Consider the following 112,583-nt stretch of genomic DNA (forward strand, 5'->3'; position numbering starts at 1 on the left):
CTCGCTCTTGCTCAGGCTGGTCTCGAACTCCTGAGCTCAGAACGATCCGCCCGCCTTGGCCTCCCAGAGTGCTTGCTAAATTATTTTTAATCATCTTCACCCTACAGTGCTATAGAACACTAGAACTTATTCCTCTCACCTAGCTGTAAATTTGTGTCTGTTAACCAGCCTCTCCCTATCTTCCTTCCCCCCACCCTTTCCAGCCTCTAATGACCACAATTCTACTCTATTTTTTTGAGCTCAATTTTTTTAGCTCCCACATATGAGTGGGAACATATGATATTTATCTTTCTGTGCCCGGCTTATTTCACTTAACATAATGTCTTCCAGGCTCATCCATGTTGCCATGAATGACAAGATTTCATTATGGTTTTATGCCTGAATAGTAATCCATTGTGTGTATGTACCACATTTTCTTTATCCATTCCTGCGTTGATGAACATTTAGGTGATTCCATATTTGGCTATTATGAATAGAGCTGCAATAAACATGGGGGAGCAGGTATCTGTTTGACATACTGATTTCCTTTCCTTTGGATAAATACCCAGTAGTGGGATTGCTGGATTGCATTGGTAGTTCTATTTTTAGTTTTTAAAGACACCTCCATACTGTTTTCCATAATGGCTGTACTAATTGACATTGCCATCAACAGTGTATAAGTTCCTTTTTCTCCATATCATCTCCAACATTTGTTATTTTTTGTCTTTTTAATGATAGCAATTCTAACTGCGGTGAGATATCTCAGTGTTGTTTTGATTTGCATTTCCCTGATTAGTGATGTTGACCATTTTAAAATATACTTCTTGGCCATTTGTATGTCTTCTTTTGAGAAATATCTCTTCAAGTCCTTTGTCCATTTTTAAATCAATTATTATTATTATTTTTTTTTACTGTTGAGTTCCTTGTATATACTGGATATTAGTCCCTTATTAGATGAATAGTTTGCAAATATTTTTTCCCATTCTACAGGTTGTCTCTTTGTTCCTTTATTGTTTCCTTTGCTGTGCAGAAGTTTTTTAGTTTGGTATAGTTCCATGTGTCTAATTTTGTTTTTATTGCCTGTGCCTTTGAAATCTTACCCATAAGATCTTTGCCTAGACTAGACCAATGTCCTGAAGCATTTCCCCTAGGTTTTCTTACAGTAGTTTTATAATTTTGGGTCTTACATTTAAGTCTTTAATCCATTTTGAATTAATATTTGTACATGGTAAGAGATGGGGTCTAGTTTCATTCTTGTGCATATGGTTGTCCAGTTTTTCCAGCACCATTTATTGAAGAGGGTGTCCTTTCCCCAGTGTATGTTCTTGGTGCTTTGTTGAAAATCAGTTAGCTATAAAGAATTGGATTTATTCTGGGTCCTCTATTCTGCTCCATTGGCCTATATGTCTGTTTTTCTAGAAATACCATACTATTTTGGTTACTATAGATTTGTAGTATAATTTGAAGTCAGGTAGTGTGATGCCTCCAGCTTTGTTCTTTGTGCTCAGGATTTCTTTGGCTGTTCAGGGTCTTTTGTGGTTCCATGTGAATTTCAGGATTTTTTTCTATTTCTGCAAAGAAGGTCAAAATGCCTATCTTGATAAGGTTTGTGTTGAATCTGTAGATTGCGTTGCATAGTATGGTCATTTTAACAATATTAATTCTTTTAATCCATGAGCATGGAATGTCTTTCCATTTGTTTGTGTCCTTTTCAATATCTTTCATCAGTGTTTTATAGTTTTCATTGTAGTTTTATAGTTTTCATCTTTCAGCTCTTTGGTTAAATTTATGTCTAGGTTATTTTTTGTAGCTATTATAAATGGAATTGCTTTCTTGATTTCTTTTTCAGCTAGCTCATTATTGGTGTATAGAAATGCTAGTGATTTTTGTATGTTGATTTTGTATCCTGCAATTTCGCTAAACTTGTTTTTCAGTTCTAAGAGTTTTTTGCTGGTGTCTTTAGATTTTTTGATATATAAGATCATGTTGTCTGCAAACAGGGACAATTTGACTTCCTCTTTTCCAATTTGGATGACTTTCATTTTTTTTTTCTCTTGCTTAATTGCCCTGGCTAGGACTTCCAGCAGTATGTTGAATAGAAGTGGCAAAAATGGGCATGCATGTCTTATTCTTGTTCTTAGAGGAAAAGATTTCAGCTATTCACCATTGAGTATGATGTTTGCTGTGGGTTTGTCATTTATGGCCTTTATTGTGTTGAAGTACATTCCTTCTATATCAAATTTGTTGAGAGTTTATTGGCCTATAGTTTTCTTTTTTTGTTGTGTCCTTGTCTAGTTTTGGAATCAGGGTAATGCTGGCTTTGTAGAATGAGTTAGGAAACATTCCCTTCCTTCAATTTTTTGGAAAATAATTGGTATTACTTCTTCTTTATAAGTTTGGTAGAATTCAGCAGCGAAGCCATCCTGTCCTGGGCTTTTCTTTGTTGGGAGACTTTTTATAATATTATTGATTCAATCTCATTACTTATTATTGGTTTGTTCAAGTTTTATATTTCTTCCTGGTTCAGTCTTGGTAGATTATATGTGTCCAGGAATTTATCCATTTCCTCTAGGTTTTCTAATTTGTTAGCATATAATATTCATAATAGTCTCTAATGATCCTTTGTATTTCTGTAGTATTATTTGTAATGTCTCCTTTGTCCTTTTTCATTTTATTTATTTGAGGCTTCTCACTTTTCTCTTAGTTTAGCTAATGGTTTATCAATTTTGTTTATATTTTTTACAAAACAACTTTTCATTTTGTTTGTATTGTTGTTTTAATCTCTATTTCATTTATTTCTACTCTAATCTTTATTATTTCTTTCCTTCCACTAACTTTGGATTTGGTTTGTTCTCACTTTTCTAGTTTTCTGATGTGAATCATTAGGTTGTTTATTTGAAATATTTCTACTTTTTTATGTAGGTGTTTATTACTGTAAACTTCCCTTTTAGTACTGCTCTTGCTGTATCCCATAGGTCTTGATATGTTGTGTTTGATCTGATCTTTACAATGATGAGTTTCCAACCCCCATGCTCCCTTCATCCACATTTGCCAGTTGGACCTTGCACTCTAGTCATTTTGAACCACTTTTTGTTCTCCACACCTGCTAAGTACTCTTGGCTATCTTCTATTCATCCTTCAGCCTAGGCTGCCACAAATGGCAGTGCACGACTCCAGGGGGTGCCATTCCCATTGTAACCATGCCACGTAGCAGCCGTGGGTCTTGGTTTAGATGGAACTTCCTCTTGGAAGCTTTCCCAGAATCCTCAAATGTTGATTAGGCATTCCTCCCTCTTTGCTCCCAAAACTTGGTCTGTTGACCTCTAGTGTCACCTTATCACACTATATTGTAATTCTTACTTCTCTGCCTCCCTCATTGGAATATAAACTCCGTAAGGGTAGAACTTTTTCTCTCTTCTCTGCTATGTAACCCCAGCACCTAACACAGTGCCTGGCCCACAGTATGTGTTCAGCAAATGTCAAATCAATGAATGAGTTTGGTCTCATAGCTAGTTATATATATAACTTCTCTGGTAGAGGACACAGTCCATAAGGGCAAGGACTGCACGTAATTTATCTTTGTATCCTCTTCCCCTTCCCTCAGTACTTGGCACAGGACCTTGTTCATAATAGGCACTCGACAAATGTTTGCTGAAGAAGTCTATATGTGTATATTGGTTGTTAAGGACACACTATTTTTCCCTTTGTACAGAACTGCACTAAACTGTGTGTGGCAAGATCTAAGAACCAAGGTGATGTGCTCTTTGAACCCTTGCTGTCCTGGCACACGTGGGCCCAGCCCTGAGCTGGAGGCATAGGGAATGCAGTTGTATGTGATCGGGGTCATTAGGGTTCCCATAATTAAGGGATGCCAAAATCTGAGTGAGTCTCCGAGGGCAATCAAGGTTTATCTGAGACCCATCCCGAAGCTCTGATGCCTTCCTAGATGACAGTCTCTGGCTCCTCTCGTGGAACCTCTCACAGGAGCCCCTGGCAGAGCTAGATATCTAGGCTAGGTGAGCTGATGTTAGAAGTCTTTCTGGCACTATGTCATTTGGAAGGCAAGCTGTTTGTGTTGGGACAATGTGGAAAGGAGAGGCCTGGAAAGAAGGCCTAGGAGGGGCCAGGCTGACAATCCAGCTCTTTGAAGGGCACAGGGCACCTTTGTGGCCTGGAGCACAGCCTGCCATCTGGCTGAATGACCTCTGATGACGACCGAGACAAACAGCTGGATTCCAGGTTGTTGTCTAGCTCTGCAACCCCACAGGGCCATAGCAGCACACGCATCTTTGGGGAGGCTGAGACCTTTGACTAGCTCAGTAGCCAGAGCAACTCTTCCCAGAAGGCACTGGCTGGTGACACCCTCCTGAGGACTCTTCTCAGCCCTTGAGGGGCAGAGTAGAGCCCCAAGAGCAGCCACAAGAAAACTTCAGTAGAGTAAGAACTTTAATTGACACAATCCTGCCTTTATACAGGAATTTTAGCCTAGAATAGCCTGAAGGCTATTCTTTAGTTTTTCCTCTCTGTGTAAGAAATGCACCATAAAACACCAACATTCAGCTTTTTCCCAATAAGAAAAAAATGCACCAAGGAGCCCAAGATCATTAAGTGAAAGCCTTGAAACTTACAACCAGGGAATAGGGGGAAATGGATCTAACTCAGGAACTGCTAACATGAAAATTTTTATTTTTATTTAAAAAGCACTTATATGGCACTTACCCTGTGCCAGGCACTATTCTAAGTGTCTTATGATCTGTTAACTCATTAAATGCTCATAACAATCCTTTACAGTAGGTACAGTTATCATCTCCATTTTACGGTGGAATCAATGGAGGCACAGAATAACTTGCCTAAGGTCTCACAGCCAATAAAGGGCAGAATCAGGGTTCCAGCCCAGGCAGACTCCGTTCTCTTTACCGCTCTGCCCTGCCGCTGCCCTGAGTTTGCAAGCCTTCTCATGATAGAACAGCACAGGGAGCAGCCCTCTTACTCCTCGTTTTTCCTTTCTTCCTTGGGCCCTTTTGTATAGCTCAAGTGGAGGAGTCCAGCCTGTCCCCTAGTCTCATCAGGGAGGGAAGGAGAGGGAGAGAGAGAGAGAGAATATATGAGGATGGAACTGTCTAGATGCTTCCAGAAAAGCGAGCTCTGGCAAGGACTGAGGAATATTTCAGGGGAAACTCCTGCATTTGATTTCCTGAGCCAGAATTCTGAGATGAGCGTGCTTAGAGACTCCGCAAAGGCAAGAGCAGGCATCAAAATCCGTTTAACCCTAACCTCAGGGAACAATCACCTAACAGAGAGAAGCTAGAGCTACATTTGGCTTTACACTGCACACTGCAGGCAGGAAAATATGTGCATCAGAGTGCTCTTTAGAGTTCTATTATGAAAGATAATGACTTGTTTATATTAAGCAAGGCCCCAGTGGCCTCTTTGTAAATCTCAGTCCTGAGAAATACAGCCAGAGCTGCAAGCCCAAATAGGTAACATTTTGATAAGCTTGTGGAAATTTTACCTGGTAAGTTCAGGCGCCAATGGCTGGGATGAGGGCAAAAAACTCAGAGCAAGGCATATTCAACCAACGAAATTTTTTGAAGGCACACTTGTTTGGCACACTGCTAGGCACTGGGAATAAAAATATGAGTAATAATGCTACCATTTGTGTTAAAACAATATATGCTTGCCATATGCATACATTATCTCTGGAAGGGAGCAACAGAATGTGGTAATAAGATTACCTGTGGGTGGTTAGGAAACAGAGGTGGGAGGGAGACTAACTTGTCACCGTAAGCCCTTCATGCTTTGTGAATGTGGTATCAGAGGCATATATTACCTATATATTACCTGTTCAAAAAATAAATGAGGTAAAAGGGACATACAAATGTGTAAATGGAGAAGTAAATAGCAGCATAAGAGCTCTCAAAGTCAAGTCTAAAGTGCTAAGATTGTTGACAGCAATGGAGGAAATCGCGACATAAAGACCGAATTTACCAATTTGTCTTCCTGGCTTCAGGCTTTAACCATGACAGTTATTTACAAGAAGTCTTTCTACCATGTCCTACCTTTTTTTTTTTTTTAATTTAAAAAGGTGGGTTTTCTAGTCATTTTCCAAACACATCACAAGAGCAGAGGCAGGTGAGACCTGCCTGAGGCAGAAGGGATTTTGTCCTTCCATAGGCTTTGGCCTCCTCCTCCTCCTACCATCATGGACAAAGGTGACGGTGTCAGTAACAACCATTCACCTTGTAAACACACACCAGTGCCTGGCCGGGCCTGCCCCTTGGCACAGAGAAGTGTTTCCCGACAGGCTCTGCATCTAGCTGGTCCCGGGCCAACTCCACCTGCTCACTCTAGCCTAAACCTGCTGAGGAACTAGCACAACCCTGAGAACAAGGGTGAAGAAATCAAGTTCTGGTGGTATTCAGGATAATAAGTGGATAACTCAATTTTCTAGTGTGGATTGTTTTTTCCAGGTTATATTCTGACAGTTTTTAATCCTACCCTGACTTTCTGTCGCATACTCCTCCCACCGGGCTACCTTTAGGCTTCCTTTCTCCAAATCCCAGTGGGTCTGCTGGGGAAATAATAATGTAATGATAACTATGATCGCCTCCCTTTACCCAATGCTTCTAGGGAGGCATCAGGCTAAGTGCGTTACATGCATTAGTCTTCATGCAGTCCCCACAAAGGCCCAGTGAGGAAGGCACTCTGGCTCTCTGTGTTTTTTGTTTTGTTTTGTTTTGTTTTGTTTTTGAAACAGAGTCTCACTCTGTTGCCTGGGTAGAGTGCCGTGGCATCAGCCTAGCTCACAGCAACCTCAAACTCCTGGGCAAAAGTGATTCTCCTGCCTCAGCCTCCCGAGAAGCTGGAACTACAGGCACGCACTACCATGCCCAGCTAATTTTTTCTATTTCTAGTAGAGACAGGGTCTTGCTCTTGCTCAGGCTGGTCTCGAACTCCTGAGCTCAAGAGATCCTCCTGCCTCGGCCTCCCAGAGTGCTAGGATGACAGACGTGAGCCACTGTGCCCGGCCAGGCTGTCCGCATCCTGCCAATGAAGAAACTCAGAGAGATAAGCAGCTGGTGAGTGGTGACTGGATTGAAAATCCGACTGTGTGGTTATGAGCTCATAATGCTGGACTATAAAGGCTCTTAACCACTTTGCTATACTGCTTCCCATAAACTTTATTTTAATATTAGCCTAATCCAACCCTATTTAGGAAGGGAGATGCACTGCCAAAAAATCACTTATGATATCCTAAAGCTAAATATAAAAGGCTTTTCTATTATCACTTGTTTGTTTGGGGCAATTCAGGCCAAGGCTTCCCTCCAAGGGCCCGTGCAAGCAAGGGTTATGTGGGAGCGTAGCGTTTGGGCGGACGGGAAATGAGCCCAGCTCCACTGGTTCTGAGTCAGGGCCCTAAAAAGATCCACTAACAGGGAAAGTTAAGCTTATAAAATCAGCATGGAAATGAAAACCTTAGACCAGGCCCTGGGATCAAAAATGTTAAGACTCTTCTTCCAGTTTACTGACCCTGGGGAGGGGAATTTGGGGTGGGGAGTAGGCCTGGGGATGAGCATTTTGCAGCTGATAGCTGAGGGTTTTGTGGGCTGGCTTCTGGGTCCCATTGGGGCATCTTCTTGGAATTCTAGGTCAGGGCCCAGAACAAAGAAACTTCCAGACTCCCTTATTCCATACTCATGGCTTCTTCCCCCAGGGTCACACTTGCAGAGGGAGCACTGGGACTCCCCTTCCCTAGCTTGCTGTCATGGATTTCGTGCTGTCATGCCTCCTCTTCTCAAATGCTGACGCTGGAGACCTGGGCGTTCTCTAACAATCACCCGAGACATTCTTTCCCTATCACTTCCCTGACTTCCTAATGCTGCCGGGCCCACTGCCATGCAGACGCATAGCAGCAGCCTCTGTCCTTGCCCATGCAGACCATGAGGGCCAGCCCTAAAGACATCCCCTCTTTCCCTCTGCCTGGAGTGCTCTCTCCCGCTGCACTCACACCTCCTGCCCTTTCGCCTTCAACCACTCAGGGTAAAACCCACCTCCTACTCACCTGCCACTTGTGTCTTGCAAGTTTTTTCTATGCTCAACGTAGTCCGTGACACCGCATTGCCATATTGTTACTACTAACAATAACAAGGATTCCAGCTACTGCTTATTGAGCGCTAACTAAATGCCAGGCACCATCTCATTTATGCATCGTCTCATTGAAACCCCACAACCACCCTGTGAAGGGGGTACTGTTTCTTACCCTCCCCATGTTACAGATGAGGAAACTGAGGCTCAGGAGATTAAGCAACTTGCCCTATGACACAGAGCTAAAAAGTGGTGGAGCTGAGATCTGAACCCAGGTCTCTCTGATCCCAGAGCCACTCTCTGAACCAATGTGGATGTGTTTGCCTTTTCTCTTCCAGCAGATTCAGTTCGTTAAAGGAGACTTTGATTTCTTCTGGATTTCTCCTTCCACAAGCCCAATCCTAGGCTCTGCTGGCAGTGGGCACTTGCCCGACTGATCTCAGTTTGCAGGAACTTTGTTAGCACCCTCAAGCCCACTGGGCATAACACTCTGCTCCTCCCTGGCAAGGTGGCCAGGAGCTAGAAGCAGGAGGAGGTGCAAAGTTTGGGTAATGACCGATGTCCCCTGTAGTTGGCCAAGGGCTCTGTGGCTTCCCAGAGCTCCCCCCATTGCCACATCACAACTCACATGCCTCTGGCATTGCGGCTTCTGCTAATCGGGCAGGGAAATGAGTGACACCTCTTTGCGCTTGTTCAGATAGCTGGAGCACCTTTGAGAGAAGATTGCCTTTTATATCACCGCATTGCCAGGGAAATTGGACTCTGCCTGGTATCATCTGCCCCCTTGTGGACTGTGCTGCCCTGACAAGTTGAGGGAAGAGAAGGAAAAGAAAATACAGGCAGTCTGTAAAATTCCTGGAAAAATACCATTGCCTGAAAATCTTGCAGGGTCAGGGAATGGGCCATTCTGACTTTCACTGACCAGGGACAGAAGAACGCCTTGGAAGTTTTCTGGGTTCATTTACTCTGTGACGGGGTTGCAGACAGGCTCAGCTCTGTGCTTTGTGGCAGTAAAACACACACAGCAGGTCTCTGCATCTTCCTGAGCTCATAGCTGTCTCCTTTTCTAATTTGCAGCCATCTCCCAGCAATCTCCTCTCAAAAATTGCAAGTCCTGGCCGGGCGCGGTGGCTCACGCCTGTAATCCTAGCACTCTGGGAGGCCGAGGCGGGCGGATTGTTTGAGCTCAGGAGTTCGAGACCAGCCTGAGCAAGAGCAAGACCCCGTCTCTACTAAAAAAATAGAAAGAAATTAGCTGGACAACTAAAAATATATACATAGAAAAAATTAGCCGGGCATGGTGGCACATGCCTGTAGTCCCAGCTACTCGGGAGGCTGAGGCAGGAGGATCGCTTGAGCCCAGGAGTTTGAGGTTGCTGTGAGCTAGGCTGACGCCACGGCACTCACTCTAGCCCGGGCAGCAGAGTGAGACTCTGTCTCAAAAAAAAAAAAAAAAAATTGCAAGTCCTATTGATTCTGCTTTCCTTGCCATGCCTTTTCCCCCCTCCCTATTGCCATCACCTTAGCCTGTCCCTAGTCCCCTCACTGTTGCAACAACCTCCCCACCTGCGTCTCCTCCCCTCCTCCTCTTCAACCCATGCCTCACACCACATCCGCGTTAATCATCTAACACTTGGCATATGAGGCTCCCGCTGCCTACAGGGGGAAAAGGTTTCAAGGTCCCAACCTTCCTCTCAGTCAACAAATATCAGCTGACAGCCTACTGTATACAAAGCACGCCTTAGAAATCTACTCCAGCCAAAGGGGTGTGATTACAATGGCTACCAACTGTCCTGGAGGGTTGCAGCAGGCACTTTATACACATTCTGTCATTTGACCTTCAGGACAACTCTGTGAGGTGGGTATTATTTTTCACAAGGGAAAATGAGTCTCAGAGATGTGAAGCAACTGGCCCGAGGTCATCCAGGCAATAACTACCAGAGCCAGGACTCAAATTCAGAGTCCCCTCAACTCCACAGTCCCTGCCTTTTCCACCAACTGCCACATTCGTGCACTCACTTCTTCAATGAGTCTTTACAGAGCTTTTGCTATAGGCCGGTTACTGTTCTTGGTGCTAAGGATACAGGGAAGAACAAGCTGGGCATGGCTCTGGTTCTCCCTTATTGGAGCTTCCAATCTCGTGGGAGAGACAATGTTCTTGCTTCAAGCATCTGTATCCATCTAGTTTCTGTGGGTCTGCTTGTTCTGACTCACAAATTATGGAAAGCTTTGATTTCAACGTGGCCAAATTCATTCCTTCCCTCCCTCCCTCCTTCCTTTCGTCCTTCCACAAACACTTACTGAGAGCCTGCTATGTGCCAAGGACTGTGCTAGGCGCTAAGGATAGAACAGAAGCAGAGGTTCCTGGCCCCCAGCGCTTGCCATCCCAACCCTTTCTACCTGGCTGCCTCCGCACCTTTACTCATGCTATGCCCCGTCTGGACTGTCTTCCCCATGCCTCTCCACCGAAGTTCAGCCCAATCAGCACGGCTCGTCTCAAATCTCACCTCCACGGCGGAGCCTCCGCCGACCCCCCCGCCCACAGTCATTGCTCTCTTCTCTGAATTCATTCAGCACTTATCCTCTGGACAACTCAAGTGTCTGGACAACTCATTTGGCACATGGCTGATGTTCTTGCATCCTTAACTCTCACATTTACATATCCTATACTCTTAACTTGACTGTTCGTCTCATCACCCCGGAAACATTTTCATTCTCCTCAAGAAACGTTAACTGAGCACCTACTATGTGTTTTAGCAGTGGAAAACATGATGAACCTCTGCGGAGCCTCTCTCAGGAAACAAAGAGCTTTCGTAACCATTTTATCATTTGAGTGTCACAAAACACTACCACTTCCATTTTGTTTCCACTTAAAAAATGTAATTTATACCACCAGGCTAATATCAAAAAGATAAAAATAACAAATACTGGTGAAGATTCGGAGAGAAGGGAACTCATACACTGTTGGTGGGAATGTAAATTAGTACAGCCATTATGGAAAACAGTGTGGAGGTTTCCCAAAAAACTAAAAATGGAGCTACTATATGATCCACCAATCCTATTATACTGGGTATTTATCCCAAGAAAAGGAAATCAGTATATTGAAGAGATACTCCCCCATGTTTATCGCAGCATTATTCACAAAAGCCAAGATATAGAATCAACCCAAGTGTCTGTAAACGGATGCATGGATAGAGAAAATGTGGTACACATACACAGTGGAATACTATTCGGCTATAAAAGAGTGAAATGCTGTCATTTGTGGCAACATGAATGAGCCTGGAGGACATTATGTTAAGGGAAATAAGTTAGGCACAGAAAAATAGATACAGCAGATCTTACTCATGTGGGAGCTAAAAAAAAAATGGAGCTCATAGAAGTAGAGAGTAGGATTGTGGTTAATGGAGGTTGGGAAGGGGAGGTGGAGGCAGAAACAGGGAGAGGTTGGTTAACATATATAAATTTACAGCTAGATGGGAGGAATACATTCCAGTATTATGTAGCACCATCGGGTGACTATAGTTAACAATATATTGTATCTTTCAAAATAGCTAGAAGATTTGAAATGTTCCCAACACGAAGAAATGATGAATGTTAGAGGCGACAGATATCCTAAAAACCCTCATTTGATCATTACACATTGTATGCATGTATCGAAATATCACATGTACCCCATAAATATGTACAAATATGTATCAAAACAAAAACGAAAGAAAAATAAATGTGTACTGTTAGGAAAAATGTAAATTACTTCATAGATAAATATATTCTTCTCATAAAAGTGAAAACATTATAGATCTGGCTAACGTATTCTATGGCCCCCTCTACCCTACTCCACTCCTGACTCCTTCAGATATAGAGGAAGAAACTGAGGCTCAGAGAAGTGACATCGTGTGCCCAAACTAGTGCATGTGGGGCATTTTCTGACTCTAAACGTCTCACCGTTCCTATTTTTCCATGCTACTTCCCATGAGGGCAAGGGCCCTGTTTATACCTTGCTGCGTCCCCGATGCTGCACCAACGCCAGGGCTCAGCAAATGTTTCCATATCAATGGATTCCCCTACAGATGCATCTCCTTCGCATGAAGACATTACCTTATGAAGTGGGCTATACCGACCCCATCTGGTCAATGAAAACTCAAAGTGGCAACTGAGGCTATGCAGGCATCCTCCTAGGTGTCCCTTCTGCCACCCCTAGGTTCAGCGACATTAGACACCCCAACAGTCTCCTATGGGCACTGCTACAGTGAGACCTAGTAGAAGCACGTCAAGTGTTTACTGGGTACTTGCTATGTGACTACTAGTGTGCCAGGGGCCATATATGAGCGGGGGAGAAACACAAGGTATGATATTGTTGAGGCGCAGTGACTTGTCCAATACATCCAACACACTTAGAGAACAGGCAGCACATATCCAAGTTCTAAATTATACAGTGGCTCACGCCTATAATCCTAGCGCTTTGGGAGACTGAGGCAGGAGGATCGATTGGGGCCAGGAGTTCAAGACCAACCTGGGCAACATAAGGAGACCCCATCTTAAAAAAAAAAAACAGAAAAATTAGCTGTGCATGGTGGAAGCCGCCTGTAGTCCCAGCTGCTCAGGAGGCTGAGGCAGGAGGATTGCTTGAGCCCAGGAGTTTGAGCTTGCTGTGAGCTATGATGATGCCACTGCTTTCTAGCCCCAGTAACAGAGCAAGACCCTGTCTCAGAAATTAATAAATAAATTAACAAATGAATGAATAAATAAATAAGTAATGCAGTGTTAACGATGCTTTGTGGGTCCAGGTAATAGAGCAAGACCTTGTCTCATAAATAAATAAATAAATGAAAAAATGAATGAATGAATAAATAAGTAATGCAGTGCTGATGAAGCTTTGTGCGTCCAGGCGACAGAGCATGACCCTGTCTCACAAACAAATGAGCAAATGAATGAATGAATGAATAAATAAATAAATAAATAATGTCGTGCTGATGATGCTTGGAGGGGTCCAGGGGAGGGAGAGAGTGGCTAGAGCAGTCAGGGGAGGCTTCTCGGAGGAGGTGGGTTGGGCTGAGATAGGTGGGAAGCAGCCCGCGTGGAGCGCGCGCTCTCTGCAGGCGGCAGCAGGAAGGCGCCCAGAGACCTGGCGGCGCGCTGCAGACGGGAGGAGGAGGGGGTTCGCCCTGGGCGGCTGCGCTGAGGCTTTCTCAGCCTGTACCTTGAATCCAGCCTCGCTCTTCGGCGGCTTTCGATCGCCTTCAGCCCAGTAACAGCCGCGTTTTCCTCTAAAGGTGCGCCCAGCTCTCGTCTCTCCTAGTTGTCCTCAGTTCCCCACTCGCGGGCGCGAGCATTTCCCTTCTGCTATTCGCCACATTCCCCACAGACTTTCAACCAACGTGCCGAGAGCGCTCCCTACAAAGTTCCCCGTGGGAAAATAACCCGGCACCTGAAGGGAGGAGGCAGGCCTCTGAGAGAGCCCCCGTGGTCATTTAGCAAACAAACGCGTGTTCTGTGCCAAGCTGCGTGCCAAGTGCCTCTTAAATAGTAACTCATTTAACCCGCACTACAGTGACAAGCAGGTGCTGTTCTTGACTCCATTTCACCGCTGAACAAGCTGGAGCACTGAGTGTTTAGTGCCTTGCTCACAGTTTCACAGCTGGAAAGGGGCGGAGCCACGCTCTTAACCACCGTACCCAATGGGCCAAGTGTTACCAGCCTGAGCCACTCCCTTTCCTCTGGGTCTCCCCGGTCATTTTCTAGGCACCACACCATCCAGTGCTGCTTCCTGACCCTCTCTAAGTGAGCGTCCTCTGCTTTCAGGGTTTTCATCTGCAAGTGCTGTATGTGGCTTGCTAGGTGCCTCAGTTTCCTCATCTGGAAAATGGTAACCATAGCCCCTGCATCACAAGGCTGCTGAAAGGGTTAAATGAGGGAATCAATACACAATTAGAAGAGGGCCTTGACCCACAGTCAAAGCTCAAAAAATGACAATGGGGCCAGGCACGGTGGCTCACGCTGATAATCTTACCACTCTGGGAGGCCGAGGCGGGCGGATTGCTCAAGGTCAGGAGTTTGAGACCAGCCTGAGCAAGAGTGAGACCCCGTCTCTACTAAAATTAGAAAGAAATTAATTGGACAACTAAAAATATATAGAAAAAATTAGCCGGGCATGGTGGCGCATGCCTGTAGTCCCAGCTACTTGGGAGGCTGAGGCAGGAGGATCGCTTGAGCCCAGGAGTTTGAGGTTGCTGTGAGCTAGGCTGACGCCACGGCACTCGCTCTAGCCAGGGCAACAGAGTGAGACTCTGTCTCAAAAAAAAAAAAAAAAAAAAACAAAGAAAGAAAGACATGGTAATGGGTGTTATTACTGAGCAGTAAGAGACCAAGTCTCCTGGTGTGCCCTCAGGAGCTTCCCCGCCACGGGGTGAAGGAACAAGCCCCACTTGCTTTCTGAGCGGGTCAAAGAGAAGCACATTCGCCGTCGTGTTTTCATTGGCACTGGCTCTCAGTGGCTGGGACTGTCAGGAGCTAGGAACATTTGGCCCAGGCCGGGAGCATGTCTAGCCTAATCAGCCCTAATCAGTCACATGGTTGTGCAGTTGGTACAGCTCTGATGGCAGCGTCCTCAGGTGCCCCGGCAACATGTTCCTCTCCCCTTGGAGTGGCCTGAGTCATCTCGTGTGGCAGACAGTGTTCATTATTGTCACCATCACAACCAGACACCCATCAAGCACTTACTATGTGGAGGGCTCTGTGTTAGGGGCTCATGACCAAATGGCCAGCATAGGCCAGCATCGTGTGAACACAGGATGGTAGAAGCACTTGACATGGAGACATACGTGTTTTTCACACAGATTTGGGGAGGGGGGTATCCCCAGGCCCTGGTTCTTTAGTTCTCTAGCATGGACAATGCAGCAGCCACACAGGTACCGGGTGATTTCCAAACGCCTGGTGTATCCAGATCTTCCCTCTGAGGGAAGGGCAAACAGTAGCCACAAGTCAGAAAGGCCCTGCACAATTTATTACTGCAGGATCAGAATCGTTCCCAGGTATCAAGGGGCTGGATCCAGCCAAAATTCATTCATGCCAATCAATAACCAAAGGAACAAATCCTACAACATGTCATTCATTCCTTCCTTCCTTCCTTCATTCTCTCATTTATTTCTCCCTCCAACGAACATTTACCACACATCCACTATGTGTTAGGTTCCATGCTTGGTGTTAGGCATGTAAAGAAAACAAGACGTAGCCCCTAATGGAGACAGACAAGTAAACGGTTGCCATACCATGAAATAAACAATATAATTCATTTATTTAACAAATATTTCTTGAACATCTACCATGTGCCAGGCACTTTTCTAGGCACTGGGGATACAACCATGCATGAAACAGACAAATCCCTGCCCTCGTGGAGCTGGCAGACATAGACTACTTTAGAAGTCCAGAGGAGAGATCAAGGAATACTGGCTGGTGGAGTCTGGGAAGGCTTGCAGAGGAGGCGTGATCTGAGCTGGGTCTTGAAGGACTACGCCCTGACAGAGAGGCAGGGAAGGGCATTCCGGGAAAAGCCATAGTACAACCAAGCTTGGAAATATCAAAGTGAACGGCAGAGTTAGGGAATAGTCAGTGGGACCGCAGAGCATGTGCAGGAGGAGGAACAGAACATGAGGCTTGTGGAGGTGTCTCCCGATATAAGGTGCAATCAGGTAAAATAGCCCAAAGCCCAGGTCTCTGCATTTTTCTGAGAGCCAACCCTGGCTAGAGTTGAGAGGGCGCCCAACACCACCTGCTCCTGTGGTTGTGTTAGTCGGTTTGGGCCTTACCCAATGGTCCAATGACCCAGCCTTGGGCTTGTAACCTTAGAGTAGGCTCAGCATTCCTTGCTAAGAGCCTTCATTTAAAAGGAAGGTCAGTCCTAGAAAAGCCAAAGAAACTTGAATAAAATCAAATTTAACTCTAGACCTTTAGGGTCAAGTCGTTTTTTAGTGACAATAATTTTTAAATTGGCTGAAAATAGAAAAAAGCCTGTACTCTAAAAATGGACTCTGTAAACAGTGCTTTGGTTATTATAATTCCTATTTAATACTTGTCAAATGGATTTTGTTGGTTGGTATAGAAACTAGCCAGCTTTTATATCTTAATATATTTCATGACCCAAAATACATAGTTGGACAGGATCACCTTAGAGTTCTCTTTAAAACCTTCTGGCAAGTCAGGTAGCTTGAAGCACATTATCTCACCTCTCTAAGCCTCAGTTTCACCAGCTGTGAAATGGCGTGAATAATAATACCTACCTCTTAGAGCTGTTGAGAAGATCAGGAAGGTTCCTGCATGTAAAGTGCTTAGCACAGCATCTGGCATATGGGAGGTCAAAATAATGAGCTATGATCCTGATTATGTAGTTTTAGAGAAATTACTGGTACCTGGTTGTATTGATTGTTTAATCAGCTGAAGCATGCTTCACTTAATTCAATCTGGCTAGCTCTAGAAACTCCAAAAAGAACCATAGCCCCTAGTAGAAGGTTTGAGAAGTGATATTGTAGTTCAACCAAGAAAAGATGATTTCCAAGTTTCCTGGTGGACCAGCCGAGGCACTAACCAGTGATGGGGTGTGATATGACCCAAGACAGACAGAGAAGCATGGGGCTGAAGTGGGATTACAATTTCAATGGCCAAACTCCCAACTTTCTCTCCTAATTGGCAAACCACGTGCTTTTACCCAGAAGTCCAAGTGCCTTTCCCCCACCCCCCACCCGCCCTTCGCTTCTAGGTTAAAGCCATTACAAAGCTCAATTTTTATAATAAATGGACGCCTGAACCCTGAGCTTAATTGTGAAAGTGAAAGGAGATCTTTTGCTTTTAAAGGTCTCAGTAAATTGTCTCTTCCCAGCAGCTTCTTCCCTAGGAAGTGAAGTCACAGCGTTGGGTAATCAGGCTGGGACCTCATAGATTCCTTGAAATACTACAAGAGCAAAGGGAGCCGTGAGAAGAACCCTGGTGATCACACACAGTGTCCCCTGGGCCAGCTGAGCGGCGTGGTCCAGTTGTGAGGCAGGACGGATTTACTTTTGGTCTTTGATCCGTTTTATAATCGGTGTTGTAAAATAAGTGTTCTGAGTTAGAGCTCGGGATTATTGCTATAACCACATGTTCCTAGTCCATTCCAAAAGTGTCCTTTTCTTTCTTTATAACCTTTTCTTTGTGTGTGTGTATATGTGTGTGTGTGTATGTGTGTGTGTATGATTTACATTCTATAGTACATGTGGCATTTTCTGGAGACTGTTTTAAAAATCCACAGGTCAAGGACAAATCCATTACACCAGTCCCCCATGAATGAAATGAGTATAATTTAAAGCATGTTGATGAAACAATAACAGTCATAATAATAGCAAAATTGTGTAAAACAGGTGTCCCGGCATTGTTCTAAGCACTTTACACCTATTAACCGCTTTAATTTTTTTTTAATTTTATTTTCCTTTTGCCTCCATTTCCTGGCGATGAGACTATTAACCCTTTAATCTTCACACTATTCCTATGAGGTAGGTACTATTTTTATCCCCATATTCCAGATAGAAAAACTGAGGGACAAAGCAGTTAAGTAACTTGGATTGTTGTCAAGTTGAAAATGAGACCTCTAGCCCAAAAGCTTCTATGAGTGGGTCCTGAGCAGGAAGACAGGAATGGGGTGCTCCACTTTGGGTGAGATCAGGTGATACGGGAGCTCTAGACCTCAGTCAGCCTCTGCCCGATGTACTTTGTCTACTCCAGCTCCGTGAGCAGGAGTAAGTCCAGGTTTTGTGAAGGTATCAGCTTTTATAATTTTGGCTCCCTCTTTTAAAAAAACACTCAAAAAATATCTTTTGAAAAATTGTGCAAAACCCATAGGACCCAATGGATACGTTGCTAGGGCCCCTGCTAGCGCTTGGAAGGGGCGCATGCAAGAGTGGCTCCGCAGGGTAAGTGTCATTAGCTTCACGGTACATCTGCCTCTGCCTCTGCCCGTGAGATACCTCTGCTTGTCGCCAAGCCAAGCATTGGAGCTCATTTAGACAGAAGAGTTTTCCTTTTCACTCCCAAACACGAGGCCTTTGGAAGTTGATCGATTGACAGCTATTTAGCTGAGACTTTGCTCTGGTTATGTCTTTGCAGCCACAACCATCTACCTTCTGGGAGTGAAAACATTAGAGACTGTGAAACGTGTCATGTGATCAGATTCGGCATGTTCTCTTAAATCTGGACAGTGCTACATGTCCTCCCTGTGTTACAAAAGTTACTCAAAGAAATGAAATCCCAGGATGGATGTTCGACATCAAAATAAGATCCCTCTTCCACTGTCCCCTTCACTGACAGGCATGGAAAAGCCATGGATTAATAGATTCCTTTTATTTTACTCAGTTTTGTCTCTGAAAAGGGTCCAGTGAAAGCAACCGCCCAATCTGTCCCTTGAACACTGTTTATATTTGTTGCTGGGTTACTAAAGGCTCTTTTAAGCCTTTGGCTAAGAAGAGCACCATGCATCTGACCTTGTTCACCTGCACATAAAGCAAATAATGGCTGAAATGATAGGAAAGCTCCTCCAAACATTTTGAGTGAAACACAAGGCATTTTTGTGTCCAAAAATTGTAGCGTCTAATATTTGTTGTTCAAATAAATCTCAACCTTCATACCAAAGTGCACATTACACATAATAAGATGAGGCTTTGAGAAGACAGATGTTAATTATTTTGAGGTTAATCAGATCACCTTTGACCTAAACCCTGAGCTGTAATTTTGTTGCTCAGCTTCTTGGTCCTGAAATTAATGTAAATCTTTACATTTGTAATTTTACTTGCCAACGCCAACCCACCCACACAGTCTGTAAATGACTGCTCTGAGTCAGAGACTATTCACTTACAATTGTGTTAGGTAGTTTAAAATGTTCCCTGGAAAAATTAAATCACTTAATTCTACTCCTTTCACCGATTCTGCTTTATGTAAAAATGATGGAGCCAGACAACATCTAAATTGGAAGGGACTCTAGAGTTTGTCTTTCCCCCAAATTCCTCCTTTCTTGGACGAGAAACTAAGGCTCTGATGTTAGAAGTGACTAGCCCCCAGGTCACTCAGTGACCAAAGCTAAAACCCAAATGGAAAGTACTGGGTTAAGGGTTTAATAAAGGGCCACACTTAGAAATCTGAGAGTCCAGAAGCTACCCCCTCCCTGCCCTCCTGCCTCCGACAGCTTCTGTCAGTCATGGGACTCCACAGTCTGACACTGTTCTAAAAAAACCATGCCATTTTGAATCCAAGTGGCCAGAATATGATTCCAATAAAACAAATCAGCGACTGTTAAAACGTGCATTAATTTGTGGGGGATGGATATACAATAAACTGTTAATAATAGTGACTTGACGAGGGGGACTAGGGATGAGAGAGGCAGGACAGGGAGACGTTTACTTTTCATTTTTAATCTTTCCTTTACTATTTGGCTTTTATTGCCATGTACAGATGTTAACTGTATTAAAAACCTAAAGAACAAATGAGAAATACTATGCTCACAAACTTCAAAGGAGAAATAGAATTTACCCCAGTAACACTGATGTTTGAAAATCTGGTATACAGCAGAGCGGTACTTTTACAATTTTTTTCCTCCTAAAGTATCCATAATGGCAGAGGAGATTGAATGGGTTCCCCCAGGAGTCTGAGGGCCAGCAATGGTCCTTGTATACACAAACTCCCTTTGCAGTTTATGGTTTTTAAATGCCTTTAAATTAATAGACTCTCTAGCGTATCTACATCTCTTTCAATACAAAAATAATGGCTTAAATGACTTACCATCCACGAAAACTGCCCCTCTGGGAAGACACCCCTCGTTTCTGTCTCCGGCAGTCCGGAGCACCCGCAGCACACTGGAATAGGAAGCGCGGCTGTGCACGAGCTGACCTGTATTCCGGCTCTCTCACCTGGAATCAGGCTTCGCGGATCTTGTTATGCATCGAATAGTAACAAAACAACGGCATAAATTAGGGTGTTGCTAAGATTGTGTACCATCAACGTTCTCATGAGCATAATGGACATAATGAATTCTATAGCACTATCCTGCACAGCTTGGAGAGATTAAAACCACTTTGTCTTTAAATTAAATTTCAAAAATCATTGAACAACAAGAATAGAAAGAACACATACACATAAAAACCCACCTCATCTATGTCAGTCACCCAATTGTAGAAGGCACCACTTCTTGCTTTCTGATCATTAATGCCCGTTCCTAGGTTTATTTTAATAGCTGCCAGCTCAGTGAGTCCAAATCTATTGTAATAACCATAAAGGGGGCTCGGGTCCTCATGTATTGTGTATGCAGCCCTAAGTGGAGAGCCTCTTACACCCTTCAGAACAAAATCTATAACTGAAAAAGACCTTAGCTGAAGTGTATTTTGTATAAACATTACATAATATAGTACGTCTAGGCTGTTGCAGAAAAAGAAAGGTGGGTTTGAATTCATTCTTAAGCAGCACTCAACTTGGGCAAATCTTCACTCAACAAACCTGGGTGACTAAGGATGAGCTCGCTAGATGCCAGTTATCATACTCACTGCTCTACATGCTTTGTAGTATTTAACTCTAACTCACGGCACCCCTAAGAAATGTGGCTCTGGCACTATTATAGCCCCATTTCACAGATGAGGAAACTGAGGCTCCAGGAGATTAAATGACTTGCCCAAGGTCATACTGCTAAATAAACAGAAGAACCAGGATTAAAATCCAGGTAATTCTGATCCTACAGTCCCTGAAATCCAAACTTGCCTCCTAATAATTATCAGAGTTACCATATATGGAGTGCTTATTATGTATGTTCTATGATAGATGCTTTACATAAATTATTTCATCTTTGCAACAACCCTCTGGGGCAGGCATTATTAATAACCTCATTTCAGAGGCAAGTAAAACCGAGGCTTAGAGAAATTAAGTAACTTGCCTAACAGCACAATTAACTGGGAGAGTCCAGATTTTGAGCCCAGGCCTCTTTGATACCAGAAGAGTTCTTAACAACTAAGCTATGCTACAAGTTAGGTGCTTGGTCAGGGGCATGCAACAAAAACCCTAGGCTCTCCTGGGCATGAATGCATGCCATGCAGACCTTGTCTGTGATTAGCCTTTATACATGCCAGTGTGGGACGCGCTTCCCAGCAATGAGTTTTACCTGTGCACGTGGATCACCCATCCTTTTCTGTGTTTAATGTTGCGGCTTGACAGACATGGTGCCTTATTCCTCATACAAATCTCATGTTATAGGCAAAATCCACTGGATTTCTGAGCCCTAATCAAGAGCTACAGAAACTGCACACTCTCATGTGGATCCCAAGGGCTTATCCAAGAGAAACATAAATATCCTCCATTGACTGGGCTTATTAGTGCATTAGGCAAAATGCAGATGCTACATTTCCACCTTGTAAAATAAGTTTTGAGGTCGTGGCCCATGTCTAACTCTCATAATCTTTAACAGCACTGCAATCTCAGCACGACATAACTGTGCCAGCTCTAATCCTCTGCTTTGAATGGGATTAAATAGAAATGGCTTGAGCTAGGTGAAGATGAAGGTAACTGTCCGAAAATTTTAATGATTTAAACTATTTAAAAAATCATCTAAATGAGGTGACATTCACACAATTTTACCATTACATAGTGAACAATTCAGCTTATAGCTATTGATTAATAACCACAGGACTAGGAAAGGCAGGTCCATAGTACTTTTTGGAGAAAGCTCCTTCAGCTATGACAGTCCACAGGCAATGAGCCAATGTTTTTTGGATATGCTGGACCTGATTTTCATTTTGCTGATATGTTGGGAATGTTGATGGTCCCACAACCAAGTTCATGGTTGGTAAGTGAATGGCTGACAATTGGTTTTAAAAAGAAAGTTCTTCATCTCAGGAGATACCATAGCGTTTATTAAAAATGTAGCATTAACAAGGTTAACACTTATTCAAATCTACCACTTACTTGAATATATTTTATACGAAAATAAACTGCAAACAAACAAAATTGTATTTCAGATGTTTTTATTTCTTCAAATTTGTTATTCATCAGGAGTGACTGAAATAAAAAATATAATTGAGTCCCATCATGATCATGGAAATGGCTTTAAGAGAAAACTGGTCAGGTGAATATTATTGCTTCCCATTTTCAACCAGTAAATAGTTGCCATTGATAAATAGACAGCCACGAGTCTGTCAAGAATGTTCAAGATACGTTATATAATACAACATGCCTGCTCACAGGGAGAAACTAGGAAATAACTTATGTGTACTTCTTGATTTCATCGTACAAGACAAGCACAAAAGCACCACCCATGCCTCTGAGAACATTGGACCATGCACCCTTGAAAAAAGCTTTGCCTCCTTCATCACGAGCGATCTTCCTCCAGCAGTCAACCGTGCCCGTGTACATGATGTCAGCTGCAAAGAATAAAGACACAGAGTTGGTGACTGAAGGCTGATGAAAGCCCTAAGATTCACTAGACTAAATAAAGCAGAGCCCCACCTCTAAGAACTAACGTCAGCTCTAAACCCAACATTTACACATTAGCATGGGCAATAATGAAATATTAATGCTGTGACTAGAGAACAGGGATCTGCAGACTACCCACTGGTCTTAACCTCTAATACCATTCATTTAAGCACCCTCATTCACAGGCATCAGAAGGGCCCGTTCGAAGGCAGTAGACACAGATGCTATCAACCCCAGCCCTCGACCTGAACAGACAGCCATTTTTAAAGGCAGGCATCACTAGTTTGTGGCCACAGCTTGTCCCATGGCCATGCCTTTATCTTCTGCTCAAGTGGAACTTACTTCCTTTGCGCCCTGACTGCATCATCATACGGCGACGAACAGTGTCAAACGGATAGGAAGTCAACCCAGCAACAGCAGTGACAGACTGTGCAATCATCCAACTGATGATGATGTGAGTATTCTTGGGATCTGGAAGCATTCCTGGGAAGAGGAAAAGAGACACTTTTACCAAAAAGCAAAGTGACTTCTTGTTTTTCACATCCCCTAAACATTCCATTTGTACATGAGGGTTGTATTGGATGACTGTGGCTTTCTTTAGCAATTAAAAAACAAATCCCTGGCTCCTGGAATACTACGTTGGCATAATGATCTTTTAAATTATCTCATAAGAACACAACTTTAAAACGAACTTACCCTTTGCAGTGTCATAGATACCAAAGTAGGCAGCACGGTAGATGATAATACCCTGCACAGACACATTAAAGCCTTGGTACAGGCCCCTAATCCCATCAGATTTGTAGATCTTAACCAGGCAGTCACCGAGGCCTCTGAATTCCCTTTCGGCTCCAGCTTTACCCACATCAGCTGCTAGACGGGTACGGGCAAAATCAAGAGGGTACACAAAACACAAGGATGTGGCCCCAGCGGCACCACCTGATGCCAGATTCCCTGCAAAGTAGCGCCAAAACTGGGTCCTCTTGTCCACACCACCCAGGAAGATCTGCTTGTATTTATCTTTGAAGGCAAAGTTGAGAGCCTGGGTGGGGAAGTATCTGATGACATTGGCCAGGTTACCACGCCAGAAGGACAGGACTCCCTGCTCCTTGGGGATACGGACCACGCAGTCTATAATGCCCTTGTACTGCTTATCTGCAGTGATTTGCTTGCTGGCATGCTGCACCTGCCGGACAGGAAGGAAGCCAATAGGGACAGTTATAACCATGGAGAAGGGAAAGGGGCAGAGCACACATCATCTCGATTTCCTTAAGGTTGGCTCCCTTTTCCCCTAATCTTCTCTTCTGTATCACACTGGCTGGACCCTCCTAACCTTCTGACGCTGTCACAGGGGGAAGAGGTGATCCGCTTCATCAGAGGCATGAAGCCGCCACCCCTCTGGCTGGGAAGGGGACACCCTTAAGCGGACTCATGACCTCTAGACTTGGGAGAAAGGACATTACCTCAGACCCAGGTTCAGAGGCATTAGGGCGAGTCCCACGTACGGCGCAGTCACGTTGGTGACCGCGGCCTACGCCTCAGGTCTCCTGAGCTGCTTCCCTCCCGCTCCGCCCCTACTCGGCTCCCAGAGGTGACCTGAGCGCCACCACCCCCACGCTCGCCCGTGCGCGCCCTCTAGAGCCGGAGCGGGAGAGCGCGCGACGCAGGAAGGCAGGCGGAGGGGACGCGGCGGCGGCTGCGCGGGGGCGGACGTAGAAGGCGCACGCGCTCCCCGGCGCCCGCTTCCGGCCCGGCGAGCTTTGAGCGCGTCCGCGGGCTGGGCGGCCGCTGGACCCGGACGCATGGCCTCCCCTAGGCTGTTATCTCCTTGCCGCGACCTTGAGGTCCTCAGGCTACTGTTCCTCTTTCTAGCGCCAGCTTTCAGGCTTCGCCCTTGACTCCGAGGCCCGGGGAGACAAGTCTCCCCCGGACTGGCCCATACGAGTCCGCTGCCTCGGGGATGCCGAGCCCCCAGTCTTCCTCACCTCCCTCGGCCCCAGACCACTTCCTGGACTCCTGACTTCAGGTTACTGAAGGCACCTCCCCGGGGTGTGCCTTTGGGTCGGTCTGAGGAGTTAACTCCCCTCGACCCCTCGGGGAACCGCTTTCTGTGTGACCTCCCCCCCCCCCGACTTCCTGGTTGGGCTCCTCGATCCCAGGACGTACCTGCAGCAGCAGCTTGACCCGCTCGATGGGCGCTACCGCGGTTTTGGAGATGGCCGCGGCCACTCCACCTGCCAGGAAGTCCTTGATGAAGGACACAGCGGCATCTGTCATGTTGAATTGAAAGAGGAGGCAGGCGACTGCGGGACAAGACCAGGCCGGGAACCGGCTTTGACTCCGGAGCTGTGGGGCGGAGCGGAGCAAATGGCCGATTTATATACCGGGAGCCGGCGTCTGAGCGGGCGGCGTCGGGGGCTGGGCCGAGGGCGGGCGCTAAGCCCTGGCGCGCGCGGCGGCAGAGCTGCTGAGTGGCTCCGCGCCCGGAGGGAGGAGCCACGGAGGCAGAGCCGGGGGCCGCCCTCCCCGCTGCTGGGCTCGCCCGCAGCACCTGACCGCGCCGGGGGAAGGGGCGGGCGCAGGGGATGCCCGGGACCTGAACGCTGGACCCTGAGAGAGGCCTCGGAGTGGGGAGGAAGGGTGAGGTCACGGCGACCCTGGACAAAAACCCCTGGAGCAGGACGGGACTAGGGTGAGGCACAATTGTTACAGGATATCCTCCGAAAAACCTCAGTAATCAGTACATAGTATTTAATGGAGTATTTTTTATTTTTTTGAGACAGAGTCTCGCTCTTGTCCGCCCAGGGTAGAGTGCAGTGACGTCATTATAGCTCACAGCAACCTCAAACTCCTGGGTTCAAGCGATTCTCATGCCTCAGCCTCCCGAGTAGCTGAGACTACAGGCACACGCCACCCCGCCTGGCTAATTTTTCTATTTTGGATAGAGACAGGTCTTGCTACCAGCTCAGGCTGGTCTCGAACTCCTGAGCTCAAGCGATCTTCCCACTTCCGCCTCCCAGAGTGCTAGGATTCTAGGCGTGAGCCACCGCGCCTGGCCTTAATGCAGTATTTTAAAAACTTCATGTAGGCACACTGCAGCCTACTGGTCAGTCGCCTGTGTTTTGTAAGTAAAGTTTAACTGGAGTCCCAGGACTGGGGAAGCAAGTGAGGCAAAGTCATGCAAGTGCCGGTTGGCATCCTGTCTTTATTTTAGATTTTGATCCTTTCTTCATCGTGGATTTTTGCGTTGCTTTTGTGAAGGAAAATAAAAAGCTCAGGACCCCGCCCCCCCACCTTATGTAAAAGGGAAGGTCAAGCTAGGAGGCTGAGTCATGCAACACCCCCTTCCAAATGAATGGCTGTTTCTAATAAGCATCAGCCCATCCCCTTGGAAAAGTAAAAGGCCTCAGGCACCTGAAAAGGACAGTCCCCACAAATCATTCATAAGGAAATTCTTTGCTGACTTCTCATAAACAAGGACATGAAAATTGTGACTTTGGCTAAGTCTGGCTCCCAAAAACTAAAGTCTGTTGTTTCCACACTAATAAACATTGATTACAAGTTTATCTTCCCACATGCAGAACAGAGACAAGATCAAACATTCTTCCACTTACCCAGGGGCATTTACATAATTGATGCTTCCGTCACTCCCTTTTTCTCTTGGAACATTCACCTTATTTTATGTAAAATATAGATTTCCTGGGCCTCACAAGAATGTAACTATTTACGTCTCTCCCCCCTCCCCCCCTTTTTTTATCTTCTAAGCCTTCCCTTAAATACTAAAGTTCCCAAATTCCCCTTTGGAAAAACAGTCTCAGATTTGTCTGTGGTTTGTGTTTTTCCTGGGTGCGTCCTCAAACTTTGGCTTAATAAACCTCTATTGATTGAGACCTTTGCCTCAGTCACTTGTATTGGGTTGTCACTTTTGAGTTTTTGGAATAGTGTATCAAAAATCATTTATCTTGATTACTGAGTTGTTTGGAGCCAAGCCGAGTGCCTCACTCTCCTCACCGAAGCCTCCACTGCCCTGGAGCTTTACCAGTGAAGCCAGAGAAAATCAGGGGAACAGCAGAGCCAGGACACTGCCAGCATGCCCAGACTCTGGTTTTCAAATACAGTTTGACAAAGATCTTGCTAGGAATTGGCCTGGGAGAGTCCAAAGGACTGGACTGGGGGTGGGGAAATGATTTTAGGCTAAAGGCAAATATAGAGGTTGTACCCAGAAGGTTAAACGGCTTAAGAAGGTTAAGAACTAGGTTGATATTTGAATCCCTGGCCCCTAGTAAAATGCTCTTGAATTTAATAGATTTCTGAAACCCAGAAATGTTTAGAAGAATCAATATAATTATTACTAGATTGGCAGCCATTGTGTCAATGGACAATTGCTTACTGAACCACGTTATCTCTGCACTGGGTAAGCATTTGCCACACATGTCCTTAAAAACCTCCTTGTTAGCTTGGGTGCATTCCCTCAGATTCAGAACAGGAACAGATAGTGCAATCTCAAATCTCGTGTCTAAGTAATCATAACGGTGTTTACAAAAATAAAGATAACTGTTGAAAACTGCAACTGCAGCTGAACCTTAGGTTCCCAGACTTCAGAATTCCCAAAAGGAAAATGCCAACAACAGTCCTTTGTACACTGAAGGCATAGTGGACATAGTGGACATATCCCTTGTTTTCCTGTTCTGCCCTCTCCCACCTTCTCTAGATCTGCCTGGTAAAGGACCCAATTCTAGGGTTCCTCTAGGATTCTTAGGCCCTTCCTCTATAAGTACGCATTGCAATTTTTCAGTCTTCCCAGGAACCCCAGCAACCCAAAGTGATGCACACAAACTGTAGGTGTTCCAAGGAGCAATTTTGGATCTGGCTTTGTTGATCCTGGGGGAAATCTTTGACCTGTGCTAGTCTGATTAGAACAGTGAGGCAGCTGGATACAGAAATGACCTTGCTGCACAGTTTCAGAGAATGGTAGAGTATATCCTCTGAAGGTGATAGTCACTTCTCTACTTCTGGTGAGCAGAAGCAACAGCTAAAGCAAAATGCTACAGAGGGTTTTATTTGGAGGAAGGTGGTTTTTATAATGCATTTCAAAATAAAACTCAATTTTTTTTCTAGTCTGAACTCCTGACATTCTGATTAATGCATTTCTATTCAAATGTTAATCACTCCTCATTACACTTCCCCATTTCACTCATGTACCCCTTTTCTACATGTGACCTTTCCCTGGCCACATCTGCTACTCCACTTGAGCGTCATGCCCCTACTGTATTCTATTCCAGAGTTCTTTTACCATTTCAAGCACTTCCACATTTATTGTTTTGTCAGATTTTTTTTTCTCCTCACAAAAATATCTGATAAAATAATTACATAGAATTTGTCCCTTCTAAGTCTTTGGGTGACTAAGTGTAGTTTTATTGAAGATGGGTCATTTAAAAGCAACTTGATGCCACCACTTGGTTTTTTTGCTGAATCCACTGTAAGCTGGACCTCCCCTAGTTTTCTGTTACTATGTGTACTTCAAGGAGTCAGATGTTCTCAAAAGTGTCAAGGTGATGAAAGACAAAGACTGAGGAACTGTCACAGATTAAAGGAGACTAAAGAGACATGACGACTTAATGCAATGTGTGATCCTCAATTGGATCCTGGACCAGAAAAAGGACATTGGTGATACTATTGGTGAAATTCAAATGTCCGTAGATTAGTTAATAGCATGTACCAATACTCTTCTTGGTTATGGTGCTTATGTAAGATGTTAACATTTGGAGAAGCTGAGTAGAGGATATATGGAAATTCTTTGTATCATTTTTGCAACATTTTAAAAAGTCTGAAAGTTCAAAAAATGTTAAAAGAAAGAAGAAAAAGAAGAAAAAAAGAATCCAGGAACAAGAACACAGGAAAATAGATAATAATATTAATAATGAGATGATGATGTTGATAATGATATGTGGCTGGTCAATTCATCACATAGTGCTGTGTTAGTAATTACTGCGTTTCTGGAGCTATGTAGAATACAAGTCTGATAAAGAAAAAGGAACTAAAGCTTAGGTCGTGCCTAGTAATTCTCAAGAAAAAACAAGGAAGAGGGTCAGAAATGATTCCTAAGTACTCAAATATCTATGTACCAACACCCAGAATATGGGTAATAAAGTGAATGTAAAATTTTAATACAAGAAGGAACATGCAATTTTATAGGTATGGTTCAGACTTGGTAGGATGGGACTTCTAGCTGGTGTCTGGAAAAGGAAAGTTAAACTTGGTTCAGACAGATACTATATAGGAGGAGAGAGGAGCAGTAATATATCAAGAATATATAACCAGTAGTACATTGGCTGGAGGGTGAAAAGCATTAAGTGAAAATGAAAGGGAAAAATGATAGTGATTGTAATTATGGAAGTATATGAGAGACTGCTGAAATAGATAAACGATATGAATAGTACTCCATAAAACTGTCACATAGACGAGAAAGGGTGATCAGAGACATAGACCATCTGACTACCTGCTAAAAATTTCATTATTCCGGTAGCAGCACATCTGATAAATTCTCAACTCTCTTATTGATACGGTGTAATTACAGTTCTCACAAGAATGAAGAAGCAATGAAGTAAATTGCTAAACTGGGTTTAATCCTGACAATAAATTAGAAAGATCTTGTTAGCAAAGTGAAAGTGACACGAATCTTGGGGAAAGTGACCATCTGGACCATCCATTAAGCAAAAAAAAAAAAAAAAAAAAGCTGGGCATGGTCGCGCAAGTGTGTGTGTGTGTGTGTGTGTGTGTGTGTGTGTGTGTGTGTGTAAGGTAGACTTCAAAAGGATCAGAGAAAAGATCAATATGCTCTCCTGGCTAAACATCCACAGAGAAAGATAGCCCAAGGGGGAGAGGGATCCAAAATGAAAAATCAGAACTGTACAATTTGGAAAAGTTCCAATGGGAAATTAAAAAGGGAGATAGCTAACAAATTAGTGCCCTTATAGATTATTCTCTAATGAGCTGATTTTAAAAAGTACACATATAGATGACAGAAGGAAGGCTAAGGCTTCCAAGGACAAAGACTGGAGTATCACAAACCTCTAGGGACTGAGTCATAAAGGCTAAAGTCCAGAATAAACCCAGGCTTATAAAATGGGAAGGACCACAATAAAGGGTTCTAATGCTATATTTAGTGCAAGGCATTTAAGGATGAGGACATACAGCTTAATGGTAGCATGTGTGAAAAAAGAGAACCAGGGATCTTAGTTGACTGTGAGTTGACAATGCCAAAAAATACCAATGAGTCTTGAGTTGGACCAAGAGAATGGTGGTAGTGAACAGATCAGAGGAACTTCCACTTCCACTTGGTTCTCTGCTGGCTGGCCGGCCTGCAGAGTTTCATGTTCAATTCTGGATACCACATTTAAGAGGACATTAACAAACTGGAACATATTCAAACAAGGCAATCGTGAAAGCGAAGTGCCTATAAATCATGTCCTATGAGAAATGGCTGAGTGAATGAGAGACATTTAACTGGGAAAGAGGTTTGGGTGAGGGAGGGACATCATAGCTGGCTTCACAATTGAAGGACTGTCTGGTAGAAGAGAATTAGACATTCTATATGGAATTAACACCAGCTGGTAGAAATTTCATGAAGGTAGAATTCAGCTCAACAAGAAATTACTTTCTAAGAATGACCTACTTAAAGGTGGAATGGATTCCTGTATGATGTAGTGAACTTATTGTTACTGGAAATGCTAAAAGTTGAGGCCGAATAGCCACTTGCTAGGGTTGCTGTAGAGGAGATTGCTGTGTTGGTTGGGAAGAGAGTTCTACACCCTTTCTGATTCTAAGATTATATGGCTCTACACTTTTGTAACCATAAGATTGAATGGATTTGAGCATCTAGGTTTGGGAATCTGGGGCAAAATAGGAAGAGAGAGGTAATTTAGCCTAGTGGTTAAGAGGGTGGGCTCTGGAGCCAGACTGCTTGAGTTCAAATACTGGCTCTGCTGCTTTCCTGCTGCCAGGCCTTGGGTAAGTTGCTTAACCTCTCCAGACTTCGATTTCTTCAGGTGTAAAATGGGAATGATAGTTGTACCCATACCTCGAAGGACTGTAGGGACAAGTAAATGAGATAATGTATACATAGAACAGCATTTGATACGTTTGATTTTATTTATATTGAGAAAAATACTAACTTAGGTTGACCAACTCTGAATTTTAGTGAACAGTTTACTCCAACCCTGCTTAAGTATGGTGGTAAGCCAGTTCTCTGTCCCAGAAGGATCCTATCTATAATTTGGTAACCATGTCAGAGACCATTTAAGCAGGATTTATTTCCCTAAGAGGCACCCAGAAAAAGCACTCTCGGTTTTCAGACCTGGCTTACATTCCCAGTATGGAAGATGTAACATCACAGTTGTGTTTGTAGTGTAATTACTGAGGAGAAAACAACGCACCTCATTTGTGGGCCAATCTTCCTGTGTCTAGTCTCTCACTGCTCCAGCTCCTGGAACAGTGTTGCTCGTGTTCAGTTTTCATCACATCCTCTGTGTTGCACAAGAAACTAGTGACTCCCCTTTGCTTATTGGATCAAACCTGAACTCCTCAGCTTAGCATTTGAAGCCCCTTTTTCTTCCCCTCCCCCCAATAGTTGGAAGGATTTTATTAATATTTCTGGCAGGCTTAGAATGCAGTTGATGCAGTTAGCCCTGGGGTAACTGCTTCAAACAAAACAGTCTTATTGAGGTATAATTATCATACAATAAAACTGTATATAAAGTACACAATTTTATATGCTTTTTTCATATGTATACACCCGTGAAACCATCACCACAATTAAGATAATGAATGTATCCATCACCATCCCAGATTTTCTTGTGTCCCTTTGTCATCTCTCCATTCCCAAGCAACCTTTGATCTACTTTCTGTCACTATAGATTAGTTTGCATTTCCTAGAATTTTCTACAAATGGAACCATACAGTATGCACCCCTTTTTTTTGGTCTGGTTTCTCTCACTTGGCATATTATTTTTTGAGATTCATCCATGTTGTTGTATATATCAATAGTTAATTCCTTTCTATTGCTAAGTAATATTCCATTGTATGGATATGCCACATTTCATTTATCTACTCATCAGTTGGTGGACATTTGGATCATTTTCACTTTTTGCCTATTATGAATGACAGTATATAAGTTTTTGTGTGGACATATGTTTTCATTTCTGGGGTATATACCTAGGAGTGGAATTGTTGGGGCATATGGTAACTCTATGTTGAACCATTTGAGGAACTGCCAATGTTTTTTCCAGAGTGATTGCACCATTTTACATTCCCAACAGTAGGCTATAAGAGTTCCAGTTCCTCCACATCTTGAGACCTTGCTTTTTTTTTTAGATCAAATGTTTTTATTTTTTTATACACATGTAGGAAGGAAAATGGAAGTGGTTTCTTACCATTTCATTGCAATTGTACATATATAAGTTTAACTCCATTTTAAAAAGCCATATTAGCAATATTTGATACACTTTAATACATTTTCCAAGCTGTGACTATCTTCAAAACCTGTACATATATATTTTGCTCTGTTGATCTCCAACTTTAATCTGCATAAGACTAAATCACTTTATGGGAAAAAAATTTATATATATATGTGTGTGTATACACATATTTTCTTCAGGAAGTTTGGCATAACACCCAGGATCCCCAGGTGAGTCAACTGAAGATGGATCAGAGATTCATATTTGATAAAGGTGTATAACAACTTCTGATTTCAAAGGAAACATAATGTATACCTGAAATTTTATTTCAAGGTTCCTTTTAGAAATGTGAGCAAAAAATATTTATTTCAGGACCTAATATGTCATATTTATTTTCTGATGACTATTCCAGCTGTATGTACTTTCTTTTATGTCAAACACACACCCCTGTGTTTCCGTCATCCCATTGCAACATTTCGGTGCATAAATAACAGCTGTCAAATGCACCTATTATATCAACTAGTTTTGGATGTTACTTTTATTTTTGGCTAGCAACAACAACAAAAGGGAGAGGTGCAAATGACTGAAGAATGTATTTTTGGTTTCTACTACTAGACTACTTTCCCTATTTCTAGCCCTTCTTTCTCCAATTTTCTATTGTTGTTACACTTGTTTTTTCCCTCCTTAGCGTATCTGTGATTAGATTAGAGGCACCTGTATTATAGTGGCTTGTGCCAGGGTTTCAAGTCAGCGTGCCTGGGTTCAAGTCCCATCTTGAGGCCTTTCTTTAGCCACCGTCTCCTCAATGTTATTTTTGTTGCTTCCCCCTCCCCCAGAAGTTTCTTCCCATCCATTCCGTTGGTGGTCTCATTCAGTCCCTTGGCTTCAAATGCCATCTCTCTGCTGATGACACCCAAATTTCTATCTCCAGTCATCACTCTTCCCTGAACTCCAGACTTGTCCCTATTATCCTGAAATAATTATCGATGGTGTTCTGGTATATTAATTCCCCATTGCTGCCATAACAAATTACCACAAACTCAGTGGTTTAAATAACGCAAATTTATCATCATATAGTTCTGTAGATCACAAGTCGGACATGGGTCTCACTGGGCCAAAATCAAGGTGTTGGCAGGGCCACGTTCCTTCCTGGAGGCTCTAGGGGAGACTCCGTTTCCTTGTTCGTTCAGGTTGTTGGCTAAATCCAGTTCCTTGTGGTATAAGACTGAGGTCCCATTTCCTTGCTGGCTGTCAGCTGAGGCTCATTCCAGCTTCTAGAGGCCACCCCCATTCCTTGGCTCCCCCAGCACCTTTGTCTTCAAAGCCAGCAATGGTGAGTCAAGTCCTTCTCAGGCCTCATTTCTCCTGCCCCTTCTTCCATCCTTGCATCTCTCTGACTTACTCTTCTGCCTTTCTTTTCCACTTTTAATGACTCCTGTGATTAGAATGGGCCTACCCGGATAATCCAGGATAATCTCTCCATCTCAATGTCTGTAACAGTAATCACATCTGCAAAGTCTCTTTTGTCATGTAAGGTAATGTATTCACACATTCTGGGGACTAGGGTGTGGACACCTAGAGGCGCCATTATTCTGCCTACCACAACTGGTTTGGACAATCACACGGACAGCCTGTGCTCCAGCCAACTGTCTACTTGACTTCTTTACTTGGATGTCTTATGGGTGGTTGGAATTGAACATGTCGAAATCAGAACTTTTAATTCCTTCCCCCACAACACCCTGGCCCTCTCCAGTCTACCCCACATCAGCAACATCACCTACCTTGTTACTCAAGTCAAAAGCCAAAAACCTAGATGACATCCTTGATTTCTTCCTTTTATGCCCTACATTCAAATTGCTCAGCAAATCCTGAATCCACCTCCAAAATATGTCTTGAGCTCATTCCCTCCTCTCCATCTTTACTGCCACCATTCCAGTCCACGCCATCCTTTCTTGCTTAGATTTCTGGAATAGCCTCTTAACTGGTTTTCCCACTCACAGTCTTGCTTCCTTCCAATCCATTCTCCATTCTCAACCACAGTGATCTTTTAAAAATGAACGTCAGAGTTCATCATCTTTTTTGCTTCAAAACCTTCAATGCCTTCCCATCGCATTTAGAATAAAATCTAACTTCTCATTCTGGCCCACAAGGCCACGTAAGATCTGGCCAACCTCATTTCATCCCACTCTCTCACTCGCTACCAGACTTCCGCACTCGTTCTTCCCTTTGCCAGGAATGTTCTTCCCCCTAGTTCTTTGCATGGCTTGGCTCATTATGTTCTTCTTTCAGATCTCATCTCAAATTTCGCCTCTCAGAGTGGCCTTCCCTGGCTCCCTGATCTAAAATATTCCCCTCGCCCCCACATAATTTTCTAATGAAGCACCTGTTTATAAGCACCCTCATAACATTACAGTGTGTACTTAACCTAACTTATTGATTAGTTTGTTTGTTGACTGCCACCCTCACTAGATCATCAGCTCCATGAGGGTAAGGACCTTATCTGTGTTTTCGTCACTGTGTCTGTAGCACCTAGCAGCTGTTGAATAAATGCACAAAGCCCATCTCACACTATCCCAAACATCTTTTGCTCGCTTCCATCTGTGACGCTGCATATGCCCTGCCTTCAACTTGCAATGCCTTCCAACCTGTTCTTGACCAATTAGTATACCCTCCCTTCCTTCAAAACTTAGTTCGACACTCACTACCTCCCCAAACCCCTGCTTGTACTAATCCCTCTCTCCTATGATGATCCCTTTAATCCTTTTTTCAGTAAGTATACGTTGAGCTCCTTGGCAATCTTGTATATAGTTGATACTAAATTATCACGCCTTTGCTTGTATTTGCTTTATAATCATAGTCATTTCATGTATGTAGGTATGTTTCATTCCTTAAAACCATAAGTTACCCCTAGGTCAACATTGCATCACACTTCTTTATTATCTTCCTAAAGTATTTAGTTCAGTGTGGCGCTCACTGCCAGCCATAAAGCAGAAAGGCATTCATACCCTTCATACCACTAACAAAATGAAAATAGCTGTAAGTTTATTTTAGAAACAGAACTAGAGTTTTAGAGTTGTTCTGAAATTAGAAAAATGAGGTATATTCTTTTGCCTACTTAATTTATTGAAAAAAATCAAACCCGCAGCTCAGAAAACATTCCTGGGTGACAATAGCAAGAGCTTAGCTATCTGTTTCATAATACTTGTCTAATACACAGAAGATATTACTATGATGTAAATAACCTAAGGTGAGGATTTTAGATTTAGTAAAAAATAAAGAAAAAATTGTTTTGCAGCTTTCAGAACTTTTTGAAAAGTTCTTTGTTTCAAGGAAAATAAAGAGTAACAAACATGAACTATTCATTCTGGGTAAAGAATTTTCCACCCCCCACACTCTAGCAGATTGGGCTACAGATGAGATTTTCATGTGAGCATTTAACTGCCATTCCCCATAAAACAGTCTGCCACAGCAGTTGGAAAATGAGTTATTCTGGTATTTTTAAATAGGACAAGGTTCTGAGAGTTTAAAGATTTGGCAAGTATGTATTTACCCATAGTTTTATAACTCAGATTAGTGATAAATGACCAATACATCATTTTTCTTTTCTTTCTTTTTTTTTTTTTTTTGAGACAAAGTCTCACTCTGCAGCCCAGGCTAGAGTGCCGTGGCATCAGCCTATCTCACAGCAACCTCAAACTCCTGGGCTCAAGTGATCCTCCTGCCTCAGCCTCCCGAGTAGCTGGAAATACAGGTGGTCACCACGACACCTGGCTAATTTTTCTATTTTTAGTAGACACAGGGTCTCGCTCTTGCTCAGGCTGGTCTTGAACTCCTGAGCTCAAGCGATCCTCCCGCTTTGGCCTCCCAAAGTGCTAGGATTATAGGTGTGAGCCACCACGCCCGGCCAATACATCATTTTTCTTTGGAAAATAAAATAGGAAAAAAATATTTGCAACATAATTAAAACTTTAACTTAATATTAGATATTAATGCATTTTTAAATGCACAGATAGGCACTATTCAAAAGGTATAGTTATATAAACTTTACATAGAATTTTAAATTTGATTTTTAAAAAATTTAGTACACATTATTAGCCTAGAGTGTTTTTATTCAGTTACATTTTTTTGGGTGCATGTGTCAAATGTTCCATTTGGTCCTCTCTAGGCAACTGGGACATCTTGTGAGAATAACTTAAGTTGACTAAATAACTTATTTTCAAGGTAGGCTTGTAAAGCAAGTTAAAAAGGCAGAGAATTCGGGCCATTTGAACTGTACATGACTTCAATCCAAAGAATGCCTTTGGGGACATAATTAAGCAGTCATGGTAAAAACTGCCTTTCTGAAACAGAAGTTTCTAAGCTTGGGATGCTTCAAATTTCAGTAAAGAAGGATGGTTGTACTACCATAGTGACAACTTTTAAATGTTAAACACTTTCACTTAGTTTCTGACAAGGCATAATTAACACTGTGGTGTGTACACTCAGAAGTCAGCAAAGGTTATGAGTTAAGAACAGTGGTAGTAGGAAGCTTCAGGTCAAACTGAGTGAAACTAGGCTGACGTTGGGCCGTGTGAGCTTCGCATTGACTACGAGTGACCCTGTGGCTGAGCTCACGATGTGGTATCTGCTCAGCCACTTCAACTACATGTTGCTTTGAGATGTCGCGGCCATGCCCTTTCTTGGGTGTCGTGTTTCTATTCAGAGTGTAAATCGCACATTTTGTCACTACTAGGTTTTGATTATAAAATCTGGTGGAATGCTATCATGACACAGTAGTGTTGGGAAACCTCGTGGTGCAGGTGTTCACAGGGACATCAGTTTGGAGCTTTCAGGGGGTGAATGGTCAAACTGTCTCATTTCCAAGGGCAGCAGACAGGAGTAGCCTCTCATCGCTCCTCATGTGCACAATTAAGAGGCCGCGTTTATCTGTGATTGCAACATGCCTTCAGTTGGTGCGCTTCCAGTTCCATGCAGTTTCACAGAGTTGGTTTTTTAGACTTCAGTTTTCCAGTTTTGAAGAACTTCTTTAATTCCCGCAATTCCTGGGGCTGCAAACTCTGATCCACCCCTGGCGTCAATTTATAGCTCAGAGGAGACACAGTGTAACCATTTTGGTAAAGACAGATTCTCTTGCAGAATTCAAAGGTGCTAAACATAACTCCAAAATATGGAACTATCTGTTAAAACATAAAATGAAAATTATGTTAAACTCTTAAAAAGAAAACGTCAATGTGTCTGCAATCAACTTGGATCAGGGTAAACTGAGACAACGGCTGTGCAAAATACAACATGGTAACTCTTTGGAATCAGGGAAGATAACAAAAGGAAAGCTGGCATGGTGTGGGCGGGGGGCTGGTAGGAATGACAGAGCGACAGAAGAGCATGCCCTGGGGAAGCGCTGGGTCTGGATTCACATGCATGTAGACAATTAGACACCACTGCTTGTCCATACATGCTGGCCCTGACTGAAATAATTCACATGCCAGCTAGTACGAGGTTAGTCCAGAGTTCTTAACCCTTTTTTTGGTCTTGGAGTTATTTGGGAATATGACGCACGTATGTACACACACATACATTTTTGCATATAATTTTAGGATGGGGGTTAGGTTCCCCTTAGGGGTCCATGAACCCCCACATTAGGAATCTCTACGCTAAATGCTCAGCTCTTCTGGGATGGGGTATAAGATATCCCACCACTGCACAGGGTTCCCTCTCTTCAGGGCTGACAGCCAGCCTGCATTCACAGGCCTTGTGCTGCCATCAGTGCAAGAGGAGGTTTTTCATGCAAACTGTAGCAGGGTTGGGGGGGCACAAGGGAAGAGGGTAGAATTAAGAGAGGCAGAGAAGAAGTAGAGACCGACCACTCCTCTCACCTTCAGTAAGTTGGCTGTCAGTCCATTCCAGAGCCCCAGTACTCCTTGGGTCTTCACTATCTGCCGGAAGCAGTCTGCGGCTCCTGAGAAATGCACATCTACTCCTCCACAGTGGGGAAGGAAGGGGCTCTGAGCCTGGCAGGAAATAGAAGGTGGGATGGGGTGATTTAAGCGCCAGGAAATAAATGTCCAAGTCAAAGTAACCAGTGTCTTAAGTGTAAACCGTGTGTTTTATGTTCCTGGCGAAGATGATGCCAAAGAATGGCTGCCATAGGGTTCTTCTTGTTTCATGGTCTTAGAATGGATATTCACATGCCATAGAATCATGATACCCCGTTCACATATTTGCGGTTTATTTTGCTTGGAAGGAAGCAGGCATTTGGGACAGACTCAATTTCGTATTTACATTCCCTCCCAACCTGTGCCCTCTGGACATAATAAACACACTCCCCTGCCCTTGACCTTTTTTTAGTGTTCTCCTGCTTCTTTGCTTTAACTGATCTCTCCCCTGAGAAGCTCCCAAGAGGGGGCTGCTCATTTCCCCACATCACAGAAGTCCCAGGGTGGGAAGCAGAGTGATGGTGACATGTGTCTAGTTCCCTGTCTTTGTTCCCAGACCCTGCCTCCTTCACTCATGCCAAAAGCGCTCACTTGGGGCTCACGTCACTGAACCACATTCCTTGTCCTGCTGTCATCTACTTACTGATCTCCTGGCTACTTCTTTCACATTCACCGAAGACTGTGACACCTGGTGGCTCCCCCTCTCCCAGCCTCAGCATCATTGTAGGTAACTTCGGCCCCTATAAAGACAACCTCTCCCACAACCGATTTCTGGACCTCGCCTTCAGCGATCCTCATCTTCCTACCACTTTGGCCACCCCTCCTTCGGTCACCCCATGGACTTCCTTGTCACCTCAACTATCCTGACTGAACTCTGTTATTACCAAAATGCTCCATCTTGGAAAGTAACTTTTTTTGTCCTTTAGGAAAAGAATTTTATGATCAGATGAAATGCCTTTTCGATATACCATCTATGTATAAAATTAACACTACTTGTCCACTCTGATGGGGACATCCCCTCAGAGCTGGCTTTCAGAAATGGTGTTGAATTCAGATTAAGCTATGCACATGCTTTGCTTTGTTACTAGAAGTGTCCAGCTGGGGCTATATGTTATTCTGTTACAATGGAACCAAGAGTTTCCATGTGGGGGACGCAGTATAGTACGACATTGAGAAGCGCATAACTTTGGAGTTGAACAGGTTGGGTTCTAGTCCTGGCTTCATCACTTATTGGCCATGTGACCCTAGGTAGCTTACCTAACCTTCTTGAGCCTCAGTTTCCTTATTTAGAAAACAAGAATAGTCCCTGCTTCATGGGACCGTTGTGAGAATGAAATGAGAAGATGCACGTAAAGCACTTAGCAGTGCCAGGCGCACAGTAAGCACCAATGAGTAGAAGCTGGCATTGCTATTACCAGACCCCTCAATGCCCCTATCCCGTGCCCACTTCCCGCACTATAGCCAGGTGACCTGGCCTGCTAGTTCCTGGGGGCAAACAGAGATTATACAGGGCCTCAGTTTTTGCTTCTTTGCACATGTCTTTTCTTCCCAGCCTTGCCCTGCACCTCACACCTTTGAACTCCTCTTGGGCACCTTTCCCAGGAGAACTGCCTTTCCCCCTTAGCAAACCAATAAGCTCAAATCCCTCCCATCTCCAAAGCAACTCCTTCTTCCCATCCTAACTTTGCCCCTCAGATACTTTCCAATCTCTCATTCCCAAATTAACATACGGTACAGTTACCTTGTTTCGGTGTAAAGTTCTAGGAGCTTGAACACATGTATGGGTCTGTGTGACCACAACGACAGTCAGAATCTAGAACTGTTCCATCCTCACACCCCACAAATTCTCACGGCTGCCCCCTTATACTAAAGGCCTGCCCCATCCATACCCCAGGCACCCCCTGATCTGTTCTCCACCCCTATATCTTTTGAGGATGTCATACAAATGGACGCAGGACCTTTTGAGACTGGCTGTTCTCACTCAGCGTAATGCCTCTGAGGTTCATCCCTGTTGTTGTGTTCAGCAATAGTTTGTTGCTTTTTATTGCTGAGGAGTATTCCGTTTTGTGGATCTACCACAGTTTGTTTATCCATTTCCCTACTGAATGTCATCTTATTCCCTTTTCATTTGTGCTTCCTGAAACGGTTGTCTATTCTGGCTGACTCCACTTCCTAACCCCTCCACTCAGGGCTCTGCACATTCATTGCAATCTGGCAGCCGTCACCGTTTCTCCATTCAACTGATTCTGGCCAGACCTCTGTCTTTTCCCTGCTTTCCTTTTCTTCAGAGCACACAACTGCCTTTCAATATTTGGTATAATTTACTTATCTATTTTCTTTATTTGTTTACTTCTCCCCTACAACTAGAATTTCAGCTCCATAGAAAGAGGGATTTTTTTTTGTCTGTTTGGTTCATTGCTGTATCCTCAGTAACCTTAGCACACGGCAGATATTCAATAAAAACTTGAATAAATGAAATGTTCAATTACTGACCTCCTTTCTTTTTTTTTTTTGAGACACAGTCTCACTGTGTTGCCCGGGCTAGAGTGCCGTGGCATCATCCTAGCTCACAGCAACCTCAAACTCCTGGGCTCAAGCGACCCTCCTGCCTCAGCCTCCCAAGTAGCTGGGACTACAGGCACGCGCAACCATGCCCAGCTAATTTTTTCTATATATTTTTAGTTGTCCAATTAATTTTTTTCTATTTTTAGTAGAGACTGGGTCTCGCTCTTGCTCAGGCTGGTTTCGAACTCCTGAGCTCAAACAATCCACCCGCCTCGGCCTCCCAGAGTGCTAGGATTATAGGTGTGAGCCACCGCGCCCGGCCAAATTACTGACCTCCTAATCGCCAAATACAATGGATACTTTCGGGCTATTTTCTTATTAGATTTTTAGGGCAATATTTGGCACTGATAACTGGTAACTCTTTTTCCTTCTCAATTTATACACCCTTTCTAGGAAATTCTACCATAGCTATGGCTTTAAACACCCAAATCTTTACCTTCGGCCCTGACCTTCCTCTGACCTCCAAAATCATGCACTCAACTACCTACTGGAAATCTACAGGTACCAAAAACTTGACACATCTAGAATCCACTGCTGCCTTTCTCCTTGCCCCTGTCAAATTTATTCTTTCCTCTGTATTTCTTATCTCAGTAAAATAGCCCCATTGTTCAACCAGCTGCCCCAAGCCAGAAACCTGAGATTGCTTCATTTTGCTCACCCCTATGGCCCCATCCAAGCGATCACCAAATCTTATTAATTCCATCTTCTAAATAGAGTATTTCTCAGATTTAGCCCCTCCTCCCCATCCCCACAGCCACTCCCTTAGTTCAGGGTACCATCATCTCATGCATGGGTTACTGCAACAGTCTCTTACTGGCCTCCTGCATCCACTCTTTTCCTTCCCAATTCATCCTTCACACTGCAGCCAGAATGCACTGCTAAGATTCCAGTTTAGACCACTGACTCTGTTGACTTTCTACCACCTATAGGATGAAATCCAAGCACCTTAGAATGACATATAAGGCCCTTCAAGACAACTTTTCCAGCATTAAAAGCATTATTCACCTCAATCATACCGACTACCCTCCTTAGCTCTTTTTTTATACTCCCATTAGCTCCCATTATACCCTCTGAAGACTTTTCACATATTCAAAATTTTTTTTTTTTTGAGACAGTCTCACTCTATTGCCCGGGCTAGAGTGCCGTGGCGTCAGCCGAGCTCACAGCAACCTCAAACTCCTGGGCTCAAGCAATCCTCCTGCCTCAGCCTCCCGAGTAGCTGGGACTATAGGCATGCGCCACCATGCCCGGCTAATTTTTTCTATATATTTTTAGTTGTCCAATTAATTTCTTTCTAATTTTAGTAGACACAGGGTCTCGCTCTTGCTCAGGCTGGTTTCGAACTCCTGAGCTCAAACAATCCGCCCGCCTCGGCCTCCCAGAGAGCTAGGATTACAGGCGTGAGCCACAGCGCCCAGCCCACATATTCAAATTTTTATTGAGTACCTACTATGTGCCAGACACTCAGAATACAGCAGTGAACCGAACAGACAAAAGTCCCTGCTCCCATGGAGCTGAAATTCTAGTTGCAAGGGAGGAGCAGACAAATAAAATAAATAAGTGAATTATACCAAATATGAAAAAGGCAGTGAGTGCTCTGGAGAAAATAAAAGCAGGGCAAAGATATAGGGAGTGTCTGGAGGATGCTGAAATATTTTTTAGGGTAGTTAGAGAAGACCTCACGAAGAAGATGACCTGTGAGTAGAGATGTGAGGGAAGTGAGGAGGGCACGTCTGGGGTGTTAGAGAGGCAACAAGGAGGCCAATGTGGTGGGAAGGGGAGAAAATAAGGAGTAATAGGAGATGACTTCAGAAAGATAAATGGTGACTAGATCGCACAAGGCCGGGAGGCTGCGGTAAGCATTTTGGCTTTTACTAAGTGACAGAAGGAGCTGCTCGGGAGTTCTGAATAGAAGAGAGGCATGATCTAATTTATATTTTAACACGCTCACTTTGGCTGCTGTATTCAGAGAGACTCAAGGGTGGAGGTAATGGTAGAAGGACAGAGACTGGTTAGATTACTACAATAATTTAGGCAAGAGATGATGGTAGCTTGGACTGGGATGCTGCTGGTGGGGTGGTAGGTAGTGGTCAGATTCTGGATATATACTGAAGGTAGAGTCAACAGGATTGGCTATGGACTGGATGAGGGCATGAGAGGAAGAGTCAAGGATGATTCCGAAGTTTCTGTGCTGAGCAACTGGGTAGATGGAATTGGCATTAGCCGAGACGGGGGAAAACTGTGGGAGAAGCAGGTTGGCTTTTTGTTTGTTTTCTGAGGGTGGGTGGAGACATCAGTTCAACCGTGCAATGCTTGATAGAAATTCAAATGGAGATGGGAAGTTGGCTATAAAAGTCTGGAGTTCAGGGGAGAGGTCAGGGCTAGAGACATAATTTGGTCATCAACACACAGATAGTATTTAAAGCCAGGAGACTGGGTGAGGTCACTTAGGGCTGGACCCTGGGGAAACTCCAATATTGAGAGTTCAGAGGAGAGGAGGCCCAGCAAAGAAGACTGAGGAGGAGCAGTCAGACTAAACAGGAGGAAAACAAGGAAAGTGTGGTGTCCAGGAAGCCAAGTGAAGGCAGCGTGTCAAGGAAGATGGATGGAGTGGTGAGCTGCTGATGGCCAAGTAAGATGGGGACTAAGAACTGACCATTGGGTTTAGAGACATGAAGGTCACTGGTTACCATAAGAAGTTTCTATTGAGTAGTGAGGGCAAAAGTCTGACTGGACTGGATTCAAGAGAGATTGGGAAAAGAAAGACGGGAGACATTGAATACAGACAACTCCTTCAAAGAGGCCTCTTTCACAATTGTACCGTAATCATGTCTGATTTACATGTCTCTTTTTCCCAGCGGGCCCAGCACTCTGTGAGGACTGGGTCTTGTTAATTTCTATGTCTCTAGTGCCTTAACCAGCTGCCATATGGCCGGTCTTCAATGACTGGTTTGCTGAATGACTGCATAAAATGCCCAGTATAGGAGTAGGCTGGAATTTTTAAAGCATTTTGATACAATCTTATGCACAAATTATAAAAATGGTACATCAAGACCTACACAATGTAATGTAGAATCTTTTTAGAAGACAAATATCAAAACTCATTACTTCATTTCTCTCTTCACAACACATTGTAGATAGTTCTATTTTACTAAGATGCAGTGGCATAATGCAAAATATCCCACATGTAGTTGTCAATGGAAAAGAAGCAAAACACTGTAAAATAATTTAAAGAGGTTTATTCTGAGCCAAGTTTGAGGACCATGGCCTGGAGCCACGCCCAAGAAGCCTTGAGCAAGTGGACTCACTGTGGTTGGGTTACAGATTGGTTTTATACATTTCAGGGAGATGGGAATTACAGGTAAAGTCATAAATCAATATGTGGAAGGCATACATTGGTTTGGCCCGAAAAGGTGGGATATCTCAAAGTTGGGGGGCGGTTACAGGTTATAGGCTTGGAATGTTTTAAGTTCAGATCAGGAGGTCTGGTAATCAGAGACAAGCTATGGGCCATATATTTGTTGTGTAAATTGAGGACCAGCAGGTTTGTCTTGCATAGCCTTAGGCCTGTTAATGAGTTACAAAAGATATCTCCAAGAATGGAGGGGGGCATGATGAGGCATGTCTGACCTCCCTTCTCATGGCCAGCAGATCAGTTTTAGGGTATCCCCTTGGCCAAGAGGGCATCCATTTAGTCAGACACTGGGGGAGAGCCTTAAGATTTTATTTCAGTTCACATAGTCCATAATAATATTACTATGCCACTCAACATAAATAGCTGCTGACATTTATTGATTGCTTATATTCCTGTTACAGTTGAGGAAACTGAGGCTTGGGGACAGGTTAAGTGATCTGACCAAGGTCATACAGCTAGTAACTAACACATTTTATTCTGTTTTATATTACAGTTAGTATTTTCATGTCCCTTTCCCCTGGGAGACTGAGATCTCTGATGGCAGGGACCCTGTCTTACTCAGCTTTTCTCTCCTCCACCCTTCCATAAAAATCTATAGAAGATATGAATGAATTACAATCAGGGAAGCAGTATAAAAACTCAATTTTAGTGATTCAAACCAGGCCTTCTGAACTCTTGCTCTTTGCTGTCTATGACCACAAAACCTGGCTCTTTCTTACTCTCCTGATTCCTAGATCTTCAAGGCCTTGATTATTCTAGGTCCTGATAACCCAGAATTTCCAAACCACAGACTCAAATCAGAAAAGGATTTTTCTTAAGATCTTTCAGTTCAATTATTCATTTTACAGATGAAAATCCAAGACCTTGAGAGGAAGAAAAAGAGTGACTTAACTAAAGCCCCTCGGTAGTGAAGCCAGATCCTCCACCTACCGGTCCACTGCAATCTGTATTCTAGGATCCTACCTCCTGGTGACTCTCTGACCTTGACCTCTAGGTTCCAAGGCTTAAAACCACAACTTGTGCTGCACCTGACAGCTACCTAACTCATCCCACTAACTGTTGCTGCAATGCCAGTAATCATCTTGTCCAAGTTAGACTTGAGCTTCTCTTGTGACCCCCCCCCCACTAAAAGGACATTCAATAAACCATATGGTTAAATGTCACTAGTTCCAACTAGTGGGTATGTGTACAGGGGAGTCAGTCTAAATTAGCGCAATTGCAATTATGAAATTTCGTAAAGACATTCCATTTTATTATATATGACTGAAACTGGATGAATGAAGGACAACTTAGTAGAGACAGTTTTCAGGCTCTACTTTCATGCATAGTTGAGTGGTTTGTAGGAGCCTAAGTAGAACACAAATGTTCTGCATGTGGGCTTTAGCATCACACAGACCTGTATTGGAACTTTTGTCTCTTCCATTCACTAGCTATCTGAGCTTAAGTTCCTTAAATTCTCTGAGCTTCAATTTCCTCATTTCAAAAATGAGGATGATAATATCTGCCGCTTAGAGTTGCCATGAAAACTAAATGAGACAATTAAGAGTGCCAGGAACATAAGTGCTTAATAATGTTAGCCATTATTCGTAGTAAATAAGTATTTCAGTAGGCTTTAAAAGCAACTTTTTTTAGTAAAGAGTTTTTAAATCTCTCTATAATCATTCTGTTTATATGATTACTTTGCTTACTAAGCCCTGGGTTATCAGAATTTTAGGTTAGTGGCATGCAAATTAATGACACTTCATAATTCTTTATTTTATATTAATGATTGTTATATCTGTCCTCATTAATCCTTGAAGGATCAATTTTCTTTTCTTTTTCTTTCTTTTTTTTTTTTTTTTTTTGAGACAGGGTCTCCCTCTGTTGTCTGGGCTAGAGTGTAGTGGCATCATCACAGCTTACTGCAACTTCAAACTTCTAGGCTCAAGCAATCCTCCTGCCTCCGCCTCCCGAGTAGCTGGGACTACAGGTGGGCGCCATGATGCCCGGCTAATTTTTCGATTTTTTGTAGAGACGGGGTCTTGCTCTTGCTCAGGCTGGTCTCAAACTCCCGGCCTCATTCAATTCTCCCGCCTCAGCCTCCCAGAGTGTTAGGATTACAGGCGTGAGCTAAAGGATCAATTTTCTATGTTTTAAATATAGAATTCTCCATCAAGGTGAAGAGTGAAACTTTTGGGTTAGGCCTTCTGTTTGAGGTGCAGTAACAAACAAACACAGACCAGAGTATGAGAAACAGAGCATGAAATGGACAAGCCGAGTGTCCCAGCCTGGAGTTACAGTAGCCAAAATGGTCAGGGGTCAGGTGAATGTCTTAATTTAAAGTGTTTCCCTTAGCACTGTTCAGACCCGGCCTCCTGTCCTTCTTACCTCTAAAGGACTGTTGACAAAGAGCTATTAAGCCTCCTTTTCTCTTAGAAAAAAATCTGCCTAATCACAAGACTTCAAGTTCTTCCTGCTAACATAAGACTGAAATATTGAAAAGAGGAAATTATGTCCATGCAGGAAAGTAAACTTCTTATTCTGCTATGAAATAATATTATTTGATTTATCTTCTGCTAGTTTCTGGTAAGAACTCAAAAAGCCCTGAGTCATGAGTCAAGGTAATTATTCTGCAACCTGGTGCCACCGACCACTACTAAAACAAAAAGACACTAAGTTACATGAGTTATATACAGGTCAATTAATTAATGTTATCAACTTGTGACAGATCAAGGGCCATCTGTATTCAGTCTTAGGACCTTAACAATCTAGCAATTTCTTTACTTCACTCCACCTCCACCACCAGGTCCCCATTGCCCAGGAGGATTGTCGCAGCAGCTTCCTTAGCGGTCTCCTTGCCTGCTCCTTCTAATAATCCATTCTCTATAGTGATTTAAAAAAATCATATCCTTTTACTCACCTGCTTAAAATATTTTAATGACTTAACATCACACTGAGAATAAAATATAAATTTCTTACTGGAGCCTATAAGCTGTGGTGGTAAAATGGTACTAAATGTTTAACACCTGCTTCTCTGGGGGAATATTTAAAAAGCTCTGAGTTGTAGCATTTACCAATTTCAACAATTTAAACACTCCCACCATGGCTGATTTCAAGCTACCAAATGTGAGGTCACTTTGCTCCCAAATTTCCTGGAATTTAACAGTCAGTTCCCCTAAGCCAGTAGCAACGGGCTCCAGCACACTACCTGTAGGCTACGAGGCCCCACGTGATCTGCCTTGCCCACTTTTCCAACTTTGTCTTGGGTCACTCCTTTGCTCATGTGCTACACTTCAACTGCACTGGCCTTCTTTCTGCTCTCCTCTGCCTGATGATTTCCAAATTCCTATCTCAAGCTCCTATCTCTCCTCTGAGCCACAGGACCATGTAACCAACTATCTACTTGATGTCTCCACTCAGAAGTCTAACAAACATCTCAAACTTTATATGTCCCAGTCAGAACTCTTGATTATACTCCACTCCAATCCTGACTGTCCTCTAGTTTTCCTCATGTCAGCAAATGCTACTGCCATCAACCTACTGCTTGGTCCAAAAACCTGAGTCCCTCTTTAAGTTTTCTCTCTTTCTACAACCTAATTCATCCACCAGCCAAGTTCAAGTGACTCCAAATGTCCTAAATCTTCCCACTTTTCTCTCTTTCCACTATCCTCATTCTAGTCCAAGTACAAGCCACCACGATCATTTAACCTTCACTACTACAACTGCTCATAGCTGGTCTAGCTGCCTTATTCCCCATATGGCAGTCAGCTGATGTGTTCGGGTTACTCCCTTGACTTCAGCTCTTCAGTGGGTCCCCACTGCCCTCGGGATAAAGTCCAGACTCTTTAATCTGGCTTACCAGGCTCTCCATGACCTGGCCTCTGCCTACTTCTCAGTCTGATCTCCTGCTTCTTCCTGCATTATATTCTATGCGCCAGATACTTTTCAGGTCTGCAGCCAGTATCTTGTCATCATCTCTCTTAAGCAAGGGCCAGTTTCCTTACCCATCCCCTGACCTCTCTAATTCAGTCTCCACATTGCAGCCAGGTACCCTTTGAAACTCATCAGAAGCTGCCAATGTTTTGCTCACAAATTTTCAATAATTCCCAACTTTCCAAACAAAATATTTCAAGAAAAAATGTTTTCCAAAGAAATTTTCTAAAGAAAAACCTAACAGAATTCAAAACCCTTTACAACTTGGCCCCTCCCTACCTGTTGTCCCAGCATCATTTCCCACTACGGCCCTGTGATGATTAATTTCGTGTGTCAACTGAGGCCACAGTACCCACATATTTGGTCAAACACCAGTCTAGATGTTGCTGTGAAGGCATTTTTAGCATATTTTTAAATTTTTATTTTTAATTATTATGGTACATATTTATGTGGTACATGTGTATATATTTATATGGTACATGTGATGTACCATATAGGTATATAGGCATACAATGTAAATTAATCAAATCAGGGTAATTGGACCATCTGTCACTTCAGGCATTTATCATTTATTTCTGTTAGGAACATTACAATTCCACTCTTTTAGTTATTTTAAAGCATATCCTAACTTGATTATAGTCACTCTGTTGTGTTATCAAATATTGTGCATTCTGGCCGGGCGCGGTGGCTCACGCCTGTAATCCTAGCTCTCTGGGAGGCCGAGGCGGGCGGATTGTTTGAGCTCAGGAGTTCGAAACCAGCCTGAGCAAGAGCGAGACCCCGTCTCTACTAAAAATAGAAAGAAATTAATTGGACAACTAAAAATATATAGAAAAAACTAGCCGGGCATGGTGGCGCATGCCTGTAGTCCCAGCTACTCGGGAGGCTGAGGCAGGAGGATCGTTTGAGCCCAGGAGTTTGAGGTTGCTGTGAGCTAAGATGATGCCACAGCACTCTAGCCCAGGCAACACAGTGAGACTCTGTCTCAAAAAAAAAAAAATATTGTACATTCTGTCTATCTAACTGTATTTTTGCACCCATGAACCATTCCCACTTTATCCCCCCCCCCCACGCTACCCTTTCCAGCCTCTGGTAACCATCATTCTACTCTCTGTCTCCATGAAATCAATTCTTTTTAATACTTAGCTCCCACGTATGAGTGAGAACATGTGAGATTTGTCTTTCTGTGCTTGGCTTATTTCACTTAGCATAATGTTCTCCAGTTCCATCCATGTTGTTGCACATGGCAGGATTTCAGTGTTTTTTGTGGCCATATAATGTTCCATTGTATATATGTACCATAATTTCTTTATCCATTTATCCATCGATGGACACTTAGGTTGATTTCAAATCTTGGCTATTGTGAATAGTGCTGCAATAAACATGGGAGTGCAGATATATCTTTTCAATATACTGATTTCCCCTCCTCTGGATATATACCCAGCAGTGGCATCGCTGGGTCATATGGTAGTTCTACTTTTAGGTTTTTGAGGAACCTCCATATTGTTTTCCACAGTGGTTGCACTAATTTACATTCCCACTAACAATGTACGAAGGTTTTCCTATCTCTACATTCTTGTCAGCACAGTTACAGTGCAGTGGCGTCATCTCTCCCTTTCTCCCTCTGTCCATTCCTTCTTTTCTTAAACTTTACCTCCTTCTCTTTTTTAAACTTTTTATTGTGCGAAATCTCAAACATATACAAAAGTAGAGAGGATAATAAAATGAACACAAAGTTCCAACACCCAGCCTCAACAATTAGCAATACATGGCCAATCTTTTTTCATGTTTATCCCACATGACATCATTTCAATTCATCTGAATTACAGATTATTAATAATTATTATAATTATGTTTCTCTAAACTATGTCTCCTTAAAATATATAAATATAAAACACCATTATCACACCTAAAATTTATAATTCCTTAATATCGTATATCTAGTCAGTGTTTGCATTTCCTTGATTTCGTTATCACTGTTTCCCAACACCTTTGTTTGAATCGGGCTCTCTCCCTATCTTGTGCTCCCTTAGCTTTTTGTTTAGGCCTCTGCTGTGACACACTCTACCTTGTATGAGTTAAGCGGGTGCAAGTCTTAGTGCTCCCTCCCAGCCAGCAAGCTCATGGGAGCAGACACGGGGCCTTCCTCATCACCCTAGCTTTTCAGGGTCTACTTCCTTTCATTGCATATACCATGCACTCACTCAATGTCAAATCACTTTCCTCTCAGTGTCAGGGTCACTGGTAGCTTTTTCCAATACAGCTGTTTGCCTGTGAACAGCCTCACACAAACCACGAGGATGGCCATGAAATGAAGAAATGGCCAATGCTAACTGAGTGCTAGGTGTCAGGCATCCCACTGAGTGCTTTCTGTGTACTATCTCATTTAATCCTCATGAAAGAGGTAGTATTATCTTATTAACCCGATTTTATAGATGACAAAATAGAGTCTGTAAAAGGATAAACGCCAGTCTCCAAAGTCGCAGACCATGAGACAAAGCACCAATTTAAATCCGGGTCTGTTTGACTCAGAGCCAAGCTCCACCCCACTAGGCTACATGGCCTCCCGATGTTCAGGACTGGAAATACTAGCTTAGCACTTTACAAACTTGCTACTAAACATCATTGGTGGATGTGGCTGCCACAGCGTGTACACTGAATGGCTTCTTCATGCAAAGACTGGAGCTTGTGGTGTGGTATAGATAAGTGCCTCTACAAGTATCATATAAATCCAGTGTCCAGAACACAAAGGCAAGCACAGATTGCTGGCTTCTCCCAAAGGATGAAGGAAGATGAAGGCTAGATCCCAGTCTTCTCACCCCTCAGCTTCATGTTAGACTAACCAAGGAAGCTTTTAAAAACCATCAATGATTGGGATCCAACCCTAGAGACTGCAATTTAATTGACCTAGGTTGAGGCCTGGACATCAGCACTTTTTATAAGCTCCCTGGGTGATCGTGACATGCAGCCAGGGTTGAGAACCACTGCTGTGGGCCTTCCATGGCGGCAGCTCGGGGCTCAGACCTAAGTCCATCAGCCTGCTGCTGACACTCAGAGTGCCTGGGAAACAAAGCATGTAGACCCTGAAGCCACACTGCTTGGACTGAGTCCCCACTTTGCCAATACCTGGCTTTGTGACCCTCAGTAAGTGCCTTCAGCTTTTGGAGCCTCAATTTCCACATCTGTAAAATGGGGTAATAGTAACACCTACCTTGTAGAATTGTTGTCAAGATTAAATGAGTTATACGGGTAAAGTGCTTAGAACTGTGTTTGACATATAGCAAGCACTAAATAAATAACCACTTTATTTATTTATTTATCTATCATTTATTTGTTTATTTAGAGAGAGTTTCACTCTGTCACCCGGGCTAAAGTGCCATGGCATCAGCCTAGCTCACAGCAACCTCAAACTCCTGGGCTCAAGCGATCCTCCTGCCTCAGTCTCCCGAGTAGGTGGGACTACAGGTGCGCGCCACTACGCCCAGCTGATTCACAATTATTAACGTTATTGTTATCATTATCTAAACTTATAGAAGAGACAAGTGAATAGTGAAGACCAGACCAACCCACTACACTGGAATACTAGACAGCCATTTGCCCAAACTCTATGTTATTAGTAAAGAGAAATGAAATATGCCAGACTAGTCACAAGGACCTGAACTTAAATCCTCCTTCTGCACAAACCCAGGCAACTATCCCTTAGCTGTCTAGTCAAGACCCACGGCCCCCAGGATGAGCACTGGATTCTGTAGCCTGGCATCTGAAAACACCAGGAGAGCCAGGCCTGGCTCTGTCATCACCTGTATTACCTCGGCCAAGTTGTTTAGCTCCTTGAACTTTAGCTTCCTCACATGTCAAATGAGGAGACTGAAACTAAATGACCCTGAAGCCCCTTTCCAGATCCTATAATCCAAGCTGCTGGCCCAACTCTGTGCTCCTTCCTGCCTCGAGGACGTCAACCCTGCCATTTCCTCTGCCTTGCTAAGTCTGTCTTATTGATCAGAATAAACATCACTGCCCCAGGGGAAGTCTCCTCAGGTCTCCCCCACTAAGTCAGGAGCCTGTTGGATACTTTTGATCACACTGTACTTTTCCTTCATGGCACTTAACACGGTTTGTAACGATTTAGTGTATAATTATTTCTTTCACCTGTACTCCCACCCCCAACTGCTCCATCTCCCAGACGTAAACACTAGGAGGGCAGCAACCACATTTGCTGTGTTTATGGTTTTATCCCCAGAGCTCACCGATATGCCCCGGACACAGTATAGGTGCTTAATACATACTGAAGGAAAGAAAGAGCAAACTTGCGGTAGATAAAAATAAAGAACAAATACTTAAAACCAAAGCACTTGATTGTTTCCGTGATAAATTCCACAGAGGCCTTCCAACAGAGGCAACAATTTGGTTAATTCATTCTTTCCATGAGTACTAAAATAATTAAACAATATTTATAAAGATGTAAAACATATATACCCTTTGACCAAAGCAAAAATTCTAGGAATTTATTCTACAGATATATTTGCATATCCATGAAAAATATGTTACAAGGATATTTGTTACCACATTGTTACCAATAGCAAAAGATTGGAAATCATCTAAATGCCCACCAATAGGGGACTAGTTAGAGAAATAGCATATGCTAGCATGGAATACTGTGCCACAATTTAAAAATATGTGGCAGCTCTAACTGGACTGATATGGGATCATCTCCAAGATACATTTTTAAGTGAAAAAAAAAAACCAGGGTGCAGAAGAATATATGTAATGTACTGATGATCACCTAAAAGCAGAACATAAATGTGCATGTTTTTGTGGATCTTTGCACAGACCATCTTTGGAAAGATGGAGGTGAGACACTGCTAACAACAGTGTTGACTCAGGGGAGAACTGGGTGGCTAAGGGACAATGAGACTTTTCAGTGTATACTCGTTGCACCTTTTGGATTTTGCACAGTGTACATGTGTTACCTACTCAAAAGATAGAATACTTCATTTAAAACAAGCATTAAAAAGGAGAGACCAAAGAAAGAAAAGGAAAAAAATTAGTAGAGAAAAGAAAAGAGCCTTCCAGCTGGAGCACACAGAAGCTTGCAACCTTTCTCTAGTTTTTTGGAAACAGCTTGTATCTTCTGTGGATGCGGAGGGCACAACCTGAAGACCAAGCTGTCCAATTCCCAAACCATCTGAGGACATATATGCATGGAAAGTAGTTGTGGTAGAAGGCTTTTGTCTTTTGGTGAATCCCCAGTAATCAAACAAAAAAAGCCAATCGTAGTGGAGTAAAAGGACATTTATGGCCCGTGAACCACATGACCCATGTTTCTCTTGGCATAGCCAGTACAGCTGGGAAGCACCCGGCCTCTGCAGCAGGGATGTTCGCACAAGTGGGTGTAGGCAGCTGCCTCTTGGCATGGCACTTGATCCCCTCCAGAGTGAATGCCTCCCATCTCAGCAGCAGGCCAGAGGGATGACTAGCTGCTCAGAGAGCCTGCGATCGATCGATGGTGGTGGGGGAAGCGAGCAAACAACAGCAGGTTAGTATTCAGCTCGGACAGAGAGAAGAGAAACAGTTCCTGTGTGAACTATTGGGGGGTGGGGGTGGGGAAACCAAAAGTGCAGCTGGGCCCAACAGGAGGAAAGCAATTGAAATGCAAGTGAGCAGAGCATGCTGAGGCCAGAGAAGCAGCATGCAGGGCAGTGGCGGCCAACTTTTAGTCACCTTGACTGGGGGTAAGATTGGGTAGGAAGGATGAGGGAAAAGATTTGGAAGATGACAGTTTCCAGAAGGCTGGGACTATACAGATGTGTGCGGTGCTTGCACATGGCAGGCTCTCAGGAAATGCCTGTTAAACCAACCAAACCAAAGAATAATTAACTCTCCCTCCCTCCCCTGTTCATTGTTAGCCATAGAGATCGAGGGTCTATGGAGGTTCTGTGACCTCGGCTTACTCGTGTGTTTATAGCAATCATAGGAAACAGAAACATACCAGGACTGGTTTTAATAGTTCTGATCAGGCCTTCCATGCCATGCATAGATTCTGAAGAGATGCTTGAAGGACAATAAACATAGCACCTCAGGCATTATCAAGAGTATTTATTATGTGCTGGCTCTGCATCTGCATGAATGGAATTGAGTCTTCTCTGCAGGTGTATGAGGTAGGCACTATTCTTCTCCCCATATTTTACAGATGAGGAAGATGAGGCTCAGAGGGGTTATGTGGTGTACCCAAGATCACTCGGGAGTCAGGGTTGAGGCTAGGATCCAAAGGCCACATTGTTACCCATCAAGCTAGTCTGCCCTTTATAGCCTTAAGGCGAACACAGCCATCAAAAACAAACAAGCGACAGCTATGTGGAAAAAGGAGGTGAAAATTGGTGCTTGGTCTCCAAAGCTGTCTGGAAGCCAGGAGAGGGCTCAGCAACTTCATGTCTTCATACCCTCCTGACAGCAGGCGCTGCCTATGAACGCTCACAGCTGGCTGCGGGTCTTTCCTGGTTGACAGCCTGCCTTTTCTGGGACCTTCCTTTCCCTCTTTCCTACCTCTCTCTTCACTCCCACTCTGAGCGGAGAAGGAGAGCGGGAAGCTCCTGTCTTAGCTGCTGTTACTGTTTAGCTGGAGCTCAGAGAAGCCTGCTTAGTGCAGGGTGCCCATTTTGATTCCCAGACCTTTATCTTTTCACGGGAATACACCAGCTCAGGTCAGAAGGAAAGGGCAGAGTGATTTTAGGTTCAGTGGAATTAGGAAGGCTCCTCCCTACTCCCTCCTTGCCTGCCCTCTAGGGACAGTCTTGTTGCCATGATCAACAACTGCCATCCGTAAAGTATCTAGGGCACTCTTTACCTTTGGAGAACACAAACAGGAGAACGTTCCTTTCTCTTTGCTTTAATAATAATGCTCAAACAAGGCCCCCTTGCCTAAGGGATGTCCAGACATCTACCTGGATTTGAAAAGTATCCTTTTTTTTCTGACTGCCAAGGCAATGCTACTCACTTAGACAGAAGAGGCCAGACCTAAAATAAAAGTAAGATGACAGCAGGGAGTTGAAAATGCAACTAACTAAAGGTAAGGTTCCCATCCTTTCCTACTTCCCTGAGAGCTCAGAACTCAGCGGTATTTATACTTTCAGACAGGTAATTCAGCTCTGTTAGAAAAATAGAGCTCTATTCCTACTGAGGACAGATACTATGCCAACCAAGAAATGTTGAAGTAGGTAGGCAGAAAACCCAAAACTCTGTTAACACCTCCTAGCAAGGGTGGTAATAACAATTTACTCTCCCCTCCCGGGGCTTTGCTTCTGCTCCCCAAGGGGCTGAGAGAGCCAGTGGGGCTTTCCTCCCAGTCCCTCTGAGCACCTGTGGTCAGCTCATGGCCGGCCAAAGGTCCATGGCTGCTGAATGGACTATGCCTGTGGCTCGATGCTCTATTACAATCTGAGTCAAAGCCCCGAATACGGCCTTCCGTTGCCAGTCTGCCAGGGACTAAAGCGAGCCCCTAGACAGCCTAGTTTTCCAAAGATGTTTTTTTGTCTCTAACTTGAGTTAACCATTCCCTGGCCAAAGCCAGGCTTATTATAGTCTGAATGTTTGTGCCTTTCCTAAATTCATCTGTTGAAATCCTGACCCGCAAGGTGATGGTTTTAGGAGGCAGGGCCTTTGGAAGGTGATTAGGTCAGAATAGGATTAGATTTCTTACAAAAGAGACCCCAGAGAGCTAGCTCACCCTTCCCATCCTGCGAGGTTACAGTGAGAAGGTACCATCTATGAACTAGGAAGTGGGCGCTTGCCAGATACCAAATCTGCATTGATCTTGGACTTCCCAGCCTCCAGAACTGTGAGAAAGAAATTTCTGTTGTTTATGAGCCACCTAGTTTATGGTATTTTGTTCTAGAAGCCTAAACAGATTAAGACAAGCCTCTAGGAATGAGCCCCTGTACTCTTGGTGGATAAAGGAAGGGCCTGAGCAAGGAAGACCTAGGTTCACATCCCAGCCCCACCACTTACTAGCTATGTGACTACTGGGCAAGTGACTTATCCTCTGTGCCTTGTTTACTTATCTATAAAATTGCAATAATAACAGTACTTATTTCATAGGGTCAATAAAGAAGATTAAATGGGATAAGAAACTGCCTTGTGCATATTAAATGGCCAATAAATGGTAGTTATTATTATTATAATTTTTTAATCGCAGGGAAGGCTTTCCTGTCATCACTTCCCTTGACATAGTTTGTCCCCATCCTTATCCCTGAGAAAAGCCTCCCCACCAAAGGAGAGCAAAGATTTATGTACATTCATTTAGATGTGGTCACATTTATGGAAAGCAACCAACTAACAAATACAGTTGACCTTTGAACAACACAGGTTTGAATTGCACTCGTCCACTTATATGTGGATGTTTTTCAATAAATGCAGTCAGCCCTCCATATGTGTGGGTTCCGTATCCACAGCCAAACTGGAATATGAAACTTACATATATAGAGGTCTGACTTTTTGTATCCATAGATTCTGCAGGGCCTACTGTGGGCCCAAGCATGAGTAGATTTTGGTATCTGTGCAGGGAGCAGGGGTTGTACTGGAACCAATACCCCTGGAATACTGAGGAACAACCGCTTAACTTTGATGGTGCTATAATTTGTCAAGCACTTCCAGGTATCACACAAAGCACTGGGAGGCTGGAATGAAGAGGGTGTGTAAATCAAAACAGTGTCAAGATTTTTTCCCTCCATCCTTTTAAGTATATTTGCCTATCTTGAAATGTTAACAGCTATTTGCACTGAGATGCATAGAACCTGACTGCTAGAGTAGGAGGTGGAAGACAGTGCATTCTCAGAGCAAAGTGCACAGGCAGTTTTAGACAGAGGATAAGCAGAGATTTTCCTAGGGCAGCAGGCTGGGGAGGAGGCAGGCTTGAGTGTTCTTATGTTCAGCTTGAGTAGGTACAACCACACGGATCTGGGGCTCACTCAGTGGTAGCTAAGGTTCAATTCTGTATTCACAGACAGTGAGATCTCCTAAGCTGGCCCTGAAATTCATTCATTGTTTAACGAGTATCGGGTGCCTGCTCCATGAGGCTGTGTGTCATGGGGATATACAAATGTGTAAGACATACTTCCTGTGGGGAGTTAGCTACGCTCCCAGCAAAATCAGGTCCCTTAGCAGGGTTGTTGCAAGAGATATGGAAATAATAGAAATAGAGAATAGAGAAATAATAAAGAGACACAGAGACGAAAGTATAGTTTTAAAGATAGAGGAGTCAGAAGGTCCTCCAGCATTCCCGTGAGCTGTGAGGCCTAAGGCAGTGAAGGCCAGCAACAGTATTTATTGGTATAGCAATTAGTTGCCAGTGGTAACAGATTTACATAATAACAGGTAATTCGTTTAGGTTTTAAGTCTCCCCAAAAGCTTCTAGAGATCCCTTAATTAACTCTATCTATGTGAGCAAACGGTTACAAAATCTTTCTATGATAAACTTCTAAGTCCTAAGATTAAATTATCACTTAGCAGAAAGGCTAAACAGAAATATAGAAGCTCTATATTTCTTTATCTAGTTTCTTATTGACTGAGACAAGCAGTCAGGAGTGAACCAGGAACTGTGCCTTAGGCCAATTGTCTCTAGCTGCAGGTGTCTGTCTGGCGGGCATTCTTTGATCAGTTCTCAACCTGTGACCACACACTGAGCCTTGTCCTACAGAGGCGTCAGGCGCAAACAGCTTTCGGGTTTGAGACAGCAAAACGCTCCTATCTGTGAGATGCCCTCCTGAGGCAAGGCAGCTTTTGATCTGTGAACTAACATGTTCACATATTCCTTCAAGGCAAAGCCCTGCAAAACTCCTGAAATCTTTTATGGTTATTTATAGGCCAACAACTTCCCATACGCAAAGAGCTTGCAATCTGGTGGGGGCAAAAGGGACAACAAAAGATTATAATATAAGGAAGTACATGGCATGGGCCATGAGAGAGGCATGGCAAGAGTGAGCTATGGATATTCAGAAGGGAGAGACTCCTTCTGCTTGGGGAGGTGAGAGAAGACTTCAGGGGGTGGCTTTGATGGGAAAGAGACAGCAGGGCAATGGTGTTGAGATGGGAAAAGGTGGGATGTGGAGAAAAATGCTATGGAAAATAAATTGGCTGGAATAGAGGGCACACAGTCTAACAGCATCAATTAAAGGGGGTTATTCACCCACAAAGTTCTTAGAACAAAATAACTGTGCCCTTGGAGGTAGGGGTGGTGGGACAGTGAAAACACGTCACCTGGAATTATTGACAGACCACGTTGCTAGTTAACTCAGTTTCTCTTGCAACAGAAGCCCCTCCAAAGTGGTCTGGAGCCACTTGGCCACTTTGTGGTTCTACAAAGGCAAAACATCTGCCTTTATCTATCTAGATAGGATAACTGCTTTGGGGGTGGGAAAAGCCAACTCATTTATCAAACAAAAGCAACAGATAATGTGCTACAATAGGTTAGAAGATCCAACAATCACTGAGGCAAACCTCAGCTGAACCGGTAAGGAGATGCGGATAGATGTTCCAGGCCGGGGTAACTGCATGAACAAAGGCTTGGACACTGGAATGTGAAATATACTTAGTCTTCAGGGCTTCGGAAAGGGGGCTAAGAAGATCATCCTGATGAAATGTACGTCTTAAATAGAGCAAAGGTTATTAAAAAACGTATTTTGTTTAGCCCAGCCAGTACTTAACAATTTTTTATTTTAAAACAGTGAAAAATTGGGAAATTTTACATAAAAATCTGGATTTTAGGCTCTCTTGAAAACTGGGCCTACATTTCTAAATGACATCCACCCTTTGGAAAAGAGGCGCTTGCCACAGTCTTCACTGGCTCACTTTATTCCTTTCTGCTATTCCTATTTAGATGCTAATCACATTTTGTGAGCACAGTGAAGTTTTAAGCTCTCCAGAATGCTTTAGAAAACCATGATGGCTTGGAATGCATTTGAAAGCTTATTCTTTAGGGGGCGAGTGTATGCTATCTGGGCTTCCCTACGTCCTCTTTTTCCTGCAGGCATTTGATTTTGTAGCTCCTAATATAAAGGGCCTCTGTGCAACAAGGATGGTAAAATTGGTAAAGGAAACGTGCCAGGCCAAGGGGCTCAGCCTTTATTCTCTAGGGGCAATCAAGGACGTAACACAGGCAGATCTGAAGAAAATTAGTCTGGCAGAAGCCCATGGGCTGGGCTGGAGGGGAGTGAAATAAACATTGACCCTGGAGACAAGTTACCTGGGCTCACATCCCAGCTCATTTACTGGATGGGTGAACTTGCAGGCTACAGAACTTTTCAGTGACTCAGTTTTCACATCTATAAAGTACCCACCTCATAGGGCTTAAGAGATAACGAACACAAATCACTTAGCACAGTGCCTGGTACATATTAGTATTCAATGTTTATGATCAGTTTTAGAATTAATCCTGGAGACCAATCAGAAGATTACTGTAATAGCCTAGGTATGAGCTGATAATGTCCTAGATTAGGGTAGGGGAGCAATGACAAAAAGACAGAGCAGTGTGGGAGCATTAGGAATGAAGAAGCAGGATGGGTGCGGTGGCTCACGTCTGTAACCCTAGCACTCTAGGAGGCCGAGGCAGGAGGATCTCTTGAGGTCAGGAATTTGAGACCAGCCTGAACAAGAGTGAGACCCCATCTCTACTGAAAAATAGAAAGAAATTACTTGGACAGCTAAAAATACATAGAAAAAATAAGCCAGACATGGTGGCACGTGCCTGCAGTCCCAGCTACTCGGGTGGCTGAGGCAGGAGGATCGCTTGAGCCCAGGAGTTTGAGGCTGCTGTGAGCTAGGCTGATGCCACGGTACTCTAGCCCAGGCAACAGAGTGAGACTCTGTCTCAAAAAAAAAAAAAAAAGGAATGAAGAGAAGCAACTGGGCCTGACATTGACTGGGTGAAGGGGAAGGGGGAAGAGTCAAAGCCAAGTTCTGGATTTCCAGCAGGGGTAACTGGGGCAGTGATGGTATCAAAATGGAAAACTCTGGAAAGAAAGTGTTAGGGGAAGGAGAAGTCGGTTTGATGATATTAAGTTAGAGGTGACAGTGGGGATGTGATAGCTAAATGGCAATGTCTGGCAGGCTGTGGGAAATGTGAGACCAGAGCTCAGGAGAGAAGTCAGGGCTGAAGATGTAGGTTTGAGCATGAGAAACCACGGGAGGGGATGAGTGCCCTGAGAGGGAATGAATGAAATGACTGTGTCCAATTCAGCAAAGGCAACCTGAGGTGTTAAGCATCTTGGTCAGACCTGACATCTCTATTTGAGCAGGCTGGGGCCTCTGTTTATTCACCGACCACGTGTATTCTGCTCAGTCAGCGGTGCCACTTGGATACCACCTTTGTCCTTCATCCTATGTGCTTTCAGTTCAAATGCTGACCTGGCCCAATCCTGCTTACCTTGTGAGCTGTGAAGGGGTCAAAGTCCACTGGGGTGTAAAGCAACAGGCTGACACTTGGTTTTATATTTGATGAAATGGAGACACCTAATATGGGCAACAGGGGACGGTGTCAGGCAGAATTGTAGGGGGATCAAGCTTGTGCCTTTGCCTTATCCTTCCAGAAGACCTACCAGGTTCCAAGGCTCCCATGTTCTCAGCTGCTCCATGAATTTCCAGGGCAGTGTTCCCCAGCCTGTCTCCCTCTCTCTTCCACATGAACCTGTCCAGAGAAAACAGTTCTCTGGACTCCCTTGTCCTTATTAAGGGCCCAGAGACTAATAAGATCAATTAATGCCTGTCAACATTTTACCCTTCCTACTGGTTCTCTCAATACACTAAGTAATGCCAGCCTGTTCTGGCCCAGGCCCTGGGCCAGATGTGGGAGATACAAAGACAAAAAGGGCAGGTTATCTCTGAAAGAGCTTGAGCTAAAATGCACTGAAGTGTGAAGAAGGGATTTCAGGCAGGGCGGTCTTGGGGATCCATGAAAGCATACCAGGTGGGGGGCACCTCATTCCATGTGTGCACAGGGCTCACCCACCCCCCTTCCCACCGGAAACCATTCTATCAAAACATGCACATGCATAATTTATTTACCTCTCCATACTCTAGCATGCCAGCCAGGAGCCAAAGCAAGAAAAAAAAAAAAAAGGAATAAAAGGAGTGTAAGCATGATGAAAGAAGGGCTCAGCTGGTTAAACAAGACTTCTGATTATTGTCATTAATGTTCCAAGAGTTCCAACCTGATGTGCCATTAAACAGGCAGTGTGTGTGTGTGTGTGTGTGTGTGTCTGGAGAAAAGCATATTAAGCGAATGCGACATTCAGACAAAGGGGCTAGTCAGTGTGGGGGTTGAGAAAAATTCCCTGTCCAGCTGGTTATCCAACAGACATCTGCCATCGATTTTCTTCGTGAGGGACAGTGCAACGGGGAAAGCCAACGGAATGCAAATGTTACCATTAAGTGTGCTCAGGTCAGAGCAGCCTGGTGGACCTGCAAAGGTCCCTTGTTACATATTCTTCTGGCAAACCCTGCCTGTTCCAGCGGGGGCAGACTGTTGTTAAAGCTCTCCCTTCTTGGTGAATTTGGAATGTGTGCTTTGCAGGAAAAACAACGACATCAAAAACAACAACTTTAGGATTAGCCTGTTGTTTCTAGACTCTTTATCCAACAAACTGAAGATGGATTTCAAGCAGGGATTATGAAGTTGTTAACTAGACAGAGATCACTGAGTTTCAGGCTCTAATACAGTCATGAAGTGCTCAGGTGCTCTCTCCATTTACCGCAGCGACATCTAATGGCACCGCGCCCGGCCATGCCACGTTTGTATTTAACACACTGACTGCCATATGAGTTGTATTTGACTCAGGCTAGTTTTGAGCCAGGGGCCTCATGAAGCAAAACCCTGCAGTTTGTTTGTGAAAATCTTACTTGTTAGTGTTCTTATTGTTACAATTAATATTGACAATTTAATTCTAAAAACGTGGATTGTGTTGCATATAACTCACGCGCAGAAAACAATAAAAAAATAACAAATTAGAAACAATCGTTTTGTTTTAATAAAACACAATGGCCTTGGAAAAATTTTTTTTTTCTAGTGTGCCAATCAATGTGTTAAAAGCAGCCTGCAGTTCTGTCTTGGGGGTTAATTTTTTTTATTAATATATGGTAGACAAGGTATTAGAATGTTATTAACCCCTGCAAAAGAACACTTTGAAACTCTAAGAACTCATTTCCTATATCTTTGGATGACATTTATGATGTTATTCATAATTAGATGCTGATCCTATTTTGTGAAAACAGCACAATTACCTCTTTAGATTTGTTTTTTACAACCATCATGACTTCGCATTTATTTGAAAGTTTCTTCTTGAAGGTCTATGTATGCATTATCTAGAAGGTTCCCACACAAGGAAAAAGATCATCAGAATCATCCCCAAATACCCACCTCTAGTATATCTTACTTTGGTTTATATAGTTTATATAGTAGATTGTTGTGGTAAGGATATATTCTAGTGCAGAATGCAGTGTTGGTTAGATTCTCCCAGAGGAAGGTCATTGTTCTAGCACTCAGGAAGAGAAAGGAAAACTAAAGTTTTATAGAGAAGACTGAAACCCCTCAGACCCATGTTTGGTATCACTGAACTTCATCTGAAAGCCTTTCACACTAGCCCTACCCACCAGGCTCCAGGCCCCAGTTTTGGACGGGCCCACTATACGAAGGAAGCTGAGCTCACCAAACCTTGAACTATGCATAAGGAACACTAAATTATAAGGGGCGGCAGAAAGTGCTGGAGAGATGCCCCTTGCAGTGAGAGAAATTCATAGTGCCAGGATTTTAAAAAATGAATTAAAAGCTTGTAGTATATCATACATCCTTCCTACTCCATCTCTCCCTAGCTTTTTCTTTCTTTCTTTTTTTTATAAAGACGCTATCTTCTTTAGAAAGAGTATAATTATCCTATGAAGAAAACAACTTGTCTAAGGGTTGAACCATAGGAAATTGCTGTTTGAAAATATCAAAAAGGTTGGACACTACCAGTTTCCTATGGTTCAAGCTAAAGAAAGAAGACTGAAAGTAAAGGAGAGATATATTATGTCCCTAAATAAAAGATGGAATAGGCTGGGCGCAGTGGCTCATGCCTGTAATCCTAGCACTCTGGGAGGCCGAGGCGGGAGGATCGCTCGAGGTCAGGAGTTCGAGACCAGCCTGAGCAAGAGCAAGACCCCGTCTCTACTATAAATAGAAAGAAATTAGCCAGACAACTAAAAATATATACAAAAAATTAGCCGGGCTTGGTGGCACAAGCCTATAGTCCCAGCTACTCGGGAGGCTGAGGCTGAAGGATCACTTGAGCCCAGGAGTTTGAGGTTGCTGTGAGCTAGGCTGACAGTACGGCACTCTAGCCTGGGCAACAGAGTGAGACTCTGTCTCAAAAAAAAAAAAAAAAAAAAAGATGGAATAGTTTACGTTAATTATTTCAAGTTTATAGATTTAATGTAATTCCAGTCATAATCACTAGGTAATTTTTAAAGTTCATCAGGAAGAACAAGTAACTGAGAACAATCAAGGAAATGTTGAAAAGAAGAGCAATGAAGAGGGATATGTCCTACCAGATATTAACAGGCATTCTAAAGCCATGGTCACTAAGATGGCGCGGTACTGTACAAGGACAGACTGACAGATCAACAGAACAGACAATGCGGCCCAGAGACAGAGACCCTCGAATAGATACAAACATTCAGTGTGTGGTGAAGGTCGCAGTACAAAGTAGTGGGAAAAAGAAAGATTATTCAAAACGTGCTACTTAAACAATTGGTAAACTGTATTTTAAAAAGTTAGATGATTGCCTAACATCATGCACCAGGTAACTTCTAAATGTGTTAAAGCATTAGGTGTAGAAATTATAACCAAAATAAAGTATTTAAAGAACATATGAGTGAATAGTCATAGGATTGTGGGATGGGGTAGGCCTTTTAAACAGAAATACAAACTTAGAAACAAACAAAAAAAATAAGGTCAGGCATGGTGGCTCATACCTGTAATACCAGCACTTTGGGAGGCCAAGGCAGGAGGATTACTTGAGGCTAGGAGTTTGAGACCAGTCTGGCAACACTGTGAGACCCCTGTCTCTTAAAATTTGTTTTTAAAATTAGCCGGGTGTGGTGGCTCCCACCTGTAGTCCCAGCTACTTGGGAGGCTGAGGTGGGAGGATCGCCTGAGCCCAGGTGTTTGAGGCTGCAATGAGCTATGATGGAGCCACTGCACTCCAGCCTAGGTGACAGAGCAAGACTCTGTCTCTAAAAAAAAAAAAAAAAAAAATTGGATAAAATTTTTAAAATATGTACAACAAAACAACAAAAACAACAACAGATAAACTTCATTAAAAGCCAAATGTCAAACTGGAAAAAACACATATGTGATGTATGATAAAGGATTAACATATAAAGACTTCTTACCAATCAATATAAAAAGCTGAATATTCTAGGAAAATAGGGAAAGGACATAAATAGAAAATTTACAAAGAAACACAAAGGGCCAATTGATATATGAAAAATGTCTAATTTTGTTTATAATCGATATTAATAAAGTACAAATTAAAGCAATGTGATACCATTTTCCAGCTATCAGGTCCACAATGGTTTAAAAAGTGACAATAATTAATGTTGACGAGAGTTTAGAAGATGAACCACTCTCTCTGACTGCTGGTGCAAGTGTAAACTTAACAACCTTTCTAGACTGCAAATTTCATGAAGAACCTTAGAATTATTCATTATCTTGTGACCTGTAAGTCGATTTCTAAGAATATAGTCTAAGGGTATCATCACAGATGTGAAAAAATACAAGTGTTTTCATTACAATGTTATTATACTTAAGAATTAGAAACAGCCTAAATACTCAAAAAAAACCCAAGAAATTGTTAGATATTTCTTGCAATTCCATATGGTGGAATATTATTTGATAATTAAATACTTAATGGTCTGGAGCAATACTCTTTATATAATAAATGAAAAAGCAGGATATTAACTTTTATGCACAGTGTGAAACAATTTTATAAAATGAAATAACCTTATATATACATGTTTATATATATTTATATTTACATACACATATGAATATACATAGAAGAAAAACTATTAATCTTTATAATCCATGGGTGTTGGACTTGTGGGTAATTTATTGGGGTTTTTTGTACTTTCCTGTATCTCCCAAATTTTCTACAACCTGTGTACATTACTTTTTTATTGTGGTTAAACATATATAACATAAAATGAATCACTTTAACCATTTTTAAGTATATGTGCATTACTTTTAAAATTAGAAATAGTGTTTTTTTAAATGAATAAGCATATGCTAAGCAGGCTCTAAAATTTGCACCTACACTACCATTATAACAACTTGATAATTATTTATCTGTTTGGACAAGGACAAGTAAGGAACATGAGCCAGACAGATGAAAACTTCCATGGGCTGGAGTGGCAGAGTGGAGTGTAGCTGCCGGTGTGTATTTGGTCTGACGGGCAGCTTTGATAAGTACTTTCAGGCTTTTTAGTGCTGAGATAACAGCCAACAATACTATGGAGCGGAAGTGGGAGTTGGTCGGGGGAGGCATCGAGTAAGCAGAGGTACAAGGAGAGTAACGGGAAAAACAGACTCAGCTGGGACTGATCATTTAAAATTGGATTCGACTGACTCCAAGTTCATTTCCATACAGCTCTTCAGGAATATATTGCTTGGCTAAATCAGGGTTTGCCCCAAAGAGGCCAGGGAGGCAGGCAAGCCTGTGGAAGTGGAATTTTAAGGGCATGAGCAGGGTTAAGGGAAGATGCCAAGCCTCTTTGGATTCTGAGCCTGCCCCCACTGTACAGATGTGGCTGTAACCCCCAACCTTATTTCAACCAGTCCAATTTTTCTTTTATCAAAATTGGCTTATTCTAGGCTAAGCCAATTACTCATTTTGGAACCTCTGATTCTAGGCTTTTGCCTCTGTGGTCCGTAGAGAAAATGTGAGATTTCCCAGGTAACAACTAGGAAAATGTATGGCTAATTCCACTAAGACACAGCACTATTTTATTAAAAAACATTAAATTGTTACGTTTTTGTAGAAACAGGATCTCGCTATGTTGCTCAGGCTGGTCTTGCACTCCTGGGCTCAAGTGATCCTTCTGCCTTAGCCTCCCAAGTAGCTGGGACTACAGGTATGCGCCACCACACTCGTCTTCCCCATTTTAAATGCAGTTCCTTCCTCGGCGAGGGAGTCAGGGACTACTGGACCCTTGTTAGCTTTAGTTCCCAGCTCATTTTAGTCCCCTCCAGTCTGTTTCACTGAGGTAAGGCGTAGTGAGGAGAGCAAGAGTGCTGTGGAAGTCCTCGCTGTGGAAGCAGCAAGGAGAGGGAGAACTAGCAGGCTGCATTCTACGTTCTACTCCCTGTTGTCTGTGAGGAAGGAGCTCCACAAGTGATATAGCCAGGAAGACAGGAAAGAAAAGGGGACCTCATCTGGAGACTTCATAAAAGACTAAAACAGAGTATGGGAATGAGGGGGCGGCTTGGGCTCAAGCCAACAGCTCTGTGGTTAGCAGCACAGATGCCAATGGAGTGGGGGTTTGCACGGTATTCGTATGAGCAGTCACAAGCTCCTTGGAAGCCTGGCGTCACTCAGGGTCAGTGTTCCTTGTTGCTGTTACCCACCCACAAACACTTCAAGGCATCCCCCTACCCCTAACTCCTCACCTGCATCTTTCTCTTCACGGTGTCAAAGGGAAAGGAGAGGGTCTGGGTCACCGCAGCAGCCAGACAGACATTGGCAAAGTTCTGCAGGACAGAGAACCGATCTCGGGGTCCATTCCAGATTTTCTCCAGGTTCATGTAAACAAGAAGGGAGCCAGCAGAGAATGGGACAGCACCTGCAAGACAAAGCCAGGAAGAGGCTGCTGATGTGTTGGGAAAACACTGGCTGGAGAACGTAAATGTCTGTGGGGAAAGTAAACAGGAGGGGCTCTGGGCTTGTCAAAATCACTCCTACCCAAGGAGCATGAGGGCACTTTCTCCAGCTGTGATAATGGGCTATATTTTGGTAGACGGTGTGTCATTTGCCAAAATGCACCAAATGGTTCACTATAGGTTCGTCCCCTTTACGTATTTTATGTAAAAAAAGAACCATAAACAAATATTGAACTCTAGTTAACACATTGACTGGCACACTAGAAAAAAATTTTTCTTTCCCTGGGGCCACAGTGTTTTAATAAAGCAAAACTATCTTTTCTAATTTGTTACTTTTTATTGTTTTCTGTGCCTGAGTTATATGCAATGCAATCCACATTTTTAGAATTAAATTGTCAATATTAATTGTCACAATAAGAAAATCAACAAGATTTTCACAAACCAATTGCAGGGTTTTGCTTCATGAGGCCCAAGGCTCAAAACTAGCCTGAGTTAAATACAACTCACATGGCAGTTGATGTGTTAATGCTACACATGATGAAGGGTTTAGGGGTGAAGTGTACTGATGTTCACAACTTACACTGAAATCATCAAAAAATATGGACTGATGAATGGCTAGAGGGATGGATATGTGGATAAATATGTGATAAAGCAAAAGTTAATTGTAGCATCTACATGGTAGATATATAGGTGTTTATTCTACATTTCCTTTAAATTCTCTTGGTATTTGAAATTTAAAAAAAATTGGAAAAAATCACTCTCATAAATAAAATGTTAGCGGGTGGCACCTAATCAGGTTTTCGAAGCTAGGAGGGACTGATCTCTAGCTGAGAAGGAAACGTTCTGTGAAAACTGGACAGTGAGAGACTCTCAGTGGTGAGGGAAGTCACCTGACTTCACCTTGTGGAATGATGTGGTCATATCAGGGCCCAGTGGGCATCCTACACTGTGTGGCATCCTCACTTTTCTAGGAACTAAGATGGTGGGCAAGTGATACAGTAGGTGGCACTTTCACAAACTTCCAGAAACTTTGGGAGCCACCTTCAGTTTACAGAGGGACTAAATTTCTTCCTCAAAATGAGATTTAAAAGAGGAAATAACACAAGTAGGGTTGCTTATCTTTAGAAAAATGTAATATTTATTTAATAAACATATTAAAAATGACTCACCAACCTCCCAATTTCCTTCATTCAGGAAACATCTGGGGAGCTTAGGCTAAGTGCCGAGCCCTATGCCAGGTGCTGGGAATACACAGAGAAGCAGGCTAATTCCTGGAGATGCTCACATCTGGGGGAGGAGACAGCCAGGGAAAGCTAAGGATAGCACTCCTGATACGTGCCATAACAGTGGGCTATACAAAATGCCTTAGGTGCACAAGGATCAGAGGGATTAATTTTGCCTGAGGGAATCAGGAAGGACTTGACAGAGGAGAGAACTTTTGAACTGGGTTTTGAGGAATGAGTAGGAGTTTATCAGACACTGAGAGAGTGGAAAGGCAGTCCAGGCAGAGGGAACAGAATGTACAAAGGAAGTGGTATTCCCAGGAAACACAAATTTTTCTGTGTGGCTGGAGCATGAGTGAAGGTAGAGTCATGGCACGAGATGAGGTAGGACAGACTGATAGGGACCGGGTCTGAAGGAGCTGGAATGTTATAAGGAATTTGGATTTTCCCCTGTAGCTCAGGAGTCACAGCAAGCTTTTAAGGAGGGTAGCAAAATGAAGGTGGTGAAACAATCGAATTGCATGTGGAGAGATCACCTCAGCCTGGCAGCAGTGCGCAGGGCAGACCAGGGCAGGAGTGACCCAAGACTGGGAGCAGGTAGGAACTGAGTCTGCGGGAAAGATGATGAGGCACATGAGCTAGGCCTGAGAGGGAAAAGAGGCCAAACTGGCAGGACTCCCACTGAAGTGGGAATGGGGTTAGTCGAAGAGTTGAAGTGATTCCTAGTTTTTTTCTGGCTTGGGCCACTGGGTGAAAGGAAGGCGGTCTCATTTGTTAGGGGACACAGGAGGAAGAGCTGATTTGAGATTAATGAGGACACTGAGGTTAGTCTTGAATTTGATGCACCTAGGGAGCATCGGGGTGAAGGTGTCCAACAGCAGGTACTCATACTGCCATCGGGAATTGGTATAAGCCAGTGGCTAGGAGAGCGCTCTGGAATTACATTGCTAGGTTCTTCCATTTTCTATCTATGTGAACTTGGGCAAGTCACTTAGCTTCCCTACGCATCTATTTCTTCATCTGTAAAATGAAGCTTGAATGAGAAACTGCACACAAAGCAGTTAGCATAGTACCTGGCACACAGTAAGCACTCTCCCCAAATGTTACTCATTGTTATCAAAGAGGTAGAGATTGGGGGTCACAGAGTATATAATTTCCCCTGTTTATTCTGGAACCAATCTCAGATATGATTCAATCCATAAACAATTTAGCATCTTTCTCTAAAAGACAGGCATTCTTTCTTTTCTTTATTTTTTTTTTTCTTTAGACAGGGTCTCACTTTGTTGCCCAGGCTGGAGTGCCATGGTGTGATCATAGCTCACTATAGCCTTGAACTCCTGGGCTCAGACGATCCTCCTGCCTCAGCCTCTGAGTAGCTGGGACTACAGGTGCAAGCTACCATGCCCAGCTAATTTAAAAAATTTCTTTGTAGAGACGGGTCTCACTGTGTTGCCCAGGCTGGTCTTGAACTCCTAGGCTCAAGTGATCCTTCTGTCTCAGGATTACAGATGCGAACTATTGTGCCCAGCTTACAGAGTATGTTGATATTTGTTTAAGCCACTAGCATAGATGAGGCTACCTAGGGAGGGTATGGAGGGTGAGAAGCAAGCTAAAGTGGAAGGTAAAAAGAAAGCCCAGGAGGAGTCTGGAGTTCGGGGGAGAAATATGTGGGGGCTGGCACTGTCAGATGACAGGGTAAGGTAAGTCAGGTAAGAAAGAGCTGCCAGAGAGACAATGGGAAGACACCCAGGACTTGGTGGGGTCCTATTAATAGAAGTCCAGTTTCCAGAGGAAGGGTGATCAATCTTATCACATGCTGCAACAAAGGTCAGATAAAGGGCGAAAGTCTACTGAATTTGGCAATTGGGCCTGTATGTGTGTAGTTCCGGCAAAGGTTACAAGGACCACAGAAGATACAGTTGCTACCCTAGCTGTGGTCCTCATAACGTGTATGTATGCACATTAAAGATTCCTTCCACATTAGGTGGGGAGAGGTTAGGATTACATTCCTCCTGGTTGGCTGAGCCACCTCCACTTTCTGTCCTACTCCCCCCTCCCCCTCCCCAGGTTGTGACTGGCCAAAGTTTAGGAGTGGGGTGTATGGGGCTATGGAATAGAATGAAACTAACTGGCTTTATATGGGTCAAATCCATACAACCTTGACATCAGTAAAAATGATTTAAAGGGTCACAAAGGTATATAATACATTCTTACATATCAAAGAACACAGCCTTTTCTTGGACAAGGTGAAAAGTTTCATCTTACCTAAAACAGTGAGGGAAACCCCTCGATAAAGGGCCAGGAACCCTTCCTGTTGATAAATAGTGGAAAAAGCATGGAGAAGCCCCCTGTAAGATGGTTCCAGCATGTTCTGTACAATCAATCGGGTTTTGATGAGGTCTGTAGGATACGTCACGATGGTGGAGACCATGCCTGAGAGACTCCCAGCCATGATGGAGCGCCACTGGGAAATATGGCCCAGGTCATCCGTGAACAGCACAACAAACCTGGGAGAAAATAAGGGAAAAGCCCAAAGGAATCAGCGATGGATTGTGCTAGAGTGCTTTATATTACTTCTTGCAGTATTTTCCAGCATTTGGAAGTGCTTTACAAAGCAAAAAGTTACTGTAGTACTGTATTAGCATTAATGAATAACACATTTAAGTTCTATATTTATAAAATGCTAGTTAGCTGTTAGGAAGAGATGCCCAACCTTCTTTTTTATATCTACCCTAAGTCCTTCCCACTTCACATTAAGCATTTTCCCCTTTTATCTGCATAACTGTCAACCCTGGCTCACCTATGGGATGTAAAGGCACAGAAGGACTTGGTAAATACCAAACTAGAATGTACTCGTTTGCTTCTGTTGAAACCTAAAAGGAATGAAATTTCTTGAAATGATGACTTTGAGCATCGCAGTAATTGAATTTAAAAAATATATTAGTGAATAATTATGAGAGACTGCTTTGCCTTACTAGTTATCAGAGAAATGACAAATACAAACAATAACAAGATAACATTTCTCACCCAGCAGATTGGCAAAGATTAAAAAGTCTGATAATATCAAGTGATGTTGAGGACATGTGGAAACAGGAACTGTCACCCACCACTGGGAGAAGTGTATATTGCTGTGGCCACTTCGTAGTATCTAGAAATGGAAAAACACCTACTTTTACCCCAGCAATTCGATTTCTAGGTGTACCCTGTAGAGAAACTCTTGCATGTGTACATATGAGGACACATACAGCGTTGTTTGTAAGTGTGAAAACTCAAACAACCTAAATTTTCATTGGTAGGGGAATGGATAAATCATGGTATCGTCTTACAATGGATAATATTTAAAATAAATACTCAATGAATGAGCTTAGAACTATGTCTCCACAGGGATAAATCAGAAAAGCATAATATTGAATGAAAAAAGTAAGCTACAGGCCGAGCGCGGTGGCTCACGCCTGTAATCCTAGCACTCTGGGAGGCCGAGGCGGGCGGATTGTTTGAGCTCAGGGGTTCGAGACCAGCCTGAGCAAGAGTGAGACCCCGTCTCTACTAACAATAGAAATAAATTAGCTGGACAACTAAAAATATATAGAAAAAATTAGCCGGGCATGGTGGCGCATGCCTGTAGTCCCAGCTACTCGGGAGGCTGAGGCAGAAGGATTGCTTGAGCCCAGGAGTTTGAGGTTGCTGTGAGCTAGGCTGATGCCACGGCACTCTAGCCCAGGCAACACAGTGAGACTCTGTCTCAAAAAAAAAAAAAAAAAAAGTAAGCTGCAGAGTGATCTCTAGTGTATAAAAACCATCTATTTAATTTAGAAACACACCCCATAACACAACACTTTATATTTTCCATGGCTAGGTATGGATCCATACGCAGAAGTATAAAAACAGACCTCTGGGAAAGTGGAGGGCGGATGGGACTGGGAATAAGAATAAAGAGGACTTCAGCTTTATCTATAATACTTTATTTCTTGAAGTATCTTTTATGCTACCTTTTATGCTGTTAAATTGTGGATGGTGGGTATAGGAGTGTTTGCCGGACTATCCTTTGTATTTCTCTGTAGTTTTACAATTTCGCATACACAAATGGCTTTAGATGGACCTTTGCAAAAGCAAAATAGAAAGGTACTCTGTTACAATCCCTCTTTTTGGAAGCTGGGCATTGCTGGTCCCAAGGGCCTACTTCAGCAGAAATCGTTACAAGGGGACTTTTACACGGCGGCGCACATTCCCTGGCCAGGAAGCATAGGAATTGTATTCCTTCTTGCTGATGAGGACAAAATCCAAAAGGGCTTGAAAACCAGAAAAAACAGTAGTATTTTCTGCCTGAGAGTGGGGATAGGGGGAGAGGGAGAGGGATAGAGAAAGGTAAATAAAGAGAGCTAGGCTAAAATAAAAGCATTTCATCTTTTTAAGAATGAGAGCATCCCCAGTTCTCTGGCTTTCAAATCTCCAGTGAAGAGGGCATTTCCTTTTCCTTCACTCGTCAGAAGGCAAGGGCCCTCCGCATGAGGAATAAGTGGGCATTCAGCTGAAACCATTTAAAGGGTTCTAGGCCAGCTCTTCTGCTCCCAAGTAAACACTCATTGATTAAAAAAAAATCTGCAGTAGTCTTCACTTCCTTTTGTCAGCCTATCTTAACTGCGTCAACTGAAACAGTCATTGGAGTTAAACAGCTACTTTTAAAGATGCAGGTAAGTAAAGCTGGCATTCACCAATGGCCCATTTGCCTCAGTTTTACTGTCTTGCACACTTCCTTGTTCCTCCCTTCTCTCTCCCCTGGCCAGTCAGGTCGGCGGGGAACCTTAGGAGGGGAAGTGGAAATGCTTGACTGGAGGGGTGGTCTGCAGCAAGCTGGAACAACCTAGACCAACCTAGAAGGTGGAGTTTGAAATGCCGAAAGAAACACCACTTATTCTTATTGCCCCACCCTTATTTTCCATCCCACTTGACCACTTCTAGGGCATAGCTAATTCATTACCGATTTACTGAACATCTACAATGTGCCATACCTTGTGGTAGTCCTCAGCATAGAGCATGAGAGAGAGAGTTCAATAGTCCTGATAAGGAAATGACTGAGAGGGGCAACTGGAGAGGAAATAGGCCCTTAGTTCACTAAATAACTTGATGAACCAGGAAGAGGAACCTTATCTTACAGCAGTTTGTTTTATAAAGTAGGGTCTTACTATCAAATACACAACATTAAAAAGAACCAAAGGAAATCCTTTTTTTCTCAGGCTTCTACCATCTGATACAGAGACAAGGACCACCAATTATTCCCCTTAGAATCACAGAGTCAAGGCAGGCAACCCTGATAGGCCACCAATGACGTCATCCTGGTCCCTACATCTCAAACTCTTGTCTGATTGGCTGGGGCAGCAGTGTTCTCGTTTCTGCTCTTCCTCCCACCCCCGCAAATACATGCACAGAAGCTTTTGCCAGGGAGACTGGATAAGCTGGTGAATTGCATTAACCCCTTCTTTTCAGCCAGCACAGATATTACACATACCCTGGATATACGTAATTAGAATTGCCAACGCTTCCACCTAACACAGGTTAGCAGCCAATGCAGCCAAGCACCAGCCCATGAAGTGCGTATACAATAAGAAAATGGTGTTGGTTATGAACAATTTCAGAGCTGCAGGGACCCAAACCAGTGTTTATACAGATGACAAGCAGTTGCAGAGTAAAGTTTTGGGGGGAGGGTGTCTTCTACTTGATGCATTTGAAAGTCATCTACTGTGTTCGCTATTATTTATTATGAGAACTTAGCTCCAAATAAACTCTACTGAGTGGACTCTTCTGATCATAAATCCACATAAGCAGATATTTCTGCTGTGCAATAGTGGACAGAGCCCTGGACTAAGGAGCCAGAAGACCTGGCTTCAAGTTCCAACTCTGCCATTAATTGAGTTTGTGGGCAAATCATTTAACCACTCAATTACCTCAACATTCTGGATTTTTATGCTTTGTTCAAACCCCTGATCATAGGCTGTATACCATTGCACCCAACCAATTGTTTTGCAAATTCATGGTCAGGAAAGAGTAGAAATGAATCAGTATAACGATGAAGCAAGAGCATCATGTTTATGTAGGAGGGATGGCATCGTGATTAATCAACCACTTTGCTTTCTAACTATGCCTTGTTAGTCACTGAAATACTTTCTTTTAGTTTCCAGAAAGAAAATAATGTTGCAGGAAAAAAAAAATTAGCAAACCCAGCTCAGGTAAGTCTCTGTGCTTTCTCTCCCACACATCCCTTCTCTCTTTCCACTGTCACCAGCCTATTTCAGGTGTCCTCAGCTGCCATGTGGACTAGTGCAACAGGTTCCTAACTGGTCCTGTCGCTACCAGTCTTCCTCTTCTCTAGTTGTCCTACCCTGCCACTGTGTAATCATTCCTGTTGAATTGCTTTAATCACAGCACCCCCACCCCCTCAAAAAAACTTCCCACAACTCCCCTAGCATACCAAGCAAAGTCCGAACTCCTTAATCCAGCCCTCCAAGATTTCATTCCAACCTGGTTTTCGGGCCAAATTTCCAGTCATGCTGCTTGCCTTCCCACCTCCTGCATTATCTTTCTCCCCATCTTTGCCCAGTAAACTCCTACTCATTCTCCCAAGGCTGAACTCAAATGTTTTCTCCTCTGTGAAGTCTTCATACCTTCTCCTCCTCATCCCTCATCAGAAGTGTAAATTTCTAGAGCACTTTATCCACGGCAATCGCATGCTACCTCGTGTGTTATGAACACACTAGTCTTATTCTTCTACTATTCTGTAAGCTCCTGGGGCATAGGGACTGTGCCCTTTTCATCCTTGTATCATCTCTAGTATCATGCACACAGTGGGGACTTAACGTAGCCTAACTAAATTAATGTCAAATGAATGCAGAGAGAAAGATAGCATGATGTGACAGAGTATGAGATTTGGAGTCAAAAGGCCAGGTGGTAGAGCTCAGCTCTGTCACTGATGAGTGGTGTGACCAGTCTGGGCCTAATTCTGCATCTGTAAAATAAGCATTTCCTGCTCTATGGATCTTGAACAGTGCAGGAGGCAGGAGTTGTAAAAATCTAATGATGCCTGTGTACTAGGTGGTTAGCAGAAAAGCCATGATACTTAAACCAGCCTTCGAAGTTCTGCCGCCACCCCTCTGTACACATTCTATCCTATCCAGAGGAAGATCTGCATACCACTTTGTGGAGAAGAGGATGAAACAGGGAAACTGAGTCATAAAAACTTAGAGGAGAACTGTTTACAGACTGCGGGCCAAATGTTGCTGAGGGCAAGGAGGCTGGGGAGGGAAGAGAGGTGCATGAATGACCCTACCCAAGAGTCTCTCCACAGAGGAAGAGAAGGGAACTCTATTCCCAAGCAGAGGCCAAATGAGTGCTGGTCTGGAGGATTCAGGGATAAGAATGATTCCATTCTGCTTGTCAGCTGCCAGGTAAGCCTTCCAGCTCTGTCTTCCAAGTGGCAGTGTCAAGACAAAATCCTTTGTTAGCCACGGAGGCTGAACGATGTGGTCAAGACTGGCTCTCCCCTGAGAGTGGGCTGTTTGTCTAATTCAGAACCAAGGCCGGTCCTCAGAGATGGCACTGTGCCCACCAAATGAGGAATACAAGGACCATCCCCCCCAAATATAGAAACATCTCCTCTTCCTGAAATGTCATCACTACCATTTCGTTCTTTTAGGCTTGGTTTCCAGTTCAAATGCAAATATCTCTGAGCAAGGGGGAAGCCTTAAGACTGTATTTACATCTTTAGATCTTTTCCTAAGGAGCAGTTATTGATATGAGAGAAGGCGGGGAAAGCCCAAAGAATGAGGCCAGTGAGCAGGGAGCCAGCTTGGGAAGGGGAAGCTCAGTTAAACCCTAAAGTCAAGCTTCATTTAGGCTGGGGGGAACGGGTGGGTAGAAATCTGCAGCTTTTTGGTGTTAATGGATCGGGCCTTCTCCCCTTACCAAGCCCTTTCTGGGGCTTTGGTCACACTCACACACACACTCTTCCTTCGAAAGGGTCTCTCTCCTCCTAAGCCAGCCAAAACAAGTTTCCAAGTTGGTGGACAGCAGGGAATGGTCAGGATTCATCTCTCTGGAGATCTCTTTATTCCTTTCCCCCAAACCTCCTTTCACTCCATTCCACCTCCTCGCCCCATCCAGCCCTGAAAGCTTCTCTGGGCCAGAGTCAGGGCCAGAGCTGGGAAACTGCATCTTGCAGGGCAGGAGTCCCAAGAGAACGTGAAAAACCTGGGGACTGCGTGTGGCCTTCTGGCCCAGCCGCTCCAAGGGGTTCCCACGTGACCCGGAAGGGGGCTGTCCCCTCTCGGGGCCCGACTCCCGGCGGGAGGGCGGCGTCGGGCCGCGGACACCCCCCCCACCCCCGTCGGCCTCCCGGCTCCCTGGCCCCGGCCGCGCTGGCCAGGCTCTTACTTGCGGTAGGCGGCGAGCTGCACGGCGCTGCAGGGGAAGAGGCGCAGGCACGCCACCGCGTTCCCCTTCCACAGGGCCCGGGGCCCCTCGGCCCGCCACACCCGGCGCCCGGTGGCCCACGGCCCCCGGGCGTGGCCTCGCACGACGCCCACCTGGGCCAGCACGGTGGCGAGCTCCAGGGGCGCGGTGAGGCTGAGGCTGAGCGCCCCCGCCAGCCCGGCGCACAGCAGCCGCTGCCAGCCGGTCAGCCGGCCGTCCCGCCGCCACGTCGCCATCGAGCCGCGGCCCCGGCCCGGGAGACGGCCTGGCTCGGGCCCGGGGCGCTCAGGCCGCCGGCGGAGGGGGCGGGCTAGGCCCCGCCCGGCGTGGGGCGGACCCGCCGGAGGGACGGGAAGCCGGGTCCACGCCCGAGCGCGGCCGAGGCAGGCCCGGGCTCTCAGGCCTCGCGGACTGAATGTGGGCGCTTTTTAGTGCGCAGGACTCGGGTAGCGATTTTCACGTGAGAAATAGTCACGCTGTTCCCTCAAGGTCTAGCCAGCTAGACATCCTTTTTTTCAAAATGTTCAGCGCTACCCCTGCCTCTCGTCTTGTTTGCCCCTTTTCTCCCTTTTCACAGTCCGCCTCGCTCTCTTCCTCCCCTAGCTCTTTCCTCCTCCTCCTCCTCCTCCTCCTCTTCTCTCCAACCTCTTTTTTTCTGCTCAAAGAAAAACCCTTGAAGGTTTCACAGAGCAGAAAGGAAAACCCATCAACAACCACAGCTGCTACCCCTCAGACACTTGTCAAAGTATCGGGCTTTACATACATTATCTCATTGAATCCTCAAAACAGCCCTCAGTAGCTCTGTCCTCATTTGGAGAGGCTGTAGCCGTGGGGGTTAGAGCTTGGGCTCTGGAACCTGTGTTAGAATGTGGGCTCTGCACCTTACCAGCTGTGTGACCTTCGGGAAGTCACTCAACCTCTCTGTGCCTGAGTTGCTTTATCTATAAAATGGAGATTATCATTTCTTTCTCCTAGGGGTTGTTGTAAGGATTAAATGAATAATGACTGGTACAGGTAAACAGTTTATATGTATTAGTTGTGATTATTTTACAGGAGACGAAACCAAGACACAGATTGACGTGCGCAAGCTCACATAGCTCCTACAAGGCAGAGTCAGGATTCAAACCTAGATCATTTTTATGCCAACATCCACTAATGGCTACACCACAAGTCGACTGGGACTGCAGAGTGTAACTCCAGTAGGCACATTTTCAGTGGTTCTTTAGCTGAGAGGACCGTAGAGGCAAAGAAGGGCTCAGAGTAACTTGGCCAAAATCCAAGAAGGATTTTAATAAGTTTTTTAAAATTCCAAATTTCTGTCTCTTTTTTTAAAGCCATGTCAATAATAATTTCAAAGCAGGGAGCAGTCAGCGGTCTGTTAATGTGAGCAAGACGTCTCAGATACATAGTTGCTTTTAGGCTTGTATAGTTATTTTCTGCATTTACTAACACATGGTGATAAAGGGACCTTTGCTAAAAGGCATTGCAGGATTCTGATGGTGAGAACTCGCTCTATTGATAGTTACAGAAGCCTTGCTCTGCTCTCAACAATTGGGGAATGCTTATTTTTCCTGTTTTGTCAATTGTCCTGTCTGGCTGTAAGCTAATTTCATGGCTGTGGGAAGTTGGATAAAGTAGACCAGAGGACACAAGACTTTAAAAGGGATTGGATTGGAATTTGGGGACTGTACTACGAAACCTTCGGGTACCAGTTCTGTCCTAAAGCGCTCTATTGGACAATAGGACTAGATCCTAAAGCTCCTTCAGGAAGCTCTGTCCTGGGGCTGGGACTCTTGATGGGGATAACCCCATTATCCGGAGATTGGATCACCTGAGTTGTGTTGTTTTTGTTTTGTTTTAAGGCAACTTGTGTGAGAACTCCGACTGCACTCATCTTGGGAACTGGGTATACCCTTTTCTTTAGCACGGCCATTCTTTTTTGTCTTCAACACAAATGAGATGTTCAAGTGAGCCAGAGGCAATAAGAGCCATTTTAGTCTTCATGGCCATTGGCCAAGAGAGATAATGAATTGATGGTCTAGTTTAACCGTGAAAGTAAAATGTGTATTTTTTCACTGCAGGTACATTTACCACTAAAATGAGTGACAGCAAAGTACGTATTTGATACCTTCTATCTTTTCATGATCATATGCTAACTAGGTGTGTTCATATTTTACTCAGCCAGAGGCTCGTTTATTTGCTGAGCATTGGGCACATTATGTATATTGCTCTTAAACATAAATAAATTCTTTAGAGTATCTTATATTTGGATTGTGACTTGTAGACTCGAGTTAACTGTACTGCTTCTTTTTCGTACTTGTTGAAGAGTCTGTGAAGAACATAGTAGGTTAATGATCACCCACTTTGGAAGATGTACATCATGTGAAACTGGGGTGCTATGTTAAAAATAAAGGTATGATAACTAAAAAAAAAAGGAAAGAGGCAGTCAGAAAAAGAATCTTAGCAATAATATTATAATATAAGGAGAAAGGTGGCTAGTTGAGGTAAGCCAGTAGGCAGCCTGCTGTTGCCCTAGTCAGAGCTTGGGACGTGCTAACAGTTTTTTTTTTTTTAATTCTCCAACTCTCATTGTTCAGTTTCTCTTCTCACCAACTGAAATTTTCTCTCAGTATATTGCCTTAGTTTAACTCGCTAATACAGTTTTATCTTGCTCTATTTAGACCAATGTTGGTTGATTCCTGCTCTCCTAATTTTTCTTTTATTCTTTATTCCTTTGGAAATTTGTAAATTACAAAAGTATTGTATACCTGTTGTACCAAAACAAATCGTCCAGAAGTGTATTAAAGGAAGTTAAGTTCCCTGCCCATGCCTTGAGGTAGCCAAAGTTAGAGCTTGGTGTGCATGTGTGTATCCTTCCTCACATTTTTTTCTTGCTCAGACAAGTAAATATTCATTTATATTGAGTTGGCTCCTCCTCCCTCCCTCCCTCCTTCTCCTCCTTCCTGCCTGCCTTCTTTCCTTCCTTTGAAATAAAAATGAAATTATTTCTCTGGAAAGATACCCCAAAACTAATAATCAGGTTATCTTTAGGGAAGGAAACCAGGATTCTTGGGAACAGAGCTGGAAGGGAGATTGAGTTTTCAATGTGTGCACTCTTGCACTGTTTGCTTTTTGTCTCTTTTCTTTTTGCCATGGGCATATATTATCAATTAAAAAAAAATTTTCTCCTCCATCGGTTTTCTCTGAAGCATTCCCATCCAGTGTAGTGTTTTCTGCAACATTGCCTTGCTGTTGGTGAGATGCTTTTTAGATTTCCTTTTAATGACATATCTTTATTTCCTTGGCAACAGTCTTCTTTTTTTTTAAAAAAAAATGATAAAACAATCTTGATGAAGTTCTGAATGAAATAAAACACAATCTTCCTTCTATTTACGTGGTACTTGCATTGCCGGAAAATGCCATGTCCATAAACACTGCAAAAAATGTTTTGTCTTTAGGAGTAAAGCAGAGTTAAATTCTTGACTCAGATAATTGTGAACACGTTTTCTACCTACACAAATGTCTGGTGAGATCTTGGAAAGCCATGAAGGAATACAGGACTTGTAGATGTGCGGCATCCCTGGCCTTTGTCCACTTAATGCCAGTAGAATACCCCAATCATTGTGGCGCTCCCTCCCCCACACGGTTTCCAAAATGCCCCCTTGGAGGCGGTGCGATTCCTGTTGAGAACCACTGCTGTAGCTGCTCCCCTGCTTGCAATGTCCTTTCCCCAGATGTCTGCCGATGTGGTTCCTTCTTGTCATTCAGAACTCAGCTTAAATGTTACCTCCAGGAGAGGGCTTGCCTCACCACCCAGTCTACAGAGCTCTCATTCACCCTACCACATTGTCCCATTTCAGTCCTCAGTGTAGTGTTCATTCCTATCTGCTGTTTTTCTTTTCTCTCAATTTATTGTCTTTTTCCACCTACCAGAATATAAGATCCATGAGGGAACAGATCTCGTCCCTTGTTCACGGCTGTGTCTCCATTGCCTGGAACAGTGGCTGGCACATCTTTAGTGCCCAGTAATCATTAGTTAGATGAATGAATGAAGGATGGAAGGAAGGACAGACAGAAGGAAGGAACGAGGGAAGGAGAGAAGAAGGAAGGAAAGAAGGAAATTGCTTCTTCTTTTGTACAAGTTGGAAGAGTTTGGCAGGACACAATATCTTCATGAATTTATTTATTTAAGTCACATATGATAAATACCAAAAGATGAGCTAAATTTACAAGACCGGTGGATTCATCAATTTGCAGTGAATAATATCAACCTTGGTTAGAAATTGGATATTTGTCATTTTAAGTTTCCTGCCAAATCTGTAATTTTAAAATGAGCTGTGATATTCGACAGAGACACTTGCTTTGTTCCCAGTCATCATTTTTGTCATGTCTTTGGCAGCAGTTTTGGCAAGTGTGTCATCAGTGACTTCAGCAGCTCTAACCTTTGCAATTAAATATAACACTACAAAATGTGGTTTCCACAGCTCTCTGCTTGCATTTGGCCCATTGTACTTAACTTTAGGTGATGCTTGAATATCCTTCCATTCTGCTTTGAAATTTTTGATGATGTTTGAAGCAGAAAGATTTCATATCAAAATGTGTGAGCCTTTTCATTTTTTCACTCACACATTTATTCATGCCACAAATGTCTATCAAATACTTACTCTATATCGGAAACTACACTAGGGATACATATGTCAAATAACTGAATTTAATTTACTCTCATTACCAGGCCATGGCAATCCAAATTTCAGTTATTTTTCAGGAGAGTCACTTCATACTTTTAGTTTCTTTGCTGCTGGTATTTTTTACAACACTAATAGATGGTTCAAGTGTTGGAGTGATACATCTCTAATACCTATCCGAAGACCTAGTCATCACATTTTTACCAAAAATTTCACCTCTACACTTTTTGTAATTTATGTACAATAACATTATCTTGTTTTGGTGTGGGAATTTGAACACATGCAGAGATGTATGTGACCACCACCGCAATCAGGATCCAGAACTGTTCCATGAACCGCCCCCCAAATTCTCATGTGCTATTTCTTTGTCATCAAGGCCTCCCCCAACTCCATCCCAGGCAACCACAGATTTGTTCTCTGCCCCTACAGTTTTGCCTTTTTTTTTTTTTTTTTGAGACAGAGTCTCACTCTGTTGCCCGGGCTAGAGTGAGTGCCGTGGCGTCAGCCTAGCTCACAGCAACCTCAAACTCCTGGGCTCAAGCGATCCTCCTGCCTCAGCCTCCCGAGTAGCTGGGACTACAGGCATGCGCCACCATGCCCAGCTAATTTTTTCTATATATTTTTAGTTGTCCAGCTAATTTCTTTCTATTTTTAGTAGAGACGGGGTCTCGCTCTTGCTCAGGCTGGTTTCGAACTCCTGAGCTCAAACAATCCGCCCGCCTCTGCCTCCCAGAGTGCTAGGATTACAGGCGTGAGCCACCACGCCCGGCCCAGTTTTGCCTTTTGAGAATGTCATATAAAGGGAAGCATATAGCATATAACCTTTTGAGACTGGCTTCTTTCACTCAGCATACCTTTGAGATTTATCCATGTTGTTGTGTTCATCGATAGTTTTGTCTTTTTTATTGCTGGGTAGTATTCCATGGTAGGGATGTATCATGATCTGTTTATCTATTTTCTTAGTCTGTGCTGATACCTGAGTAATACCTGAGTAATTTATAAAGAACAGAAATTTATTTCTCACAGGTCCAGAGGCTGGGAAGTACACAATCCAGGCACCAGCATCTGGTCTGGTGAGGCCTTCTTGTTGCATCCTCACATGGTGGAAGGTGGAAGGGCAAGCTAGCCAAACGCTGCATAAAGCCTTTTTTGTAAGGGCCTTAATCCCATTAATGATGGAGAAGCCCTCATGGCCTAATCACCTCTTAAGGTCCCACCTCTTAGTACCATCACATGGGCAACACCTATATTTTGGAGGAGACCCATTCAAACCGTAGCATCCATTCATCTGTTGATGGACATTTGGGCTGATTCCAGTTTTTGGCTATTATGAATAAAATCGCCATGAACATTTGTGCACAGGTGTTTGTATGAAAATGTTTCCTTTTCTTTAATACATAAAAGGTAGCAATCTAGAGATACATATTTGGCACTTTGCTTTTTCACTGTATACTTTATTCTAGAAGTCACTCCACTTCAGTTCATAGAGATTTCTTTCACTTTTTAAAAAAGCCACATAGTATTCTATATGCCATTGCTTATTCAGCCATACTCCCATATCTGAATATTTAGGTTGTTTCCAATATTTTGCAATTATAAACAATGTTGCAATGAATAACCTTGTGCATATGTATTTTTGAATTGTTATAGGTTTATCTTCATCCACTGTTACACTTTAAAATCCTGTTTGTAATCATTGATCTATGGTGAGTTTAATAGAAAACAAAACTGAAAGAATGAGGCACAGGCTTAATTTCTAGTAAAAATTATATATCCCTCTACTTATTTCCTGGACTAAAGCGTTGTCAGCTTCTAGAAATCAAATGTTGGTGTGCCAATGAAAAGAATGCATTGAGTGCATGGAGCTTCAAGATACAAGGCCCCATACTGGTACTCTGGGTTGCGAAGTACTCCCCAAAATGGCAGTGGTCACCAGCAATGGGCAGATCAAGGAAACAAGAGGCCAGGGTACTAGGTGGTTGGCCACGTGAATGTTGGAATCACTGAGAATGACAGGAGAAGTTGGGACGAAGAGGACAGACAGACTGTGAGTGAAGAACTAAAGTCTTCACAAATGAGGGCAGTGACGAAGAAGGTGACAGAAGACTGCCACCAGGATGGGGAGAAGGTGGTATAACCAGATGGTGCACCCCAAAGAAGGGCCAGAGATTTCTCAGGAGGGAAAAGGAGCAAAGATCAGAAAGCGGTGTTGGGGAACAAGGAGAGCTCCAGCCCCACCTCCTGGCATCCCCTAAGGCATTTAGCTGTGGGAAGATGAAAGAATAAACAGTCTGCACTTGAAAGGGGTCAGCAGACAGCCAAGGTTTCAATTATAGCAGGATGTGGACAGAACATCCTGAGAGCTTTGAGGCTTTGGGACTTAACCCATCATAGACTGGGAGCGCTAACCCTAATTTAACTCTCACTCCCACCCTAACCTGCTGATAAGGCCCAGCTGTTGTAGTGCAAACTGTTCTTCTACTTTTAGGTCAGCTGGTGTTGGCAGCAGCAATGAAAGTAGCAGCAGTGGCTGCAGTGAGCCAGTGGCCCTTTGCTATTGGGGCACTGTGAATGGTTTTCGGTGTCTCTGCTGGATGTTCTCCACGATTGGCCTGAGGGCTTGGTTGGAGGGTCACAGGGCTGAACTCCTCCTGCAAGTGTGGCATGCATGGTTGTGGTGTTTAATGTCCCCAAACTAGAGACTAGCCACATCCACCACAGTCTTGCCATCCTGCTGCTTTTGCATATAATTTGCATGAGATTTGTTGCACTTAAAAGATACCAAAGTTAAAGGCCGACTTAGCCAGACTTTACAAGACAGCAGTACCTTGGTGAGGGTCCCTGCTGTGTATTCCTTAGTTTTGCAGATCCAGAAATTCAGTTTTATCAGACTATCCTGCAGTGAGCGGGCTCAGGGGGCTGACTCTTGATAACTACTGGTTACTCCTTCTCAGTCTCCTTTGCTGGTTCTTTTCACCCCCAAGACCTGTAAAATATTGGAGTGTTCCAGGCTCAGTCTTTGAGCCTTTTCTGTATTTAAACTGATTTCCACGGTGATTTCATCTAGTCTCATGGCTTTAAATATCTATGTCCTGACTACTCCCAAATACATATGGTAGTAGCCCCTTACCTGAGGTTTCATGTTCCCCAGATTCAGTTACCTATGGTCAACCATGGTCTGACAATATTAAATGGAAAATTCCAGAAATAATTCACAAATTTTAAATTGCACACTGTTCTGACTAGCATCGATGAAATATCATGCTGTCCTGCTCCATCCTACCTGGGATGTGAATCATCCTTCTGTCCAGCAGATCCATGCTGTCTACCTACCTGCCTGTTAGTCACTTAGCAGGCTGCTCGGTTACCAGATTTAAAAAACATAGGGTTCAACACTATCCATGATGTCAGGCATCTACTGGGGGTCTTGGAATGTATCCCCTACAGATAAGAGGGGACCACTGTATCTCCAGCCTGGACGTCTCCCCTAAACTCCAGATTCTCATACCCAGATGCCTCCTTAATAGCTGTGCTTGGACATCTCATGGGCATCTCAAGCCTGAAGTGTCTCAAACCAAATCCTTTATCTTCTCCATTTCAGCAAATGGAAATTTCATTCTTTTGATAACTCAGGCCAAAAATGTTGTAGTCATACTTGACACCCCCTTTTCTCTTTACGAATTTATCATCTCTCACCTACATTATTAGAATTGCCTCCTAACGGGTCTTTCTGCTTCCACCATGGCCCCCTTCCACTCTGTTCTCAATTTAGCAGTCAGCATGATCCTTTTAGAATGAAAGTCAGATCACGTCCCTTTGCTGTTTGGAACCCTCCAATGACTCTACATCTAACTCAGAGTAAAATCCAAAATTCTAACATGACTCTGTAGGGCCCTACACAATCTTTCCCTTACCCTCCCATCCCCCGTACGTCTGTGACTTTTCACTACTCTCCCCCGTGTTCACTCGCCTCAGTCACACTGGCCTTTCTGCTGGTCCATAAACAAGCCAGGCATTCTCCATCTCAGACCTCTGCACTTGATGTCTCTTCTGCCTGGAATGTTTTTCAGCCGTCTGCATGCCTACTTCCTTCACCTCCTTCAGATATTTGCTCAAATGTCTTCTTCTCAGTGAGGCTTGAACACCGTATTTGAAATTGTACCCCCACCTTGGTTCATCTTGTCCCCCTTCCCTGATTGCTTTTTCTCTGTAGAATTTATTTCTATCTGACAAGCTATATATTTTCCTTAAAAGAAATCTCTCTTTAGCCCACTGGAATGCAAGCTCCATGAGGGCAGAGGTGTTATCTGTTTTCTATATTTCTATATTTCTGGCACTTAAAACAGGCTAGTAGGCATTCAATAGATATTTGTTGAATGTATGAATGAATGAATTAATGAATGAATGATCATAAGATAACCAATATATGAACCAAAATGTCTGCTTGTTAATTGACAGTGAGAAATATAACTGCTAAGCCGACCTGAATACTCACATTGGATACTCAGGGTACTCTCTTCCTTTTAGGGGAATCTTAATGGGCTATTACACTGCAATGAGTAGTGTAGAACATAGCCTCAGAGCAAAGGGAAATATTAGAATACTCTCCACAGGTAATTCTATCAACCCATCTTCACTTTGGGAATATGCCTTCTAACTGGATCGTAATATTCACGGATGTAGCTCTGGGATCACCCCTGCACAAAGCTCTTTGGCTGTCTTTTATCTAGTTTCTGTGTACAGGAGACAAGGATAACTTCTAAATTTTGGACTTGGGCAAATGAATGGATGATGATGCAATTAATTGAGATGTGGAATGAGTTAAGTTTATTGATGACTTTATGAGAATAATTTAGGCTGAAAGTGTTGTATCAGGATAAAATATAAAGAGTGTTAAAAGCTATGATAAATCCAACTTGAGAGTTTGTTTCATGTATTCAAGCTGTTATACCAAAAGCAAAGTCTGTTATGCCACAGACTGTATACCAATATCCACATGCTCCCATACATTTCCCAGCTTTCGTTTTAGCCAAATGGAGCCATGTGGTTTTGTTCTGGCAAAGGAATGTGTGTGGGATTGATAACTGCCACTTCCAGGCCTGGCCCATATAATATCCCTCATGATTTCTTATGCTGAATCTCTCTGCTGTTGGTGCAACTGCAAGCAAAGGACTCTGAAACGGTCGTGCATGACTCGAGGAGCCTGGATCCCTGAGTTCACTACTCAGAGGAAAACCATCTGGAGAGCTGCTTAGACAGAAACCATATCATAGGACTTTTTGTGGGTGAGAAATAAACCTTTGATTTAGCCACTGAAATTTCAGGAGATTCTAGCCTACTCAAACTAACACGGCTACACACCGTTGTCTACAAGAATGCCCTCTCAACCTGAGCTATGCATGAAGATTATGAGAAACCCTTAATTCTTGACAGTTGTATGAAGAATTTTTTTTCCTCAGTTTCATGATGAGATGGACAATGACCATAAACAACTACTTTTGCTCAAGGAAGTCACTGACTTCTGTAAGGAAAAGTCCTTACTTGATTTGAATTTTAAGAAAAACCTTATGTCTTTCTGGAACAAAAACCTTCAATCTGAATGATCATAAGCATGATTAGGATTGACTTTGAACAACTTAAATTTATGCTTGTATGACAAGCTTCATGAGTGTTCTATCCTGCAAGAGAAATTGAATGCAATGATTGTAAAGACTGTAGCTGCAGCACACATGCCTTAAAGGAGATTATGAGGCTGGGGCATTAAATGGTTTTTATTGTCTGAATTATCTAGTTGTGAATTTAACTGAAGAACTTGCTGAAAATATTTTGATCATAATGAAGAGACTCTTGAAATGCTTGATTAAATGTCTTCTGAAGAATTTCCCCAAAGTGGATGGCAGTGGTGAGTGGCTAATTGTGCCAATTTGGGTCCTCTAGGAAGCAGATGCTAATATGGAGTTAGGAACACAAGATGCTGATTGGGGCTAATGCCCGTGAAAGATAAAAGGGCAAGGAGCAAGATTGGGTAGGAAAGCCTCCAGACCATAATGCAGATCTGGCACATGGGAAAGGACAAGGGGAGGAAGCAAAATTGGGCAGAATTGCCTCAGATTGCAGATGTGACAAAGTCTTGGTCAACCCAATGGGGAGTTCTAGAGGAAAGACTGCCTGTTAGTCTCACGTTGGGCAGAGATGGCGAGGCCCTAGTGCTGCCACCATGCTTAGTCACTGACTGGAGGCTGACCAACATTGCCTTGCAAAGAACACTGTGGCTGATCTCAGAAGGCACCAAGCTAACCGCACTGCTCACGGCTATATGGCAAATTCTTTCTTTCTGAAGGAAGATCTGAGCTGTGTACCTCCATGCTTGCCCCACTCCACCTTTTGCACTGCATGGATTAACTGTTACAGACATGTTTAGGGTTCCTGTGAACCTCTCTTCCTGAGGGAAAACTTAGAAGAGAGGGTTAATAGGAAGAACTACAGCCTACTTTGCTGCAGTTGGTCTCAGGGCTGCCACGAGTCTCATCTTCTCCCTTCTCCACTATTCATTCTGTATTCATATTGATCTTCTGCCTGCTTGATCTGTCAGTTCCTGACAGAGGGGTGTGAAGTCTCCAGTGATAATAGTAGATGTATCTGTTAGTATTTCTCCTTGTAGTTCTATCCGTTTTTGTTTCTCTTATTTTGGAGCTTTGTTGTTAGGTGCATATTTGTTTTAAAATTGTACTGTCTTCTCGAGAATTGACCCCATTATCATTGTGTAATCCTTCATTTTATTCTTGATAATATTCCTTGTTCTGAAGCCTACTTTGATAGAAATATGGCCACTCCAGCTTTCTTTTGGTTAACGTTTTATTGGTATATTTCTGGATATCCTTTTACTTTTAACCTATGTCTTTATATTTAAAGTGGGTTTCTTGTAGACAATATATGAATACAATTGGGTCTTATGTTTTATCCACTCTGATAATCTGTGTTTTAATTGGTGCGTTTAGACCATTCACATTTAAAGTGATTAGTGATATAGTCAGATTAATATGTACCATCTTTATAACTGATTTCTTTTTCTTTTTATTTATTTATTTTAATGGATACACATTAGATGTAAATATTTTCACGGTACATGTGATAATTTGATACATTCATATAATCAAACCAGGTTAATTGGGATATCCATCATCTTAAATATTTATCTTTTCTTTCTGCTGGGAATATTTTAATTATTCTCTTTAAATCCAAATGTACAATCAATTAATGTTAACTATAGTCACCCTACTGATCTATCAAAAAACCAGGTCTTATTTCTTCCGTCTAAGTATATATTTGTACCCATTCTTTATAACTGTTTTCTATTTGTTGCCCTAGTTCTTTGCTTCTTCCCCACCTTCTCTTTCTGCCTTTCCTGGTTTTAATTGAGCTTTTATATGATTCCATTTTATATCTCCTCTCTTAATTTATCAATTATGATCACCCTAGAGTTTATAATATACATTTTTAACTAATCTAAGTTGATCTTCAACTAACACTATACTGTTTCATGAATAGTGTAGGCACCTTATAATAGAGTATTCCTAATTCTTACCTCCCATCCCTCTTGCTTCCAATGTGGTGTGGTGGCAGCTGTCACTTATAGTTCAATGGGGGACTCCTGCTGTGATCCTGGCAAGAGTGTGCCTCCTTTGGGGGAAGGTGCCTCTTACACTTCAGAGCCCCAAATTGTGGAGACTGAAAGCACAATGTCTCTCTACTAGTAGGTTATTGGGAATGATGGTACTCCTGCTTCTACCTCTTGGTTCTTACAACCATATATTTTTCCTCTTGGGGAGATGGTGCCATATAGAGATCTCAGATTTAGTGTTTACATTGCATCCTGAAGGATGATATGACATCCTTTCAGGATATTGCTTCTGAGCTGGTGCTTCAGCTTCACCTTCAGCAGGCCATTCCATTGCTCTGTCAGGCCAGCTACTTATGAATGATGTGGAGTGTGACATGCCTAGGGGATCCTACGGTCATGGGCACACTCCCACACTTCCTTTGCTGTGAAATAAGTCTCCTGTTCAGATGCTCTGCTGTGTTGAATTCCGTGGTGTGGATCAGGTGTTCCTTAAGCCCCTGGATAGTGGTGCTAGATGAGGTTTTGTGGACAGGAAAGGCAAAACAATTTCTAGAATAAATGTCCATTTCCGTGAGAATGAATTGCTAGCCCTTCCAGGATGGAAGAGGCCCCATCATCCTCAATGCTAGTTAGGAACCCAGCTCTGCGATTGTCCCTCCCGCTGGTCCACCCTGGCCTACAGAGGAGAGCCACACTGAACTTCTTAGTGATTCTGGTGCCCCTCTTACCAGCACATTCCTCACGGTCTGGGTGAACCGTATGTTCTCTGAGCCCTTCCGTGCAACATATCCTCCAGTGGGCTTCTGTCCTCACATAATATATCCACTCCAGCATGCCTACCTCCCTGGGCCTTTTAATTTCTTTCTTCACTGTCTGACAGGGAAATTCAGGTATTTTTCCTAGTCTTAATGTCAGAAAAAATGTTTTTCATGCTTCTAGGATTCATTCTAGCTATGTGTTTGTATCATCTTCCAGGGTCCTTGCCAGTGTGTCAAATCCTATATCCTAGGAGAGTACTCCTATATTGGTAAACTATCTTTTATCCAAATGTATGTTCTACCTCCCTACTTATTACCTGGAACCGCTTGCTAGAGAGACACTTTGAGTCTCTAGATATCAATCTTCAGTAGTCCTCTAAATGTCTCTCCTTGGTGTAGAGTCATCTAAGTCCCTTTGGGGGAAGGACTGGAACTATTATTATGGTATATAATTGCCATGGCGTTGCAGGGTTCTTCCTCCTGGGGACCCAGCCACCTCTTCAGTCAATGGGTTCTGGGTCTGATAACTGACTCAGGTCCAGGAACTGGGATGGGGATCATGGCTTTTTATTGGGGTATTGACCCTTGACTTCCTGCTCATCAATTGCTGCTTTAAAAAATTATATAATTAATATCCTTGTTGGAAGGCCATCTATTTTGCCTCTAGGGACACCATGCTCTATTAATTCTCTTGACTTCCTGAGGGTCAAGTCCCTTTGGCTGCTCCTCTGACTGCCAGTCATTATGGTAATTGCAGCCGCCTGGCTTTGGGCGGTTAAGCACAGCCACTTGGCTCTTATTACTTTGGCCTCTATTAACAAGCCCAGCTCTGCAATTGCCTTTCCTACCATCCACTTTGGCCCGCAGAGAAGAGCCACCACGGAACATCTTGGTGATGCTGGCACCCCTCTAACCAGTGCACTCCTCATGGCATTGGTGAATGGTGCATCTCCTGAGCTCTCCCGTGCAACATAATTCTCTGGGGTCTTCTGGCCTTAGGTAATATATCCACTCCAGCATGTTCACCTCCCTGAGCCTTTGAATTCCTTTCTTTACCATCTGCCATGGCAATTCAGGAATTTCACCTTCACTCGGTGTAGTTTATCACTTTTCCCAGGCTTCTAGGGGCTACCCTAACTGCAAGTGTGCATCAACCCCTAGGGTCCTTGTCAGGGTGTTAAGTCTTGTATTCTAAGAAAGTGCCCTGAAATCAATAAATGCTCCCTCATCTACTCTTATGTTCTGGTCCCATTGATTAGACACCCTTGAAATCCAGTCCATAAGACCTCTCTGACTCCTTCCAGGATATGTTGGCAAGGTCTTGCAGCTCCTTTGGGGTATAGAGTCTTTCCTTTCTTACCAGGCCCAACACGCCTGGCTGGCTTTACACTCTGACTTAACCCTAGTTATCGGTCTTGTATTCAGGAGAAAAGGTGGAGGCAGATTTTGTTGCCTTATAGGGGGAGATGTTTGTACTGTCTTCCCACAAGGGATAGGGTGAATACCAGCCCTTAATGGGGACAGGCAAGTAACCTCTGCAGGCTCTAAGGGTTCTGAGAAGTCTGGGGAGCCAAAATCTTTGGGGGTATCCACTTAGATGTTCCCATGACATGTGCCAGGATCCTGGGTTTGCCCAATTAGGGCCCTGACTTTGGTATACTGGACCTGCCTTGGACGAACATTCAGTCGTCTTTGAAGCTTAGTGACTCTGGGTTCTGATTTAGATCTTTAAGTTTTTTTGCTCTCCCGCTGAAGGAGATAAGGACCTCTTTGTGAGCTACCAAAGAGGTCCTCTGGCTTTCACACTTAGTTTTGAATTGTTAATTGCCATCAGCAGCTTAATTATCTCTCCACAGGGTGTCAATGCAACTTAATAACAGCCAGCCAATTCCACTGTCTGTCCTTGCATGCAAAGTTATCCATCTCTACTTTTCTTGCACCTGCCAGAGCATTTTTTTTACCAGAACATTCTTCCAAGTCATTACCAGTGAAAGTTTTAGCATTTGGGCCACGATTTTTGGCCAGGGACTATCCATGGTCCACATGCTACCTGGGAGGAAGTCCTCACCTCATTTCAGTTAGTGATACAGTCCCAAAGCCCCAGACAACCCCTGCTTTCTCAGACCAATCCTGGTACCAATTGTGTCAGTTCAGGTCCTCTGGGAAGCAGACACTGAGACAGAGTTAGGAGTGCAAGAGGTTTATTGGGGGTCCTGCCTATGAAATATGAAGGGTGGAGGAAAAAGGATTGGGTGGGAAACGCTTCAGACCATGACACAGACCTGACACTTATGAAAAGAAAGAGGGAAGGCAGCAGAGTTAGGAAGGGAGAGTCTCAAACCACAATGCAGATCTGACAAAGTTAAACCTCTAAGTGTCAGGATGCCCCAGGACTCAGTCCTTGGCCCTTTTCCCTTCTGTGAGTGAGCCACACGCACTGCCTTGCTAATCCCTTATGGTTCCAGGGCTTTAAATACCACCTATACTGATGACTCCCAAATTCATATCTCCAGCCCAGACCTTTCTCGTGATCTCCAAACTTACAAATATTCAATTTCCCACTTGCAGATTTGGTAGATTCCCAACTTAACATGTCCAAAATGAACTCTCGCTTCCCAGCCTGACCCATTTCACTCTTGCTATAGTCTTCCTCACCTCAGTCAATAGCTACCACTATTTGCCCAGTTTCCAAATTAGCCGTCTTTGATTGTTTCCTCTCCCGCTTTGCCCATGCAGATCCAGTTTTGATGGCCCTTCTGTTTTTCATCCATGCCAAGGTATTTCTACTTCAAAGCCTTTCCACATGCAGTGTCCTCTGCCTAAAATGATCTTCCCCTGTCTTCACGTGGAGATCCTTCTCTTCCTTCAACTTGCAGCTTAAATATTTTAAATATAATCTCTCCAGAGACAACTTCTAAGAACACTCTCTTATACTCTGTCATAGCATCCTGTATTTTCTTAATATTGCTTAAAAAGTTTGTGTATATGTATTTATCTGTTTGTTTCATGTCTGTCTCCTTCATTAGTAGATCAGCTCCATGAGGGTAGGGGCTTGTCTGTTTTGTTCCTTGCTGTATCCCCAGTAAGTGCCATGTAGTAAGTGTTCAGTGAATATTTATTGAATGAAGAAATGAAGTAAATATATTTCCAAAAATTTGTTGTCTTTATTCATTGAATAGAAGCACTTAAAAAATTGGGTATTAGGCACAAAGAGTGCAATGCGCACCACCCGAAGGATGGACATATTTGAAACTCGGACTTAAGGAGGGAGAGGGAGCCAAGGGCAACATACGTAACCTAAACATCTGTACCCCCATAATATGCTGAAAAAAAAATAAATTGTGTATTAGGGAAATAAAGAAATGCCTTTGAGGACAGGGGTCCCCAACCTATGGTGAGTTGTATAATTATTTCATTATATATTACAATGTAATAATGATAGAAATAAAGTGCACAATAAATGTAATGCTCTTGCATTATCCCGAAACCATCCCTCACTCCAGTCCGTGGAAAAACTGTCTTCCGTGAAAATGGTCCCTGGTACCAAAAGGGTTGGGGACCGCTGCTTTAGGACATCTAGTTCCAGTATGACGGTGCACAAGATCAATGCTAATTGACTAATTAATGCTTCATTAGTTACCTAGGGCTGTTGGAACATAGTAGCACAAACTGAGTACTGAAATTTATTATTTCACAGTCCTGGGGACTAGGAGTCTCAAATCAAGGAGTCAGCAGGGTCAGTTTTTTCTGAGGGCTGTAAGGGAGAATCTTTTCCATGCCTCTTTCTTGCTTCTGGTGGTTTGCTGCCAATCGTTGGTGTTCCTTGGCTTATCGACACATTGCTCCAATCTCTGCCTTCATCTTCATATGACCTTCTCCCCGTATCTCTGTCTCTGTGTCCAAACTTTCCCTTTTTGTAAGGACACCAGTCATACTGAATTAGGGCCCACCCTAATGCCTCATTTTAACTCGATTACCTCTGTAAAGACCCTGTGTCCAAATAAGGTCACATTCTGAGGTACTGGGGGTTAGGGCTTCAACATGCCTTTTTTGGTGGGGATACAATTCAATCCATAACACCAGCCCTTTTGAGGTGTGGGATAAAATATTAGAATACGTATTTATATTTTGTAAACCAAAGAGTAAGATATTGATATTTAACATATAGATTGACATGATGGGTGTGCTCACTTAGTCTTATGTCTGATCGTTGGGGTCAGAAACAGGATACGAGGTATCCTGGCAGAAGACTGGGAGTTCCCCAACACAGAGGGCTTGGCAGTGGTGCCATACTCCTTCTTTCACTTCTAGTGTACCATAATGTTTTGCTGTTTACTGTACCAAGTCAAGCGAATTTATGGATAACATGATCTTGCTTTAACTAAACTAATCCTTACAAAATGTAAAAGTGGATTAAAAAGATTCCTATTAAAACAAATACCCCTCTGGTCAACCTCTCCACAAAACCAGCCATAGATTAAAAATAACACTAAGACTGCAAATACAAATGAATAGCAAAAAAGGAAAGAAAAAAACAAAGAGAAAGCAGGGTAAATAGAAAGCACAAATTCAGGTGGTAGAAAGGAATCCAATAAACTAGCAATGACAAGTGTAAACAGATGAAACTTACCAGTTAAACAGCATATATTGGCAGATTGTGTTTTTAAAATACGACCATGTGTTGTTTTTAAGAGATATATCTAAAATATAAGGACACAAAGTTCAAAAGTAAAAAGAAAATATATGTTCAGGAAATATAACCAAAAGAAGACTGGTGCCACTATATTGATACCAGGCAAAATAAGGTAGAAAACATTGTTAGGCATAAATATGGTTACTACATCATGATGAAAGGAACAATTCATTAAAAAGGTATAACAATTTTAAACTTGTATGACTCTGCATTATCATAAAAATAAGGCAAAAATTGACAATCCCGTAAGGAGAAAAGGACAAATACACACAAATAGGAGATTTTAAAAAGCACATCTCTCTTCATATTTGAGAGATAACGCAGACAAAATATTAAAAAAGGTATAAAAGACTTTAAAACACAATTAACAGGATTTCCCTAGTGGGCATACATAGAATCATACATCTATCAATTAGATAATACATGTTTTTTTCAAGCACACATAAACAGTTTAAAAAATTGATCATTAACTTGCAGACTGAATAAATACCAAAGAATATTTATCATGGAGCGCATATTCTCTGACCACAATAAAACTGTATTAGAACTAAAAAAAGAAGATAATTTTAAAGCCACATACACTTGGGTATTAAACAACTATATATCACATGGGTCAAAGAAAAAATTTTATTGGAAACCAGAAAATATTTAGAACTAAATGACAATGAAAATACTAAATATCAAAGCTTATGGGAGTATAACTAAGGTGGTATTTAGGGGAAAATATAGAGCTTTAAATTTTTATGTTAGAAAAGGTGAAAGATTAAAAATTAACTCCAAAAGTTAGAAATAAAACACCAAGAAAGTAGAAGGAAAAAAATGTTTAAAGTAAGAGCAGAACTTAATGAAATAAAATACTCAGCCAAATCAAGAGGAATGACAAGATAAAACACTAGTTTTTCATGTATACAGTTAACAAATATACATGCTAGGTAGGCCACGATAGGCTTGATCTCAGATACTTATGTTAACAGGTTATTGTTGTTAAAGTTTGCTTTTCTTCTCGTGTAATTTTATTTTTAGCAAAGGTTATTGACTAAATAGGGAATTAAATGTGGCTTAGCCTTTGTAAGTCCACCCTGTAAATACATTCACAAATAGAAAAAAATGTACAGTGAAAACGTGGTTGTTTGAAAAACATGAATAAAACAAACAACTCTCTGGTAGAGTGATATAGAAAAAAAGGAGAAAAGGCACAAATAAACAATTAGAATGAAAATGGGTTTAAAGTAATTCATATACTAGATTGGATATTGAAACAATAATAAGAGATCTTTGTGAACATCTTTATGCCAATAAATTTGAAAACTTAAATGAAATGGATAATTTCATATAAAACTATAATTTACCAAAACTAACTTAGGAAGAAATGGGAAAACTTGAGCATACTTATGATTATTAATTACTTGAGGCAGTGGTTAAAATCCATCAATCAACCAACCCACCACCCGCCCCCTACATAGTTGGTTGTATAAGTGAGTTCTATCAGACATTCAAGGAACAGATAATCTTAATACTATTGTATTAAGATAAACTATTGTACTAATATAAACTATTGTATTAAATCTCTCCCAACTCATTTTATAAGGCTAGCATAACCTCAACGCCAAACCAGGCAAGGATATTATGAGAAAGGAACATTACAAGCTAACTTCACTTGTGAACATCTATGCAAAAATCTAAAATAAAATACTGGCAATCAGAGTGAATGACGTATTAAAAATACATTATCGGCCGGGCGCGGTAGCTCACGCCTGTAATCCTAGCTCTCTGGGAGGCTGAGACGGGCAGATTGTTTGAGCTCAGGAGTTCGAAACCAGCCTGAGCAAGAGTGAGACCCCGTCTCTACTAAAAATAGAAAGAAATTAATCGGACAACTAAAAATATATAGAAAAAATTAGCTGGGCATGGTGGCGCATGCCTGTAGTCCCAGCTACTCGGGAGGCTGAGGCAGGAGGATTGCTTGAGCCCAGGAGTTTGAGGTTGCTGTGAGCTAGGCTGACGCCACGGTACTCTAGCCCGGGCAACAAAGTGAGACTCTGTCTCAAAAAAAAAAAAAAAATACATTATGGCCAAGTTGGATTTATCTTGGTAATAAGAGTGATTTGACATTAGAAAAAGCTAATAAATTTACTTTACCACATTAATACAACAAAGGAGCAAAACTAGCACTTCTATGCAACCTTGTACTGTAGGTCCCAATCAGTGTAGTAAGAAAAGGAAAATAAAAAGGAAGGATCAAAAAGGAGAAACAAAGCTTATTATTTGCAGATGACATGATTGTGTATGTAGAAAATACAAGAGAATATATAAACTATTGTAGCAAAGTTTGAGAATATAAGAGCAATATAAAAAATATCAGCTGGGTGAGGTTGGCTCACACCTGTAATCCTAGCACTCTGGGAGGCCGAGGCAGGAGGATTGCTTGAGGCCAGGAGTTCGAGACCAGCCTGAACACGAGCAAGATCCCATCTCTACAAAAAACGGAAAACATTAGCTGGGCATGGTGGTGCATGCCTGTAGTCCCTGCTACTCAGGAGGCTGAGGCAGGAGGATCACTTGAGCCCAGGAGTTTGAGGTTATGGTGAGATAGGCTGATGCCATGTCACTCTATCCCAGGTAACAGAGTGAGACTCTGTCTCAAAAAAAGAAAAAGAAAAAAATATATTAAAATGAACAAATTATAACTACACACATTGATGGAAGAATTTCATAAACACACTGAGCGAAAGAAGCAAATTGCCGAATATGAGCTATATAATTCCATTTCTGTAAAGTGTCAAAACATAACAAACTGCCATATGTGTCTATGGATAGATGAATATGTGGTAAAGGAATAGTGCTTACCTCTGGAGTGGGAGGGAGGGGCGTAGGATCAGAGGAGGCTGCAATTGCATGTTTTTTATTACTTTAAAAAGAAGCAAATATATTAAGATTTGACAGAGATGAGTCGTGATAATATCATGACATGACATGAGTTATCATTGTATTAGTCCCTTAGTGTGTGCTCGAAATGATTCATTTGAAAAAGTGTCATTAGTTCAGTATCATCTGTTTGTGTGTGTGAGAGAGTTAGAACTTAAACAGTTTGGTACCGCTGCTATTTTCTCACCTTCGTGTCCTCTTCTTTCTGCTTACACTGACCCAGATTTAGAGTTATTTTGCTGAACAGGGAGCACACATTTTCAGCTTGAAACTCACTTTATTTGAGACAAGGGTCGGCAAATTTTTTTTGCAAAGGACCAAATAGTATTTTCAGCTTTGTGGGCTATACGGTCTCTGTTGCAACCACACAAGTCTGCCATTGTAGCGTGAAAGCAGTGTGGTTGGCAGAATTCTAGGATGGCTTCCAAGATTCCTGGCCCCTGAGGCACACAAACTTTATCTCATTTATTCAGTCAAACACTAATCTAGGTGCTGCTGTGAAGAGATTCTGGAAATGTCATTAATGTCCCAATCAGTTGACCTTAAGATAGGGAGATTACGCTTGGTAGGCTTGACCTAATCAAGTGAGCCTTTAACAGGGCTGGGCCTCTTCCCAGTAAGGGAGATTTAAAGTGTTAAAGAGGCTCCATGCCAGGGAGTCTCTCTGTTGCTGACTTTGAAGATGGAGGGGTCATGTGGCAAGGAATGTAGGCAGCTTCTAGGAGTTGAGGGCAGCCTTTGGCTGATGGCCGGCACAAGAATAGGAGCCTCAGTCCAATGACTGCAAGGAACTAAATTCTACCAACTACTAACATGAGCTTGAAAGAGGACCTTGAGCCTCAGCTGAGACGACTGTTGCCCTAGCCAACACCTTGATTTCAGCCTGGTGAGACCCTGAACAGAGAGCCCAGCTGAATCCTGCCTGGACTGCTGACCTACAGAAACTGTGAGATAATAAATTTGTGTTGTTTTAAGCTACTAAGGTTGTGGCGGTTTGTTAGACAGCAATAGAAAACTGATATTAATACAAACAGCCATAGACAATATGTAAGTGAATGAGCAAGGGAGGTTGTGTTCCAATTAAACCTTATTTATTGGATACTGAAAATTGAATTTCATGTAATTTTCATGTGTCATAAAATATTATTATTCTTTTTATTTTTCCCCAACCATTGAAATATATACAACCACTCTTAATGGTGGGATGGATTTGGCCTGTGGGTTAGAGTTTAGCAACCCCCTGATCTAGGAATTGGAGCATTTTTTGTTAGACCCTCTGAACTTTTGAGAATTTTTCAGGTTGCACAGGGATATGGAAATGAGTCTCTAAAACATTCCTTTCTTCAAGATTTGAAATGAGTCACAGCTCATTTTCTTCCCATAACATTGTAAGCATCATAGCATTTTTCAAATACACAATACATTTTAAAACAATTTTCTCTAATGGTCTCAATCTCTTCTAAATATCAAATCTAAACTATAAAGCCATTTAATTTATACATCAATTTCTAGCACTCAAATAGGTTCAAAGGAACATTGCCAACTCTAATGAAAATATTGTAGTTATTTATTTATTTTATATCCCCCAAGGAAGTACTCTTTATTCTTTTGATTGTATGATGCTAATTAGTTGATAAACATGCATGGCCTTTCTTAAGACATGTTAATTAGTATGAATGTTGCTATAACAATCTTCTGGCAATTTACATTTCCCAAATATCTGGTATATCGTGCATTAATTTTTATCATTTAATGAAATTGCTAAATAAGGAATTTAGAATGCTGTGCTCAAACTTTCTTTAATGAGAAGTGGAGATATGAAAACAGGTAGGACTCTTGGAAACAACAGTTTGGTAGCACAAGATAGACATGTTTTGGGGGAAACTTTCTGGATTTGTTTTCTGGGGAGTGGGGCTGCTATAACAAAATATCACGAACTGAATGGCTTAAAACAACAGAAATTCGTTCTCTCACAGTTCTGGAGACTAGAAGTCTGAAATCGAAGTGTCTTCAGTGCCTGCTCCCTGTGAACCCTGGAAGTGAGAATTCTTGCCTCTTCCTGTCTTCTGTTGTTCTCTGGCAATTGTTGGCATTCCTTGGGTTGCAGATGGATCACTCCAATCTCTGCCTCTGTAACCACATGGCTATTTTTTCCTTGTGTGTGTCTGTGTCTTCTATTCTTTTGTTATAAGGATACCAACCATATCAGATTAGGGCCCACCCTAATGACCTTATTTTAATTGATCATGTCTGTAATTATTTCCAAATAAGGTCACATTCACATACTGGGGGTTAAGACTTCAACATACCATTTTGGGGAACACAATTCAACCCATAACACTTTCCCAAAGAAAAAGACAAGGATGAAAGGTAGAACCAGAAAATTAGAATGACCTTAAGAGTTTTCTATAATAACCACCTACTTTTACATTTGGAGAAACTAAGGCATAGGGCGATTAGGAGATTGCTCAAGGTCATGCAGACAGATAAGGACAGAACTGGGACTGGAAATTGGTAATGACAGGGAGATATACAAATCATGCAAATACGATTCTGGTTTAACAACTAAAATACTCAAGGCTGGCATAGGAAAAAAGCAGGAATTGGGCAGTTTATCTAAGTCTTTCTCACCTCCCTTCATTCCCCCTTTCCTCCCCATTGGAACCTCCTTGGCCTCATTTTCTCCTCTAGGAACAGGTGACATTTACTGCATGATTCCTGTGTGCTGGGCATTGTGCTAAGTCTTCTGTGGTGCTATCTCACTTAATTCTCATAACATAGTGGCAAATGCTATTTTGATCCCATTTTACCAATGTAGAAACAGCTTCAGAGAGGTTAATGAACTTGCCCAGAGTCTCACAGCTTGTAAGAGGCTGGGCTGAGTTGCAAACACAGGCTGAGCCCACATTTTTAACTACTCTGCTAGTTTGCATCCTCCTCCTTGCCGTTGTCATCCACCACAATATGCTTGCACACCCTTTCTGCTTTGCCCAAGGACCCTCCCTGGCAGCCCTTCTTAAGCCTGACTTTCCAGATAGGGTCCTACATTTCAGAATCATCTCTTGGACTCTGCCTCTTTCAGTGATGAGGTGATAAAGAAAGAAACCAGCTGGCTGTGTGAGCAGGGCTTCCCAGGGGCTTAAGGTCTGTTCCTCAAAATTGAGGATTCCGAAGCCTTGTCTTGTTGGTTTCCCCAGAAGCGTTCAGGTCTGGGGACAGAAATGCCCTACCTAAATTTACAAGTGGTTGATTGCTAATCTGGAATACCAATTTGGGAATTTATCCTGAGAAATATGCCTGCGAAGTGTTGCAACCAGAGAGCAATTAATAGAAAGGGATGGCTGCTCAGACAGGGCCTTGCCAGGGGACTGTCAGTGAGATTCTCATGCCCATGAGTAGGGGCCTGGTCTCCCCCCACCAAAGGGACCAGGGCAAATGAGGCGGGAGTGCTGGCCACAGGCTTGACTCCTGGGCAGCAGGGTCCTAGGGGTTGGGTTGTCTCAGGGCTTTTCCTGAGGCAGTCTGAGCTAGAGAGCCAGATGCTATGTGGAGAAGGGCCAAGGTCCTAGCAAGAAAGCCATTGCCATGAATTGAGTCCAAGAGATGGAAAGCGGAACGTGAGGAGGGAATTCAGTAGCCCAGAGAGACCGGGACAGGAGAGCTGAGAGGAGATGCAGTGCCAAATTCTGTGCTCAGTCTGAATCTTGCCTCTGACTCTTTGGATTTGGGCCTGTACCAGGTTATCCTGGTGATCAAACCCCAGCTTTCTCCTAAGGGCTTTGACTTGACTTGACCTTCAGGTTCTTGGCAGCCTATGCTGCTTCTGGCAGGAGCCTCACACTCTGGCTCTGTCCCCACAAATGCCAGTCCTCCCCAGAATGGGAAGATTCAGATATTTAGCCACAACTATATGATTTCCAAGGTCCTCACTAGCTGCCCTGGCAATGCCCTGTCACTCACTCTCCACTCCCTGAGTCTATGATGATCCAGAAGGAAGATGCAGAGCTCCATGGGTGGGTTTCCACGTTGGCAGACCAAAAAGTACAAGAGGGGGCAGAGTTGATTCCACAGTCGGTTCGAAGAGCTAGAAAGGCTTTAGGCAGAAGTTTTACAAGAGCGATGTTGGATTTTCCCAACATTGCTTGCTTTTCTCCTTTTGCATTATTAAATTAGTATTTTCTGCCTCTGTCATGTTCTCTCTCACTTTTGGATATTATTGTGATAGGCATTAACTTTTTATTTTATTAGTAGCCATTAATCATACACAATCGACCTACGTGGCTTCTAAAGAGCCACATCAACTTCTCCTGTCAACTGCCCGTCCGATAGCTGGGTGAGCCGCCTTGGCTCAGAGCGTTGTCTGTTAATCACCAGTGGGCACCGAGTACCAAGCACTTAGAAGGAAATATTTGCTGAATGAGTGAAGAAATGAATATGTGATTGAATTCAAACTTTGCTTATGGTCCTGTTTACTGCTCTTACAGAAAAGCTATGAGCTGCTTTTTGTCTTTTTTTAAATTACACAGATAATACTTGAATACATTCTCATCACAAAAGATTCAAACATTATAGAAGTATACAGAACAAAATCCTTATTACCGTCCCTCCCACCACCCATTCCCTGAATCCCAGTCCTACTGTGTGTGTGGGGGGAGGGGTAACCACTGTATATCAGTTCAGTGGACATAATTCCCATCTACTTTCCATGCATTTACATACATGTAATGTATGCATGTTCATATGTGCATATGCCTTTCTTACATAAGTGGGATTACCTTACATTTATTATTTTGCAACTTGCTTTTTTGGATTTAGCAATATACTGTAAGCATCTTTCTACGTCAGTACATCTACATCATTGTTAATGATTGCTTAGTATTACACAACATGGACATATATTTTATTTAACTAGTCCTATATTGGTATGTATTTCAGTGGTCTATAGTTTGTCTCTAACATAAACATTGCTGTGATAAACATCTTTGCTATCCATATTTATTGCATGTGTTTTAATATTTAATAAGACAAGTCCCCCCTCACCCCATTATTCTTCCTTTTCAGCAGTTTTCTAGTTACTCTTCCTTGTTTATTTTTTCCATACGAACATTAGATAGACTTCTCTAGAGTCCCAAATAGGCAGTTTTACTGGGATCATGTTGAATTTATAAATTAACTTAGAGAGAATTGACATATTTTGATGTCGAGTCTTCCTATCGAAAAATATGGTATGCCTTTCTATTTATTTAAGTTTTTGTCTGGAGTTTCTTTAAATATTTTATTTAAAAATTATGATTACAAAATTAATAAATGTCTGTTGTAAAAGTTTTAAACAACTTAGACCTGTATAAATTAAAAATTGCCGGCTTCCTGTCCCTCTCTCCTGCCCCATTTCTATTGCCCATGGGTAACCACTGCTATCGGGTCATGGTGTTTCAGTCTCCACCACTTCTTCAAAAAGACGATCATGCTATTCCTGTGATCTGCAACTTGCTTTTTCCTTAAAATATCTCCCAAGTACCTCTCCACGTCAGCACACACAATGTTCCTTGATCTTTTTAAACTGTTGCAGCGTATTACACTCTGTGGATATGCCACATTTAAAAAAAAAATGCAGCCGGGCGCGGTGGCTCACGCCTGTAATCCTAGCACTCTGGGAGGCCGAGGCGGGTGGATCGCTCAAGGTCAGGAGTTCGAGACCAGCCTGAGCAAGAGCGAGACCCCGTCTCTACTAAAATTAGAAAGAAATTAATTGGACAACTAAAAATATATAGAAAAAATTAGCCAGGCATGGTGGTGCATGCTTGTAGTCCCAGCTACTCGGGAGGCTGAGGCAGAAGGATTGCTTGAGCCCAGGAGTCTGAGGTTGCTGTGAGCTAGGCTGACGCCACGGCACTCTAGCCTGGGCAACAAGGCGAGAATCTGTCTCAAAAAAAAAAAAAATGCAATGCCCTTTGGTAAGGCATTTGTGTGTATCCAAATTTTATTATTATCAACCATTTTATAATAAACATCCTTATTATTAAATATATAGTGTCACACATATTGTACGAATATTTCTGCAGGATAAATTTCTGACAGTGGAATTACTAGTGTCAAAAGGTATTGTGCATTTAAAATTTTGACTGATATTGCCAAATTACACTCCAAAAAATTTTTACCAATGGCAAAAGAGAGTGTATGTGTTTCTAAAACCTCGTTGACATAAGGGTTATTCATCTTTTTAATATCTGCCAATCTGTAGTTTTCATTTCTATTTCTGAATTAAGAGTCAGGTGGAGCATCTTCTCATATGTAGTTACATGTAATAGTCATTTGCTTTTCATATTCATCACAAGTATTTTCCTTAATTTTATGTTTTCGACTTTGTTTATGATGCATCTTTGATGTTTATGAATTTTAAAATTTTATATAGCCAAATGTTTAGATCTTTTCCTTTTTGGATTCTAGATTCCAAGATTATAAAAATATTCTCCTATATTTTAGTTTACTCCCTGTATTGTTTTATTTTTAAGTTGAAAGCTTAACTCCACATGGAACGTATTTTTGTGTAGGCAGTGAGATAGGGATCCAGCTATATATGTCTCTACATGACTAGTGAGTTAAGGATCTTTAGGTGTTAGTAAAAGAACTAACTCAAGCTCGTTTGTTGGGGAAGGGGGGGAATTAATTATCAGAATATGGAGTATTTCCCTGGAACAAGGTCTGGGATGGAGCTTAATTTCGCAAAGGGCTGGAATCTGAGAAGAAAAAGGTGTCAGAAATGCAGAGTAGTTTCTTTCCATTTCTCAGCTCTGCTGCCATGGGAGCATCCACTTCAACCATCTATCTCTGTGGATGGGCTTTCTCTGCTACTTGGTCCTGTTGGGGGAGGCTGGCCATACCAAAGCTCAGCAACTGAGGTTTGAAGTCTCCTTCCTTCAAGACGCCAACCCTTCAGACTGGAAGAGACTCTGATTAGTCTAGCTTGGGTCAGGGGTTCACCCTGAGGGGACATGGGTCACTTAATGTAACATGACTGTTGTGGGCTCACTCCTGAAATCTTGTAGATTGGAATGGAGAAGATAGAAGGTGGACATTCTCTGGGAGGAATCACTGTGACCTGGGAAGACACATCTATTTTACTGTCTGTCCCAGCACCATTTTTGAACAATGTGTCTTATCTCCACTAATGGTCTCTTCCACTCTCCTGGATGACTTTTTCATACTACATTAACAGTGGCAGGTGAACCGGGTTCAATTGCTAAAGGAGACTTACAGGAATCAAATGGCAATGCTTACAAATGTACTGTTTATTACAGGAAAAGGATACGGCAAGGGGTCTGGAGAGGTCAGATATGGTGTCCTATTATCCTCTATAAGGGCTGTGGCAGGACATACTTTCTCACTTGGACGAGGAACCACTGACATGTGCATGGAACACCTCAGAACCCAGGAGTCCAAAAAGGAGTCTTGGTTGGTTATTTCTAAATATTTTGCCAGTCACATAGGCATATTCCAGCCCCAAAAGTAGAGCCCTTTAAGGAAGGGGCAGGTGTCACACTGAGACCAGGTGCATTTGCAGGTGCATCAGTCTCACTGTCATCAATACCTAATGCTGACAAGCTGGTACAAGCCACCTTGAATCTCCTCAAGACCCATGGTTACAGAACACCATTAATCAGTATGTTTTGTGTATTGCTAAGGGGTCAGTGTCATTCAAGAACTTTAGTAAAACAGCTAGGGCCAATTTTAGACCTGCTGGAATTAACCTCACAACACACACTTTCTCCTCTCTCCTCTGTTTCTGCATTCTGATATTTTAACAACTTGTGATCTGAAAGATTTTTGTAAACCTTTTTTGTAGTAATTAAAGTCTGAATGTTCTATTTGATTTTCTTTACTTTGGATTCTTACTGAATTCAAACTTTACCACCTGGACTACTTTGGGAAAACAACAAGGACTGAGAACTCTTTATTCTGTAGGCAGTTGATGGCATTTTTTTGTGTTGACTTGCTATTCATTAAGAAAATTACTTGAACAATTCAGTTCTTATCAAAATTCCCTCATGTCAGCTTTTGAGTTTAAAGAAAGTTCAACTTGCAGTATTCAAATACTGCGGAAACTGCTTAATTTAATGGACTAATAGTGGTTTCTAACCCACACAAGGCAAAAACATCTTACCTAAAGAGCTTTCAAAAAACTCATGATTAAAAGATATTTTGGAGTAGAATTACTTTATTTCAATTCTGCTTTATAAATGGAATGAACTGAAATGCATTTAAAACTGGAAAACTGTATTGCCACTATCTGATGTAATTCACATGCTGAAAATGTTACATTTTACAAAAGACCTGGAAAAGCCCATAATAGGCTGTCTTAATCATGTTTGTACTCATCTTTGTTAGAGAAAGCACATGGTCCCATTAGCCCCTGGGCACTTTTAAGTCAAATACCCAGAAGCATTCACTGAGTACGTGGAAGTCTCAATTAGGCAGTGGTTTTTGCCAGTAATATAAGGAGCAAAACATTGTGATTAAACTCCGGGGTAGAGAGGGGCAATTTTGTCCCTATTGCAAATACCTGATTAGCTATGAAAAGGGAACGTGTTCTCTCTAAGCTTTGAGTTAATAATTTTAACACGTATTTCTGTGACTCTTGTTAAAAAACAATCAGATGCGACAATGAAGGCAGAAACCATTAAAAGAAAAGAATGAAAGCTTAGACCACATTTTTCAAAACTCTATTAAAATACCATAAATAATGCTGAAAGTCAAACAATATATTTGGAAAAAATTTGCAACATCCATGACATGATCCTAACAAATTGATTAAAATACAAAAAAGACACATGCTCAAGTAGAAAAATTAACAAAGGACCCAGTTGTAATACAAAAGAAGTACAAATGGAAATAAAGATGAAAAGCTATTCTGCTTCACTGGTGATCAAAGACATGCAAATTAAAAGAACATTGCTACTTTTAAAAACCTATCAAGATGGTGGAGATTAAAAGATTATTGGTATCCAATGCTTAAAACGGTGTGGGGAAAGGGCATTCATATATGTTACCGATGAGAAAGTCCATTGAGGGCAGTTTGGCAATATAAGTCAAAACTGAAAATGTGCATAGTCTTTATTTAGCAATTCCAGAATTCAGAAATCTATATTTTGCACATGCACAAACATATGTTCAAAGATATTCATTGCAGCATTATTTACAATTGCCAAGAAGATAACAACAGCCTAAATGTCCATCAAAAGGGAATTGGGTAAATTAATTATGGTACTGCGTACATTAAACAACTTTTAAAAATAATGAAGTAGATCTATATATGCTGACAGGGAAAAATCTCAAGAGCTATTACTGAGGCAAGTAGGTTCTAAACCACAAAGTGTGATCACTGTCTCCAGTTCTACTCCTTCCATCTCTTTGACTCACTCTAACCACCTGTTGGCAAGTTCTCCGTTACCATTAACTTCAATGGTGCTAAATCTAATGTTCAATTCTCAGTCCTCACATTACTTGAAATAGTTCATCACACCTTCCACTTTGAAACACTTTTTCACTTGGCTTCCAGGACCCCACACTCTCCTGGTTTCTTTTGACCTCATTGGCCCCTTTCTTGGTCTCTTTTATTCATCCCTTTTCCTTTCCCCAACTTCTCCAACATTAGAGTTTCCCAAGGGCTCTGTCCTGGTCCACTTCTTTTCTCTCTCTCTCCTTGCTCCACATCTAATCTTATGGCTTCCCATATAATCCACATGCTGCTATCTGTCTAATTTACTTCTTCAGCCAACCCTCTCTCCTGAACTCAGACTCATATATCCAACTGCCTACTTGACATTTCCTCTTGGTTGTCTAAACAGACATCTTACGCCTTCCCTGTCCCAAACCAAACTTTGGATTTTCACCCCCCCCAAATTTATCTTCTTTTAATCTTCTACATCTCAGTAAATGACAGCTCCACTCATCCTGTTGCTCAGGCCAAAAACCTTGGTGTCATCCTCAACTTCTCTCTCTCTTTCTCTCTCCCCCCACCAAATTTACTGTGAAGCTAATGAAGCATCACAGCCCCTTGCAGCAGCTCCTTACAGTGGGATGATATGGTCATATGCTTTTGTAAAATTTGCAAATGTAAAATATGTTCATTGCAATCAGTGAAGACAGGAGTCTCTTTCCACTCCAAGTTCCCTTCTATCACCCTTCCCTCACAGGGTTGGCATTGGGGTGGCTGTGGACGTTGTTGCGATCATGCAAAGGGGAAGTAGAATTGGGTTTACATTTATTTTGGATTTGATCAGATATATTTACATGGCTAGCAGTCACTTCTGTGCCATTGCTAGCCACCCCCGTGTAGCAATGGCTTCCAGGAATACTCCCACATTACACTGGGCTGACTAATGGTGCAGGGCAAAGATCATATCTTGATACTAATGCCACCTACAGCACCCAGCATTGGAAATAGGTATATCTGAGGAGAAATAAGGTTTGGAATCTACAGAGCGAGAAACTAGTCTGTGGAAAAGTATTCACTGGACATGTAAAACTATGTATGGAGGATTCGGTACTGCTTAGTCAGAATGGGAGTTTTCTCCTGTCACTAATATACTCAATAATACAGCATATACAACTGTAAATGCACCGTACATTTTCTTTTTGTGGTAATACTTAACATAATATCTATCCTCTTAAATTTTTAAGTAAACAATACAGTATTGTTAACTGTAGGTACAATATTGTACAGCAGAACTCTAGAATTTCTTCATCTTGCATAACTGAAACTTCATACCTGTTGAACAACTCCCCATTCCCCACCCCCACCCCAGTCCCTGGCAACCACCATTCAAGTCTATGAGTTTGACTATTTTAGATACCACAGATAAGTGGAATCATGCAGTATTTGCTTTTCTGTGACTGGCCTATTTCATTAACTGTGAATCCCTTAAGGTTCATCCATGTTGCATATGTTAGGACTTCCTTCTTTTTTTAAGGCTGAATAATATTCCATTGCATGTACACACCACATTATTTTAATCCAGTCATCCATTGATGGATACTTAGGTTGTTGCCACAACTTGGCTATTGTGACTAATGCTGAAATGGACATGGCAGTGCAAATATCTCTATGAGACCCTCGTTTCAATTCTTTTGGATAAATACCCAGAAGTGGCGTGTCTGGATCATACGGTAGTTCTATTTTTAATTTTTTGAGGAACCTCCATACTGTTTTCCATAGTGGCCACACCATTTTTATGGAAATATTGTGAAATAGAATTTATCAGAAATCCTGCGTTTTCAGAGCACAAGCCTGTAGCAGTACTACAAACAGTGATTTTTGTCTATTATGAATTTGCATGTTTTACACATCTTAACATATTGAATCATCTTTTAATGTATCTGACTCATCTTGTTCTGATGAAGTCTGGCAGTTTCAGATGAAATGGCATATGAAATTGTCACGAACACAGGGAAATAGCCTGGAGAAACAAGTGTCTCAATCACAAAAAAAACTAAACATAGTTTTCTGTAATTCCATGTATGGAGTATTAAAAGAAGTTTGATTATATAATTGCATATAACTCAATACAATGCAGTGTTAGTTTTTAAATACATACAAATTATTCTTATAAATGCCTTATTTTCAGATTAATTTTATGTTGTTCTTTAGACTTTTTGATGAACCAAAGTTTAAATATGATAGGAAAGAAGCCAAACATGTAAATTGAAAGAAAAAAGGCTACCCTGTCAAAATCTGTCATATTATTACAATGGCAAGTAAAAACTCTGTCATAATTACCATGATCTGATCACTATACATTATATGTATCAAAACATCACTATGTACCCCATGAATATGTATAAGTATTATCTGTCAATTAAAAAACTATCAAAACAAAATAAAAACAAACTAAAAGTATCAATAATAAAATACAAATTTTGGTAAACTATGTTAACGGAAAGACAGAATCATCATTCTTTATAGAAAATGTTATAAAATCATATGGGCAGGTAAACAAATTATATGCAACCCATAATACAGGAAAGTTATAAGGGTATGTCAGGAAGTTAATATTAAGTTATTTTTCTAGATTTTCTGAAGTTCATAGTGTTGGTAAGCTTTCATAAATTTGTAATATATTGTGATTTCTTTTCTCGATTTAAAGATATATTCACTTTTGTACCTAATTTTGTATTCTTCTTAATGGAGAACCGCCCCCTCCCCGAAATTGTGTGTCAGGTCACAGAAGCCTAGATCTGTCCTTGCCTATATCAAGTCCTTTAGCAAATACTGTTGGCTCTACCTTCAATACATATACAGAATCCGAGCACTTCTCACCATCTGCACTGTCACCACCCTGGTCTTAGCCACCAGCCACCATCATTTTCTACCTGAATTATTGTGATAATCTCCTAATTTTTCTCCTTCTTGCCTTGTCCTATTTCTGTCTAATCTCGATACAGCAGCCACAGTGATCCTTTTCAACTCAAGTCACATAAGGTCCTTCCTCTGCTCAAAACTCTCCAGTGGTTTCCATCCTCACTCAGAGTAAAATTCAAAGTCCTTTTTGTGGCCGGCCATCAGAGAGCTATACGATCTGTGCTCCTTCAACCCTCTCTGACTTCTTTTCCTACTCCTTTCCTCTAATTTACTCCATTCCAGCCACTCTGGTTTTGTTGTTCCTTGAACATGCCAAACATACTTCTGCCTTGGGACCTTGGCATTGACTGTTCCCCCTGCCTAGAACGCTCTTCTTTCAGATGTCTGAATGACTTGCTCCCTCATTTCTTTAAGGTCTTTTCTTAAATGGTACCTTATCAGTGGGACCTTCCTTATATAAAATTACAACCTCCCCATCACTCATTATCTCCTTTCTTTGCTTATTTTTCTTTATGTCACTGATCATCATCTGATATAATACATACTTCCCTGTTTATTTGTATATTTTCTTTCTCCTCCATTAGAAGTAAACTCTGCAAGGGGAAGGGCTTTGTTCCGTTCACTAATGTATCCTCATCACCTAGATATGTGCGTGGCACATAGCAGACATTCAATAAATATCTGTTGAATGAATGAATGAAGGACAAATCCTACATGCTAATTTAAGCAGTGGGATTAGAGAATAATCTCTTCTTTTTTTAAAAGAAATATTTTTTAAAGTGTGGTAAAATATACATAGCATAAAATGTACCATTTGACCATTTTTAAGAGTACAGTTCAGTGGCATTAAGTACATTCACATTGTTGTGTAACCACAGCCACCATCCATCCCACAGAACATGTTTCATCTTAGAAAAATTGAAACTCTGTTTCTTCTTTATACACTAGGTTAATGTCTGAATTTCTTACAACAAACATTTATTATTATAATGTCAAAAGGCCATTTCCATTTTGGGAACAGACTAATGGGAAATTTATATTCATTTTATAAAATGATAATTGAGAAAAGACTGTGTTCCTATTCCTTGAACAGATTAAGCGTAAAGCTGTCCAGTTTTTAAAATGATTCATTAACGTATTCCTCTAGGAGATTGAATATTCAGTACCAGCTGTTTTCCTCATTAATATTTTAATTTAATACTTTAAGAAATTTGATTCCAAGAAATAGTAAATATTTAACTACTTACGGCATTATTTTGTTAATGTATTTTTTTACTGAGTTTGTTTAATTTGCAATACTGTTGCAGTTATGCAACATCATAATACAGAGAAGGGAGAGAGGAAGGCGGCATGTATTGAGAGCCTACTAGGTGCCAGGTGCTTTGTAGAATGCAGAGTGGCCTCTGTTTCCTCAGACCCCACTCACTTGGCAATGCACTCCAGACTGACTTTCACTATCTTCATTTTGTGGCAAATGCTCTTGACAAGATTGTCAGTGACTTCCCTGTCACTACATTCCAATAGACACTTCTCAATCTTTATTCGCCTGACCTCCTAGTACAGTTAGCACAGATGACCATTCTCTCTTCTTATCAAAACCCCTTCCTACTTTGGTCCATCTTCAGAGCTTTTTGATTCTACTTCCTAAATGTTTTTATTATCTTTCCACTTCTCTCTATATCCACTGTCTCCACCCCAACTAGTCTGACACCATACACTCTTGCCTGGATTACTCCTAGAGCCTCTTAAGGCAGCGGTCCCCAGCCTTTTTGGCACCAGGATTGGTTTCATGGAAGACAGTTTTTCCATGGACTAGGGGTGGGGTGGCGGAATGGTTTTGGGATGACTCAAATGCATTACATTTATTATGCACTTTATTTCTATTGCTATTACATTGTAATATATAATGAAATAATTATACAACTCACCATAATACAGAATTAGTGGGAACCCTGAGCTCGTTTTCTCCTGCAACTAATGCCGCAGCTGATCTGATAGGAGGTTGGAGCTCAGGCAGTGATGCAAGCCATGGGGAGTGGCTGTAAATGCAGATGAAGTTTCACTGCTCCCCCTGCTGCTTACCTCCTGCTGTGCGGCCTGGTTCCTAACAGGCCACAGACTGGTACTGGTCCACTGCCCAGGGCATGGGGACTGCAGTCTTAAGGGGTCTTTTTGCCTCCAATCCCCCACACCACCCTCAATCTGTTCCCTGCACAACTGCCAATGATCTCTCCAAACTATGATCATATCATGCCCTTTGTTATAAGTCCTCAGTGGATTCTCCTTGCTCTAAAGTCCAGTATCCTTATTCTGGTCTACAGAGTCCTTCACCCTCTGGTTCCTGCCTGTCTTGCCAGACTCAGCTTGAGCCACTCTCCTTTTTGATCTTTCTACTTGAGACTTCTTTAAGTTTCTTGAATAAGCCACATACTCTTTCATCTCTGGATTTTTGCATATGCTCTTCCCTCTGCCTGGACCAATATTTATTCATTTATTCATTACTCAACAAATGTTTATTGAGTGCCTCTCAGGTGGCAGGCACTGTTCTAAGTATTGGGGATATAACACTGAGCAAAATAAATATTTCCTTTCCTTTGGATAAACACCCAGTAATGGGATTGCTGGATCGTATGGTAGTTCTATTTTTAGTTTTTTGAGAAAACTCCATACATTTCAGGTCCTCTCTTCTAGCTATTTTGAAATATACAATGTATTATTGTTAACTATGGTCTCCCTACTGTGCTATCAAACACTAGAATTTATTTCTTCTATCTAACTGCATGTTTGTGTTTGTACCCATTAACCAACCTCTCTTCCCCACACCCTGCCCAGCCTCTGGTATCTATTATTCTACTCTCTATCTCCACGAGATCCACCTTTTTAGCTTCCACATATGAATAAGAACATACGATATGTGTCTTTCCGTGACTGGCTTATTTCATTTAATATAATGACCACCAGTTCTATCCATGTTGCTGCAAAGGCACGATTTCATTCTTTTTTATGGCCGAATAGTATTCCACTGTGCGTATACAACGTTTTCTTTCTTTTTTTTTTTTTACTAAGCAGAATTTTAATTTTTTTTTCCTTTGGTCATTGATATATATATATTTTTTTATTCCAGGGTATTGTGAGGGTACAAACATTAT

General features: G+C 42.5%; 2 protein-coding genes across 2 annotated transcripts; both read right to left on the reverse strand.

The window, feature by feature from the left end:
* Nucleotides 1-22,068: 22,068 nt before the first annotated feature.
* SLC25A5 (solute carrier family 25 (mitochondrial carrier; adenine nucleotide translocator), member 5) lies at nucleotides 22,069-24,921 on the reverse strand. The gene is made up of 4 exons (XM_012653542.1): nucleotides 24,694-24,921; nucleotides 23,227-23,713; nucleotides 22,873-23,013; nucleotides 22,069-22,478 (listed from the first exon to the last, which is right to left on the reverse strand). Exons 1-4 carry the CDS (start codon nucleotides 24,802-24,804, stop codon nucleotides 22,321-22,323), a joined length of 897 nt encoding a protein of 298 aa, XP_012508996.1. The 5' UTR covers nucleotides 24,805-24,921; the 3' UTR covers nucleotides 22,069-22,320.
* An 11,117-nt stretch (nucleotides 24,922-36,038) lies between these two features.
* Nucleotides 36,039-76,729, reverse strand: SLC25A43 (solute carrier family 25, member 43). Its single transcript, XM_012653533.1, has 5 exons — nucleotides 76,356-76,729; nucleotides 70,197-70,438; nucleotides 66,499-66,671; nucleotides 37,856-37,990; nucleotides 36,039-37,159 (listed from the first exon to the last, which is right to left on the reverse strand). Exons 1-5 carry the CDS (start codon nucleotides 76,628-76,630, stop codon nucleotides 36,959-36,961), a joined length of 1,026 nt encoding a protein of 341 aa, XP_012508987.1. The 5' UTR covers nucleotides 76,631-76,729; the 3' UTR covers nucleotides 36,039-36,958.
* Between the last annotated feature and the right edge of the window lie 35,854 nt (nucleotides 76,730-112,583).

Source organism: Propithecus coquereli, unplaced genomic scaffold, assembly GCF_000956105.1.
Source record: "Propithecus coquereli isolate 6110/MARCELLA unplaced genomic scaffold, Pcoq_1.0 Scaffold422, whole genome shotgun sequence".
In the NCBI taxonomy this organism is placed as follows: domain Eukaryota; kingdom Metazoa; phylum Chordata; class Mammalia; order Primates; family Indriidae; genus Propithecus; species Propithecus coquereli.

Coding starts and splice junctions, on each gene's coding strand:
- SLC25A5 (XM_012653542.1), bottom strand. CDS start 24,804: ATGACAGATGCCGCTGTGTCCTTCATCAAGGACTTCCTGGCAGGTGGA. Junction 23,714..24,693: donor GGGTCAAGCTGCTGCTGCAG/GTACGTCCTGGG, acceptor CCTGTCCGGCAG/GTGCAGCATGCCAGCAAGCA. Junction 22,479..22,872: donor GCAGTCAGGGCGCAAAGGAA/GTAAGTTCCACT, acceptor TATTCTTTGCAG/CTGACATCATGTACACGGGC.
- SLC25A43 (XM_012653533.1), bottom strand. CDS start 76,630: ATGGCGACGTGGCGGCGGGACGGCCGGCTGACCGGCTGGCAGCGGCTG. Junction 66,672..70,196: donor GGTTTCCCTCACTGTTTTAG/GTAAGATGAAAC, acceptor TTTGTCTTGCAG/GTGCTGTCCCATTCTCTGCT. Junction 37,160..37,855: donor TGACAGCCAACTTACTGAAG/GTGAGAGGAGTG, acceptor ATGTTTTAACAG/ATAGTTCCATATTTTGGAGT.